The 109,926-nt window shown below is 42.4% G+C and overlaps 8 protein-coding genes across 25 annotated transcripts; 3 read left to right on the plus strand and 5 right to left on the minus strand.

Moving 5' to 3' along the window:
* Positions 1-578: 578 nt before the first annotated feature.
* LOC115103220 (class I histocompatibility antigen, F10 alpha chain-like) lies at positions 579-6,329 on the minus strand. Of its 7 annotated transcripts, none has more exons than XM_029624008.2 (9): positions 6,167-6,329; positions 5,443-5,700; positions 5,043-5,336; positions 4,528-4,818; positions 4,179-4,210; positions 3,732-3,755; positions 3,509-3,568; positions 2,571-2,600; positions 579-1,460 (listed from the first exon to the last, which is right to left on the minus strand). In XM_029624008.2, the coding sequence occupies exons 1-9, from the start codon at positions 6,243-6,245 to the stop codon at positions 1,434-1,436; spliced, it is 1,095 nt and encodes a 364-aa protein (XP_029479868.2). In that variant the 5' UTR covers positions 6,246-6,329; the 3' UTR covers positions 579-1,433. The 7 variants fall into 7 exon arrangements, 6 of the variants coding, with proteins under 6 accessions (XP_029479868.2, XP_064861920.1, XP_029479867.2 ...); XM_065005848.1 differs by having other exon boundaries at positions 579-2,314; XM_029624007.2 differs by having other exon boundaries at positions 4,179-4,304.
* Positions 6,330-6,443: 114 nt separating this feature from the next.
* LOC115103221 (glutamate-rich protein 6) lies at positions 6,444-25,730 on the plus strand. Its single transcript, XM_065005851.1, has 12 exons — positions 6,444-6,521; positions 14,967-15,084; positions 15,326-15,387; positions 15,481-15,609; positions 17,642-17,728; positions 17,964-18,135; positions 18,469-18,522; positions 18,710-18,876; positions 21,027-21,109; positions 21,206-21,358; positions 21,456-21,678; positions 23,025-25,730. Exons 2-12 carry the CDS (start codon positions 14,973-14,975, stop codon positions 23,289-23,291), a joined length of 1,509 nt encoding a protein of 502 aa, XP_064861923.1. The 5' UTR covers positions 6,444-6,521; positions 14,967-14,972; the 3' UTR covers positions 23,292-25,730.
* Positions 25,731-32,388: 6,658 nt separating this feature from the next.
* Positions 32,389-37,040, minus strand: selenot1a (selenoprotein T, 1a). Its single transcript, XM_029624012.2, has 6 exons — positions 36,836-37,040; positions 35,871-35,981; positions 35,054-35,180; positions 33,715-33,802; positions 33,419-33,585; positions 32,389-33,146 (listed from the first exon to the last, which is right to left on the minus strand). Exons 1-5 carry the CDS (start codon positions 36,973-36,975, stop codon positions 33,461-33,463), a joined length of 591 nt encoding a protein of 196 aa, XP_029479872.1. The 5' UTR covers positions 36,976-37,040; the 3' UTR covers positions 32,389-33,146; positions 33,419-33,460.
* A 1,351-nt stretch (positions 37,041-38,391) lies between these two features.
* LOC115103223 (stress-associated endoplasmic reticulum protein 1) lies at positions 38,392-42,061 on the plus strand. Its single transcript, XM_029624013.2, has 3 exons — positions 38,392-38,651; positions 39,009-39,084; positions 40,797-42,061. Exons 1-3 carry the CDS (start codon positions 38,568-38,570, stop codon positions 40,835-40,837), a joined length of 201 nt encoding a protein of 66 aa, XP_029479873.1. The 5' UTR covers positions 38,392-38,567; the 3' UTR covers positions 40,838-42,061.
* Positions 42,062-44,190: 2,129 nt separating this feature from the next.
* Positions 44,191-50,671, plus strand: pcyt1aa (phosphate cytidylyltransferase 1A, choline a). Of its 7 annotated transcripts, none has more exons than XM_065005854.1 (10): positions 44,191-44,534; positions 46,368-47,042; positions 47,164-47,284; positions 47,434-47,533; positions 47,727-47,843; positions 48,040-48,191; positions 48,311-48,389; positions 48,478-48,620; positions 49,057-49,245; positions 49,448-50,671. In XM_065005854.1, the coding sequence occupies exons 3-10, from the start codon at positions 47,171-47,173 to the stop codon at positions 49,625-49,627; spliced, it is 1,074 nt and encodes a 357-aa protein (XP_064861926.1). In that variant the 5' UTR covers positions 44,191-44,534; positions 46,368-47,042; positions 47,164-47,170; the 3' UTR covers positions 49,628-50,671. The 7 variants fall into 7 exon arrangements, with proteins under 7 accessions (XP_064861926.1, XP_029479878.1, XP_029479882.1 ...); XM_029624018.2 differs by having other exon boundaries at positions 46,368-46,506; XM_029624022.2 differs by having other exon boundaries at positions 46,368-46,450.
* Positions 50,672-51,355: 684 nt separating this feature from the next.
* On the minus strand, positions 51,356-62,324 carry LOC115103224 (AP-2 complex subunit mu-A). Its single transcript, XM_065005856.1, has 12 exons — positions 62,118-62,324; positions 61,146-61,267; positions 55,330-55,595; positions 55,148-55,230; positions 54,729-54,864; positions 54,289-54,433; positions 53,853-53,873; positions 53,247-53,372; positions 52,924-53,059; positions 52,616-52,713; positions 52,376-52,487; positions 51,356-52,258 (listed from the first exon to the last, which is right to left on the minus strand). Exons 2-12 carry the CDS (start codon positions 61,217-61,219, stop codon positions 52,124-52,126), a joined length of 1,332 nt encoding a protein of 443 aa, XP_064861928.1. The 5' UTR covers positions 61,220-61,267; positions 62,118-62,324; the 3' UTR covers positions 51,356-52,123.
* Positions 62,325-69,877: 7,553 nt separating this feature from the next.
* Positions 69,878-86,533, minus strand: LOC115103229 (segment polarity protein dishevelled homolog DVL-3-like). Of its 2 annotated transcripts, XM_029624031.2 has the most exons (15): positions 85,959-86,533; positions 83,169-83,238; positions 78,760-78,881; positions 76,276-76,388; positions 75,849-75,981; positions 75,640-75,730; positions 75,478-75,547; positions 75,151-75,290; positions 74,853-74,929; positions 72,960-73,027; positions 72,668-72,817; positions 72,252-72,383; positions 71,894-72,061; positions 71,566-71,787; positions 69,878-71,055 (listed from the first exon to the last, which is right to left on the minus strand). In XM_029624031.2, the coding sequence occupies exons 1-15, from the start codon at positions 86,117-86,119 to the stop codon at positions 70,685-70,687; spliced, it is 2,088 nt and encodes a 695-aa protein (XP_029479891.1). In that variant the 5' UTR covers positions 86,120-86,533; the 3' UTR covers positions 69,878-70,684. The 2 variants fall into 2 exon arrangements, with proteins under 2 accessions (XP_029479891.1, XP_064861924.1); XM_065005852.1 differs by lacking the exons at positions 78,760-78,881; positions 85,959-86,533 and having other exon boundaries at positions 83,169-83,226.
* Positions 86,534-91,435: 4,902 nt separating this feature from the next.
* Positions 91,436-98,900, minus strand: LOC115103227 (piggyBac transposable element-derived protein 4-like). Of its 5 annotated transcripts, none has more exons than XM_029624028.2 (4): positions 98,803-98,900; positions 98,564-98,642; positions 97,786-97,944; positions 91,436-95,752 (listed from the first exon to the last, which is right to left on the minus strand). In XM_029624028.2, exons 3-4 carry the CDS (start codon positions 97,932-97,934, stop codon positions 93,385-93,387), a joined length of 2,517 nt encoding a protein of 838 aa, XP_029479888.2. In that variant the 5' UTR covers positions 97,935-97,944; positions 98,564-98,642; positions 98,803-98,900; the 3' UTR covers positions 91,436-93,384. The 5 variants fall into 5 exon arrangements, with proteins under 5 accessions (XP_029479888.2, XP_029479887.2, XP_029479886.2 ...); XM_029624027.2 differs by having other exon boundaries at positions 98,794-98,900; XM_029624026.2 differs by having other exon boundaries at positions 98,783-98,900.
* Between the last annotated feature and the right edge of the window lie 11,026 nt (positions 98,901-109,926).

Genomic DNA, 109,926 nt, shown 5'->3' on the forward strand with positions numbered 1-109,926 from the left:
TTGGTTAATATACCTCACATTTCGTCATAGAGTTTTTAGATGTCCCTCCTCTTCTCCGACAAAGCAGCTTCAAAAGTCCATTCCAACCCACTAACGCACACACTATATCTGGATTATCTCCTGAAGTCTCACAAGTGTATTACCACTTAGCTGACAGTTCCAGTCCCCCCCGATACGGAAAACCCGGAGGAGCTCTCGCTGCATTATTTTATGTCCACAGAGTTATAGTTGGGTCGGTTCAAACATAGGTTAATGATTCTCTTTGCTTACTTTAGACACACACATACATTCCTTCTTCCACAATGGTTACCATTTCCAATTACCCTTTGTCCATGCTACATAACCTCTAATCCTAATGGTTAAGTTTCTGGGTATAATTATTTAATCATTTATCTTCAACCTTGATAAAATATCTTAACAATACAGTACATGAAAAAGTAGAAAATTGTAACTTCTATTTTTGATACTTGATCCCTGAGCTGTCCCCAAGTTGAAGAAGTTTGGGACAATTACAGCATGACTTGTAATTCCGATGTGACGTTTTATCAAGGTGGGTGGAATCAGGGGCAGAGAGCAGGTTTAGTGATTCGACAGTTTATTCTCCGGCGCACAAAAACACACGGTCAACCCAACACACAGGGTGAATAATCCGACAACGGATCAAAATAGACCGGAGAATAAAACACAAGTACTACACCAAATGACATGAATACAAAAACAATCCCGCACAAAACAAGGGCGGGACAACCTACTACATATAAGAGTGTTAATTAAACCAAAATACACACAGGTGAAACTAATAAGACAAAACCAACAGACAAACGAAAAAGGGATCGGTAGTGGTTAGTAGGACGGTGACGACGACCGCTGAGCACCACCCGAACAGGCAGGAGAGCCAACTTCGGCGGAAGTCGTAACATCCGAGTACATTTACAAAATAAGAGCAGTTTACAGAAGAAAGTGCATATATTTTCATACTTCATAATGCTCCCCGTGGGAATAGAACCCACAACCCTGGCGTTGCAAGTGTCATGCTCTACCAACTGAGCCACACAGGACGTAACTAGCCTGCTTTACAGAAACATTACAAATACATAGTCAAATATCTATCACCATCTTAGTAATGAGCTCTGTGATAACAGCCAGACAACCATCAGGACACATGGAAATGTCTCTAACAAGCCCTTCATTTCCTCAGTAGTCTTTACTGTATTGTGTGTCAGTCCATGTTAGCGTTGAGCGTCTCCTCTTGTAGTCAGTTACCTCTGGTAACTTGATCCCAGGCAGAGGTAATGCATAATTATAAACTCTGGGTTTTCTTCAGTTGGCACGTAAAACGCTTGGAAATTGACAATCGGATAAGAGTGTTTCAAAGTACCTACTTAAGACCCTGTACTAGCTGTCAGCTGGGTCTGTGGTGAATTCCAATTAGGTTATTTGAATCTGTGACAGGTCTGAATCTGAGAGAATGGAAGAAAGATTTGTTAATGGGCTACTATAGCACTAATATAAGAACTAGGCCTGTCAGTCAATAAAAAATGTTTGTTGATTATTAATTTATATTTGTAACTATTATGATTGGCAGCATGGGAAAAACATCTACATTAGAAAACACTTTTCATGCAAAGATGTGCTGTATTTAATTATGCCTCACTATGTTCCCATCCAACCAATTATATGCAAGTAAAGAACCTGTCAGATAAAAAGTTCAAGACGGCCCTGATGGAAAACAGCAATTGTCACTATATATTTGCAGTCACGTGATGCTATGTTGTGGTCCTCCCACTATGACTTGGAAAAGCATGAAGGGTTAAATTAGGCTACAGATGAAATTAATTAAGATGAACTTCACAGGATGGTGAAAGTGCACGGCGATGAGCTTAATGGTAATTTCCAATAGGTTAAATATCAATAATTATTATTTGTAGGCAATGCTGTTGGATGGGAACATAGTGAGGCATAATTAAATACAGCACATCTTTGCATGAAAAGTGTTTTCTAATGTAGATGTTTGTCCCATGCTGACATGATAGTTGGTGCTTGGCTGCTAATTGATAAATAAAAATGATTTTTTTTTCTCCCAATTTCGTGGTATCCAATTGGTAGTAGTTACAATCTTGTCTCATCGCTGCAACTCCCGTACGGACTCTGGAGAGGCGAAGGTCGAGATGCGTCCTCCGAAACACGACCCAACCTGCTTCTTAACACAATGCACATCCAACCCGGAAGCCAGCCGCACCAATGTGTCGGAGGAAACACCGTACACCTGGCAACCTGGTCAGCGTGCACTGCGCCCGGCCCACCACAGGAGTCGCTAGTGCGCGATGAGACAAGGATATAATGCAATGGAAACACATTGAACTTCGTTTTATTTGGGATATGGAAAGACATGATGCAAAGTTCTTTATATGTGCAGTGCATCATTACCCACTGCTTTTTTTATCTACAACAAGACAGTTTGATGGAAACACACCTCTGAGGGTAAAATGCACATATCTTTTTTTATTCAAGTAAAAGATAATTCACCTAAATCTTTAGACAAAATCTTTTGCTAGTGCTGTAATACTCACCAGAGCTTCCACGACTTCCATAGGCTTCGTCTAAAATGACAAGCAAAGGCAGAAATCAATATTAGTAGTAGTATAGTATTATAGTAGTATAGTGTACTGTACTGAAGGAAAATCATGGGCTTAACATGCTGACTAGAACGCCATTGCGAGCATGTTGATTTTGTCCAACCACACCAGACGTGATCAGTAGGTAGAAATATCAAAACAAACTCTGAACCAACTATATTAATTTGGGGACAGGTCGAAAAAGCATGAAACATTTATTTATTTATTTTACCCCAATTTCGTGGTATCCAATTGTTTAGTAGCTACTATCTTGTCTCATCGCTACAACTCCCGTAAGGGCTCGGGAGAGATGAAGGTTGAAAGTCATGCGTCCTTCGATACACAACCCAACCAAGCCGCACTGCTTCTTAACACAGCACGCATCCAACCCGGAAGCCAGCCGCACCAATGTGTCGGAGGAAACACCATGCACCTGGCAACCTTGGTTAGCGCGCACTGCGCCCGGCCCGCCACAGGAGTCCCTGGTGCGCGATGAGACAAGGATATCCCTACCGGCCAACCCCTCCCTAACGATGCTAGGCCAAGTTCTATTTTAGCGCCTGGCTCCGCACGCAGACGTTACGTAGACGCTATGCAGACACGCGTGAGCAGTGTGGATGCAATGATTGAATAACATGCGTGCACATTTATTTTGCGGTGTGGTCAGTATGTTAGCGCTTAATAAAGCAATTTTTTGTTTAGATGCGTCCAAGAGCCCCGTTGTAGAATACTGTACGCTGACGTCAGGACCTTGACAAAATTAACAGTGAGTGAAACACACATGACTTATGGCTATAGCTATGTTCAACATGTATATTATTATTCTGGCTTTATTTAGCTCTATTTTGAGAATTAGATCACTTTCATTACTGGCCAGGAAGTTATGATCTCACCGTTTTCACCTTCAGCATCGGGTGCATTTGTAAGAACATCTCTCTCAGAGGACAGATCGACTACAGTAGCCAAGAAAATAAAACATTTTATGCCATTATTCTTTTTCGGATAGTCAAGACATGATGCATCAGGGGAATAGACACATCTATTTAATTTCCATCACTTGTTAAAGAGTTGTTGATCACTTTCAAATTGAATACTGCGCATGAACAGAATACTTACCAGAAGTGGCATCACCTCCTTGATCTAAAATAATCAATACATGAAGACATTAAAACACAATGATTATCATGCACCAGCATCAAATATAAAAACAGAGGTCCTGGAAAAGACCAATCCTGAGAATGAAACTCATCAATCAAACTCCCTCCATCTTGAACTCCCAGGGCAGCATTCTCTCCAGGATTAGCTGGGGGAAATCCTTTCACATTAGTCTAGAACCTATGTTCTACGTACAGTATCATACAATGTTTGGTTCTACATGGAGAAGAGTCTGTATGGCTCTGATCAAGCCAGTGTTTTAACACTTCTAACAAAATATGAGTCTAAATAAAGAGAATAAGTCATTAACCAGCATGGTTAATATAATGCACTGTATTCATTGGTTGAGCACCCTTGTCTCTGTTTAAGTTGGGCTGACATTCATTTGGTTTAATAGACTTTACTCACCAGCCAAATTTCTATTAGGCTCAGATCTCCATCTGTTTTTGAAAAACAGTACAAAGCATAGGAAAAGCAACAATATGCATAGTCCAATGTAAATTTGAATATTTGATCCCTCTTGTTTTTTCATCTCTGTAAGCACACAAGAGCACACAGTAGTCATTCCATTTCTTTCTGCATAGTTGTTATACAAGTGTACGAAATGCAATCATCTTTAAATGGTGTCCACATTCATTTTTCCAACATATAAACATTCTACATATGCAAATTCTGACCTTAAAGAGACCATTTTAATTGCTCACAAACATCAATGTGTCCATGCTTTGAAGTCATTGAATTGAAGAAAGAATTTTACCCCAAGTGTAATTCCGGGGTTTAGGGAAGCTTTTATGATTGACATCACATCGATAAACGACAGACTCGGCGGTGTCGATCCTCACCGTCTTCCTCAGCTGGTAGGTGTGGTCTTCGTTAGGTCTGACTCCTGAGGAATGGACACCCTCCATCTCTGTTAGGAGGATGTTGTCCCTAAACAGGTTCATCTCAATGGGTGACGACTTTGGATAGGATCCAGTAATTAAACAGGTCAGGTTGATCAACCCAGGTTTTAAAGAGCCACCAGGGACAGTGTAGACCTTTGGAGCAGCTACAACATTGTAGAGACATAGGAATACATCGTTACTTCCAGAACATAAATATGAGACCTGGAAAAATAGGTGATAAGAGACACTGATTGAAATTGGGAGAAGTAATAAGAATGTGTTCCATATGGGTGGGGATTACATGCCAGTAAAACTGTGTGAAAGATCTGGAACAGCTAATCAAATTTGACATTTGTAAAACCACAGTGCAACCAATAGTAACACTCACATGAGTTTGTGCGCTCTAATAATCGGAAACGATCAAGTGCCACTGGACAGTCCACATTCACAAAGTTGGTCAAGTGGTCTTTCATGCTTTGCGTGTTCCATTTGTGTACGATATCATGAATATCATGAGCATATTCATCTTTTGGGATCCACATACTTGAGTTATCACTGAGGAACAGCAATGTGTTTCCATCATAGGCAAACTCAGCAAAGCCAACGGCTTTCTCTGTTTTTTTGCTTTCAATGATGGTTATATCCACAGTACAACCAAGTTTCATCTGCACAATATCACCACCTAATACGACAAAGATAAAAAGGATTAACTCTCATATAGTGTACTGAACTAAAACAACGCGGACAAAGGAAAGATGGTCAACTATGACATAATAAATGCAACTCACTTAAGGGATTGTTTACAAAGTGCCTCCTCAGGTCTACAGCACTGGATAAAAAATACGTATTAACTTCCTGTCGAGCTGAAAGAATTTCTTGCCAGTCATTATATCCAAAGCTTGTATTTTCTTCATTCCAGCTTTTTTTAGGTACAGGGGACTTGAGGGCACTGCTGTAGAAGTCCACCAGTTCTCCATCCAACAACCCAGCGACTTCATAGTGGGAGGAATTGAAGCGTGTGTACATGTACTCAAGTACATGTTTGACTGTGAGCAGGTGATGTTAAGAGAAAAACTGTTAGAACTTCTGATGAACTTAAACTGGATATAAACGTCAGGGTGAGAGTATATGTGTGAAATAAAATCGTTTTTACAGGGGCATGGATGTTTTGCTTAAAGCGACAATATGTAACTTTTTGGGCAATCCGACCAAATTCATATAGAAATATGTGTTATTGATCTGTCATTCAAACTGAAATGAGTTAAGTTGCCATTGTTTTATAGCCTGAATGACATGCATAACTAGAATTTTTCTAGCTTTTTAGTAGAGTAGATATATATAGAATATATTCAATATGTAATTTTATGTTTAAGATATTATGTACCATATTCCTTATTTGAACTATAATACAACGAACATAAGTTTAAAATGTTTTGTTAAAATTTTAGACTAGCAGAACAGCCCCATTACTTGCTTTCACTTTCAAAAACGCTTTTTCAAATGATAACTTACCCGTAGGTCCTACATCATTTTGCGAAATAAACGAACAAAGAAGCAGTCCAATAAATACATATCGGATAGGGTTCATCATTTTGAGGGCTACTGATGGTAGATTCTGGCATTAAACTCACTCATCGTCCTAGCGATTAGGAGCTTCACTGCAATTGTAATTGCCCCTCCCAAAATATATTTTTTCCTGTGAGTTTGAGCCAATTACTTGTCAAATAATATTACAGTCACTTGTTGGTAGGTGAATATCCTTATGATAGTTTATTTATCACAAAGGAATAGCCAGTCGAGACGAGGATTCCCCAACTGGCGGGTTGCGGGCCGAATTTAACTGAGAGATGCATGATCGTATACAAATGTAAGCAAGGTTTTAAATTATTATGTTTTATAAACGGAAAGACAGCCATAAACCATAAAAAAAACATGACGCTGTCTCGGAATAATGCTTCTACATTAGAAGGTTGTGGAGGATATTGCAAAACAGTATCTTCCTATGGCTACATAACGAGACAATGTCAATCCCCCCAAAAAATATTTCACAACATATTCGTTGTCTGTTCTTAACATATGGGTATGATGGACATTTTCATATCAGTAAATGTAGAGAGGTAATGTAGACTATTTTCAGAATGTAAATTTGCTATAGAAATATCAACCCAACAACTAATCCAACTCTTAATCTTAGGGCTGCAATCCCGTTAACAGGATCGATATGACAACAGCCAGTGAAAGTGCAGGGCGGCAAATTCAAAACAACAGAAATCTCATAATTAAAATTCCTCAAACATACATGTATTTTATACCGTTTTAAAGGTAATCTTGTTGTTAATCCTACCACAGGGTCCAATTTCAAATAGGCTTTACAGCGAAAGCACCACAAATGATTATGTTAGGTTACCACCAACTGACAGAAAAATTCTGCCATTTTTCCAGCCAAAGAGGAGTCACAAAAGGCACCATCAGAGATAAAATGAATCACTAACCTTTGATGATCTTCATCAGATGACCTCATGTTACACAATACATGTATGTTTTGTTTGATAAAGTTCATATTTATATTTGTAAAAATCTCAGTATACATTGTTCACTAGTTCCAAAAACATCCGGTGATATTGCAGAGAGCCACATCATTTTACAGAAATACTCATTATAAATGTCGATAAATACAATTGTTAGACATGGAAATATAGATATACCTCTACTTAATGCAACCGCTGTGTCAGATTTCAAAAAAACTTTACGGAAAAGGCAAACCATACAATAATCTGAGACGGCGCTCAGAAAATAAATAAAATTATCTGCCATGTTGGAGTCAACAGAAATCAGAAATCACATTATAAATATTCCCTTACCTTTGACGATATTCATCAATGCAATGCACTCCCAGGAATCCTAGTTCCACAATAAATGCTTGATTTGTTCGATAATGTCCATTATTTATGTCCAAGTAGCTACTTTTGTTAGCGTGTTTAGTACACAAATCCAAACGCTCGTGCAGGTCCATCCGAACGTCGGACGAAAACTTCAAAAAGTTATATTACAGGTCGAAGAAACTTGTCAAACTAAGTATAGAATCAATCTATAGGATGTTGTTATCATAAATCTTCAATAAAGTTCCAACCAGAGAATTCCTATGTCTGTAGAGAAGCCATGGAACGCAGGTTGCTATCATGTGAAATGCGCCTGACCAGGACCTGGCTCTCTGCCAGACCACTGACTCAAACAGCTCCCATCCGGTTCCACCACACAGTAGAAGCGTCATTCAAGTTTCTAAAAACGGTTGACATCTAGTGGAAGCCCTAGGAAGTGCAACTTTATCCATATCCCACTGTGTATTCAATAGGGGCTGGGTTGAATATCGACCAACCTCAGATTTCCCACTTCCTGTTTGGATTTCTTCTCAGGTTTTTGCCTGCCATATGAGTTCTGTTATACTCACAGACATCATTCAAACATTTTTAGAAACTTTAGAGTGTTTTCTATCCAATACTAATAATAATATGCATATATTAGCAACTGGGACTGAGGAGCAGGCCGTTTACTCTGGGCACCTTTCATCCAAGCTACTCAATACTGCCCCTGCAGCCATAAGAAGTATTAAGACGGCAATATTTGGAGAGACGATTCTCAGCCTCCAAAAAGCGCACGTAAAAGCTCAGGCACTCGGAATGATATTCTGACACTGTTGAATAGTTCACTGCCTGTAAATACACTGTATCAGCCAGAACAACTTTAACATCTTCACCCAGCTCAAATTGGTATTGTGTTCCAGTGGATTTGTCCGTTATTATGATGTTTTCAGCTGTTGTTTTTTACCAGACTGAGCCTAAGTTCTTTACACATGTTGAATGAATGTGCGCATTTTGGGATTGTCAAATTTTTTGAGAGAGATGTTGGTGCTTGCATAAACCATATCCTCAGCATTTAGGCTACGTTTTTACATGTATTTACAGTATATCACAAAAGTGAGTACACCCCTCACATTTTTGTAAATATTTGAGTATATCTTTTCATGTGACAACACTGAAGAAATGACACTTTGCTACAATGTAAAGTAGTGAGTGTACAGCTTGTATAACAGTGTAAATTTGCTGTCCCCTCAAAATAACTCAACACACAGCCATTAATGTCTAAACCGCTGGCAACAAAAGTGAGTCCACCCCTAAGTGAAAATGTCCAAATTGGGCCCAAAGTGTCAATATTTTGTGTGGCCACCATCATTTTCCAGCACTGCCTTAACCCTCTTGGGCATGGAGTTCACCAGAGCTTCACAGGTTGCCACTGGAGTCCTCTTCCACTCCTCCATGACGACATCGCGGAGCTGGTGGATGTTAGAGACCTTGCACTCCTCCACCTTCCATTTGAGGATGCCCCACAGATGCTCAATAGGGTTTAGGTCTGGAGACATGCTTGGCCAGTCCATCACCTTTACCCTCAGCTTCTTTAGCAAGGCAGTGGTCGTCTTGGAGGTGTGTTTGGGGTCGTTATCATGTTGGAATACTGCCCTGCGACCCAGTCTCCGAAGGGAGGGGATCATGCTCTGCTTCAGTATGTCACAGTACATGTTGTTATTCATGGTTCCCTCAATGAACTGTAGCTCCCCAGCTCCCATTTAAAAAAAAAGCCTATTATTCCCATATAAATGTTGATAAACGACCAAAAATAAGTGAAATATTTTTGATAATTCACCCAATCATCAGCCTAAAGCATAGACTGCTGATGAGAATAATTATTCTTTCGGTTTTATGTCGAACTACACACAAAAATAAGTACTGTAGCCACCAACTGTGTGGGATGAAAATAAAAGATTGCAAAATACTAAAATGTCGATATTGGAATACTCATATTGACTACCCGAAAATCACTCATCAACATGCTCCTTGATTCATCTGTTAAAATCAATAATCAATGTCTGATCCCATTTGCTAAATAAGCTCAGGAGCCCGGGAGGGCAGCACATCTTCCAATAACCCTTGCACATATTCCGCTGTAAATTCCCAGATACGTTCCTGCGGCAGCCACAATGATGTCCAATTTCTTTGATTTTCTTTTTTTTTACCTGAGCCGTATAGTTTATTGCAGTTGCAATGAACGCCACAAAATCCACTTTCTTTGCATACAGCATGTCTGGATCTCTTGGTTGACAAGTAGGCCTATTAACTCTGGACATTTGTGCATCCACTACCATTCATTCAACTTCACTTCCTCTCTCAATTCTTTTGATTGCCTACGCGTAGGAGAGCCGATGGACTGCCCTAACTTTTGCCACCTCAACCTCCTTTACCCTTATAGGTCACTACACAAAGTCTGGGTCATGATCCCCACCACAATTGCAACACGGCCGTTCTTCACTCTGATCTTCTGTATACTCCACCCGTCTGCACACACTTGAAACATTGTCAAATCCTTTACAATTTTGACACTGTAATGGTTTGGGGACAAAAGCCATTACTGCGTAGTACTCACCTCATATAACCCAACTTCACATGCGTAGGAAAGTGCTTATCATTTTTTTTAAAACATAGAACTGACAAATTTTCTTCCTTTCACAATGCGGGTCAAAGAACTGGCACTAAATACATCTGGGACTCCAGTTAACATCCCCATCAAAAGATAAATGATAATAATCACATCCCAACAAGAAACAAATCCTTGTCTGACATGCTCTCCTCCTCTTCAATTATAAACACTTATTTTTAATTCCATTGTCCCACACTACCATTGTCAGAATTCCTCTTTAATTAAAAAAACAAACATTTTTTAAACACCTGTCCCTATATGAGTTTCTGAGAATAAAGAAAGTCCTTGTCATGTCCATGACTTTCAGCCCACGTGGTCTTGACCAATTACTCAAAACAAACAGGAGCCCCAAAAAATATTGACCTCGTGTTGCATTCAGCCTCAGTTTTTCTTGACATTGGAGGCATTGTATGAACATGGACCATTAAATTGATCTGCCAGTGCACCATAGAAATACTAGAAAACTGAATTATGGTATATCTTAGAATGGACCTCTGAGGCAGGGGGAAGATGGGGATAATGGTAGTGAGGATAATTGTGGCAAACTGGACTAGGGTATTAATATGGAGGCTGTGGATAGTACCCTGTGGGATAGACAGGATCTTGTGGCTTCATGGTTGTTGGTTTGGGCATCGTTAGAGACTCTGTAGTTGGCATCGTAGTCACTGTAGTTGGCATCGTGGTCTCTGTAGTTGGCATCGTGGTCTCTGTAGTTGGCATCGTGGTCTTAGAGAGAGTGTTGGTCAGGGCTGGAGGAGGATATGGAAAAGGATAATGATGGTGAAGATGTTGGTGCATGAAGTAGGGATGCATGATCTCATGTAGGTAGACTGGATCCTTGCCTGCGTCCAGTATGAAAAAACGTAGTTGAAGAATTCAGTTAAGCAGAAGCGGTGCTGTACTGAACAATTAGTTGAAATAAAACGGGGTTGGGTTGTGGGCTCTTTTTTATGATATATTGGCTTTTGCATAATTTAATGTGCATCCCGCCACCTACTGTGCGGGAAGGAAACAGAATTCCCCAAAATGTAACAAAATACAACCCCCGCCGCAAAACATAAGAAATAAACTAAATCAAACAACTTTTCTGTTAAAAATAAATAAAACAGATCTGATCACTACACAGGCTCAAGGTGAACCTGGGAGGGTGGGTCTTCTGGAGCCAGTACGCCTTGCAAGTCCCAAAAACTTTTCTGCCGCAGCCACAATAAAGTCCAGTTTCTTAGACTTGTGCCCTACAGTTCATAACTGTAGCAATGAATGTTACAAAATCACAATTTTTAACACTCAGTGTATATTTTGACTGGCAGCAAACATTTACTGTACTCTGGTGCGTCTACAACCATATCTTCACTAGAATCACTATTGCTTCCGCATAGATTTGCTTGACCGCTAACTTTTGCCACCTCAAACGCCTTCACCCTTAAAGGGCTCTCCAGGAACTCGGGAACATGATCCCCACCACAATTGCAACACCATCGTCCTTCTACACATCATTCTTCAATATACTCTGTCCGTCTGCACACACTTGAAACATGGCCAAATCCTTTACAATTTTTACACTGCAATGGTTTGGGGACGAAAGCTCTTACGGCATATCTTATACAACCAAGCTTCATTCATCCATTGACCCAACAGGTCAGACGCCAGGCACCAACCCCACCAGGAATTCCCTTCAGCTATTGAACCTGAACATCCATTGTCACCCCTGAGATGACTCCTTTGATGGGTGCTCGACTCCCAAGTTCAAAACATAAAACTCCTGTTGTCCGGATTCTTTTAAGACTCTCTGCAATCTTCCTCTGTTCTTCAGAAATACAATTAATCAAAATAAGACCACTCTGTCACTCTGACAGATTCCACTTTTCCCAGCACGTACTTCACCATTTAACACCTCAAATGGGATTCCAACATATGCACCCTTACTCAACAAACACATCCCAACATGAAGCGATTCATTATCATTTATACACGTATCCGTCACTCCAAATTTAGACTATTTCCTTTTTGTTCCAGTTTTCAATACTACTGCTGTTCATTCAGAACATTCGTCTTCACCAACTTTGCTCGCCATTTTTATCCTGAACCAGAATCTTAATCTGGGTTGTGGTTCGTGCACCCCTGCCCTTTAAATATGTCACTCATTGCTTCAAGCCACACCCCGGCACACCTACAGAATGGAGCAAACCTACGTACTTCAGTCTGTTCAAGAACATACAAGAAAGTTTGGGGGAAACTGAACCACACGTTCAGTACAAACCGTTTCGCAACGTAGCAAACGTTCAAGCAAACTGAACGCACCCCTGGGGTTTCATGGTTGTTGCGTTAGCAGTGGGAGGGATAGTCTCGGTGGCTGTGGTGGACTCTGTAGTTGACATAGTGTTGTCGTTCTCTGGCCAATTGAATTCCGCTGGGACAATCATTCTCACCTGTTTTCTTAATGAATTGCCTTGGCACAGCTGGCATGCATGGATAACGCGTTATCTAAATCGCGTACAATTACACTGAAATGAATTAGGGTGTAACAGGGTGCGGGTTGTGGCTAGATGGTATACAGCTATGGTTTAAAAAAAGTTGCACGTTCAAGCCACGTCAGGGAGAATTTTTGCATTTTAACTAACCCCAACCCTTTTCCTAGCCTAACCTTAACCCAATTCTCCTAACCTGCTATGTTAATTCTCCTAACCTGCTATGAAAAGTAAATTCTGCCCGTAGTTTTATACCAGGGGTAGGCAATCTTGGTCCTGGAGTGCCACAGGCACTTCATGTTTTTAATTGAGCCGATCTGAAAGATGAGGTGTGTTGAATTTAGGCAATCACTGAACTGATCAATTAGCTCAGTTGGTCATGGTGCCAAGTTGGAACAAAATCCTGTACCTGCAGCACTCCAGGAACAGGGTAACCTACCACTGCTGTATACCATCTAATCAAAACTGTGCGACAGTTAATTGGACACAAAGTAGGACACTAAAATTGGTAAGCCTACTCTGAAAACAATTTAAGTTGTTTTACATGTAACACAACTCTTAGCTCCCTCTGTAGATGCCTACTGTACAACATTTGTTTATTGATTTGAATCTTTTTAATGAATTTCTTATTAACACTTTGTTCTAGCTAGATATTTGTGTAGGTAGCTATCAAGTAAACACAATGTTTTGATGAAACGTTTCTACACCTGAAGCTAAATGCAGGAAGGCTACTTTTCCCACAAATCAATTAATCAAATGTATTTATAAAGTTCTTTTTACATCAGCAGATGTCACAAAGTGCTGTACAGAAACTCAGTCTAAAACCCCAAACAGCAAGCAATGCAGATGTGGAAGCACGGTGGCTATGAAAAACTCCCTAGACAGGCAGGCACCTAGGAAGAAACCTAGAGAGGAACCAAGCTCTGAGGGGTGGCCAGTCCTCTTCTGGCTGTGCCGGGTGGAGATTATAAGAGTAAATGGCCATTAAGGCCAGATTGTTCTTCAAGATGTTCAAAGGTTCATAGATGACCAGCAGGGTCAAATAATAATCAGTGGTTGCAACCGGTCAGTACCTCAGAAGTAAATGTCAGTTGGTTTTTCATAGCTGAGTATTCAGAGTTCGACACAGCAGGTGCGGTAGAGAGAGTCGAAAACAGCAGGTCCGGGACAAGGTAGCATGTCCGGTGAAGAGGTCAGGATTCCATAGCCTCAGGCAGAACAGTTGAAACTGCAGCAGCATGACTGGGGACAGCCAGTCATCAAGTCAGGTAGTCGAGAGGCATGATCCTAGGGCTCAGGTACTCCGAGAGGGAGAGAGCATACTTGAATTCACACAGGACCCCAGATAAGACTGGAGAATTACAACAGATATAAGACTGACCCTAGCCCCCAGGCACATAGACAATTGCAGCATAGACACTGGAGGCTGAGACGGGTGGGTCAGGGGACACTGTGGCACCGCCCTGTCTGACGGTATCCCCCGGACAGGGCCAACCCAGCAAAATAATGTTAGATTATAAAGGTACTATACAGAACAAATAAATCACAATTCAATCGAGTACAGGTTTAACGGAATGAATAAGAGACAGAATGCGATATGGAATTGTATTGAATAGTTTGGGGTATGGCCTCGTCAGATGCTAATGACAGCATTTTGCTGGGCAGCTGGCATAAAACCCCCGCTAGAGGGAAAGAAGTTTCGATGACGGGCCTTAGGGTAATATAGCTGATGGTGGATGGTTGTCACAGCCAATGAGAGAACATGGGTAAGTTGACATATAAACACATCCCAAGGTTTATACCCATTGGTTGAGAGAGAGAGAGAAGTGATAATTGCAAAAATGAGCACATAGGTTAAACAGCAAGCGTGCGCACGTGGCTAACAGGAAGAGGAGCAGAACGAGAAGCTATGCTGCTGATACGTTTCTATTCCTTCCCACTATGTCCTGTATAATAGGAAAGAGTGAATTATGCTATACTGCTTGATGAAGTTAAATGAGCATTCAAACCAGCCTTCCTGATTAAACTTTCATAAATTACATTACAACAATAATACACAACTTTTACCCACCCACCTGCTAGGACTAAGCATGCTATTGCTGTCTCTTATTTTGGAATGTATAATGCCAGGCAATATGGTTAGATATTAGGTTCAGAAAGCCCCACGCAACCATTTCATCTCCACGGTTACTGACAACATCAGCAAGTTTAGCTACATGCTGTCTGAACAAGCACAACACTGTGGTGAGTGTATGAATTTGTTTAGGTGTGTGTGTGTAAATGTCTACCTCTGTGACCTCTCTTTTTCTGAAAAGGAAATAATGAAGGCTGAAGTTGCAGGTGCCCCAAATCAAGGCTGGCATATGGACGGTGATGGTGATGTCACTACTCTACCCAGTGAGGGAGAGAAGCAAGTGCGAGACACAGAGACAGGTGGAACAGTTTTTGATATCCTTTGATGTAAAGTTCTGGGCTTAGTTTTAACTTTGATCAATTGAGTGGGTGAGATTAAAGCAGGATGCATGAGATCAATGTCACTAATTGAGACCGAAGTCGCAAGAAGACCACACAATTTAGTAAAAAATGAAATAAATGGCAACATATTTACACTGTGTATGAATGATGTGTCATGTCATACTGAATTAGTTATGTTGACTATTTGTCTATTTTTCAGATGATGAGTCTTCTAGGTTAGAGCAGGAACCCAATGAAGTCTTTTTGCTCATGGATGACCATGTAAGAGAAATGTACAATTTAAGACAGGTCTTGTTATTTTTCTCCTTCTCTCCCTGACTACTTATTTTCTCTCCCTATGTGTTCTCTCTATAGGGGCTGCAAGATGAATATGTACAGTCTTTTGATTGTCCACCAACTCCCACTTCTGGTTTTCTGGGAGTTCTTAGATATAAGAGGGAGTCCCAGGACCAAGCACCAAACCCAAGGAACATCCTCCCAGAGGTACAACATCTTACCCACCTGTCTGCTACCACACCCTAGTCTCCGTAATCTCTTCATAGTCCACTTTATTAGTTCCATGTGTCAGCCAGGTACTAATGATCAGAATATGAGAGGTCAAAGTATCGCCCCTCAAACCCAGCACTTCTATCTCGGAAGATGTTTTCCACTCAGGGATACAACTGGCATTGTGATGTTATGAATATAATGTGCAACCCATATGCAATAGAAATTGTGAATAGCACAACTGAAAATAAAAGAGAGCCGCACACTTTAGCAGCTCAGATGCAAAAATGTAATTACCAACGTTTCAACAGCAAGCTGTCTTTTATTACATTTTATTTCACCTTTATTTAACCAGGTAGGCTAGTTGAGAACAAGTTCTCATTTGCAACTTCGACCTGGACAAGATAAAGCATAGCAGTGTGAACAGACAACAGAGTTACACATGGAGTAAACAATTAACAAGTCAATAATACAGTAGAAAAAAGGAGTCTATATACATTGTGTGCAAAAGGCATGAGGTAGGCGAATAATTAAAATTTTGCAGATTAACACGAGTGATAAATGATCAGATGGTCATGTACAGGTAGAGATATTGGTGTGCAAAAGAGCAGAAAAAGTAAATAAATAAAAACAATGGGGATGAGGTAGGTAAAAATGGGTGGTCTATTTACCGATAGACTATGTACAGCGGCAGCGATTGGTTAGCTGCTCAGATAGCAGATGTCTGAAGTTGGTGAGCGAGATAAGTCTCCAACTTCAGTGATATATATTTTTTTTAAATTTTGTGGAAATTTTGTGGGGGGGGTTTGCAATTCGTCCCAGTCACAGGCAGTGACAGTCTTCATCAGGGTATAATCACAAACATTGCGGGATGACTCGTTTATGTAGTGTCAAGACACAGGTGTCTGTAATCATGGCCAAGAATGGCCTAATATCATTGGTTAATTATCAAATATTAAAATGTCATACAAACAACAAATGGATAGCATACGATCATAAATGCATTTGATTACACAAGCTTACAAACAATTACAGTGGAAAAGTCACAAGAATGGATTCAGATCAACGTCTACGTTGAAACCGAAGGAGCAAGGGTCTTTAAGTTAGATCCAGGCAGCCTCTCGTTTTGACAATAAATTATCAAGGTCACCCCCTCTCCTAGGGAGGGTGACATGTTCGATGCCAATATAACGCAGATACGAAATCGAGTGGCCTGCCTCCAAGAAGTGGGCCGCAACTGGGTAAGTAAAGTTTTTGCACCGATGCTCTGAGATTCGTACTTTTAATTCGCGCTTTGTTTTACCCACAATTTTTACCACAAGGACAAGTTATAAGATAAATAACTGCCTTAGTGGAGCACGCAATAACACCTTTGATTTGGATCGATTTCTCTGTTTGTGGGTGTTTGAAGCATCTACATTTATAAGTGCCATTGCATTGAGCACAGCCATGACACTTGTAATTTCCATCCAGTAGGGGCGCAAATAGACGTTGTTCAGGAATATATTGGTGGTAAATCAGAGTTCCCTTCGGTCTCAACGTAGACTTTGATCTGAAGCTATTCTTGTGATTATTGTGACTGCCATTGTCATATTTTGTAAGCTTGTGTAGTCAAATTAATTTATGATCGTATGCTATCCATTTGTTTGTATGCTGTTCTTTGTATGACATTTTAATATTTGATAATTAAACAATGATATTAGGCCACTCTTGGCCATGATTACAGACACCTGTGTCTTTTGACACTATATAAACGAGTCATCCCGCAGTTTTTGTGAATATACCCGGGTGAAGACAGCTTGGCTGTCGAAACGTTGGTAATTACATTTTTGCATCTGAGCTCCTAGAGTGTGCGGCTCTCTTATTTTCAAGTTTACTCCGCTAGCCAGCACCTCTCCTAAATAGGTGTTTATTTTTCTTCTAGAATAGCACAACTGAGACATTTTTGGAGACTGTATATAACTCTGTATTATTGTAAGTGATCCATTGTGTGATCATCTTTGATCACACCCCTGTTGTCCTGCCCCAGCCTCTCGTGGACTCTCCAGTGATGTGTGAGTACTGTGGAGAGAAAGCAAGGCCTCCACTTGGACCAACATTTGCAGAGGACCCTGGGGTAAGGCTGAATGTCATGGACGGTAAAATGAAACGCCCTGCAACAAGCATCACCTAAAGAGGGGATGGGGAATATTAGTGTGAACAAAGCATGACACATGATTTTTATGATATGCCCCTCCCCACACTCCATATGCCCCTCCCCACACTCTGTATACATACACACACACACCCTACCCTACTCTATTTCTCTCTTTCATGATCTATCTCACGCACATGCCCTCACACACACACAGATCTTCTGCTGTGCCCAGTACCAGCAGCTGTGTGACATGCTGGCCCATGAAAGGTGGCTTGCCCTGCAGAGACCTGATCAGGAGGATGACGCAACACTCCCACCTAACAATCAGCCAACCAGAGAGGAGGAGGAGCTGCAGGCCAGGACAGAACGGAGCACCGGTATGGGGGGTCATGGATGAAAGGTCAAAATAAGGGACAAATTTGCATCTTATTCTCTGTCTAGGAAATGGGTGACACTAAGGCAGCTTGCTGCCTGAACATGATTGGATCATTGGTTTTCCTAACTAATGGATCATCTGCTATTAGTTTCTTAGTGTCTGACTCTTTATTGTTCTCCACGCATTGGGATTGAGAAGAATAGTCTGCAATCCCATAAACATAATCAGGTGTGCTTGATTGAGCTTGCCTTGTGTGCTGGATGGGTGGAGTTTGAATTTAGGACGGAAATCCAGCACATCACTAGCAAACTCCACCTCTTCCTCCTCAGAAAGCAGGAGCAAGAGCGAGAGCGACTCTACCAGGACACACAGTCAACCCTCCGATCTGCAGATACCTGTGAGTACGCAACAGTTTATAAACACACATTTAAATATGAGTCTGTTTTCTGTGGACATGGTCAATTAATCGCTTTAAGTTCATTCAGGATGTTCATTTTTATATATATATTTTAAAAGCCATATATTTCCATTAACTTTGAACTGATGTAGTTTTAATGTCATTGACCTGCTGTCCTGTTTCATAGACACACCCTTCTCTAGGACCATCAGCTACCAGCTGTCCACCTGTACAGCCAAAGAGGGACAGTGGACTGTTACACAACATCCTGGGATTGAGGAGGACCTGGAAAAAGAAAATGGAGACACCCTTTATGACCATGAATCATTTGAGTTTGGCATTTCTCCGCATCAGGTACAAATTATTTTTAACCTTTATTACATTGACTTTGAACCTAACAACATGATGGAAGAGGCAGCAAGACAAGTGAGAGATTCTGGTGTACAGGTTTGCATGAGGACAGTGCCATCATATGGCCACATGCACCTCTACTGGTGGAGAAAGCCAAGCCAGTAAAAAAAGCCATATTACAACCTCTGTTGTGATAATTGTGTTTGCTCTATAACCCTTTCGTTCATACGCCACCGCGTTATACAATAAGGCCGTGACAACAAAAAGACAAGTCACACAGCGGCGTATGTTTGTTTAATCACAAAACCAGAGAGCAACATCTGTCCACAAAGCAAATGATGCATATGTTAGAAGTTCACCTAGGGGTCATGATTGGGGCTGTACAAATGTTCAATGTATTAGAATAATTGATTATGCTTATGTTGTATTAAGGGGAGGGGTTATAAGACCCTTCCTCATATTTATATGGTCCTAGACTACAGATTAACGATATATATATTCATTATAAAGGTTTAGAATTGTTCCACAGTTGTTTTCTAGTTCTCTCTCTTATAAAGAGACCCCTCTGAGAAATGTGTGACTGAGACAGAAGTCTGCAGGGGAGTGAAGGAGAAGACTAGTCAGACATTCCACTAAAAATCAACTTTGGGGAGTGGACATTTACTGCTAAGCTTTTAGATAACACTAAAAGCCTTGTTTATATAGCTTTGTAGGCATGGTTTTGGTCTTAGGAGTAAAAGGTACTGACGTAGTAGTGACATCACTAAAGGCTGGACTTCGGTTTTGATAAAATAACATGGGACCTTTTTCTTTGATACAGAAGTTACACGTAAACATGCGTGCTATGTTCCTGATTGTCAACTTCTGTCTGCAATTGCATTAAAGGTTTTTGAATGATTTAATTAAAGATATTGTCATAATGCTAATTTCACCAATGATTGACAAGGAAACAGGAACGAACCCTAACACAAACACACAGTTATCACTTGAAGCATGGTCAAGCAAGTTTAATGTTTGACAGTTTACTAAACAACTACTGATTGAGAACTACAGGGTTACCGCAATCAGCACAAAGACAACAGACATTGCCTCCGCTATTCCAGCACCAAACATTTAAAGACCATCAAATCAATAAAGCTATATATGGTTTGTTTAATACATACAATTTTTAAAAATTAAGATACCAAAAACAATTTAGTCCAATGTTTCTAAATATCATCTGGCTGTCCATTGTACTGATTTGTGTGTGTGTGTCCACGCTTGCGCAAGTAAAACAAAACATGTTGACTCGCCCTACTCGTAGACTAGTTGAATGCCAATACCCTGATCCTCCTCTCTTTCATGTTGTCAAAACGGTCTATGGCTCTGTCATACAGTGCACTTTTAGGTTTTGTTATAGGCTACCTAGCTAAAATGTTTGCTAGCCTGATGTCCTTGCATGGGCAACAATGACCCACTAAGTTAGCTAGGTAGCTAGTTAATTTAGCTAGGTAACTAGGCTACATTTTGAGCTTCAATCGTCTCAGTCCAGTGGCACAACATATTAATTTATGGTTAGATCAGAATCACTGTCAAAATCATTGGCCTGTACAGAGAATTAAGTCAACCACAAGTCCAAATCCCCATCTCCATCCATGGCTTAGGAAAGGGCTGATTTAGCAAGCTACCTACTGCAGGACATCAACACTCTAGCAGACCAGAAACTGACACTTTTTCTGAAAATTACATTTGGCAAAGGAAGTGATTTGATTGGTCTGAAGCCAAATCCAAACTGCCCTCCCTTGCGGGCATTTTCTACACCAGGACAACCCACAGTTGAGCTCAGCTCAATGCTTATTGGCTAATTATTTGTTTTTTTATCAAGGGAGGCCAAATGCTAGTTGGCATCAATCAAATGGCAACATGTTCCACTCTTTAGGTCCAGACAGCATTAGATACATGGTTACCCATACTAAGACAGAGGGGGTGCTGTTTCCTTCACACTGATTTCTCTGGTGAGATTCAGCCACTTGCGAATTGACTGAAAATGATTGGAAGCCTTGCTTCCCTTGGCATCAATGACTATACGCCACTGGTGGTCACATCTGAAAATACTTATGAATACAGGTTATCTTAACTGATCAATGCGTTTTGTATATGGCTTGTGTTGGCAGGATGGGGCACAATTTCTGGAGAAGTATTATGCCTGTGGGAGCAAGTTTCTCACAGTCTTCCCAGATGGTTCTGCCCAGGTTTTGTATCCTTTCACAACATAAGTAAACTCATTGTTGGAGATTTGAACTATATGATCATGTAATTTTGTATTGTCCATCCTTATCATTATGCCAAACAGCTATCCCTCTGGCTTCTTGGCCCTGGTCATAATCTCTGATGGAAGAGAAAGGGTATGTATTGTACATGATGACCACTCCCTTGGGCAGCCAATCAGAGCCCTATTCCAATCTGATGGCAGGGCCACATGTTACCATGGCAACGGTAATGTCTGGTAAGACGGGGACACTCGCTGTGATTAGTAATTTGTATTAAAAAATGTGTACTTATTCAGGAAAATGTCTTGTCCGTAACTTCAGTGTCTGTCCCAGGCTGAGCTTGGACGCGTCAGGAGGTCAGTGTCTGAATGATGCGGGGGCCAGGATCAGAAGGTGGAGTTGGAGAGGCCACAGCCAGACGCCCACCCCCCTGCGGCCGCTCTTCCTATCTTTAAACCGCAGCCTGGGGGTGAGGGTCCTGGGACAGGAACACATGTTTGTGTCCTTCCTTTCTGCTGGCCAACAGGCCAAGTTCAGTGTGGGGGCCTGTTTGCAGGTAAGCATATGCCAACTCACACTGACAAATGTACTCATTCCTATACACCTGTCCACACCAACACATATCCTCTTATATGTATTTGGGGGACTTTGAGCGGTTCTGACTGACATTTTTGTGTACAAAGTGCCCTGTGAATGTTGTAGGGTCCCGTGTCTTATAGTGCAAGAAAGCCCCACCTCTCTGCCCTCCTCTCCACCGTGGCTGACTTGAAATGTCAGGTTTCAGGCCCGACATTTGCATAGGCAGAGATGTCACATTTTCTGGCCTATCGAGACAAAGGAACGATTTCCTGTGTCTGTGAAACTCACAGCTGGGCTTGCAGTAGAGCGTATGAAACTGTAGAATATAGTGGATGTAACAATACTAGTTTCATCTCGCTGTGATATTTTCAGCCAGATTTAGCTCTCAACACTAAAAAATACTAAATCATTTATTAGAATTGAACTAGGATCACTTTCTCTTCGTCACGGATGGAGGAAATCACTGAGTCCTTAAAGCTGAAGTTGTAATGAGTCAACAAACATTTGAATGGTGTGTCTGCATCGCTCAGTGGACATTTAGGAGAAACTGATCTGTTGGCAGTTATGTCAAAGATTTTAAAAAAACAGCCAGATTTTTCACTGAATGTAAAAGTTTGAAGCATCCGGTTGGAATTTCCACTCACCACCAAATATGGTGATGAGAGGAAGCCCAGTGGCCGGCAATGGGAGAAGATGGAGCGAGATGGATTTTGTCCAACATTATGCAATTGTTATCATTGATGAAAATTTTGATCTCAATTCAGTTTTCTGTTCCAAAAACTAGAATCTGTTAGTAACAGTTTTGCAGACTTTACCCTTTGCCAAAGTTTTTAAAAATTGTGTGAAGGAGTGCAAGGGAGAATTGCGTAATTCCACAAGCGCACTTCAGAGTAGGCGTTCTCTAATGGAAATATGCAAATACAATCTACAATGCGCCAATGAGATCTCTCTAGATCATTCTTGGCTCTGCCCACCTCCTTTCTTGTTCTGCTCACTATGATTAATTTGCTCCCACTGTGGTTTATCTTGGGTTAGTTATAAAATGTATTTGGTTATATGAAATGGTACCAATATTGTACGGACCATATTTAATTTACAGTTATGTGAAATCTTAAGTCATTTATAATTAGATTATTACTATTTTTAAAAGCATGTCAGTCATGTCAAGTGCTATTGCCCTACTTTTGTTGAATAGGGGAAAAAACATGATTTTTCATAATATTTTGCACCAGAAAGGTCTATTTAAGCGGAAATCAACATCTTGCCCAATTATTCAACTAGAAATCTTATAAAATCATTTTTACAAATTATTGTTCTTAACAGCCAGTGGCTCTGGGGATGATTCAGGCTCCAGGTCCATCCATATCCAAGGAGGAGTGTATTCTATTGGCTGGACGGATAAGGGTCCATCAGGTCATTAGGCATCTCCACCACTGCCTGCGCTGCCCCTCCAAACCAAGGCCTCTGAGGGCTGGACTAGCTCCTAGCCTCCTCTCTCTGGCCAAAAGGTTACTGGACTTCAGTTGCTCTCTTCAGCTTGAGGAGCGTGAGAGGGCCTTTGTCCACAGGTGTCTCCAGGATTGCCTGTGATCTCTATACCAAAGCATCATTATGTGGAACATTTCAGCTCATTATGACACCACACAGATTTGACAATAGTGATCCTATTAAATTAATTCCTAATTATATGGATTTGACTTACATCACAGCCTACAGTGCCTTCCGAAAGCTTTCACAACCCTTGACTTTTTCCACATTTTGTTGTTACACGGTGGGATAAAAAAAAGTCAACTATTTCACAAAATACTCTGTCAAAGTGGAAGAGAAATTCCAACATTTGTATAAACATTTTTTTTGTCTCCCAGTGTTTGTTGGGATGCAGACTGAACCAGGTTTTCCGCTACGATTTCCCATGTGCTTAGCTCTATTTTGTTTCTTTTTACCCTAAACAACTCCCAAGTCCTTGCCGATGACAAGCATACTCATAACATGATGCAGCCACCAACATGCTTGAAAATATGAAGAGTGGTACTTAGTGATGTGTTGGCTTTGCCCCAAACACAATGCTTTGTATTCAGGATATGAAGTTAATTTCTTTGCCAACTTTTTAGAAGTTTTACTTTAGTGCCTTATTGCAAACAGGATGCATGTTTTGTAATATTTGTAATCTGTACAGTCTTCCTCTTTCACATTCTGTTGTTTTAGGTTAGTGTTGTGGAATATCTTCAATGTTGTTGATCCATCCTCAGTTTTCTCCTATCACAGCCTTTCAACTCTGTAACTGTTTTAAAGTCACCATTGGCCTCATCCTGAAATCCTTGAGCGGTTTCCTTCCTTTCCGTCAACGGAGTTAGGAAGGACACCTGCATTTTTGTGGTGACTGTGTAATTAATAATTTCACCATGCTCAATGTGATATTCAATGTCTGCTTTTTTTAAATGATTTATCAGCCAATAGGTAGAACCTCCCTGGTTTTTGTGGTTAAATTTGTGTTTGAAATTCACTGCTTGACTGAGGAACCTTACAGATAATTCTGTGTGGGGTCTAGAGAAGAGGTAGTCATTCAAAAATCATGTTAAACACTATTGCAGTGAATCAATGCAACTTATGTGACTTGTTAAGCAAATTTTCACACCCTAACTTATTTAGACTTGCCATAACAAATGGGTTGAATACTTATTGACTCAAGACATTTCAGCTTTTCATTTTTAATTAATGATAAATGTATATCAAATACATAATTCCACTTTGATATTATGGGGTATTGTGTATAGGCCAGTAACAAATCTCAAGTTAATCCAATTTAAATCCCGCCTGTAACACAACAAAAACTTGGAAAAAGTCTAGGGTGTGAATACTTTCTGAAGGCACTGTACTTGTACAAACTTCCATCCCATTATGACATCACACAACACCCCCATTGTCCTTATTAAATGATCAGCTCATTATGCCCTCACACAGCACCACTTGCATCATGTCACATGCAGTGAACACTCAGCTCATTGTGACATCATAGTGCCATGAGACTGTGCCTACTGTGTAATATTGACTGTAATATTAACTTTTTTATTACAGTTGTCTGATACTTTTTAGACCTCTGCAATGCGTAATTGTGAGAAGCCTGATTTAATTTTAAACATGAAATGAGTTATGTGAAACTACTCAATAGTGTCACAATAACTGAACTTAAGTTCAATATTAATTTCTGACTTTCAATAGATATTTTTTTTTTCTTCTAGATTCATGAGTGTATCAAATGTACTACATCAAATAATGTTATTTGTAGCAACATACAATAAACACATGTTGGTGGATCCTTAATTGGGGAGGACTGGCTTGTGGTAATGGCAGCCATCGTTATGAGCCATCCTCCCCTCAGCAGCTTCCTGTGATAAACACCTATGAGCAGGGTCAATAGTAAAGTAGTCTTGAATTGTGCTATGTGTTAATCGTTGTAAGGATGGCTCATAATAATGGCTGGAACGGCACAAATGGAATGCCATCAAACATATGCAAACCGTGTGTTTCATGTATTTGATACCATTCTGCTCCAGCCATTACCGCAAGCCCATTCTCCCCAATTAAGGTGTCGCCAACCTCCTGTGGTTGTAACACTAGCGGGGATAGTAGGTTGTACTATGTCTTTCACTGTGGATTAAAGAGTCTGGTGTAATCCAAGATGGGACGGTCTCTGCGTTAACAGATGAGACTCTGCTTAAGCTCTTGCTAAACCCCTTAATCATTTAACCTAATTAGAACATATGCTCTTGTAGACATGCTTCTCTTTATGAGTCTAGGTAGCATTTTAGACGGTTATGATAGCAACATTCTTTAGGCAGCAATATACTCCTATTAAGTGGCATGTCAAGAAATGGTGGTACACTGAACACAAATATAAACCCAACATGTAAAGTGTTGGTCCCATGTTCCATGAGCTGATATACACTACTGTGCAACAGTTTTAGGCAGGTGTGAAAGAATGCTGTAAGGTAACAATGCTTTCAAAAATAAACACGTTAATAGATTGCATTTAGTTCATTGATAAATATAAAGTGAGTGAACAGAAGAAGAAAATCTCATCCATATTTGGTGTGACCACCCTTTGCCTTCAAAACAGCATCAATTCTTCTATGTACACTTGCACAAAGTCAGGGATTTTGTAGGCTTATTGTCAGGTGTATGATTAAACAATTATACCAAACAGGTGCTAATGATCATCAATTCAATATGTAGGTTGAAACACAATCATTAACTGAAACAGAAACAGCTGCGTAGGAGGAATAAAACTGGGTGAGGAACAGCCAAACTCCGCTAGCAAGGTGAGGTTGCTGAAGACAGTTTACTGTCAAAAGTCATACACCATGGCAAGACTTAGCACAGCAACAAGACACAGATGTGCTGTCCAAGCTCTTTTGAAGAAGCACAAAGAAACGGGCAACGTTGAGGACCGTAGACACAGTGGTCGGCCAAGGAAACTTACTGCAGCAGACGAGACACATCATGCTTACTTCTCTTCACAATCTGAAGATGTCCAGCAGTGCCATCAGCTCAGAATTGGCAGAAAACAGTAGGACCCTGGTACACCCATCTACTGTCCGGAGAAGTCTGGTCAGATGTAGCCTTCATGGAAGACTTACGGCCAAAAAGCCATACCTCCCACGTGGAAACAAGGCCAAGCGAGTCACCTATACACGAAAAACACAGGAACTGGGGTGCAGAAAAATGGCAGCAGGTGCTCTGGACTGATGAGTCAAAATGTGAAATATTTGGCTGTAGCAGAAGGCAGTTTGTTCGCTGGAGGGCTGGAGAGCGGTACACGAATGAGTGTCTGCAGGCAACAGTGAAGCATAGTGGAGGTTCCTTGCAAGTTCGAGGCTTCATTTCTGCAAATGGAGTTGGGAATTTGGTCAGAATTAATGGTCTCCTCAATGCTGTGAAGTACAGGCAGATAATTATCCATTGTGCAATACCATCAGGGAGGCATCTGATTGGCACAAAATGTATTCTGCAGCATGACAACGACCCCAAACTGTTCTTAATTACTTTCGCTGTATCTTCAGCGTAAAGAAGAACAAGGAGTCCTGGATGTGATGGTATGGCCCCCACAGAGCCCTGATCTCAACATCATCGAGTCTGTCTGGGATTACATGAAGAGAGAGAAGCACCTGAAAGCCGCCTAAATCCACATAAAAACTGTGGTTAATTCTCCAAGATGTTAAGGCCAACCTACCTGACGAGTTCCTTAAACTGCGTACCTAGAAGAATTGACGCTGTTTTGAAGGCAAAGGGTTGATTTGATGTAGATTTTTATTCTGTTCATTCACTTTGCATTTTGTTAATTGATAAATATAAACTATTAACATGTTTATTTTTGAAAGAATTCTTACTTTAGAGCATTTTTTCACACCTGCCTAAAACTTTTGCATAGTACTGTAAAAGCTTATTTCTCTCAAATGATGTGCACAAATTTGCTTACAACCTGGTTAGTAAACATTTCTCGCTTGCCAAGATAATCCATCCACCTGACAGGTGTGGCATATACAGTACATTCGGAAAGTATTCACACCTCTTGACTTTTAACACATTTTGTTCCGTTACAGCCTTATTCTAACATGGATAAAATAACAATTTTCCCTCATCAATCTATAACACAATACCCCATAATGACAAAAATACATAAGTATTCAGCCCATTTGCTGAGACTCAATTGAGTTTAGGTGCATCCTGTTCCCATTGATCATCCTTGAAATGTTTCTACAACTTGGGAGTCCACCTGTGGTAAATTCAATTGATTGGACATGATTTGGACAGGCACACACCTGTCTATATAAGGAGCAAAAACCAAGCCATGAGGTCGAAGGAATTGAATGTAGAGTTCCGAGACAGGATTGTGTCGAGGCACCAAAACATTTATGCGGCATTGAAGGTCCCCAAGAACACAGTAAGCACCAAGACTCTTCTTAGAGCTGGGCAATCGGGGGAGAAGCGCCTTGGTCAGGGAGGTGACCATGAACCCAAAGGTCATTCTGACAGAGCTCCAGAGTTTCTCTGTGGGCAACCATCTCTGCAGCACTCCACCAATCAGGCCTTAATGGTAGAATGGCCGGGCAGAAGCCACTCCACAGTAAAAGGCACATCACAGCCCGCTAGGATTTTGCCAAAAGGCACCTAAATGACTCCTGAATGAGAAACAAGATTCTCTGGTCTGATGAAACCAAGACTGAACTCTTAGGCCTGAATGCAGAGCGTCACGTCTGTAGGAAACCTGGGACCATCCCTACGGTGAAGCATGGTGGTGGCATCATCGAGCTGTGGAAATGTTTTCAGTGGCATGGACTGGGAGACTAGTCAGGATTGAGGGAAAGATGAATGGAGAAAAGTACAGAGAGATCCTTGATGAAAACCTGCTACAGAGTGCTCAGGTCCTCAGACTAGGGCAAAGGTTCACCTTCCAACAGGACAACGACCCTAAGCACACAGCCAAGACAACACAGGAGTGGCTTCGGGACAAGTCTCTAAATGTCCTTGAGTGGCCCAGCCAAAGCCCAGACTTGAACCCGATCGAACATCTATGGAGAGAGCTGAAAATAGATGTGCAGAGATGGTCCCCATCCAACCTGACAGAGCTTGAGAGGATCTGCAGAGAAGAAAGGGAGAAACCCAAATGCAGGTGTGGCAAGCTTGTAGCGTCATACCCAAGAAGACTCAAGGCTGTAATCGCTGCCAAAGGTGCTTAACAAAGTACTTAGTAAAGGGTCTGAATACTTATGTAAATGTGGTATTTCAGTTTTATTATATATTTTTTTGTTGCAAAAATGTCTAAAAACCTGTTTTTGCTTTGTCATTATGGGGTATTATATGTAGATTGATGAGAAGAATAGAAAATCAATTTTAGAATAAGGCTGTAACGTAACAAAATGTGGAAAAAGTGAAGGGGTCTGAATACTTTTCAAATGCACTGTAAAGAAGCCGATTAAACAGAATAATCATTACACAGGTGCACCTTGTGCTGGGGAGAATAAAAATACTCAAATGTGAATTTTTCATACACAACACAATGCCGCAGTTTCGAGGGAGTGTGCAATTGGCATGCTGACTGCAGGAATGTCCACCTGAGCTGTTGCCAGATAATTTAATGTTAATTTCTTTACCATAAGCCGGCTTCGACGTCATTTTAGATAATTTGGCAGTATGTCCAACCGGTCTTGTGGTCATGCGATTTGCTGATGTCAACTTTGTGAACAGAGTGCCCCATGGTGGGGTTATGGTTAGGCAGGCATAAGCTATGGACAAAAAAAAGTGCTTTTTATCAATGGCAATTTGAATGCACAGAGATACCGTGGCGAGATCCTGAGGCCCATTTTCATGCCATTCATCTGCCGTCATCACCTCATGTTTCAGCATGATAATGCACGACCCCATGTCGCAAGGATCTGTACACAATTCCTGGAAGCTGAAAATGTCCCAATTCTTCCATTGCCTTCATACTCACCAGAAGTGTCACCCAATGAGTATGTTTGGGATGCTCTGGATTGACGTGTATGGCCGTGTGTTCCAGTTCCCGCCAATATCCAGCACTTCGCACAACATTCCACAGGCCACAATCAACAGCCTGATCAACTCTATACGAAGGAGATGTGTCGCACTGCATGAGGCTAATGGTGGTCACACCAGATACTGACTGGTTTTCTGATCCTGATTTTTCTTTAAGGTATCTGACCAACAGATATGTATTCCCAGCCGTGTGAAATCTATAGATTAGGTCCTAATGAATTTATTTCAGTTGACTGATTTCCTTATATGAAGTGTAACTCAGTAAAATCTTAGAAATTATTGCATGTTGCATTCATATTTTTTTTCAGTATTGATAGCTTTTGGTGTGAAGAAGAATGATGGGAAGGGGCATCTTACCATGCAACACACTTAGTTATTTCGTTTTGACTATTTACATTGTTAATAGCTGAACAGTACAGAAGCTTCAGTTGTGGAACACTCTAACGGAATTCTCTCATTAAAGGGATTTGTTAAGTGTGGCTTTCCACGCATTTCTAGGAATTTACTCCTGACGTCTCCGCATAAAGCCGGGTGTACACTACAGGACATGGGCCAGGACTTAGCTGCTCAGATACATTTTTGAGATTTGAGATAAAATCCCCATGTGGTTCACCGACGCTCGTTTAATTTGAGCGGGTCAAAGACGCATCCTGAAGAACTCTAAGTCCTTGTGATAGAGTACAACCCAGAGTTTTTCCTGGTCAAGTCACATGGTCAGAAAGAATCCAGGGGCCCGAACTGAAAGTGTTACTGCAAAGATTATTCCAGCCATTTCAACTGTCAGTGATTAGCTAGGAAATCATTTTATTAGATGGTATTGGAACATTGCCAATGGTGTGTTAAGAGTAGGCTGTTCCACAAACAGGCCTGGCAAAGTACTGCATTAGATTAGAAATCATTCATTTCATGCTTTATTGTAAGATTAGAATAAATTTATTTTATATAGGAAATGCTCAGAACTTTTGAGCTAGAGCAGAAGAAGGAGGAGTCGTTAGAGATGGCTGAGGGACTAAAACCAGAGAGCCCTGAGTCTGTCTGGATGTTGATACATTATCCTCATGTATGGGGACACCTGCTCATTGAATATCTCATTCCAAAATCATGGGCATTAATATGGAGTTGGTCCCCCCTTTTCTGCTATAACAGCCTCCACTCTTCTGGGAAGGCTTTCTACTAGATGTTAAAACAATGCTTTGGAGACTTGCTTCCATTCAGAGCATTAGTGAGGTCGGGCACCGATATTGGGCGATTAGGCCTGGCTCGCAGTCTGCGTTCCAATTCATTGCAAAGGTGTTCAATGTGGTTGAGGTGAGGGCTCTGTGCAGACCAGTCAATTTCTTCCACACCGATCTCGAACAAACCACTTCTGTATGGACCTCGCTTCATGCACGGGGGCATTGTCATGCTGAAACAGGAAAAGGACTTCCCCAAACTGTTGCCACAAAGTTGGAAGCACAGAATCATCTACAATGTCATTCTAAACTGACTTGTTGGAAAGTTGGCATCCTATGACGGTGCCACGTTGAAAGTCACTGAGCTCTTCAGTAAGGCCATTCTACTGCCAATGTTTCTCTGTGGAGATTGCATGGCGGTGTGCTCTATTTTATACACCTGTCAGTAACGGGTTTGGCTGAAATAGCTGATCCACTCATTTGAAGGGGTATCCACATACTTTTGTATATATAGTGTATGTACATATAACTAGGAATAAAGTGACTAGACAACAGGAAAGATACACAGTAATTACAGTGTATGAGATGAGTCAAAAGTTTGTATATACTTTTATACACTACCGTTCAAAAGTTTGGGGTCACTTAGAAATGTCCTTGTTATTGAAAGAAAAGCAAAATTTTTGTCCATTAAAATAACATAAAATTGATCAGAAATACAGTGTATACATTGTTAATGTTGTAAATGGCTGTTTAATGGAACATATGGAATATAATATAATGGAATATATGATAATCATTTACAACATTAAACATGTCAACATTGTGTTTCTGATCAATTTTATGTTATTTTAATGGACAAAAAATGTGCTTTTCTCTCAAAAACAAGGACATTTCTAAGTGACCCCAAACTTTTGAACGGTAGTTTATATAGTGTACCTTGAATATAATTTCTATCCATTGTAGTCCTCCATAAGTACTGAAGGGTGCAAATTCTAAATCAATACATTTCCAATACACTTTACATCTGCGAAGTTATCGGTCTCCTGCATTTACAAAGAACTTTAGGATGAAACTGTGATCCTGTTTCTTACAAAAATGTATCCCTTCCTGGATTTATCTGTGCACGTAACCTTTGAAAAACAGCTGGTGTGGTTTTTCTCTTGACCTCATCCGCGTAGTCACTTTAGAAAATAATTGACTTATCGTCATACCAACCACTGAAACCAGTTGACCTTGTCCGAGCTCACCCAACTCTTTCACCATTAGACAGACAAATGATTAATCTTCTTAGCTCCACTTCCAGCTATACAAAGAAATATACAAATTACAATCATTCTGAAATGCTATTTTAAATGTTATTCAAATGCTCATGATCAGATGATGTAAAATGTTTTCCGTGTAGTTCACTAACAATGGTTATAATATAAATAATGGCTCAAAAGCAAAACGTCATGACTATGAGGCGTGTGAGTTAAGTTTGGGGAAGCAAATTTTCACCATAAAAATGCACCTTCATAATAAACCATTCCATGCATCATCGCATTTGCACTTATGCAAGCCTACTATTCGTAATGTGATGAGTAGATTGTATTGTCATAATTTAGGCTAATAATATAACTCAATACTTGTTGGATGTAATGCTGAGCATGTATAGCGTACAGTAGGCTTCGGACAGGGCAACTGGCGGCCCTCGGAATAGTAGAATGCACAAGGAGCAATTTCGAAATTTGGTTTTACATCAGCATTTTTGGGGGGAGATTGCTAAATGAATTTAGCGGTCAACTAGTTGTCATGGTCAAATTACCAGCCACTGTTGATTTTGTTAGTCTCATTCATATATTAAACTTAAAGCATTTCTCTCCTCCCTATGGCAAAAATATATATATTATTGCAGGGAATGAATTGTAAAACAGCTAATCTTCCTCTCTGCCCCACAGCAAAATGTGTAGAATTGGAGGAAATTAACTCTTAAACGTTTTATTTTATTCACACCGCTGTCAAGATGGGGTCCACTAGCTCAATTAAGTTGATAATTGTTAATAGTCAGATTAGTCTTTTCATTGTTTTCTCCTGACAGCAATAAAGGTTTACTTCTCAAACTAGGTTTTCAGTTGTATTTTGAAACATTGTGAAATGCCTGGCTGAGCCTTTGCATTTCAATGACAGTCACAACTAAACAATTATGCATTTGGTGTATGCCGTGTGTTCCGACTGCAGGCAATGCTTATGACCCGCTATGGGCAAATCATACTTTAGTAGCCCATTTGAAATGATTTTCTTTTTTCTGTATAGACAGGAAAAGGCTAATTAGGCTATATCATTTTGGCCTTATGGACATGCCGCCTATGGTCATGCCTAACTCACATGGATCGATGTGTGGCTAATTAAAGACCTGTGATCTGGAAGGGGGGGTAAATCTATATGAATCTCTAATATCTGACCATTCACATCAATATTGTTGCTCTTAAATTGATCCATGTGAGCATAAGAGACAAAACTGAATGTTTATTGCAACAAGATGAATGATCTGCAGTAGTAATAGTACAAGAAAATGGCTGTTGCGGTTGCCATAGATCCCAAGCCAGCATCAGGGGCGGGGCGTCAAAGGGGCGTGGTGAGGAGCAATGGGGACATCCAGTCTGAGCTAGCAGTCTTCCTGCCTTCAGCGCAGACCTTCATTAACATCACCTCACAGTCCATTGAGAAACCCACCTCAAACCTGCAGAGGAAATAGAGACAAAAGTGAGTACATCAAGCGCATCCAAAAGTCCTTGAAGTTCGGTCAAAAAATTACACCCTAACTTTTGATGGAAGGTTGAGTAGGTTCAGTATTCCTAAACTGACAACTATGGTCATGTGAATAGAACATTTAAGCACACAAACACCATACCACATTGTAAATAAGTCTGAGATAGTGTGTGTGAGAGAGATGGTGGTTCTTTCCACTGTGCAGACTGAGGTGGATAGAAGACGTGGAGGAGGGTTCCGTACGTGGAGGGGTCTATGGCTCCATCCGGGGGGGATGAGACAGGGTTAGGAGCGGTGGTGGGGGAGTGTGTCCATGGGTACATTCATCTTCATCTCGTTCTCCAGGATCTGGACCAGCTGCTGCATGGAGGGCAGGTGACCTGACTCCAGCTTGGACCACACTGGCACATCTGCCCAGGTAGGTACAAACACATAAACTCTCCACACTCTTTTCTGTGTGATGTTTTACAATGATGAAAGGTCCGTGGAGGATTTGTGCATACTCATGCAAACAAGTAATGTGGCAAAGTGAGCCTTACCGTTTAATGTGATTTCAAATGCTCCTGTTGACATACACTGGTTTTCAATCATGTTGCTGAAGAAGAACACCATCATGCAGGCATAAATCTGAAAGAGACACAAACAGAAACTCAATATCAACACCAATCGATGAGTGTTTTGCCATGGATTCCATCTTCTCTGGTGTCTAACATGACACATAGATAAATGATGTCTACACATCAGGATTTGAGATTACTGGGGCAAAGTTCACTGGTTGTCAATTTGAGTTAGAAAGTTTGTATGTAACATGTATATAAGTATAGATAACAATCTCAAATTGTTCCATAGCCTGTGTACCCCAGCTCAAGGATAAAACAGCAACATGTTGTAGCGGTAGGCAGAGGAACACACAAGAGTAATATAGTGCTCCCGTGTTACTGCTTACATAACCCAAGTACATTCTTATTTGCCCAGTGTGTTTTGCATATATTGTAAGCACCAAAACTATTGGGACTGTTGTTTCGGCTCTGTACTCCAGCGCTTTGGATTTGAAATGATATAATGACAATGAGGTTAAAGCTTTCATTTGAGGATATTTTCATCCATATCAGGTGAACCCCCCATTTTAGGGTACCAAAAGTATTGGGTAAAATTCACTTGTGTATTAAAGTAGTAAAAAGGTTATTATTTCATCCCATATTCCTAGAACGCAATGATTACATCAAGATTGTTATTCTATAAAGGTGTTAGATGCATTTGCTGTTTGTTTTGGTTGTGTTTCAGATTATTTTGTGCCCAATAGAAATGTCATTTGAGTAAATTTTATTGTAAATAAGAATAGAATGTTTTGAAAACACTTCTCCATTAATGTGGATGCTACCATGATTACAGATAATCCTGAATGAATCATGAATAATTAGTGAGAAAGTTAATCATAAATATCACAACCCCCCCCTCCCCCAAAAATTCAACCCACCCCTGGTGAGAGGTTAGCATGTCTTGGGGGGAGGATATTTGTGCGTCTAACTTTCTCGCTCTACTATTGGAGCTCACTGTATATATGGATGGGATTTCAATACTGCGTGCACTCTACTTCAGCACCACTGGCTCATGTTACCGTGGAGATCCAGGTTCATAGCCAGGTAAAACAACAAACAGTTGTTATGAACTCCCATGGGTAAGGTATGAGTGTGTTTGTCTCTCAGTAGTCACTACTCAGTAGTGACTTGCCTATGACTACTCTTACATCTTCAATGTATCTCTTAAGGACTGAGTTAAATAAACACATATCAACATGGCTATACAATAACATACGGTATGCGTGTGATATTAACACCAAGTGTCATGTAGCATTTTTTTAACCTAAGAGAGTCTCACCTTATTCTCCTGTCCCCAGACCCAGATGCCTGGGGCTTGCATACGGCAGAGTGCAAAAGGGTCCTTGCCGATGATGATCAGTCCGATCAGTGCCAGCTTGAACATGGACAGGAAGGAAGCAACATGTCTGAGGACAGCAAACAAGATGTCAACTTCCAGAGAGAGGGTAGAACACAGTGGCAGATATCAAGGTGTAAATCGTCAACAAAGAAAAGGGTTTTGCACCCAGCAGTATGTAGTGTGTTAGCCCTTAGGCCCAGAACAGATGAAGACCTGAGGGTCAATTTGTTGTTAACAACCACACATGGAAGAATACATTGCAATATACTTCAAATTTAAGTGTCAAGTGTTTCCATGGTATGGTGGCACACAGTGTAACCAGTTCTTTTGATATACACTAGATGTCTGATAGGGAGCGCTGTGTTGAAGCCACTGTACCTCCATCTTAGCACTCCTATAGAAATTAATTTATTAATGTCTACATTATTATAGACACCTCAATGCATATTGTAATGACATTATACATTATTACATTGTAAGCTAAACATAAAAATAAAAGGTAAAAACATCTCAAAAAATTCTACTTTAATTGACATGACTAATGTAACGGTCCCCACAACAACACAAATATGTAAATACATGTAATTTTGTTCTTGAAACGTTGAACAGAAATACTGTAGAATTCCATTCATTCCTATGGAGGACTGCTCCTACTGGGGAGTACCAATATGGCCGACCGGTGGCTTCAAAGCCTCTCAATGGCCAATACATAACATCAGCAATCCAGGGTTTATATACATCATTGAGTGTAATTTACCGGTAGAGGGGTAGAGGAAGGTAGTTCTCTCCCTCAATGCGGATGTCTGGGTACCGCTGGTACAAGACCTGCATGTACTCCTCAAACACCCTCTTGTACCCTCAGGAGATGCTGAGAGAGAGTCAAACAGGGCCAGAGTCAGGGGAACAGACAGTGGGGCACTCAGAATAACACACAGTCCTCAGAGGCAAGGCTAGATACACTTGGTCACAGCCAAACATATACACAAACTAAAGTCATCTTTGATTGGTTGTTGCGACTTCCATGCTAATACTGGTGTGTTGCCAGTAAAGCATGTGGTGACATTTCATTGTATGGCACACGGTTACTCTATTGCACAAATGCATCATTAAACTACTGAACATAACCATTTCACATTCCAAACACATATCTCCCTTGGTTTGAGTTAATACCATGCTCTTGATATGGTATAAATGAATCCAACAGTTATTGCCTACAAGGGTATGCAAATCACAGGATTAACGATTTGACAGTGGGAGTAGCTAACTAGATGTTTTTTCAAACTCTCACCTACAGATGATTAATTAACAACAGACAAAACACGGTTGTCATTTAGCTACATAAACATGTGGATGTTGTTAGCTAACCAAAAATACTGCGCTGAATAAGGTTATTTGACTGCACCCACCCAACTTCCTGAGCAGAATTAGTTAGCTAGTTACCTAATAGGATTTAACTAACTACAGTAGCTTTGCACTGCCGTAGCTAATTCGTTAGCTCGTTACTCCTAGCTAAATAATTAATTCAAGAAAAATAGGTTAGATAATGTTTTGAACAAAAATATCGGACGCTACACCAGTTTGACAGTCAATTCGATTACATGGAAATTATAACGATTCTTGTTCCGAGACAGGAAATGCAAATTCGGTTTAGACACACACAGGCAAGTAGCTAATGCTAACTGAACAACAGAGGTCTACTCAAAATGTATTGTACTCCCTTACCAGATTTGGAATTTAAGAAGTGGCCCTGTTGCAAATTGCATCTTCATCTTCTTAATGCCGCTGTTATCAGCCGACGCAGCACAATACAAGGAGAGAACTCCTAGAAATATGATCGAAAAAGGTAGCCACCTCTCCGCCATTCTGCTACGATTTCTTCACTACTGCATCAGTCCGGTGCTCCCGTCCCCCACTCTGCTCTGTGAAACTATTGCCAGGTTCACGTTATAGACGGAATTCGGAAATACTTACATTTCCGACTTGCTAACTGATTGAACGCGGCACGTAACGTAATATAACTGCAACCAGTTAGCAAGTCAGACATGTCAGAGTTTTGACTAGTATGAACGCAGCATATTGCCCGAGAAATTAAGTGAAACGTCACAGTTCAGTGAAAAATTAAGCACATGTTTAATAAATTCTGTGATTTTTCTGAGTATGAATATACATGACAGTACACCTTCAAAGCCACTTACAAAAAACACGTTAACGAGCCAATTTTAAGGCTCCTGAGTGTCGCAGTGGTCTAAGGCACGGCATCTCGGTGCTAGAGGCGTCACTATAGACCCTGGTTCGATCACGGGCTGTAATCACAACCGGTCGTGATCGGGAGTCCCATAGGGCGGCGCACAATTGGTCCAGCGTCGTCCAGGTTAGGGGGTAGACCTTATTTTTAAATAATATATTTTTCTTAACTGACATGCCTAGTTAAATAAAGGTTAAATAAAAAAGAGCGTTGCTCAACCAGAGAAAGTCTGTTTAGACGTCAGAGTAGGCGTTCCTTAACGGAAATATATTAGCACACGCCAATGGGATCTCGCTAGCTTTTGCGTGTTCTGCCCCTATGACTCATTTGCAGCCAATTGAAATTACAAGCTGTGGTCTATCTTGGTTTAGTTATAAAACTCTTTGGCATAGGTAAATAGATACACGTCATCATTAAAGACCGCATCACAAGAACAAACGCTTTAAAATTGATGCGCAACGAGCATCAACAATGAGTAGGTGACCGTTTACCTGTACAATTGAATTATCAACAACAAAAAATATGTAAATTGTAATATTGAATTATCTTACTGCACTATTGAATTATCTTACTGCACACAACCAAGTGCAGTGCCTTGCCTGTCATCTAACTGTGGATTGGATATATCAGTACTGTAACGACCCTGGGTTTATAAACGCGAATATCAACTCTGCCGCTTGAGTACATTCTGACCATTGTTTGTTTGGGTAACCATTGTCCTACCGTACATGTTCCATATACAAAAATGAAGACACTACTGAAATGAATTTAAAAAACTACTGAAATGAATTTGAAATGAACATGTCTCTGTCAATGCAGCCATCGAAGTCAAGTGCATTAGGTTTGCATTTACTACATATATAAAAGTCGAAAGAGCTGAAGTACTAGAATTGTGAAACTACACTAGCAAATGCAATAATATGGTAAGCGATCGTTTGTAATGATCCAAGTGGGAAGAACTATATCGCCACACAGTGAGCGGCGGAAAGATATAGCAAATATACATTGCACGTTCGAAATGCGGTCTTCCTGTGTGGGCGGGCTTAAGACTTTGCATACGTAGACATTTGCCCTGCTTTTATTCTCCCTTTTGAAACATTTTGTACTGTAGAGTAGACGAGTGCCAGCTGCATACCAGTAAGCCAGATTAACAATATAACTAACATTCCACATTTTTGTAAAATAATTCATAACCTACTTATTTGGAAGATGGTCGCCAAACAGAGGATTCGTATGGCCAACGAAAAACACAGCAAGAATATCACGCAAAGAGGCAACGTAGCCAAATCTACGGTAACATTTGAACCATTTTATTTTGGTTTGCAAACGGGTTAAGGAATATGTTACTTGAAATTAGTAACTAGCAAATGCTTAATTTTCTGATTGCTTGCTAGTTGTTTTTGTTTAGTTTTTGTCAACATTCACTTATGCTTTGCCCATAGTATATGCAAATTGCCAAGTTGCCCAGCTCAAGCTTTCAATCTTTGGTCAGCTGTTGCGATAGTATCCAATAAATGTAACATCATACAAAGTTGTTTACATTCTATTTAAACAGCTGTATGTTTCTGATTACCGGTTTGAGAATGATACATGTTTGACCGTTGCCATGTTAGTACAGTAGCATGACGTGTACTGTATTTGGTTTCACAGAGAAACCCTCAAGATGATAAGGTGGCTGTGGGACCATGGTTGTTGGCCCTCTTCATCTTTGTTGTGTGTGGATCAGGTGAGTTCTGTTGACTATTTTACTAATTTCCCAGTGATGATGAGCATAACTCTGAAATTGATCCATACTTTATCCCAGACACTTTTGTTGATCTGAAAGGATTGGAAAGGTGTATCCAACATTCTGCCGAGCTTGTCATAAGGCCAGATGAAACCAAATTGCTTACCTATCTATACCTTTGAGGTCTACAAGTGTAGATTTGGAATGTGAAATCGTACTGCTGGGGCAAATTGTGTCCTCCCATTGCTTCTTTCTTCATATCTGAAATGAGCATGTGTTCTCTCTCAAGTGTGTGCAGGTGTTCACATTCCCACAGGTGTGATGTCTTGTACGACTTGTTATGGTGCTGAATATAACGTTGAAATAAAAAACATATCTCATAACCTTATCTCACAAACAGTCTTTGAAGTAGACCAGGGGTGTAATCATTAGTCCAAACTGTAGCAAACGGAAAATCTTTTGCAACAAAAATTTGTTTCTATTGGACAAATTCAGGTAGGTCCCTCCTTGTTTGGTTCCTAGTATACACCCACGTCTACAGTATGAATGTCCCGCCTACTTCCTGGATCATGGACCACTCAGTTTTTGAATGGCCTTCAAGACTATATAATCAAATTCCTGTAAGATTATATTCATATTTGTGGAATCATTTACATTTACCTGATGCCTTTCATTAAGGTTTTTCAATGACATTTTATTTTTGTGTAATTGAAAATGTTCAAAGGCATTGGGTAGAATTAAATTAATCCACAAATACTAATAGAATTGTACATATACAGTATCTTAAATGGTCACGGTTTCATGATGCTATAATAAGGCCATTGAAAAACAGTGTGGGACATGATCCAGGAAGTAGGCAGGACCTTCATACCGTATTCAAACCAAGCAATGGTCTCATTTAGGGGTTTGTTAGGCTCTTTAATATATGCCATATAGCAGACGCTTTTATCCAAAGTGACTTACAGTCATCCATGCATATATTTTACGTATGGGTGGTCTCTGGAATCGAATCCACTACCCTGGCGTTACAAGCACCACGCTCTACCAACTGAGCTACGAAGGACCACTACATCTCCTCACAGCCAAAGGGTTGTCAGCCTCTGCACATCTATCTTTTTGTCAATATTAGCTTTTTGACAGGCAATATCAATGCGCTTGTTGCCTCTCTCAGCTAATATTAGGGAAAGACCAGTTTTGATAAGTGTTCGAAGAACTCCGCCTGCTAACTGTTGGGAGTCTGTTTTCGTCATTTATCCTGGGTCAGACAGAATGTTTGTACTGTTTCTGTGTGGTCTGATTTGACATTTTGGCTTACTCCCTAGTCCTCCCCTCCCGCTATTTGTCCCAGTCCAGGCTTTTAGTAGTCAGTGGGTTTGGCAACACTTTCAGAGATTCCAGCAGAACATAATAGAGCAATTACATTAGTCACCTTGGAAACATAAATTAATACTTTGCAGGAAAGGAGGGATATAGTCACACTGGCAAGTTAAAAGAAAGGAGAAAAGGTAAACTATTCCAGCAGTACATACTGGTAAGTTCCCAACAGTGTTCCGAGCTTCAATGACGACTGCTGTTGTCAGTGAATAAAAACCTTCACTTTGGGTCAGGGTTTTCTAGCGTCATCTGAGGGGTTCTTTGACTCAGCTAAATTCCTTGTCAATGAACTCCAGTGTAGATTTGTTTCTTGACATTTGAATTATCTCTCTCCACAGCTATCTTCCAGATCATTCAGAGCATTCGGATGGGCATGTAGGATGAAATGTCCACCCCGTTCATTCCACTCAGTATCCGCCCAACCAAGTACCACCTCTCTCAGCTCGATGACGTCCCATTATCCTTCACTCAACATTCTCAGTCTTCTTAAGTTGCACACAGCTAGGCCACGGACGATGAGCCACTGTCTTGCACTTTGTGACTTTCTGTTCTTAATTTGTATTATTTTGTTTGACCTTTGTTATTTGTCTCTGGTTACGTTTGGCAAGCTCTGTCGAGTCATTCCTACCTTGTGCCTTAAATGATAGAGGTTAACAATTTTCAGCACACAACAAAAAGCCATCAAGCTGCATTCCAATAGTGGGGTTTCTGAAATAATAAGGTGATGTGCTCTGTCAATCTCAGGCAAGTTGGCCATCTTGTGGAATTGTGAGCTCTGTTTTTGGTGGTCCTTTCTAGAAGTCTTATTTGCCACCACTTTGTTGTAATTTCAGTGTGTAATATGAACTACAATTTCTACTTTAATTTAGTGTATTGAAAGAAATGTTCTGTTTTGCTTTGAACATGTTTTCTGTTTGGTAGAATGGCCAAATGCCTTGGTCAGACTGGAAAGAAATTCAGCAACACAAATCTTAGCACAAGATTTGAAGCTGGATATAATACTCATGCCAAAAGAACAACTAAATGGTAGAAACCAGAGCCATGTATTTAGAAAGTTAGGACATTGAAGTTATGGCATTATGATGCATTTACATGACACCTTATAATCAAACAGTTCCTGAATGTCTATAATTAAAATACTTGTCATACAAATGGAATGCTCAAAGCCGCTAACATGGCGTTGGTTTAAGAAGTTGGGCAAACTCTATATGGTTTTGGTAGAAATTAGTGGTACGTAATGATAAGCAGTCATATTGTTTTTTGCGGTCTAGTCCTCATCTACTTTTTAAATATTTTGTATCTATTGATTGGCCCTGCCTATTCTTGCGGCTTTGGGATTGTCAACTGATCCACAGTCAGTTGAATATGGATCAGTAAGATAAGGACATCTTCAAGCTTTGGTAGTTGATCTGACGTCCTGTCCTCATGTTTACGGAAACAGTTCAAGGCTCAAGATTACTGGATAAAATGTAATTATCTTCACTAAACCAGTGTTTAGAAGTAAATATTAAGGGCTGGATGAAAATGTCAACCTGGTTATTTTACTGTGCATAAAGTATGCTGGCAATGTAAGAGCGAAATTAATAAAATATGATAATTGGTACATTATTTTGTGCTTTTCTTATGTAAGATGCCAATCATCACCCAGAATAAATACTAACATATTTGCATGTACAGTTGAAGTCAAAAGTTTACATACAATTTAGCCAAATTCATTTAAACTCAGTTTTTCACAAATCCTGACATTTAATCCCAGTAAAAATTCAGTTTTAGGTCAGTTAGGATCACCACTTTATTTTAAGAATGTGAAATGTCAGAATAATAGTAGAGAGACTGATTTATTTCAGCTTTAATTTCTTTCATCACATTCACAGTGTGTCAGAAGTTCACATACATTCGATTAGTATTTGGTAGCATTGCCTTTCAATTGTTTAACTTGGGTCAAATGTTTCAGGTAGCCTTCCACATGCTTCCCACAATAAATTGGGTGAATTTTGGCCCATTCCTCTTGACAGAGCTGGTATAACTGAGTCAGGTTTGTAGGCCTCCTTGCTCTCACACGCTTTTTCAGTTCTGCCCACAAATGTTCTATGGGATTGAGGTCAGGGCTTTGTGATGGCCACTCCAATACCTTGACATTGATGTCCTTAAGTCATTTTGCCACAACTTTGGAAGTATGCTTGGTGTCATTGTCCATTTGGAAGACCCATTTGCGACCAAGCTTTAACTTCCTGACTGATGACTTGAGATGTTGCTTCAATATATCCACACAATTTTCCTACCTCATGATGCCATCTATTTTGTGAAGTGCACCAGTCCCTCCTGCAGCAAAGCACCCGCACAACATGATGCTGCCACCCCCGTGCTTCACGGTTGGGATGGTGTTCTTCGGCATGCAAGCATCCCCATTTTTCCTCCAAACATAACTTTGGTCATTATGGCCAAACAGTTCTATTTTGTTTCATCAGACCAGAGGACATTTCTCCAAAAAGTACAATCTTTGTGCCCCATGTGCAGTTGCATACTGTAGTCTGGCTTTTTTATGGCGGTTTTGGAGCAGTGGCTTCTTCTTTGCTGAGCGGCCTTTCAGGTTATGTCAATATAGGACTCGTTTTACTGTGGATATAGATACTTTTTTACCTGTTTCCTCCAGCATCTTCACAGGGTCCTTTGCTGTTGTTCTGGGATTGATTTGCACTTTGCGCACCAAAGTACGTTAATCTCTAGGAGACAGAACGCGTCTCCTTCCTGAGCGGTATGACGGCTGCGTGGTCCCATGGTGTTTATACTTGCGTACAATTGTTTGTACAGATGAACGTGGTACCTTCGGGCGTTTGGAAATTGCTCCCAAGGATGAACCAGACTTGTGGAGGTCTACAAAAAAATTCTGAGGTCTTGGCTGATTTCTTTTGATTTGCCCATGATGTCAAGCAAAGAGGCATTGAGTTTGAAGGTAGGCCTTCATTTTCTGTAATTTTCCAAGCTGTTTAAAGTCACAGTCAACTTAGTGAATGTAATCTTCTGACCCAATGGAATTGGGATACGGTGAATTCTGTCTGTAAATAATTGTTGGGAAAATGACTTGTGTCATGCACAAAGTAGATGTCGTAACCGACTTGCCAAACTATTGTTTGTTAACAAGAAATGTGTGGAGTGGTTGAAATACGAGTTTTAATGGCTCCAACCTAAGTGTATGTAAACTTCCGACTTCAACTGTATGTACACACACGCACACACATCAGTGGAGGCTGCTGAGGGGAGGATAGCTTAATCCAGCTTAATAGCTGGACTAGTATCAAACGCATGGTTTGGATGTTTGATTCCATTCATAGCATTTCGTTCCAGACATTATTATGAGACATCCTCCCCTCAGGAGCCTCCACTGGCATGCATGCATACATACATCAAATTGTAGTTTCCTAAAAAGGAATTTGCCTGAATAGTTAGTTGCCTCAAGGTGGCAGAATAATACCGTTCTCCGACTTCAGAGATTTCAGCGGAAAATTCAGCGGAAACTGGCATGCATGCATACATACATCAAATTGTAGTTTCCTAAAAAGGAATTTGCCTGAATAGTTAGTTGCCTCAAGGTGGCAGAATAATACCGTTCTCCGACTTCAGAGATTTCAGCGGAAAATTCAGCGGAAAAGATTACATTCACTAAGTTGACTGTGACTTTACTCCATTTAAAAATAACGTCATTTCCTTGGAAAGATGTTCTGGTTGTTGTAGTTCCTATGTGGAGTAAACCACATACTGTAATGTCTTTGAGTAAACCTGTCAATCCGAGGACTGCAGAAGTACTGTGTTGATAATCCGTCTGCTCTTCCCCTCTACATATCGAGCTGCTGACACAGTTCGTGACATTGGACTAACGTTACCTGCTTGTTGGGAGTCGGTAAATTGTTATACTAGCTGGTTATTACATTTAGCGTTAGACAACAGCTAGCTAGTTAGCAGCAGAAAGCGCACCAACTTCACAGTCAGTAAGATTTTCCTAGAACACTGCCTATGAGCTAGTTTTCAACAGTAACGTTAGCTACTTCTACACTGCAAAACCCAGGCCAGGCACAACGGTAAGTTCGTGAATCATATTACAGTAAATATTTTTAGCTAGCTAGCTATAGTGTGATCAGATTGCTTTCCCATAGTTATACCTGGTACAACAGGCTACATAGCTAGCTACGTACTTTGTTGGATTGTCAGAGATAGTCAAGCTAATATATGTAAGACAGCTTGTTATTAAGACTGGACATCTGCACTTCGAGGTCACTCTCTCTTTGTCAGTTAAACGAAGCTAGCTACGTGTGATAACCCCTACCTCCGCCTTTCTCTCTACTATCAGATGACAATCGATTGCTGTATATTGTAGCCAGCAGATACGCCCCGTTTGCTTACAGCTGTACAAGGTCGGACAGAGTTCCCGTGTGAAGGCATCCATTGGCATACTTGCATCCAAACAGTTTGGTACAGTTAAGCATATATAAGAAAACATATTGTGGCGTTTTGGTCTTCGGCTAGTTTTTTTTGGGCTGGTCGTGCACACACTTTTTTGAGTCTATGCTCCTTTATTGGTGATTGTTGTCAGTCAACAAGAGATGACTAGTTTTCATGCAAATGTTTTCACCTATGAAATACTGCACCAAACATCCCCGTTTGATGTAAAATTGCGAGACAGATCTCCTTGGCAAAAACGTCAAACTTAATGATTTCTTGAGTTATCTTAGATTCATTCTGACTTCATTCTGACTATTTTGAGAGTGGCTACACAGTGACTCAAGATGGGTAAATAGTAATATTGCTGCTTTTTTTCTCGTTATTCAAGTACTTTCAAGTGAAGGTCGAAGGTTCGTCTCGAGAAAATATTTTGTGTGCATGAACAACCGGAAAACAAACCTTGCCGAAGACCATAACGTCACAAAGTGTCATCATAATATATGCACAAACTGAACTATTTTGGATAGTAAGCATGCGGACGCCTTTACTCGACACAGGAAGCCCGTGAGTGAGTGACAACGTTGGTGATACATACACCCACCATACGTACTATCCGTGTGTGGACCTAAAATTGATTTAAATTAAAAATCATATTTTCAATAACCCCGAACTCGTATCACTATCCCCTAACCGTAATTGTAACCCTAAACCTAACCCCTAAGCATAAAATAGCCTTTGTCCTCGTGGGGAAGTGGGAACTGTCCCAATGAGGGAGACTTTTCCTTGTTTTAATATCCTTTTGGGGATTTTCGGTACCCATGAAGATAGTAATACAAGCCCACACAGTCACGTTGCTAGATGATGTAGACTGGAATGGAATATTTTGTGTAGTCTAAAGTCGCTAACAGGTCCCATATGGAACATACACACGGGTAAATAGTTATGGGAACGTTGTGTTTTAACTGTTTCAGTTTGGCAACAGTTTACATTTCAAGAAGCCTATCACTTTAATCGCATGTATCGTCCTTGGTCTTCTCCTTATCGCAACCAATTTCCAAGAAGGGCCGAGTTTGTTGCGCAACAAGCGCCCTCCCTTTACATAATCCAGTACTAATCCAGTAGTACTTTTTGACTAAAGAATATTACAGCCGTCAAACGGACTCTTGTAAATGTAAATGCACACTCGACTACCCTAAAAAGTGGAGTGAGTTTTTTTGTTTTTTTTTTACCTGTCACTGATTTTGTTAGTGCAAAGGCATGTCCGGAATTAGACGAGGCAAAAAATACATATCTTAAATTAAATTATTTCCTGAAAAATGTGCATATTTATTATTTCAACATCAGTCCGCACATGAAACCTGTACGGTATTAGTGTCGACTTCAAAGTGTGGGTGATTGAAAGGCCAGTGAACGTGTTCACCGAGAACATGCCTGGGTTATTATGTAACCGCACCATTCGACCCTGCCGGCAGACGCAGAAACACACCACTCGACCTTTCTACCTCCTTGTAGTGCCCAGTGGATGGACGCCGCCTTGTGGTGGATAATGGAATTGGTGTGAATTGCATTCAATGTAGACTCATTGGGGAGAGACTGATCTATGACAGACAGGTAACTGCCAAAATAAAGGAAACACTTGAGTTAATGAGGGATACAAAGTATATTGGAAGCAGGTGCTACCACACAGGTGTGGTTCTTGAGTTAATTAAACAAGAAACATCCCATCATGCTTAGGGTCATGTATATAAATGCCCAGTTGCCCATTATTTTGACTACCATGGCTAGAAGAAAAGAGATCTGTGACTTTGAAACAGGGTGGTTAAAGGGTGTGTGTCTCAGTCACCAGATTTAAAACCAATCAAACACTTACGGGAGATTCTGGAGCGGCACCTAAGACAGCGTTTTCCACTACCATCAACAAAACAGCTGATGGAATGTCTCATGGAAGAATGGTGTCACATCCCTCCAATAGAGTTCCTGACACTTGTAGAATCTATGCCAAGGTGCATTGAAGCTGATCTGGTGGCTCAAAGCCCTATTAAGACATTTTATGTTGGGGTTTCCTTTATTTTGACAGGCTTATTTCTTACAAAAGTATAACCTTCAGTAGCTGCAATAAGACTCCTTGTTTGCACATCCCGCTACAGGTGAATGTTGTTTTTGTCCATGCAGACAGCAAATTCTATTTTTTGGAATAGTGCATCTTATTGCTTTTTCTCTTTAAGCAAGATGATAGCTGTTACTGTGTGTGTGTGTGTAACATTTCAGCCCTGGGATGGAGGCCCACAGCTCAAGCCGGTCCAGCCTATCCAGGAAGAGGAGGAGAGATGGGTCTAACGGAGAGACCGAGGAGGTAGAACGGCCAGGGAAAGTCCCAAGATCCACCGTGGTGAGTGAGGAAGAGGCTTTATGTGTGTGAGCAGACTTCATTTACAGGGAGTTGATGTGTGTTGGTTAAGATAAGATAATGAGTCATGATTCTTATGAAGGAAACCCTTCTCATGGTTGTCATGGTAATAATGTGTATTCGTACACTAGGGTTTAAAAGATCCCGCCCCCTATGCTGATGAGCTGGAGTCGGCTGAGGACACTCCATACCTGCGAGTCAGTATGGACGAGGCCAAGAGGGGAACTCCATGTGAGTCGCACACACATCAACACACACTACACTCAGAAACACATCTCAATCACTCTCAAACTGTAGCAAGCAGTACCATTCAAAAGACATGAACAGTTCTGAAAATATAAGGAATGTTTCTCTATTGACGTGACCTGTTAATGACGTGACCTGTGATTGGCTGTCATCACCATCATGTCCCTCTCTCCCACAGTTGATAGGCCAGTTCGGGTGTATGCAGATGGCATCTTTGATGTGTTCCACTCAGGCCATGCCCGGGCCCTCATGCAGGCCAAGGGCCTCTTTCCGAACACACACCTCATTGTGGGCGGTGAGTGTCTCACTCTGGTTGTGTCAACCTTTCCTCGCTCAACATGCCTTGAGTGCCCTCTTGCAGGTTTACTGTCTGTCCATTTATTTGGTTTTTCAGAGGCATAACGCCAAGCACCCTCTATGTAAAGTGCTAGAACTAATTCAAGTTTACTCACTTCCCCTGAACCGCCATGCTTCTTTTCCTCTCGTCTCAGTGTGTAGTGACGACCTGACACACAAGTTCAAGGGGTTCACGGTGATGAACGAGGACGAGCGCTACGACGCAGTCAGCCACTGTCGCTACGTGGACGAGGTCGTCAGGAACGCGCCCTGGACGCTTACGCCCGAGTTCCTCTCCAAGCACAGAGTGAGAGAGAGGAAGGATGGGGGGGGGGGGAATGGAACGCAATGTCGTGCGTTCAGAGTGTATTTTGTCTGTGCGGTGTATAATGTATTCCTTCTCGTTCACCCCCCTCACCCCACCAGATCGACTTTGTTGCTCATGACGACATCCCATATACATCAGCAGGCCAGGACGACGTTTACAAGCACATCAAGGAGGCGGGTGGGTACCATAACAACCAGTAGGAATGTCCATTTTGAATGTCCTGGGACCGTGTGTCACGATGACATCTCACCTTTTGTGCCTACAGGCATGTTTGCGCCTACCCAGCGGACGGAGGGAATCTCCACCTCGGACATCATCACGCGCATCGTCCGCGACTATGATGTGTACGTGAGACGCAACCTGCAACGCGGCTACACGGCCAAGGAGCTCAACGTCAGCTTCATCAATGTAACACTTCATGTTACTATCATTATTATTAGTAGTAATGATGGTATTTGGTTGATGACTTTTGATGAGTCATAAGGAGCAGTAGTTGTGAGAGGTAGCTATTGGTCTATTTGTCATTGAGCAGTGTGTCAAGAAGCAGTGCGACTTGTCAGGGTCGTGTTTCGGAGGACACATGGCTCACGACCTTCGCCTCTCCTGAGTCCGTAGGGGAGTTGCATCGATGGGAAAATTGGATACCATAAAATTGGGGAGAAAAAGGGGTGAAAGGTATATTTGTTATGGAAGACAGTGGAATCAGAATTAGTTGTAGTACTAGTTGTATTTGAATAAAAGCTGCTAGGAAACATGATTTGTTTACTAGTTTAGTGCAGCCTCACTTGCCAAGGTCTGGCATTATGACACTGCACTGGTATGACACTGTGTCCCTGTCTTTCAGGAGAAGAAGTACCACCTGCAGGAACGTGTGGACAAGGTGAAGAGGAAGGTGAAAGATGTGGAGGAGAAGAGTAAAGAGTTTGTGCAGAAGGTGGAGAACAAGAGCATTGACCTCATCCAGAAGTGGGAGGAGAAGTCCCGGGAGTTCATTGGCAACTTTCTGCAGATGTTCGGCCCTGAGGGAGCACTGGTGAGACCTTTTTTGGTTTGTGTGTGTATTTTAATGTAGATGAGAATGGTGTCTTTTGTGGCAATCCTAATTTACTGCTCTGGGGAATATAGTGACGCGTTCAATGGAAGATGTCGTGCTATAGATCAACATGGATTTGTTTTATAGCCTAAGAACAAATTAACTTGGAATCTAGACTGAGATGCTGCCTCTCTCTCTCTAGAAGCACATGTTGAAGGAGGGCAAAGGGCGCATGCTGCAGGCCATCAGCCCCAGCAGCAGCCCCACCCGTGAGCGTTCTCCCTCGCCCTTCTTAAACAAGGCCTCACCTTCCCCTCCACCCCAGCGCAGCGCAGCACGGGGATACCACATCAGCGAGGATGATGAGTCTGATGAAGATTAAGGCTCTTTTTTTTTGTTTTTTTGTTTTTTTTGGTCTGTTAATCCCGCCCCGTCAACATTATCAGCATTCAACCCCTCATCAGTATGTCCACTTATATATGTATAGCATTGTCTCTCACTTCATTTGCTCTACCCATTTAATTTTTCCACTCCCTTTTTCAATTGGTGTCCATTTCTTATGGACTGTACTACTTTGTCAGTCCAAGGAGGGTTGATGCAGTGTAGCGGTCACATCTCTTCATTTTATTCAGTCAGTAACCACTACTCACATTACCCTTCATGTCACTTAAATTTTAATTTCACAGATGCACGCTTCCTACTCAAGATGTTAATCTTAGCGAGGTGATTTTATCTTGTTAACCTTGAGTTTAGTGGGGAATTCAAGTGTCCCCCCTATTGTGTTGAGGGGTGTTTGGTGCACTGTTGAATTCCTTCTCAGCAGAGCTGAGTCTTTGCAATGTAGGAACCATCAGTCCCTTGCTCTCCCCTCGAAGTGTTATTGTGCATGTATGTGTGTAAACTGCTAGTTGTGTAGGCATGTCAATGTCCTCCATCCATGGACTGACCTGGATTCAGCTTGACTGTTTTTGCACATTGTAATAATGCTTAGTTGGTTTTGATGGTCAGTCTTTGGACAGTGGATTTTAAAGAATAGTGCCCAGCGTTTGAACTCCAGAACTAGATCTTGTTCAGTAGGGCTCAAAGGAACTTATTTTAAAAACGACTGGGGAATACAATTGTCCCATCTCTCCCTCCTGTAGTTGGGCATTGCCTCCATGGTGGCAAAGCAGGATTTAAAAATGTATTTCCTATATACAGTAGGCTAGCTGAAATATGGGATTATTTTACGCATAGTATTAGATTTAAGAATCAGTCCATTAAAATTGCTTCTCATTAGGGGCAAGACTTGTCTAACTATATACATGGAAACAAGAACATTGTTTGCGTTGAATTTGTAGGGCTAAGAGAAACCAGTAGAACAAATGATTTTTTAAAGTTAACCCACAACCATGTAAAATTTCTATTAAAAAAAAAATGAGTTGGATCCTCCTGCTTGATTGTGAAACTCAATGCTTATTATAATAGCCGAGTGATCACATGACCAAGACGCAGTTACTACACACCAGACCAGCCACACATTAAATCAGAACCCTGCTCAGTGCACTAGCTGGACCTATCCTTCAGGTTTTGGGAGATTGATTTGACAAGGGTCACAGCCCAATCAACACCAGGTGCATTGTTCAGAATTATCTTTTCCATAATGCATTCTCACGGCAGACACAGCACGTATGAGTTATCAAGAGAAACCATGCAGCTATCCTAAGTCATTACTCTACGTGCTTGACATAGGTCACTTTGTTGAGTGCCGGCTTTGCATTAGTTTTGAAATTTGTTCAATCACTTCTCACCCGGTGCCAGCTTAATCAAATCCCCCATTGGCTGCGTTCCAGTATGACTACATTGCAGATTTTACAACACCTAGAGGTGTCGGTCATATCAGGTAACCACATATAGCAATTTGATGACATGGCACACAACCATTGGTTGATGCAAAGACTAGAATGTAGTCTGCCTGGAACACAACCTATCCTTTACTAGCACGTGTTCATGTAAATTGCAATAAGGCACAAGGGTTTGTGGTATATGGTCTGATATACCTCAGCTGTCAGACAATCAGCATTCAGGGCTCGAACCACCCAGTTTAGAAAAATACAATGACAGGCAGAGCTGGTTACATGATGGGATTTTACTGGACAGTCACCAGGTTTTACAAACAAGGCAATGTGACCACCGGGGGGTGGGGCAACCTCATCACGGGCTCTGAAAAGGCAGGTCAGCGCCAAGCCACTGTAGTGCTCAGGTTGTATTCCACCCAAAGAAACAAACTACCATTTACAAACAGCCAATTATCAATAAGCTCACTAGATGCATGTCACAGGTAAGAGAGGATGTTGGACTCAAAAGGCCATTTAGAAAAACGGTGGATAACAAGTGGACGCTTCAAAGACCTGGACAGTAACACTTAACCCGGACTTTCCGCCACATTATGGACCCTTCAACCCCACCAGTTTTCACGTTATTTGTATTCTTTCTATACAGGGGCAGCTTGTTTGCAAGTTGAAGGTAGACTCATCGAAATGTTGCCATGAGCAGCACTGGCTATTGAAATGAGCAAGATGCAACACTTAGCGCTCACAGTGCAGAGCACCAAAATAGCAGAGAAGTTGAGCTTCAACGCTCTTAGTTGCTGCAGAAAATGACCCACTATGCTGTTTACTTTCTACATTATATCGCTGAGTCTACCTTTAACCATAGTAAGAGATGCCATACTATGGTTCACATTTTGCATATACAGTATCTGTATGTTATGCCAGTTTTTTTTAATTCATCCCTAACATTGCGGAATAAAGGGAAGAGAGATGGAGGGAAGAGAGAGGGACATAAGAAAATATGTAAAGTGTGGAGGGAGAATGCTAGGTATGCCTCAGCTCGCGCTCTAACATCGAGTCTCGTAGATGCCGCTTCGGCCAATGTAGCGCACCCATTTGACAACATCATGATCACTGTAGTTCAGCTTGGACTCAAACACCTTCAAGTAACGCACCTTCAGCCCAGAGGGGGCAAATGGAACCTGAGGGGTACAAAGACATCCAGGTTAAAAGTTCTACACAACTGCATATTAATACTGTATGCTAAAATGCTAAATTTGTCATTACTGCTGAGAGGGTGAGTGTGACTGCAACCTTACCTCAAAGTTCATGGAGATGGGAGGACGGGCCCACTTCTTCTTATCGTTGGTGGGCAGCAGCTCGATTTCAGCACTGATCTGAGATTCCTTCATCCCAGCCATGCGCTTGATCCTACATGCAGGAAACACACAACAATACAACATCAGAAAGAGACATTCACAATCAAGGAAGGAGATACAAAATAAGAGTGATCTTTGGTACTGTAATGGGGAGAAGCAGAGGGTTGAAATAACACTAACTTCCATACGATGGCGTTCTCGCTGGCCTTGTACTTGGCCTTGCCTTTCATGCAGATCACCTGGACACCGCTTGTGTTGAGCGGCGTGGGAATGCGCACCTGGAGCAACAGAAAACAAGTCATAACATGATAAACAAATTCTCATACAGCAGTCTAAACCTGAACTTTATAGAACAACAATAGGTGAAATTCACAGACCAAGAAAATACAAGGTTTATGAGATAAAACATAATATAAATTCAAAAGAAGAACAGGTTTACCCCAAGGTTACTAACCACAATGTAAAAAGACAAAAGGCTGAATAGCTACCTCAATTTTCTGGGCCAGTAGCGAGGGTTTGAAGTTGGACTTGATGACCACTTTGACCTCCAGTTTGGTGCGGCCCACCTCCCTGACCAGCGGAATGACTCGGAAAGGTAGGATGATGTCTTTAGTGGTACGGTACCTGGTAAAACCACACCAAACTCATGTCAAAGCAGACACACGCAGGGGGCAACAGTACAAAGACGTCCAAAGATGGAGGGGCACAATCATTGGGCACATATAAATGCACACAGAAAGCGGGATGACTTACAAAACATGCGCGTTTACAGGGTAATATAGGTTTGAAGTTTAGCCTGTGACATACTTACCTCATGAGCTCATACTCTCCATCCGGGGGGATGAAGCTGATGCTGCGCTCCGAGTCAAACTTACTGAGACGCACACACTGGTTGAACGTACAGTCGTCGATGGCTATGGACTGCTTACCACTGGTACTACAGGAGCAGAGGGAGAAGGGTTGACTGTCTATGCACCACACACCTGTTTATACAGACATTAAAAACTAACACACAAACCAGCCATTTAAAAAACACACTACTCTACATTCCCCACTTCCTAACACGTCACCATCACCACCCAAACACACAACACAAAGACACACAAAAAGGGATACCACAGCAACCCAGTGGATGCTAATCTCCATCCCTGTCAAAGACTGGGTCAGGGTTAAGGGTCAAGCAGGTGGGTAATAAAGCTAACACTCACTGATGACTAAGAAATACACAACCATTGGGAAGTCCACTAAAGATTTGAGGAGGCTAGTTAGATTCTCATCAATTAGCAGTCACACTATTCGATTAATACAGTAAATGTTGGGAGCCTCCTCAAATGCTTAGTAAAGCAGTCGCCATTAATGACACCATAGACAAGACAGCAGGGAGGTATGGGAGTAAGGCCAGATATCAATACAGTACCTTCCTCCTCCCCCTAAATCACTGAGGTACAGAACAAGAGAGGGAAAGAAAGATGTATCGAATGGAAAAAATGGTAAATCTCAACACAAGCTCTATATAGATGTCTTAGTCCAGGGACTGACAGTTGGTCTGATAAAGATCGCATTACTATTTCCTACACAGAAGAATAAGTCAGAATCAACACCAAGTTTAAAATCAATTGAGAAATACATTATTTATCTGATTCTGCAGCACAAGTCTCTTGTATTAAACTCTAGCCCTTTAATGACAAGCTCTGCCCAGAGTTGGGGTCAAATGCTTTTCAATTCAGAACAGGAACTAAAATGAAATTCCAATTCTCCTCATGAAATTTGCAATTGGAATTTCAGTTTACTTCCCAAATTGAAAAGGAATAAACCCCAACCCTGGGTCCATCCAAAAACAACCTCTTACTCACCTCTTTCCCACCTCATCAGTGACACCGCCTTTACCCGCCTTATCAATGACAATTTTGTCATTCATGCCAAATTTGCACTCCGGCATTCCACTGAGATAGCTCTTCATTACCACACGGCCGGACACGTGGGCACTCAGGACCTGACCTGGAGGAGATAAAAGTGAAAGGTTCAATCATTTGGGCCTTTTCTCAATCGCATACTCCTTGTGTCCTCTCTCCTCAAAAACCATTGGAAGAGAAGCTCAGAGGGGAGGGACCTCTGGCTCTCTCATTCCATGGGTTTTGAGGAGGCGGCGAGGAGAGAGGACGCGAGCACTATGTCATTGTGATTCTCCCATTGAAACAACATCACTCCTACACTTCCCCTAGTCATTTTTGCTCTTAGAATATTCAACACCTGTTTAGGTCGTTTATGTTCAAGTGTTATGACCAACATTCACCTTGAGGCGACATAAGCAGGTTGACACTCTCCAGCACATCTAAGAAGAGCTCATTGCGTCGATACTTGATGCCTTCGCGACGCCAACCAATCTGCCCAGTCACCTGACTAGTGATCTGAGACTGCTCTTCCTTTGTCTGTAAAAAGAGAGGGAGATCAACATGATATGAAGTGGAAAAAAACAGCGTATAGTTGAAACCAGGCCCAATGTCCCAAATAGAACTGAAATCAACAGCCCAAACCAAAGGAGGCTCATCATTACCTGATGCTGCATCCGGCAGTGTCCACAACCCCAGAGAAAGAAGAAACAATAGGAGAAACCTTCAGAAAACAGTTGGAAAACAGACGGCACACAAGTTCTGCTATAGAGCCCATTGCAGAGGTCATCAGCAATGACAAGGGGATATTTCTCATCCTCACCTGGCCCTTGATGCCCTGCTGGGTGATGAAGGTCTTTAGTGCTCCAGTCTCAGAGTTCTGGGGATACCCGAAGTCCAGGATCTCTGCACACAAAACAAAGAAACCAAACCATGAATAAATGATGAAGGGTAAGAGAGAGTAAAGAAGATACGAATGGCATGACTGTACGAAGTGACAGTTACCGTCGAGCAGCTCGTAGATCAGCACAAAGTTGTTCTTGATGTTCTCTTCGCTGACCTTGCCAAAGTAGGCGGCCATGACGTCGCACATCTTGTAGAGGAACTCGAACACCATGGCGGCGTTGACATTCTGCTTGGTGACCGCCGCCAGCCAGATGTTGGAGCGCTTGACATGGAAGAAGCTGGTACGTGCAATGTTGGTCACAGGAGAGCGCACCTGCTGCCGGGCATGGATCACATTCACACGGAATGCGTCCACCGCGTTGCGCCTGAGAAAAGGAGGTAGAGAGAGCAAGATACGGATTACTTTCATGTCAGGAGTAATGAGCAAATGTGGAAGAGGATGTTCCTCCATCTGCAATTGATCACAACAAAAGCAACCTCATATCACGCTCTTGGTTAATACGCATATACATAAGTAGTCTAAAGACTGGTATAAATTACCAGTCTCCTCTAGGCTTTCAGAGGGATAGTCACACACTAATCACCTACACTACCTTCCATACATTCCCTTTTCAGACCTACTTGACATCCAAGATGTATAAATCACTACAGATGAGGCAGCATGTCCAGACAAGACTGTCGATTCTCAATCAGTGATGTGCAATATTCTGGAATAGATCCTTAGGTGACGGGTCCACAACTTCTGTGAGCTTGACAGTAGTGAAAATGATATTGACCACAAAGCTACTGCCTAGTAGTTAATCATACCTCTATTTGGAACCAGAGCCGATCCAGGGAAATAGTTCCCAGAAATATGGATCTCTGGAACCAATGTCAGATTACGGACTCTGCAGAGTCAGGACTGCACTAGTTAAGACAGATGGAGGTAAAGATGGAAGGTGCACTGGTACTATACTTGTTCATTTAACAGAGTCTGTCCTGCTGTTTTTTCAGAAGGTAATGTCCATTAAGGAGGGAAGAGATATATATATATATATATATATATATACATACACACACGTATGTGGACACCCCTTCTTTAGTGTATTTGGCTATTTCAGCCACACCTGTTGCTAATAGGTGTATAAAAGGCATTAGTTGGTTGCAATAATTAACTTTGTTTTCTTTGGTCACTGATATGTCAGGTGACATGCTGAAAGTGTCATCAGGTAGTTGCTGTGGGTCAGAGGTCATGCATTGGGAGTCAGGAATTGGTTACCATGGGTCAGGGGACATGCTCGATAGGCTGGTGCATTGCTTACCTATTCCTACAGTGGCAAAGACGGCGATATGGAGGAAAATGGCAAACGGATAAAGAGATGAGGGATGATGTAAAGGAGAGAGAGACAAAATGCACACAAATACATTTGTGCATAGAGCGAGTAACATTGTGTTGAAATACCATCCATGGTAGAGGAACACTGTAGTCGGCAACCAAATGCAGTTTCAATGTGTTAAATGAACTACTTTTACCACCAATAGTGGTTGAATTTAAAACTTGTCTTAAAATCTTAAGCAGCTTGAACGTGTCGAGTCTCCTCTGGAAAATCTTGGCAGTTGAATGTATTGATTCTGCATCAATCCGAGCTGTAGTGGTGTGGTTAGATAGTTGGTTGAGCATTTGCTACTCCAGAGAGGTTGCAATGTCTGAGACAATAGTGATTATCCACAAGATGAGTCGGGTATTAGCACAGTTATTTTCTTTGGTGGGTGCGAAAATCAGTGGACCCATCTGTTGAACTCTTCCTGTTGGATGAGTTGTTTATCAAAGAGTCAATTTATAGTACGTTTTTCAAAATTTTCAACTGACAACCAAGGTTACGATAAAACATTCCCCCAACGCAATATTTATATAAATTTCACAATATATTTGTAATGCTGGTCCAATATCTCAGTAGTAAAAACATTGTACTCAAGTTCAAAAAAGACAATTACCAGCCCATGTTAAATAAAGGCTTACAAGGCTCGACTGTACTTCTAATAACCGGTTTACACTAATTCCTCTACATGTAAAAACTGCCTTCCACCTCACTTTCCTAACCACTAGATAAAGAGGAAGGACATGAAACTAAATAAAGCAGCTACCCATAACTATGATCTTGCGAATTAGAGGTTAGGTTTGACAAAGGGCTAGAATTAGAATGATTGATACACAGTGCATTGAGGTGATGCCTGTAAAAAATGTACACTCCATCACCATTTGGAGGAAAAGACCAATAACTTAAAATGGCATTACCCTTATTTTAAGACCAAAGTTAACATAATTACAATTATATATTTATTTATTAGGCTGACCCCATTTAGTTGACTGGTCGATTGTTTGGTCAATAGTCTGTTGGTCGACAGATTTCTTTAGTCGAGCAGTAGCAAAATGTTTTTTTTCTTCTTCTAAATATCATGGTGTACAATTCACCTCTCTGATTGGCGTCTGAGTACCAATCCATTGTAGAGGCCATGGGGTTGGCACAGTACATTAGTCTAAGGAAATTGTATGTAGTTATATTACATAACAATGGTGCAACAATAATATTTTATAACAAATGCTCTTTCTCCCGCGATGGATAGCGGTTGCTCTCCGTGGTTCTGAAACACATCAATGCGCTGTTGAATTGGCATCTTTTCCTAGACCATGTTGCTATGTGCATAATAGCAAAGTTAACCAGTATATTGGTGTTTAGAATAATGCAGTGGAGGCAGCAGCAGAATGAGGAGATCAGAAAACAGGCCTTGCCTTGACTAAGAAAAGTGAGGAAACCCCAACTTATGTCTATAATCAATAGCCTAACTGTTAAATGTGCCTGGCTTTACAAATCATCCATGTATATCTACAGAAATAAGCAAGATCCTGCTTCTGTTGCCTGTTTGTGTGTGTTTAATAGCCTACGGAATCCGTGAGCACGAAGCCTCACGCAACGACATGTCAAGTAAACAATTACACAAATGTAGTGGTTTTTAATCTTTGCTATAAAAGCTTTACACTTATTTTCATTAGAACAGCTTCTGGTATTATTTATCATATATTTAGTGTTGTTTACATTGTTCCAAATAGTCAGAATAATTACATTACTATAAATATAATTTAAGTATGCTCCTTTTTCTTGATCTCCTTATTGTTAATATTATGATCATTATAGTAATAGGTAACGTCATTATCATTAGTAGGCTTAGCATAGTAGTCTTGTATTACCACGGTCGAGCTGTAGGCATAAGAGTACATTCTGTTTTGTCTTAATACCGTAACTTACTTAGGCCTATATTTCAATACTTATAGGCTACTGTATCAATAAATCGTCACACAGCATACGAGTCATTCGTGATTTGAAATGCAATCAAGCATTTTAGTTTTTTTTTTGTGTTTTTTTTGCTTAAACAATATATAAACCGTTCCATTTCGGAAATTGCATTCACGAATGAACGAACGTTCAGAGTTTGTTGTAAGCTATTTATTGACGTGATTATGATATGCTACAGGTCAGGCCCTATTGGTCATGTGCACACGATGCATACATGCATTTTGTAGAGAGCGAGGCTTGAGGGAATAAGGGAATGTTTTTCCCAAAAATATATGAGGGATTTCAGTAACAGAACTTATCAATCAGAAATGGCTGTAATTAAGTTTGCAGCTTAAGCAACACAGACCGCGCAGTAAGTTTGAGCCCGGCACAAAAAAAAAAGATGGATCTCTCACATTTACATAAGTATTCTGACCCTTTACTCAGTACTTTGTTGAAGCACTTTTGGCAGCGATTACAGCTTTGTCTTCTCGGGTATGACGCTACAAGCTTGGCACACCTGTATTTTGGGAGTTTCTCACATTCTTCTCTGCAGACCCTCTCAAGCCCTGTCAGGTTGGATGGGGAGCGTCGCTGCACAGCTATTTTCAGGTTTCTCCAGAGATGTTCGATCGGGTTCAAGTCCAGGCTCTGGTTGGGCAGCTCAAGGACATTCAGAGAATGAACCTTCGCCCCAGGCTGAGGATCTAAGCAAGTTGGAGCAGGTTTTCATCAAGGATCTCTGTACTTTGCTCCGTTTATCTTTCCCCTCAATTTGGACTATTCTCCCAGTCCCCACAGCATGATGCTGCCACCACCATGCTTCACCATAGGGATGGTGCCAGGTTTCCTCCAGACATGACACTTGGCATTCAGGCCAAAAAGTTCAATCTTGATTTCATCAGACCAGATCATCTTGTTTCTCATGGTCTGAGTCCTTAGATGCCTTTTGGCAAACTCCAAGCAGACTGTCATGTGCCTTTTACTGAGGAGTGGCTTCCGTCTGGCCACTCTACCATAAAGGCCTGATTGGTAGAGTGCTGCAGAGATGGGAGAACCTTCCAGAAGGACACCATCTCCACAGAGGAACTCTGGAGCTGTGTCAAAGTGACCATGGGGTTCTTGGTCATCTCTCTGACCAAGGCCCTTCTCTCCCGATTGTTCCAGTAGGCCAGCTCTAGGAGTATTGGTGGTTCCAAACTTCTTCCATTTAAGAATTATGAAGACCACTGTGTTCTTGGGGACCGTCAATGCTGCAGAAATGTTTTGGTACCCTTCCCCAGATCTGTGCCTCGACACAATACTGTCTTGGAGCTCCACGGACAATTCCTTCGACCTCACGGCTTGGTTTTTGCTGACATGCACTGTCAACTGTGGGAACTTATAGAGAGGTGTGTGCCTTTCCAAATCATGTCCAATCAATTGAATTTACCACAGGTGGTCTCCAATCAAGTTGTAGAAACATCTGAAGGATGATCAAAGAAAACAGGATTCACTTGAGCTCAATTTTGAGTCCCATAGGAAAGGGTCTGAATACTCATGTAAATAGATTTTTTATTACATTTGGAGAAAAAAAATCTAAACCTGTTTTTGCTTTGTCATTATGGGGTATTGTGTATAGATGAGGGGAAAAGCAATTTAATCAATTCTAGAATAATGCTATAACGTAACAAAATGAGGTAACCATGAAGGGGACTGAATACGTTGAATACACTATAACGTAAACTCGTACATCGCCTTGGTCTGTACAATTGCCCTTATTTTAGCGCCCCAAAAACATAATACTTCCAGATCAACTGTAATGTCAATACCATTGTAAAGCACAATTTCTCCCCTTTCCAACAGAATCAATTACATGACCTAAACGCTGCCCATTTCCACATAATCGATCAACGCTAGTTCAAACAACAAAGAAAACGAATGGGACTGTAGCGACGTCAAAATTGGGGGTGTGAATGTTGCGGTTGCGCACATTTGTTCGGAATGGGGTAAGTTTACATTACTTGACTTGATTAAAACACAGGATGTCTACATGGAAAAAAACACTTTAAAATTTCGACCAATCGGTGGGTCAAAAGAACAGACTCTTGGTCGACCAAAATTTTAGGGTGTTCTCCCTCTCATACAAATGCATCCTTCCCTGATCCCTCCCCTGAAGCAAACCTGATCAGACAGGGCTTGACAGGTGAAAGCTGTGTGATTACTTACACTGATCAGTTCACATTGAACCTCAGTGATCACTTCAAGGCAGAGCAGTCGGGAAGTGAGCTGGCAAGCTAGGGGTTGGTCTATCAAATTCTAGATTCTATTGCCAGCCGTTATGCCCTTGAGCAAGACACCTAACCACCCCCCCAACAACTATTCCACGGGTGCCCCGTGTGGCAGCCCACTGCTCCAACCTGCATGTGTGTCTTTCAGAGGGGTTGGGATAAAGTAGAAGTCAAATTCCTGTTGGACCTTGTGTACATTTTAAAAATAAAGTTATCTTATTCATCTCCCCAACTTACCTCAGGCCAACCAGGTGGACACCATTTCCTATCTCCTTCTCCCCTCGTAACAGAACCCACTTCTATAATCCCCAGAACCAATTACCACCTTACTTACCCTATGTCATCACGGTAGACACGAGAGATAAGGACCTCCCCTTTGTGGTTGTAGATAAACAGTCCTCCAATCATCGTGGCTGCTCCTTAGTCCAAACTGGCCATGGTGAAAACAACACCCACCTAACGAAGAGTGAATGGTTGATATGACATTTCACCAAGTCAAATTCCTGTTACATGCAGTAGTAGCTTAGATATGATAATGAGGGCCATTTTAGTTAGTCTTAATGTTTTGCAAAACTCCCTATGAATAGTATGGGAGTGGTTTCAAGTTCATATGGACGGTTGCTGGTATTGGATTGAAGAATACAGAATTTCTTTATTATGCCCATTGCGGTGGGGGACAGAACGTATTAACGTTAATCATTTGCTGTAGTTTATAATATAATGAGGCGTACGAATAATATGCATTAAATGAAAGACATTCCTGGAATTCTAGCTGTGACCAGGTACGGTAACAGAAGGCGAGAGTTTCCCGTGCCAGCACATGCTTTTACTTAGCTGGACACACATATAGCTGGATTAGCAAGATAATTTCCCTTCCACGAAAGGAGGATGTTGTTTGACTTGGCGGACACGGTGTGCATGGCATGAAGCCACTAAACGTTAAGCGGTTTACTCGCTGTTTTATTGCCCCACCAAGATGTCTGCCTGACCGGAAAAGATAGCTCGCCATCTCGACAATTTCATTAATTGTTTATATTCTCCCTTCACTTTAACGCACAACTGAAAACGTACACTCCACCATGTCTTGCTAGCTACACATACAACTTTAGTGGATAGTTGACCTTCGGTTTGGGATAAACAGGATGGAGAGTTAGCAAGACAGATACTATAGTTAACTAGCTGCCAGCCAGCCTAAAATGAACGATAGCTAGCGCCTTTCTGGTATAAACGCCGGTAGCTAGCTTAGACTGTGTTTACTGTTGAATATGTTAAGACTAGTTTGTCTTCGATATAATTACAATCTTACCTCAGTCTTCTCACACACCTAAGTCCACGTCCCTTTTTACTCCGATATATTTCAGGGTTCGTTAGCAAAAGTTCTACAACACACACTCACTAATTATGCTCCTACTGCTTTCCCCTCCTCTTTAGAAGTCAGTTGACCAGCGTCGTCTTCTTCTTGGTGAGTACACCGCCGCCAACTGTACTGGAGTGTGAGGCCAGTCACGACCCAGTTACATTTAAACTAACTTCATGAGTCCTCTAAGAAATAGAGCCCTGAGGGCCACGCCCCTTTCCTCCCACTACACCACTCAAACTGGAACTACAAAAATCTCTGAAACTGGAAACACTTATCTCCCTCACTAGCTTTAAGTATCAGCTGTCAGAGCAGCTCACAGATTACTGCACCTGTACCTGTACCCATCTATAATTTAGCCCAAACAACTACCTCTTTCCCTACTGTATTTATTTTTGCTCCTTTGCACCCCATTATTTGTATTTATACTTTGCACATTCTTCCACTGCAAACCTACCATTCCAGTGTTTTACTTGCTATATTGTATTGACTTTGCCACCATGGCCTTTTTTTGCCTTTACCTCCCTTATCTCACCTCATTTGCTCACATCATATATAGACTTGTTTCTACTGTATTATTGACTGTATGTTTGTTTTACTCCATGTGTAACTCTGTGTTGTTGTATGTGTCGAACTGCTTTCCTTTATCTTGGCCAGGTCGCAATTGTAAATGAGAACTTGTTCTCAACTTGCTTACCTGGTTAAATAAAGGTTAAATAAAAATATATATATATATATTTAAAAACCTGTCAAAGCCTCTCGAACCAGTGATACCAATTTAGCAATGTTGTTGTTAGATTTAGCAACTTTTCAGACTACCCTGGCAACTGTTTTTTCAAACAGCACCTAGCAACAAATTTAGCTACTTTAAAACATTTATTTGGAACTTCAGCAACTTTTGAAAAGTGACTCAAATTCACGTCACCCCGCTCTCTCCACTGGCTTCCAGTTGAAGCTCGCATCCGCTACAAGACCATGGTGCTTGCCTACGGAGCTGTGAGGGGAACGGCACCTCAGTACCTCCAGGCTCTGATCAGGCCCTACACCCAAACAAGGGCACTGCGTTCATCCACCTCTGGCCTGCTCGCCTCCCTACCACTGAGGAAGTACAGTTCCCGCTCAGCCCAGTCAAAACTGTTCGCTGCTCTGGCCCCCCAATGGTGGAACAAACTCCCTCACGACGCCAGGACAGCGGAGTCAATCACCACCTTCCGGAGACACCTGAAACCCCACCTCTTTCAGGAATACCTAGGATAGGATAAAGTAATCCTTCTCACCCCCCCCCCCCCCCCCTTAAAGTTGCAGTTGGCTGACTGCAGCAGTAATAGTACGGGTTCGACGAGGCAAACCCAATGAATATAGTTGGTCACGAATGTTTGATCTTGAACAGAACTTACAACATCAATTAACATGTCTCAATCAAAATTGTGCAGCCAGAAGTACAGAAAATAGTGGAAGTCTGTCTGTACCTGAACAAATGTCAAGTCATATTTTTTGCAGAGATGGCCAGTCAATTTGGGTAACGTTACTGTGTATTCTACGTAATGACGCAGTTTTACGTTATCACGCAATGACATCACAGCGTTATTTAGCAACAAATCAACCTGCCTCAAGCAATTTACCCTGAAAATGAGTTGGCAACACTGTCTACATCATACAGCTCCCAAAATATCAACACATACTCCATCGTTTCCTCCCCTTAACACTCATCACAGACCTGTTTCACATCCACAACGTGGCATTCAACCCTGTGTGCCCAAACCATAGTCTACTCCACACAACTTCCTACATCCCATACTTCCCACCTCTTCCTTTACTGAACAGTGCACAAGGTAAAATTGTCCCTACTAGCCTATTGTGTCACACTCGCAAATGCTTCACAATGTATTTCTTTGTTGGCTATAGCCTTAAAATAATTGACATAATTAATTGTCGTTCCTTCTTAGGCTCCCTGCCTGGTTTCTGACCTATTTGGATTGTTTATATGTTGTTTAATATAACATGTAGCCTATTTGAAATGATGAGTGCTTATGGGGCGGCAGGGTAGCCTAGTGGTTAGAGCTTGGACTAGTAACTGGAAGGTTGCAAGTTCAAACCCCTGAGCTGACAAAGTACAAATCTGTACTTAACCCACTGTTCCTAGGCCGTCATTGAAAATAAGAATTTGTTCTTAACTGAGTTGCCTGGTTAAATAAAGATACAATTACATTCACCTTTTCATGTTTATTAAAGTACTTTTCATTCATGTCATATGGTTTGGTTTCAATACTTTAAAACCAAATGGTAGGTCCAGGTAGTCACACAAATAGATGGCTGTTGGTTAAATTGTGATTTTTATGAATTGAATGAATTTGGAGAGGCATTTTATTTTCTTTGAGCAAGGAGGCAAGGAGGTGGAGGCCCCAGCGCACCACTGAGCGGGATTTCCGACTGCTCAATTCTGCTCATGTACCAGCATCCCACTAGCTGACCATTGATACTCCTTCTTCTTTGTTGGTATCATGGTGTTCACACATTTTGTTTGTGCAGACCTCCACCTACAGTCAGGTAGTGTGTGGTCAATTGCGTTACATTTTGTGATATGAAAATAGAAAGTGGAATAAGGAAAAAAAATGCACCACCAACTAGCCAACACCTATACCACTATTTCATAAAATAACAATCCCTACCCCATTCCACTACTTTGACCCTAACTGATCCTACACCAAGCTGATGGCCTGGGAGAATGGGATTCAAAAAAATATACTGTAGATGGTCAGGACACATGTTGGTGATATTTTGGAAAAATGTGTTTTAAACGTGCTTGGTTTAAATCACACGCTGCAATAAAAGACTGCTTCCGGGTGAGAAGATTCTTACTGGTTAATGATTTTCAAATAAAATCAAACTTTATTTGTCACATGCGCCGAATACAACAAGTGTAGACTTTACTGTGAAATGCTTACTTACAAGCCCTTAACAATCAGTGCAGTTAAAGAAGAAGAAAATATTTACCAACTAGAATAAAATAAAAAGTAATAATAAAAAGTAACAACAAGAATAATAATAATGAGGCTATATATAGGGGGCACCGGTACCGAGTCAGTGTGTGGTGGTACAGGCTAGTTAAGGTAATCTGTACGTGTAGGTGGGGGTGAAGTGACTATTCATAGGTAACAAACAAACAGCGAGTAACAGCAGTGTACAAAAGTGGGGGGTCAATGTAAATTGTTCGGTGGCGATTTTATGAATTGTTCAGCAGTCTTATGGCTTGGGGATATAAGCTGTTGAGGAGCCTTTTGGTTCTAGACTTGGAGCTCCGGTACCGCTTGCCGTGTGGTAGCAGAGAAAACAGTCTATAACTTGGGTGACTGGAGTCTCTGACAATTTGATGGGCTTTCCTCTGACACCGCCTATTATATAGGTCCTGGATGACAGGAAGCTTGGCCCCAGTGATGTACTGGGCCATTCGCACTACCCTCTGTAGCGCCTTACGGTCAGATGCCAAGCAGTTACCATACCAGGCGGTGATGCAACCGGTCAGGATGCTCTCAATGGTGCAGCTGTAGAACCTTTTGAGGATCTGGGGACCCATGTCAAATCTTTTCAGTCTCCTGAGGGGGAAAAGGTTTTGTCGTGCCCTCTTCACGACTGTCTTGGTATGTTTGGACCATGATAGTTTGTTGGTGATGTGGACACCAAGGAACTTGAAGCTCTCGACCTGTTCCACTACAGCCCCGTCGATGGAAATGGGGACCTGTTCGGCCCGCTTTTTCCTGTAGTCCACGGTCAGCTCCTTAGTCTTGCTCATATTGAGGGAGAGGTTGTTGTCCTGGCTCCACACCTCCCTATAGGCCATCTCATCGTTGTCGGTGATCAAGCCTACCACTGTTGTGTCAACAGCAAACTTAATGATGGTGTTGGAGTCATGTTTGGCCACGCAGTCGTGGGTGATCAGGGAATGCAGGAGGGGACGTAGTACACACCCATGATGGGCCCCAGTGTTAAGGATTAGCGTGGCAGACGTGTTGTTGCCTACTCTTACCACCTGGGGCGGCCGGTCAGGAAGTCCAGGATCCAGTTGCAGAGGGAGGTGTTTAGTCCCAGAGTCCTTAGCTTAGTGATGAGCTTCGTGGGCACTATGGTGTTGAAAGCTGAGCTGTAGTCAATGAATAGCATTCTCACATAGGTGTTCCTCTTGTCCAGGTGGGAAAGGGCAGTGTGGAGTGCGATTGCATCATCTGTGGATCTGTTTGGGCGGTATGAGAATTGGAGTGGGTCTAGGGTGTCCGGGAGGATGCTGTTGATGTGAGCCATGACCAGCCTTTCAAAGCACTTCATGGCTACCGACGTGAGTGCCACTGGGCGGTAATCATTTAGGCAGGTTACCTTCGCTTCCTTGGGCACAGGGACTATGGTGGTCTGCTTGAAACATGTAGGTATTACATACTCGGTCAGGGAGAGGTTGAAAATGTCAGTGAAGACACTTGATAGTTGGTCCACACATGCTTTGAGTACACGTCCTGGTAATCCGTCTGGCCCAGCGGCTTTGTGAATGTTGACCTGTTTAAAGGTTTTGTTCACATCGGCTACCGAGAGCGTGATCACACAGTCATCCAGAACAGGATGATCTTGTTCAGTTCGCTGAGTGCTACCTTGGTATTTGCTTGTGGCAGTAAACACAGCTGTGATAACACATGTAAATTCCCTCGGCATATAGTGGGGTCGGCGTTTAGCATCAGAAACTCCAGGTCGGGTGAACAGGAACTCGAGATGTTTTCAACTTCGCTACACCAGGAATTGTTAATGAGGAAACATAACCCTCCCTGCTTACTGTTACCAGAAGCCGCCGTTCGATCCATTTGGAAAATGGGATAGCCGTCTGGTTGAATAGCTGAGTCGACTGTATCATCCATAAGCCATGTCTCTGTAAAAACACACACAGCACTCCATGATGTCCCTCCACGATTGAAGCCTCGCTCTGAGTTCAAAGTTTATTTTCCAGTAACTGGACATTAACCATCAGGATACCAGGAAAAGGTTGTGTATGCCGTCTTTTCAGCCTAAATTGGAGTCTGCCTTTCATTCCTCTTCATTGGTCATCTTGGTCAGCAGCAACAGGTAAACACGCTGTGCAGGGAACAAAGGTACAAATGTAGTATTCCTGATCTGGAAGAGAGATAAGTGTGTAGCTTACCTGATCTGGAGAGATAAGTGTGTAGCTTCCAATTCATGATCTAGAAAGGTTTGTCAGTCATAGAAAATTGTTGCCTGAACATGAGCAAGCAAAGTAAGAATTCATGCAAAAATAGCCATAAAAAATCTAAGCAGAGGAAGCTAGGGACGGAAAGAGAGGCGGAAAGCAATCTAGGAAAGAAAATGAGTACATGTATTTTAGGCCTCAATCCCTCCACCCATTCTGCCAGTCACATTCTGTTAAAGGTCCCCAGAGCGCACACATCCCTGGGTCGTTCCTCTTTTCAGTTCGCTGCAACAAACACTCAAACTGGACAGTTTTATCTGTCTCTTCATTCAAAGACTCAATCATGGACACTCTTACTGACAGCTGTGGCTGCTTTATGTGATGTATTGTTATCTCTATGTTCTTGTCCTTTGTGCTGTTGTCTTTGCCCAATAATGTTTGTACCATGTTTTATGCTGCTACCATGTTGTGTTGTCATGTGTTGCTGCCACGCTGTTGCCGTCTTAGGGCTCTCATCGTGGTGTTTTGTCCAATATTTTTATTTTAATCCCAGCCCCCGTCCCTGCAGAAGGCCTTTTGCCAGTTAATAAGAATTCATTCTTAACTGACTTGCCTAGTTAAATAAAGGTTAAATAAAATAAAAATAAATGTGGTAGGGATTAACCACGACCAGTAGATGGGGTTAGCATTGGTTTTAGTCACAGCTACTTCAGTGTTGCAGCTGGATACCATTGGAAAAAGGCACGGTTAAACTGAACTGGGAACAGTCAAACCCGCACCCTGAAGATAATCACATTGGTCATTTATTCTGTCTACTGGAAAAGGATAGCAAAATTAATATTGTTTCCAGGACATTCAATTGTATCCCTACATAATATAAGGATTCCACATTAGTTCCATATATGAATGTGTAAGATGGCACCGGAGAAGAAGGCAGCCGATAGTGGTTTTTTGTTTGTTTATTTGCAATCTCTATTGCACTTCACACTGCCCTTTCCCACCTGGACAAAAGGAACACCTATGTGAGAATGCTTTTCATTGACTACAGCTCAGCGTGTAACACCATATAGTGTCCTCAAAGCTCATCAATAAGCTAAGGACCCTGGGACTAAACACCTCCCTCTGCAACTGGATCCTGAACTTCCTGACTGGCCGCCCCCAGGTGGTAAGTGTAGGTAACAACACATCTGCCACGCTGATCCTCAACACATGGTCCCTCAGGGGTGCGTGCTCAGTCCCCTCCTGTACTTCCTGTTCACTCATGACTGCACGGCCAGGCATGACTCCAACACCATCATTAAGTTTGCCGATGGCACAACAGTGGTAGGCCTGACCACCGACAACGATGAGACAGCCTATAGGGAGGTGGTCAAAGACCTGGCTGTGTGGTGCCAGGACAACAACCTCTCTCTCTCTCAATGTGATCAAGACAAAGGAGATGATTGTGGACTACGGGGAAAAGAGGACCGAGCACACCCCCATTCTCATCTACGGGGCTGCAGTGGAGCAGGTTGAGAGCTTCAAGTTCCTTGGTGTCCACATCACCAACAAACTACCATAGTCCAAACAAACTAAACCAGTCGTAAAGAGGGCACGACAAAACCTATTCCCCCTCAGGAGACTGAAAAGATTTGGCATGGGTCCTCAAAAGGTTCTACAGCTGTACCATCGAGAGCATCCTGACTGGTTGCATCACTGCCTGGTAAGGCAACTGCTCGTCCTCCGACCGCAAGGCACTACAGAGGGTAGTGTGAACGGCCCAGTACATCACTGGGGCCTAGCTTCCTTCCATCCAGGACCTCTATACCAGGCGGTGTCAGAAGAGGCCCTAAAAATTGTCAAAGACCCAGACAGTTCTCTGCTACCGCATGGCAAGCGGTACTGGAGCACCAAGTCTAGGTCCAAGAGGCTTCTAAACAGCTTCTACCCCAAGCCATAAGACTCCTGAACATCTAGGCAAATGGCTACCCAGACTATTTGCAGTGCCCCCCCTCACCCCCTCTTTACACCACTGCTTCTCTCTGTTGTCATCTACGCATAGTCACTTTAATAACACTACCTACATGTACATATAACCTTAACTAACCAGTGCCCCCACACATGGACTGCATCAGTACCCCCCTGTATAGTCTCGCTATTGTTATTTTACTGCTGCTCTTTAATGACTTATTACTTTTATTCTTAACCTTAATTTTTTTTTTTTTTAAACTGCATTGTTGGTTTAGGGCTCGTAAGTAAGCATTTCATTGTAAGGCCTGTTGTATTCGGCACATGACTAATATAATTTGATGCTACAGCAGTCCTACCAACTTCATCTCAAAATATGTATCCTGGAACTGCATGATCAAGTCATGCTCCCTTAGCATTTTCCCTTCATAAAGTGTCATATCCAGACATTTACATTTGAAAGCTTTTTGATGCAGTGGATCAACCAGTTAAAAGGAAGCTTAAACACACACACACACACACACACACACACACAAATAATGTCCTTCCCCAGGTTTCTTGACACACACACAAAAACACATTAAAGTCATAAAACTATATTTATAAATAAAAACACATTTCTCAATAAAAGAGTAGTGAGAGTTGGTAAGAAAACCTTTTTTCTCTCCACTGTACATTATCGCAAGACAGAGACACAAATATACCTCTGATTAACAGACAAATGTACTTTAACAATGAGTCTAAACTGGAAGCTCATGTTTAGTGTTGAAAAAGAAACTACATGTATCTGCAACCAGCTATGATAAACACAAGAGAACAGAGTCTCTTGTACTACATGTTCATATTCAAACAGAGTCATACAAATAAAAGTCCATTTAAGATTAGTGTTAATTTTCTATTTCTTTCACTTTGCAAACATAAATCGGTTGTTAAGGGACCATTTTAGGTGAAAGAAAGTATGTAGGGAGGGAGGAAGCTTTTTTAACCTTTGTCTCTGATGGACTGGGGTTGGGGGGGACAGAGGACGTGCAGATAAGGAGAGGAAAGACAGAAAACAACAAATTAAAAACATCCATGTAGAAAAGCGCCGAGTCATCCTCAGCTGTTTCCCCGGCCTCCCTCCCGGTCACGACCCAAACACAACTCGCCTCACAGGGAGGAAACTGACGGGGGGTTTCTTCACTGAAGAAAGTAGAGCAGAAGAGCAAGAGGACATTTCCAGCAGGGTTGGGCTCAATTACATTTTAATTCCGCCAATTCAAAAAGGAAATGGAATTGACCCCAACAATGATTTCCTAGAGACCTCCTCCTCCGGTCTGTCCCTCTCAGCACTAAACAAAACAATTCGTATCCACCATTTTGTGGTGTGCCTATGACATGACCTGCATCACATGACATCGACAAAGAACTCGCCAGAGTTGCCAACTGCTATGCGCAAGGACTGGCGGGAGCCGGTGAGCTCTGGGGCAGCGTTGGCCAGCTCTCGGCCTGGGGGTGCTCCAGGGGCAGCTGAGGCCAGGTGGAGGGGCTGAGGGGGCAGGCCTGGGGGGGCATAGACCAAGCCAGGGCCGTAGGACAGTGAGTGGGCGCTTCGATGGCTGTAGGAACTGCGGGTGCTGCGCTCGCTAGGGGCCACAGAGCGCTCACTGGGGGCCCGATGGCTCCTGATCTCTGACTCGCTGCCACTACCACCCGACTTGTTGGAGCCCCCGGCACCGCCTCTGCCCTCGGGCTTACTGCAGTTGGAGCCGCTGCTGCCTGGAGTCAGGGGAGGAAAACAAACAAAGTGTGTGAACATCCAACTATTTGTCCTTCATACATGACTGCAAATGTTTTATATGATTGACCGTGTGTACGTTCTGGCTTTGCTGTGTGCATGACTTGTGTATATATATCCAAATTAATTTATCTATTAGAGCAACACTCCTGTATAATCTTAAAATCTCCTTGTTTTTCTATATAATTTATTTACGCTGTGAACACAAGTCAGGCCTGGTAGTGCTGATTCATGCCGGGGCCAACACATATCATTGATATTGACTGGCCAATAAATTCAAATGCGCCAGATAAATAGCTCAATAGCTTTTAAATCAACAGGAAATATTGTTACGATTGTATTATGATGCAGTTTAATTATTTTTTACAATGTGTGTTAACTCAAAGTGTTGCATTGTCCTAGGCTGTAGTGTTGGTTAACTGAAACTAGTTCCCCATCTCTCTGTGTCTGGGTTTAACTGAATTCTGCTGGTGAGACCCAGCTTTCCTCACCGTCGCTGTGCTGGCTGCCAGCGCTGCCCACCCCTACCCCCGGGAAGCCCTGGGGCAGGTCAGGTTGGGGCTGGGGGTTGTAGGGGTGGGCGATGGGGAACTGGTAGGGCAGGGCCATGGGCCAGGGGGCCGCCCCAGGGTGGGGCAGAGGAGGCAGGGTGTCCTGGTCCGACGCCCCTCCACTGGAGCCGTCGTGGTCTTGCAGAGACAAGTGGGCCATGTCTGAGAGAGAGAGAGACAGAGAGAGGTCAAGAACATAAATGTTGTAGTTTCGGACTAGGGGTTGTTTTCAAACTAGAAAATATGAGGATCTACTGAAAACACTCACTGCCACAGAGGTCTCCGAAGATGTAGTAACACTGCTCGGAGAAGGTGATCTTGTTGACGGTGTGGCGGATGTAGCTGGCCTTGAGCAGGTTACTGGCGTACTTCCTGGCTTCCCTGCGGTCCGAGAAGCCCTCCACGTGATGGAAGAGCCAGTCCACGACATCTGAGCCTGGGAAGACACACACAATGAGTCTCGACACCAACATACACATTCAATGGCAATTAACCTGCAAAAAAGAAAGTAAGAACACAGGGAATTTAGAAAGACATCTAGACTAAATGAGAAAGTGAAAAACCGGAGAACAGGAAGACAGAGCGGGGTAGATAGAGAGAGAGGTAGAGGAAAAGAGTGAGCGTACCTATAAAGGCATTGGCGATGGTGATTTTTAGCCACATCCTGTCTCGCACCTCCAGGCCCGACTCCGGGGAAGCCATGGCCTTGGCAACAGTTGCCATGTCGCTGTGGATGGACAAGTGGAAATCGTCGAAGCCTGTGAGGAGCAAATGGGAGGTGTGGGTTACTGGGTTTAGCCAGGGTAGTTACCATGGCTTACAGGTTTAGAATGGGACAGTGGGACTCTTTAGTTAGGATGCAGGTTTTCCCCAGTATGACAGTTGTGGGTTCCTTTCAAAGATTAGTAGAACTTAAAAGGCATTACATTAGGATCTTGTTCACATACTAGACTGTTGATTGCTTCATGACACAATAAAAACAAGAGGTATTTTAGAGTGTTTCCATGAGTTTTGATGGAACCCAGGTGTATGTGTGACTCACGCTCAGTCTCAGGGATGGAGCTGCTGATGGAGGAGCTGGTCGAGGTGACCGTGGTCATCGAGGGGCTCATGCCATAGGCAGGGTACACCCCCGTCATCGCTGCAGTGTGGGACACCCACGCAGCAGGGTCAATGGGCCGGATCGGCTCACCTGGTGGGAGAAAAAGGGGGTTAGAGGGATATAGTACACAGATATCACAAAACCATTCATAAAACCTCCACAAATATTCACAAACATTAACATATTTTGAGTTGTGTGTTGCATGAGGAAGACACAGCAGGAGAATACTCACTTCTAGGCAGAGCAAAGCAGCTCCGGGGGTTGGGGTCCCAGCACTTAGCCACAGTCAGAGTGATGGGACTGTAAACAGAGTTCACACACACACACTTAACACAGAGCTGGCTAGGCACACAACACACATATAGAGTGGGGCAAAAAAAGATTTAGTCAGCCACCAATTGTGCAAGTTCTCCCACTTAAAAAGATGAGAGAGGCCTGTCATTTTCATCGTAGGTACACATCAACTATGACAGACAAAATAAGAAAAAAAATCCAGAAAATCACATTGTAGGATTTTTTATGAATTTATTTGCAAATTATGGTGGAAAATAAGTATTTGGTCAATAACAAAAGTTTCTCAATACTTTGTTATATACCCTTTGTTGGCAATGACAGAGGTCAAACGTTTTCTGTAAGTCTTCACAAGGTTTTCACACACGGTTGCTGGTATTTTGGCCCATTCTTCCATTCAGATCTTCTCTAGAGCAGTGATGTTTTGGGGCTGTTGCTGGGCAACACAGACTTTCAACTCCCTCCAAAGATTTTCTATGGGGTTGAGATCTGGAGACTGGCTAGGCCACTCCAAGACTTTGAAATGCTTCTTACGAAGCCACTCCTTCGTTGCCCGGGCGGTGTGTTTGGGATCATTGTCATGCTGAAAGACCTAGCCACGTTTCATCTTCAATGCCCTTGCTGATGGAAGGAGGTTTTCACTCAAAATCTCACGATACATGGCCCCATTCATTCTTTCCTTTACACGGATCAGTCGTCCTGGTCCCTTTGCAGAAAAACAGCCCCAAAGCATGATGTTTCCACCCCCATGCTTCACAGTAGGTATGGTGTTCTTTGGATGCAACTCAGCATTCTTTGTCCTCCAAACATGACAAGTTGAGTTTTTACCAAAAAGTTATATTTTGGTTTCATCTGACCATACCATATATTCTCCCAATCTTCTTTTGGATCATCCAATTGCTCTCTAGCAAACTTCAGACGGGCCTGGACATGTACTGGCTTAAGCAGGGGGACACGTCTGGCACTGCAGGATTTGAGTCCCTGGCGGCGTAGTGTGTTACTGATGGTAGGCTTTGTTACTTTGGTCCCAGCTCTCTGCAGGTCATTCACTAGGTCCCCCCGCGTGGTTCTGGGATTTTTGCTCACCGTTCTTGTGATCATTTTGACCCCACGGGGTGAGATCTTGCATGGAGCCGCAGATCGAGGGAGATTATCAGTGGTCTTGTATGTCTTCCATTTATTAATAATTGCTCCCATAGTTGATTTCTTCAAACCAAGCTGCTTACCTATTGCAGATTCAGTCTTCCCAGCCTGGTGCAGGTCTACAATTTTGTTTCTGTTGTCCTTTGACACCTCTTTGGTCTTGGCCATAGTGGAGTTTGGAGTGTGACTGTTTGAGGTTGTGGACAGGTGTCTTTTATACTGATAACAAGTTCAAACTGGTGCCATTAATACAGGTAACGAGTGGAGGACAGAGGAGCCTCTTAAAGAAGAAGTTACAGGTCTGTGAGAACCAGAAATCTTGCTTGTTTGTAGGTGACCAAATACTTATTTTCCACCATAATTTGCAAATAAATTCATTAAAAATCCTACAGTGTGATTTTCTGGATTTTTTTTCTCATTTTGTCTGTCATAGTTGAAGTGTACCTATGATGAAAATTACAGGCCTCTCATCTTTTTAAGTGGGAAACTTGCACAATTGGTGGCTGACTAAATACTTTTTTGTCCCACTGTATAAGGCAAAGCTGCTAAACTTACACCTGTCTTTTTACAGACCGAATACAATACCAAAGAAAGTGAAAGTATAAAATGTCCTAAGACTGTGGTTGCAACTTGTGTGTGTTTGTAAATGTGCTTGTGAAAGAACACAGGTGTGTGTGTGAGAGACAATCACCCTGGCTTGTGTACGATGTCCCTCAGCACTCGAACCGCATCGTCGTTGTTCATATTCTCAAAGTTGATGTCGTTCACCTGTTAGGAGTGAGGAGACGATGTCTGATCTGGTTGGTACGCATTAGGTTTCACCGTAGGAAATTGTAGCAAAACAAGCATTTCTTATTGGACATATTCAGATAGTTCCACCCTGTTTCAGTCCATTTAATGCATCATGAACTCAACCCTGAATACAACTACTTGATCACCCTGCTCCAATGTTGAATGGGGGCCACACATTTCTGGAGTCACAGACACACCTGCAACAGCATGTCTCCGGGCTCAATGCGTCCGTCTGCAGCCACAGCCCCTCCTTTCATGATGGAGCCGATGTAGATGCCTCCGTCTCCCCTCTCATTGCTTTGCCCCACGATGCTGATGCCCAGGAAGTTATACTTCTCTACAAGATAGAAAGATAGAGGAGGCACATTGAGACAGTGTAGGATTTCTACTTCATGTTTGTAGTTAATTAGTTAATAATCCAGTTTGTCAAAATACGCTTTGAGAACTACGAACAGAGAGGACTATCAAAAGTTTCATTACAATTTATCAGGAAAAGTGAGAAACACAGCAACAGAAATACTTACCCATGTTCAGTGTAACAGTGATGATGTTCAGAGACATGGTGGAGTCTGTGATGCTGCTGAAGGATGAAGACTACAAAGAAGGAGCGGGAGACAAAGAAGCTTGACGAAAGACGTAAGGTCATTTACATATCAAAATACTGTGTGCGTGTCCGCCCATCTCACCCTTTCCATGTTGGACGTTTTGGGTTTCCGCCGGCGCCGCCGGTGTCGCCTCATCAGGCGAGAGGAGCTCTGCTCTGTGGAACTGCTGAAGCTGGGAGGAGAAAGCCCAAAAGGGTCACAGTATACATAAGGCAAAGGTTCCCACTGGATGGAGGCAAGAAAGTGGAGGTTAGACAAACGTTGCATGACGGTTAGGTGGAGGGCCTCACCGGCTGGTGGCGTCGTCGTCCTCAGAGTCGAAGCAGCTGGTGGACTCCAGCTCACTGCTCATGAAGGACGAGCAGCTGTCATATTGGCTCAGCTCAGCCCCTCGGCCCACTCGCGAGTAACCGTTCCTCCCACCTGCAGGGGGCGACACGGCACTCAGCGAAAGGCCTCACGCTATAGGCCCAGGCCCTAGGAACGTCATGTAGTTTGGATAACTATAAAGCTGGATCGGTTAAAATGGTGGTAATAGCTTCCCACTGCCCCTTGATAGGTGCATAATCCACCAAGCTTATCCAAAAACTGTAATTTGTCACATCATCCACTAGGAAGTGGACAGTAGAGTTAAGAGAGTATGTCAAAGAGGAGTGGAAGAGAGATGCTGAGTGAGTGACTAAAGAAAGGAGTGGAGGGGACAGACTGCTCTCAGACCAGGCTGGTGAGTGGGTTTCCGGCGCGGTCGCTCCCTCTCTCTCCTCTGGGACACCATTGAGCCCGTCTCAGTCTCGTTGTCCAACGAGTCTCGTCCACCGGTGGCCTTCCCACTGCAGTGCGACATGGTGAAACGGATGGAGAAAGGGATGAGGGAGGGGGGAGAAATTGAGAGCGGGTCAGAGGGGGAGAGAGAAAAGAATGGCGTGTCACAAAAGTAATAATTATTCCATTGAGCAAGAAGTTGTGCTCACGGTTGTCATGGTTTTTAGGCAGATGTTAGAAGCACAAAAACATTATTTGTAAATTCACCCTGTCAATCTACACCGACTTCAGAGCTGGTTTGCTAGAGCTAGAGCACAGAATAATTTAGGAAATGACAAACGCCATAAACTTGGTTGTTATGGCAGGCTTAAGTAAACATTGGCAAAAAATATATTTGTGGCCAGTAAGCACGTTTCTATCCACAGTTTATGTGAGTAAAGTCATACCGTATTTTAAAGAAAAATCACAACAGCTATGATGGAAACAGGAAGTTCCGGTAAAAATTGTACATGCCATCAGGTAATTTGTTCGTTCGACATGGTGGGATCTTTTTGTGTCTGTAAAATAATTATGCGAGAAATGGAGGTGGAAACACCTTCATGCACAAATATTGATACCATCATATCAAAGTAGACTTGGGAGTCAAGCGATTATATGGTGTTCTTTCATTGTGTCTGGAAGCTAGTAGGTTTTGCAGTTAGCGTTGGGCCAGTAACCGAAAGATTGCTGGATCAAATCCCTGAGCTGACAAGGTAAAAATCTGCCGTTCATCCCCTGAACAAGGAAGTTAACCCACTGTTCCCCGGTAGGCCGTCATTGTAAATAAGAATTTGTTCTCAACTGTTAAATAAAAGGTTAAACAATAATATATATTTAATATATTTAATTGCCACCTTTAGCCAGTTAGCTTGGGCGCTTGACTGCCGTTGTTCCGAGTGTTCTAAACCTCACAATGTCCACCTCGGTCACTCTGACTGCACCAAGAACGAAACGCTGTGAATTTATGAATGGGCCCAGAGTGCACTCTGACACTTTAGGGTGATTTTACAAACACACCCTAAGACATATACAGAGTCTTGGAGAGAGACAAAAACACACTTATTCACAAGCACACATACAACTTTTCTTACACACACACAACCAAAAAAATAACAGTCAAATAGATGTGCTGTCATGACTGTGATGATCCAGATGGGTCGGATCAGCTTTGCATTGGGTGACTTCAACCAAACCCTCTCTCACCTACAGAGGGGGGAGGAGGGAACTGGTGTGTGTGTGTGTGTGTGTGTGGGGGGGGGGGTGTTTGACAGCTCATACCCTGCTGTAAACCAAGGATTAGAACTTTCAGCTGTCTCCCTCTCCAAATTCACACAGGAGTGTACCTTTGTTTCACAGAGGTTTTCTCAACAAAACTCTAAAACATGCTAGAGCAAATACTGGAACAACATCTCTAACATAGAACGTGGGGGATGGTCAGAGGCGATCTAAAGAATAATAATAATGTCATTTTGGTTGTCATTTTGTGACGTCATTAAATATTGTTATAAAGGAAATACTAACTTGGAAAGTCTACATACTACATGTACAAAGTGTCCATCCTCTACATTGTGTACGAAATAGGACAAACAGAGTGTTTTTGTTAAGAGAGGGATGTGATCTTAGAAACTATAAGAGGAAATTATTTCTATAACTTTGTACAAGTGAGAAGTCACCACCTCCTTGAGTGAGGTCAGAGAACGTGTCAGCCGCAAGAACCGCCCCTTTTGAACGAACCATCTAAAAAAGGTGGGTTAAGAATTAACATACGAAACCAGAGAGGCGTTGAGCTGCAGCACACCTTCCAAAGTGGTTCGAACTCTGAAATCTCAACAAGGTAGTCACCTCCCGGACAATCACTGGTACGGCTGATTTGCTATCCTAAGTATCTAGAAAAGTGAACTTATGTGGGAGCATTCTACTACTCTTCTCAAATCACCGTATTCTATTACTATCATCACCAATGGGAACCATCGACACGGCTGCATATTGAGTCAGTCCACTAGGGACCCGTTTCTAATGTATTAAGTGTATATGTTTATCCTGTAGTTAGCTAGTAAATAAATAATTAAACTAACTTGTGTAGTACTGAATCATAAGGCTGGGTTTTTTGCAGATGCAGGAGGGTACGACTGTTCAGAATGATGATATGATACGAGGTTATGATTAATCCGTTGACTGTTTATGGAGGTGATAGCTAAAGACATTTAGAGTATAATTCGGGACATGGTAACTTTCGTGGTGCCCAAATTCCTAATGAGTTAATTGTTACATGATTACTTTAAAAATCGGGTAACAAATAAACATAGTTGATTAGATAAATAACAGTCATCAGATTAATGAAAGTAAAGTCACAACAGTACATTGCACACACATCTGAACAGGCACACACACACAACTAACTGGTAGGATGGTGGTCTGGAGTCCCCGATGCCCCCTGTCCTCTCCAGGGGGGGTGGCGGCAGCTCCAACAAACTCTCAACCACCGAGCCCCCGTCTGAGTGAGCACCGTCCCCTGACACCAGCTGAGGACAGAGACCAACGATGAGACCCCAACAATCATGCACCCTCAAATTATTTGCATTCACTATACAGCTATTTTTAGAAATGTGTTTTACAGCAAACCAGGCCTGTAGCCCCAAAGACCAAGCAGAGAGGCGACAAACAGACATACACTGGAAAATAATTACTAATAATTTGTAGACTGAAAATTGACTGCAAAAAGCCCAAACATATGTTTGACTAAAACAATCATTTCAAACCTTGCTTACATTTGTATACAATCACGTGGGAATACTTGGGATCATGCTCTACAACATCCGCAGAGTACGACCCTGCCTCACACAGGAAGCGGCGCAGGTCCTAATCCAGGCACTTGTCATCTCCCGTCTGGATTACTGCAACTCGCTGTTGGCTGGGCTCCTTGCCTATGCCATTAAACCCCTACAACTCATCCAGAACGCCGCAGCCCGTCTGGTGTTCAACCTTCCCAAGTTCTCTCACGTCACCCCGCTCCTCCGCTCGACCTCATCTTTACTAGATGCTGTTCTTCCACTAACCTCGTTGCAACTCCCCTCCAAGTCTCTGACCACTACCTTGTATCCTTTTCCCTCTCGCTCTCATCCAACACTTCCCACACTGCCCCTACTCGGATGGTATCGCGCCGTCCCAACCTTCGCTCTCTCTCCCCCGCTACTCTCTCCTCTTCCATCCTATCATCTCTTCCCTCTGCTCAAACCTTCTCCAACCTATCTCCTGATTCTGCCTCCTCAACCCTCCTCTCCTCCCTTTCTGCATCCTTTGACTCTCTATGTCCCCTATCCTCCAGGCCGGCTCGGTCCTCCCCTCCCGCCTCCGTGGCTCGACGACTCATTGCGAGCTCACAGAACAGGGCTCCGGGCAGCCGAGCGGAAATGGAGGAAAACTCGCCTCCCTGCGGACCTGACATCCTTTCACTCCCTCCTCTCTACATTTTCCTCTTCTCTCTCTGCTGCTAAAGCCACTTTCTACCACTCTAAATTCCAAGCATCTGCCTCTAACCCTAGGAAGCTCTTTGCAACCTTCTCCTCCCTCCTGAATCCTCCTCCCCCTCCCCCCTCCTCCCTCTCTGCAGATGACTTCCTCAACCATTTTGAAAAGAAGGTCGACGACATCCGATCCTCGTTTGCTAAGTCAAACGACACCGCTGGTTCTGCTCACACTGCCCTACCCTGTGCTCTGACCTCTTTCTCCCCTCTCTCTCCAGATGAAATCTCGCGTCTTGTGACGGCCGGCCGCCCAACAACCTGCCCGCTTGACCCTATCCCCTCCTCTCTTCTCCAGACCATTTCCGGAGACCTTCTCCCTTACCTCACCTCGCTCATCAACTCATCCCTGACCGCTGGCTACGTCCCTTCCGTCTTCAAGAGAGCGAGAGTTGCACCCCTTCTGAAAAAACCTACACTCGATCCCTCCGATGTCAACAACTACAGACCAGTATCCCTTCTTTCTTTTCTCTCCAAAACTCTTGAACGTGCCGTCCTTGGCCAGCTCTCCCGCTATCTCTCTCAGAATGACCTTCTTGATCCTAATCAGTCAGGTTTCAAGACTAGTCATTCAACTGAGACTGCTCTTCTCTGTATCACGGAGGCGCTCCGCACTGCTAAAGCTAACTCTCTCTCCTCTGCTCTCATCCTTCTAGACCTATCGGCTGCCTTCGATACTGTGAACCATCAGATCCTCCTCTCCACCCTCTCCGAGTTGGGCATCTCCGGCGCGGCCCACGCTTGGATTGCGTCCTACCTGACAGGTCGCTCCTACCAGGTGGCGTGGCGAGAATCCGTCTCCACATCACGTGCTCTCACCACTGGTGTCCCCCAGGGCTCTGTTCTAGGCCCTCTCCTATTCTCGCTATACACCAAGTCACTTGGCTCTGTCATAACCTCACATGGTCTCTCCTATCATTGCTATGCAGACGACACACAATTAATCTTCTCCTTTCCCCCTTCTGATGACCAGGTGGCGAATCGCATCTCTGCATGTCTGGCAGACATATCCGTGTGGATGACGGATCACCACCTCAAGCTGAACCTCGGCAAGACGGAGCTGCTCTTCCTCCCGGGAAGGACTGCCCGTTCCATGATCTCGCCATCACGGTTGACAACTCCATTGTGTCCTCCTCCCAGAGCGCTAAGAACCTTGGCGTGATCCTGGACAACACCCTGTCGTTCTCAACTAACATCAAGGCGGTGGCCCGTTCCTGTAGGTTCATGCTCTACAACATCCGCAGAGTACGACCCTGCCTCACACAGGAAGCGGCGCAGGTCCTAATCCAGGCACTTGTCATCTCCCGTCTGGATTACTGCAACTCGCTGTTGGCTGGGCTCCCTGCCTGTGCCATTAAACCCCTACAACTCATCCAGAACGCCGCAGCCCGTCTGGTGTTCAACCTTCCCAAGTTCTCTCACGTCACCCCGCTCCTCCGCTCCCTCCACTGGCTTCCAGTTGAAGCTCGCATCCGCTACAAGACCATGGTGCTTGCCTACGGAGCTGTGAGGGGAACGGCACCTCAGTACCTCCAGGCTCTGATCAGGCCCTACACCCAAACAAGGGCACTGCGTTCATCCACCTCTGGCCTGCTCGCCTCCCTACCACTGAGGAAGTACAGTTCCCGCTCAGCCCAGTCAAAACTGTTCGCTGCTCTGGCCCCCCAATGGTGGAACAAACTCCCTCACGACGCCAGGACAGCGGAGTCAATCACCACCTTCCGGAGACACCTGAAACCCCACCTCTTTAAGGAATACCTAGGATAGGATAAAGTAATCCTTCTCACCCCCCCTTAAAAGACCTAGATGCACTATTGTAAAGTGGCTGTTCCACTGGATGTCATAAGGTGAAAGCACCAATTTGTAAGTCGCTCTGGATAAGAGCGTCTGCTAAATGACTTAAATGTAAAATGTAAATGTAAACAGATTTATTCAATTAAAATCATTTGGAGCTGATTTCCTGGTGTTTGTACAGTCTTATGTCCAACAAGGGGGTCAGAAAACTTGGGGGGCCAAATTAAACCACCCGGGGGTGTCAGTTGGGAAACCCTACACTAGTTGTTAATGTCTCCAAAACTAATTTCTCAGTACACACACCATTTCCTTCTTAAACAAACCACCCTTTCACTCCTCACTTTCTTTTGCCACTCTCTGTGATTTAATCTTCTCATTAGGTGCAGTGAAGTTCTTTATTTGAGAGTGATGTCTATGATCCTGTGATTTCAGTTTGTCTTAATCAGAACTCAATTGAGAAAAAGAGGACAAGCAAGGAGGTGCAGAAAAACATCTCAGTCATGAAGACACACACTGGTCTGTGTGTACTGAGAATGTATGAGTTGGAGACAAACAACAAGTGTGTATTCGGGAAGACAGCTAAAAAGATTGACGAGAAGTAAAGAGAATGAGAAACAGCGCGTGTGTGTGTAATTAGGGCCGGGACGATACCATTATTGCGATATTTTTTTAAATGGCAAAAATGAAAACACGAAGCAGATTAAACTCTTTGGTCTTTTAAATCCCCTGCTCTATGTATACTTAACAAAAATCTTAAAACGCAACATTGAACAATTTCAACGATTTTACTGAGTTACAGCTCATAAGAAAATCAGTCAATTTAAATACACATTTTAGGCTCTAATCTATGGAATTTACATGACTGGGCAGGCATAGGTCCATCCATTAGGGAGCCAGGAACACACACTGGAGAGCCTGGCCCAGCCAATTAGAACGAGTTTTAGAACGAGAACCAGCATAAGGTGCACCTGTGTAATGATCATGCTGTTTAATCAGCTTCTTGATATGCCATACCTGCTGTCAGGTGCATGGATGATCTTGGCAAAGGAGAAATGCTCACTAATAGGGATGTATACAAATGTGCGAACAAAATTTGAGAGAAATAAGCTTCCTGTGTGTATGGAAAGTTTCTGGGATCTTTTATTTCAGCTCATGAAACCAACACTTGACAAGTTGAGTTTCTAGTTTGGTTCAGTATATAATATTGTGTGCTATAGCTAGAAAAAATAAATAGATATGACCCCGGAGGACAACATAATGTTGTTTGTTTCCAACATTAGGGCTGTTTTCTTAAGTTAATTATGCTTTGTGTTGTTTCATTGCCACAATACTAATGAGTATCGCAATACTGGTATCGTCCCGGCCCTAGTAATAATTATATTATCAAACAAATGAGTGAGGCTCCTCCCCAGAGTGATGTTCGGAGTCAATAGCAGCCTCAACAGATGGGTGTCATTGACAAACACTTAAGACAAAGGTGGTGTGTGTGCTTACCCAAGATACCACACGACCATTAAAACAAGGGAGTTTGGCATTGTCATCAGATATCTCTTCTTTCACCACCCTGCGAGGAAAAGAGAGAACAACATTTACTCAACATGTGTACACAAATGCTGGTAAAGAATGACCTGACACTAGGGTGAAACACTCCCAGTCAACAACAAGAAAACCAACAGTCTAAAACATTTATTTTAATTTTAATAATAATAATTTGCTGCTTTAGGCCAAACCCACAAAAGACATTCTAATAATTCACCTCACGGTAGAAACATATGGGCCAAGATCTAAGTCTCAATTTTGTTAAATTACTGCGCTAGCTAGTTCAATTACTAAGCTTTGATTTTCAACAATGTGTGTGTCGTGTATGAAACAAACCTGCAGTGTCAAATTCCAATTTAGCCTGGTGTCAATAGAGCACATTATTTAGCAGGCCGAACATACATACATATACACAGTGCATTTAGAAACTATTCAGACCCCTTAACTTTTTGTTACGTTACAGCAATATTCTAAAATGGATCCAAAAAATAAACATCTCATAAATCTACACAAACACAATACCTCATAATGACAAAACAAAAAAGACATTTATAAAAATAAACTAATATTACATTTACATAAGTATTCAGACCCTTTACTTAGTACTTTGTTGAAGCACCTTTAGCAGCCTCGAGGCTTCTTGGGTATGACACTACAAGCTTGGCACAACCTGTATTTGGGGAGTTTCTCCCATTCTTCTCTGCAGATCCTCTCAAGCTCTGTCAGGTTAGATGGGGAGCGTCGCTGCACAGCTATTTTCAGGTCTCTCCAGAGATGTTCAATCTGGTTCAAGTCCGGGCTCTGGCTGGTCCACTCAAGGATATTCAGAGACTTGACCCAAAGCCACTCCTGCTTTCTCTTGGCTGTGTGCTTAGGGTAGAGACAACAGGTCGTTGTCCTGTTGGAAGGGGAACCTTTACCCCAGTCTGAGGTCGTGAGTGGAGCAGGATTTCATCAAGGATCTCTATGTACTTTGCTCCGTTGATCTTTCCCTCGACCCGTTCTCCCATTTCGTGCCACTGAAAAACAACCCCACAGCATGCTTCACAGTAGGGATGTTATTGGCCAGGTGATGAGAGGTGCTTGGCATTCAGGCCAAAGAGTTCAATCTTGGTTTCATCAGACCAGAAAATCTTGTTTATCATGGTCAGAGTCCTTTAGGTGCTTTTAGGCAAATTCCAAGCGGGCTGTCATGTGCATTCTACTGAGGAGTGACTTCCGTCTGGCCACTACCATTAAGGCCTGATTGGTGGAGTGCTGCAGAGATGGTTGTCCTTCTGGAAGATTCTCCCATCTCCACAGAGGAACCCTGGAACTCCGTCAGAGTGGCCATTGGGGTCCTTCAACACTTCAGAAATGTTTTGGTAACCTTCCCCATATCTGTGCACCAACACAATCCTGTCTTGGGGCTCTGTGGACAATTCCTTTGACCTCATGGCTTGGTTTTTGCTCTGACATGCACTGTCAACTGTGGGACCTTATATAGACAGGTGTGTGCTTTTCCAAATCATATTCTATCAATTTAAATTACCACAGGTGGACTCAATCAAGTTGTAGAAACATCTCAAGGATGATCAATAGAAACAGGATGCACCTGAGCTCAATTTTAAGTCTTATAGCAAAGGGTCTGAATACTTATGTAAATAAGGTATTTATGTTTATATCATTTTTATTTTTTGGCAAACATGTCTAAAAACCTGTTTTGTATTTGTCATTATGGGGTATTGTGTGTAGATTGATGAGGACATTTTTTAGAATAAGGCTGTAGTGTAACAAAATGTGGAAAAGGTCAAGGGGTCTGAATACTTTCCCAATGCACTGCATCTCAGTGGTGCATTCAGTCCCATTGCAGACCGGTTTGAGATCAAATACATAACCTGTCCTGACCCTCAATCTGAAGAGTTGGACTTCTACCAGGAGCTCAATCTGGCAAAGCCCTTTGGGAGTTCCCCACCGTCCGGATAGACAGTTAGACCTAAGCCATTCTCTATAAAACAGGCCATTGAGGTGTTTCACTTTTTTTTTTACATTTTACTCAACGAAAGTATTCAACATTGATGTTAACCATTTCTGACATGCACTGTATTTTGAAACATCCAAACGCTCTGAAGGAACACAAGATCTATCCAAATCACCTTACTGATAAGTTTAAGGCCATTTTCAGTGATTAATGGGACATGGAATAATTTCCTTTACCATTTCACACGCAAAGGGCTGGCTTGTAAACTTGCCAGTGAACAACAGCGCATTCCCGAGTAAGTGACCGAACGTAATGTCCAACCAACCAGTCTACTGCACCCCTTTTTTTGACAACAACAGCAGGAGGAGAGAAGAGACCATTAACCTGGTCTGTTGGCCTTCTCCCTGATGTTAGCCACTTCACTTTACTGGCTATTATACAACCGATAGGTAACTAGATAGCCCACCTCTCTCAATTATCCATACTTGAATCTTGTGTAATAGGAAAATTGACAATGTTGCCTAGTTTCATAAATAATTTGAACGTTAGTTAGCTCAAATATATAACGGTTAAAATAGCTAGCTAACTAACGTTAACTGTGTAATAATATATTTTTTTAAGCGACGAATAACGTTAAAACAAAGGAATAACAAACTCAAGCCATGATTACCATGAAAACGTTGATTAGCTAACGTTAGCCAACCCGTTTTGACAAATTATAATTTAATTGTGAAAGAATAGTTAACGTTCCCGTAACATACTGTTTAGATGCTAATAATGCTCACCCAAAATCGTCATCCATAGATTTGAAGAAGAACTTGTAGTTCGGTTTCTTCAGAACATTTTTGAAGTCTGCAAGTGTGACCCTGTCCGCGGGCACTGCCAATTTGACCAGGTAAGGTGTTTCCTGGTCGTCGAGGTGATATATGACTTTGGTCTCCCCCATTGTGGGCTGCTGGGGCGAGGCAGGCAGGGTACATCAAGCCGCGGTCCTGGAAGGCTCCCTTTCGGGCCTCGGCTCCCCGCGGTGCTGCGGTGATTCCCCCGGCTTTCTGGCCAGCCGGCTGGCTACCAGTTGTTATTTTGAATCCTTTTAAATCGCTACTGTAGCAACCTAACGTTAGCTAGTATTAGCTAGCTATTTAGAAGCACCTCCACAAAGGTTCAGCCAGACGAAGACTATTATGTACCCGGATATTATGTTACCAATTTGAAAGGGCGCAACCTACCAAATGTATCTACATTCCAATCTTGACTAAATGTGAATTTAGGCAGTCGTTGTTCACGCTAGCTGGCAGTTACTTTGTTGAATAAACACGAAGAATCCTTCCTCCTGAGTTCAGAATGCAGTCTACAACAAACAACCACCAACCCTAAAATAAACGTGCTCCCTCTACCGGAGAGGAGGAAAGAAAAATAGTCGCAATGGTTTTTCAAGGAATAACCTTACTTCGGGATTTTGGCAATGAAACCCGTTTTCTACTTCCCCAGAGTCCATAAACGAATGTATAAATGTTTATGTCTCTGCAAATTAGAGGTAGTTTCGCGAGTCAATGCTAAATTGTATGTAGCTACACCACAGATAGAACAATGTCGAGACAGATATTTCACTGGATGTATAAATGTGTAGCATATATTTGGAGGAAACCCACTGGCCAGCAGTGGGAGAAAATGGAAAGAGATGGATTTTGGCCGATATTCTGAACATTTTATCATTGAGGAAACATTTGATCTCAAAACAGCTTTCTGTTCCCAAAACTATAATGTGTTATGAACATAGTGGACTAAGTGTTGTAGACTTTACCCTTTGCAAAATACTTAGAAAATCGCGTTGTTTAGGAGTGCAAATGCAAATTTAGTTATTCCACACGCTCACTTCATAGAGCAGTTGTTCCCTAACGGAAATACGCAGATTATGCTAGAACGCGCCAATAGGATCTTGTGCTTGGCTCTTTTATTTAACTAGGAAAGTCAGTTAAGAACAAATTGTTATTTACAATGACAGCCTATCCTGGCCAAACCCTAACCCGCTCTATGGGACTACCGTCCGACATTTCCTCATCTCCCAATGCTTCTAATGTGACTATCCCTGTTGCTTCTCCCTCTTTTTCCCCTGCCCCGCTACAAAGTTTCTCCCTGCAGGCAGTCACTGAGTCCGAGGTGCTAAAAGAGCACCTGAAACTTTTTTTTTACTCCTTTCCCCCAATGTCCGGCTATCCAATTGGTAGTTACAGTATTGTCTCATCGCTGCCACTACCGTACGGACTCGGGAGAGGCGAAGGTCGAGAGCCGTGTGTCCTCTGAAACACAACCCAGCCAAGCCAAGCCGCTTCTTGACACAATGCACACTTAACCCGGAAGCCAGACGCACCAATGTGTCGGAGGAAACACCGTACACTGCGCCCGGCCCGCCACAGGAGTCGCTAGTGCACGATGGGACAAGGACATCCCTACTGGCCAAACCCTCCCCTAACCCGGACGATGCTGGTTGATGCTTATTTATTAAAACCTCTTAGGCCTTACTCCCTCCTATCTGAGATATCTACTGCAGCCCTCATCATCCACATACAACACCCGTTCTGCCAGTCACATTCTGTTAAAGGTCCCCAAAGCACACACATCCCTGGGTCGCTCCTCTTTTTAGTTCGCTGCAGCTAGCGACTGGAACGAGCTGCAAACACTCCAACTGTACAGTTTTATCTCAATCTCTTCATTCAAAGACTCAATCATGGACGCTCTTACTGACAGTTGTGGCTGATTTGCGTGATGTATTGTTGTCTCTACCTTCTTGCCCTTTGTGCTGTTGTCTGTGCCCAATAATGTTTGTACCATGTTTTGTGCTGCTACCATGTTGTGTTGCTACCATGCTATGTTGTTGTCTTAGGTCTCTTCTTTATGTAGTGTTGTCTCACTTGTCGTGATGTGTGTTTTGTCCTATATTTTAAACTGTATTTTTACTCCCAGGCCCCGTCCCTGCCGGAGGCCTTTTGACTTTTGGTAGGCCGTCACTGGAAATAAGGATTTGTTCTTAACTGACTTGCCTACTAGTTAAATAAAGGTTCAATTATTTTTTATTTTTTAAATCGGCAAGGACTAGGGAGTTTTTTTTTGGATAAAAATAAACAGAATATAGCTATAAGCACAGGCAAAATCCTGGAGGAAAACCTGGTTGTCTGCTTTCCAACAGACACTGGGAGACAAATTCACCTTTCAGCAGGACAATAACCTAAAACACAAGGCCAAATATACATAGGAGTTGCTTACCAAGACGACATTGAATGTTCCTTAGTTTTGACTTAAATCGTCTTGAAAATATTTGGTAAGACATGAAAATGTCTATAACAATGATCAACAACCAACTTGACAGACCTTGAAGAATGCAAATATTGTGCAATCCAGGTGTGCAAAACTCTTAGTGCCCGATTCCGACAGAGGAATTACACCTTTCTTCTGCACCCCTTTCCTACACACTTCTCAGTATTTAGTATTGACTTACCTTATGAAGGTGCGTAATGGGCTTCGCAGGTGTGTTTCCCTTGCGTGTGCTGAATAAAATGTAATTCAACTGCTGAAAACCCTCCTTGCTGGCCAACAGAATTTCTCATGTGTATTACATTTATCTTAAGCCATCCCTTTAAATACAGTGTCCCTTCAATTAGAATTTTGTTGACAGATTAGAATATATTGAGAGAACGGGTTCAGAAAATAAGCATCAATGAAAGAAAGCCATCCAGTTATATGCATATTCATCTCCATGTTAATACCAACTGGTATAAATTTAAAAAATAACAAGATTATTTTGGCACATTTTAGGGTTAGGAAAGTATATACACTGCTCCAAAAAATAAAGGGAACACTAAAATAACACATCCTAGATCTGAATGAATGAAATATTCTTATTAAATACTTTTTTCTTTACATAGTTGAATGTGCTGACAACAAAATCACACAAAAATTATCAATGGAAATCAAATTTATCAACCCATGGAGGTCTGGATTTGGAATCACACTCAAAATTAAAGTGGAAAATCACACTACAGGCTGATCCAACTTTGATGTAATGTCCTTAAAACAAGTCAAAATGAGGTTCAGTAGTGTGTGTGGCCTCCACGTGCCTGTATGACCTCCCTACAACGCCTGGGCATGCTCCTGATCACGGTTGACAACTCCATTGTGTCCTCCTCCCAGAGCGCTAAGAACCTTGGCGTGATCCTGGACAACACCCTGTCGTTCTCAACTAACATCAAGGCAGTGGCCCGTTCCTGTAGGTTCATGCTCTACAACATCCGCAGAGTACGACCCTGCCTCACACAGGAAGCGGCGCAGGTCCTAATCCAGGCACTTGTCATCTCCCGTCTGGATTACTGCAACTCGCTGTTGGCTGGGCTCCCTGCCTGTGCCATTAAACCCCTACAACTCATCCAGAACGCCGCAGCCCGTCTGGTGTTCAACCTTCCCAAGTTCTCTCACGTCACCCCGCTCCTCCGCTCCCTCCACTGGCTTCCAGTTGAAGCTCGCATCCGCTACAAGACCATGGTGCTTGCCTACGGAGCTGTGAGGGGAACGGCACCTCAGTACCTCCAGGCTCTGATCAGGCCCTACACCCAAACAAGGGCACTGCGTTCATCCACCTCTGGCCTGCTCGCCTCCCTACCACTGAGGAAGTACAGTTCCCGCTCAGCCCAGTCAAAACTGTTCGCTGCTCTGGCCCCCCAATGGTGGAACAAACTCCCTCACGACGCCAGGACAGCGGAGTCAATCACCACCTTCGGGAGACACCTGAAACCCCACCTCTTTAAGGAATACCTAGGATAGGATAAAGTAATCCTTCTCACCCCCCCCCCCCTTAAAAGATTTAGATGCACTATTGTAAAGTGGCTGTTCCACTGGATGTCATAAGGTGAACGCACCAATTTGTAAGTCGCTCTGGATAAGAGCGTCTGCTAAATGACTTAAATGTAATGTAAATGTAATGGTGGATGATCGATCTCCTGAGGGATCTCCTCCCAGACCTGGACTAAAGTATTCGCCAACTCCTGGACAGTCTGTGGTGCAATGTGGCGTTGGTGGATGGAGCGAGACATGTTGTCCCAGATGTGCTCAATTGGATTCAGGTCTGGGGAACGGGCGGGTCAGTCCATAGCATCAATGCCTTCCTCTTGCAGGAACTGCTGACACACTCCAGCCACATGAGGTCTAGCATTGTCTTGCATTAGGAGGAACCCAGGGCCAACCACACCAGCATATGGTCTCACAAGGGGTCTGAGGATCTCATCTCGGTAAATAATGGCAGTCAGGCTACCTCTGGCGAGCACATGGAGGACTGTGCGGCCCCCCAAAGAAATGCCACCCCACACCATGACTGACCCACCGCCAAACCGGTTATGCTAGAGGATGTTGCAGGCAGCAGAACGTTCTCCACGGCGTCTCCAGACTCTGTCACGTCTGTCACGTGCTCAGTGTGAACCTGCTTTCATCTGTGAAGAGCACAGGGCGCCAGTGGCGAATTTGCCAATCTTGGTGTTCTCTGGCAAATGTCAAACGTCCTGCATGGTGTTGGGCTGTAAGCACAACCCCCACCTGTGGACGTCGGGCCCTCATACCACCCTCATGGAGTCTGTTTCTGACCGTTTGAGCAGACACATGCACATTTGTGGCCTGCTGGAGGTCATTTTGCAGGGCTCTGGCAGTGCTCCTCCTGCTCCTCCTTGCACAAAGGCGAAGGTAGCGGTCCTGCTGCTAGGTTGTTGCCCTCCTACGGCCTCCTCCATGTCTCCTGATGTACTGGCCTGTCTCCTGGTAGCACCTCTGGACACTACGCTGACAGACACAGCAAACCTTCTTGCCACAGCTCGCATTGATGTGTCATCCTGGATGAGCTGCACTACCTGAGCCACTTGTGTGGCTTGTAGACTCCGTCTCATGCTACCACTAGAGTGAAAGCACCGCCAGCATTCAAAAGTGACCAAAACATCAGCCAGGAAGCATAGGAACTGAGAAGTGGTATGTGGTCACCCCCTGCAGAACCACTCCTTTATTGGGGGTGTCTTGCTAATTGCCTATAATTTCCACCTGTTGTCTTTTCCATTTGCACAACAGCATGTGAAATTTATTGTCAATCAGTGTTGCTTCCTAAGTGGACAGTTTGATTTCACAGAAGTGTGATTGACTTGAAGTTACATTGTGTTGTTTAAGTGTTCCCTTTATTTTTTTGAGCAGTGTATATGAATCATTTAAAAAAATGTATGCACAAAAATACAGATTCATCAAAAATACAGTGGTTTAATTCATTCTGAAAATTGCCACATTGTTATTTAACCCACGGTGATGTTGGAAGATTAGTGTACATATAATTATAATAGGGAGAATAATTTACAATAGTAGTCTATACCCTCTATTGCCTGCACTAACCATGGAACTGTGGGATGACACAGTCAAGTGTTGTGCCCATGGGTCAGGATGAAACTGTAACGGCTTGGTCTGCGCTCTGCTCCATAAATACTATGTATTATTTTAATGTTATAAACTGTTACTAATGATCCTCAGCAACAACCACATGGCCGTGACAGCATTTACAGAGGAAATTAAGCAAGTTAGGCTATACCAACTGAAGGGAACTAACAGTAAATTGGCAGTTAAATGTGTTATTAGGCCTACTGACAGTCGATACTGATAGTGGCTAATATTTAACACAATAGAAATAGGAAACAGAGAAAGCTGGGGTAGCATATAATTAAGACATTCGAGAGTGCCCATTGCTGTAAGTTAAAAGGCCATACAATTTAAATTCTGCGTAATGCCACAGCATTTCATAAAGTTCACTGTGGGAAAGTTGATATGCTTCAGTTTGCTGCCATATTACTGGTTTCACATCTGTCTCCACCGATTACAAGATAAAATAGATCTAAAACACATAATTTATATTTACAATTCCTTTATCCAAACAGATGACTCATTAACCTAACTCTTATCGTTATAAATTACAGTATATGGAGAATGCTGTCATTTCTATCGGAAAAATAAAGTTGATGCTTTTTCCACTGGAAACCGGCAGATTTGCTCAACATGGTTTCCTCTTGCTTAAAGGTGGTGGAATTATGAGGGAATTAAGTCAAGGTCAGAATACGGCGTATCTATTGACACCTCCGCCACACCTTCATTTATTTGATCTCCACCAAGAACGAATAGCAAGTGAATAGCGTGCTATTCTCGTGCTTAAATTCAAGGTAGGAATACGCATAGAAAAGTGCATAAAAATTTAATAACATTCCATTTACGCGCCCATAACTCAGGTAGGAATCAGGGCCTTTGAGACTTACCCAGAAAGACTCACAGGTGTAACCGCTGCCAGAGGGGATTCTAACATGTATTGATTCAGGGGTGTGAATACGTATGTAAATGAGATATTTCTGTACTTAATTTTCAATTAATTTGCAAATATTTCGAAAAACATGTTTTCACTTTGCCATTATAGGTTAGTGTATAGATGGATAAGAAAAAAATAAAAATATTTAATCAATTTTGAATTCAGACAAAATGTGGAATAAGTGATTAGTTTCTGAAGGCACTGTATATACCAACTTTGCACACAGGCTTGGGGCAATATTAATCGAATACTTTTTTCTATTACGTCCCCATGAACTTGCAAAATATTGCCAAGTTGAACAATACTCTTCTATTACCTATTTCAGAAAGCTTGTAGTCCAGGGAAAAAACATATTTGCATCAGTCTGCTCATTGTCTTTAATCATATTCCATATTTTGAAGCAGTTTCTGGCAAGACTAACTCTGCAAAATAATCTAAATAATCATTGCACAAATGACACTTCATGTGTACAGTACATCTGTGAGAGATTTTAAGAGTGCTGGGATCATTCATGGGCACAAATATTAATAGAATAAACTAAAATAATAAAACAATACAAATAATAAGCCTAACCATAATAATAATCATTACCATAATCATCATCCCACTTGAGACCACTGGTATTATCAGGGGAACTGAAAAGTTGTGCCAGAGACATTTTATTGAGCCCTATGCCACCCCCAGAACCGGAAGCAGTTCCTGTCTTCTATCATACAGAGCGGCGCCTGACAGGACTCAGTGCCAGTTGGTCTTGCACAGACAACAGTTCTTCCTGCCCACGGTTTCTCTTTGAGAGATGTCAATAGTGGTTTGATCATTAGTGCGCACAGGATAGCAAAATAGTTTTACTTCCTGTTGTTCCTCAAGCCAAAATGGCATTTAATGAAACTCTGGGCCTGTTTTTGAGACTTGAACTCAATTTTTTTCCCTCCATATTCCATCCAAGGATGGGTAGGGTATGGGTTGTACTTTATATGCCTCTTGAAAACTTCTGCTACGAGATCCTTTTTATTCATGTGCCAAACTCTGAAGCAGTTTCTGTCTGGTATCATACAGAGTGCTACCTGACAGGACTCACACTGCCAGTTGGTCTGGCTTTCCTTGCACAGACAACATTTCTTCCTGCCGCCAGATTTTCTTTGAGAGGAGTCAACAGTGGTAGGATCAATTATGGGTACAGGGTAGCATGGTCGCTTCACTTCCACCAATTCCTTCTCTTCTTCTGGTTGTTCTTCTTCCTCCTCCTCCTCCTCTGAAGACTCTTCTTCAGCCTCCTCCTGCTTACCAATGTCAGCAAGCTGCAGGCACAGCTGCTCCCTGAACTGCTTGTGGGTCATGGGCTTTTTCTTCTTCATCTGGGCCATGTCCTTCTGCAGGAGGAAGCTGTTCACCACAGCAATGTCTATAAAGTGGAAGAAGAAGGTCTTGTACCACTTCATGGTTTTGTGGGCCACACTGTAGCATTTGATAAGGGAATCAGACAGGTCCACACCCCCCATATACTTGTTGTACGGCTTGATTGCCTCTGGGACGGGTATGCACTGTGTTGTCCAGGATCCATTTTTGCTCTGTTTCCTGATTTTGACCTGCTCCCCTGCGAATGCCTTATGAATGGTGGTACACATGGTGACTGGTTGTGCGCCCATCCACTTGGTGAAGAGCAGCTCCCCATCACGGAGCCAGCGGATGGTTCCCTTCTCTGCTCGAGCAGGCATGCTGTTCTCTCGGATGCCCACACGGATTTCACGTATGGTTCCGCATGCTCCCAATTTCTTTTTGTACAGGTCACGGAAGAAAGTTGTGCTGGTGAAGAAGTTATCAACATAAATGTGGTATCCTGTGCCCAAGTAAGGCACCTTCAACAGGTTCATGGCAACATCATAGCTCTCCCCTTTGCCTGAAGCAGATGGGTTTTTGGTCATAAAGACATTGAAGTCGCAGGTGTAGCCATTTCTTGAATCTGCTAAAACATACAGCTTGAATCCATACCTGTAGGACTTGGATTTAATGTATTGTTTGAGGCTGTGGCGGGCCTTGGAGTGCACCATGCGCTCATCAATGGAAAGGTTCTGGAATGGGTGGTAAAAGGCTCTGCATGCATCCAAAATCTGGTCTTTTAGAGGTTTGATTCTCATGAGCCGATCATAGTCCGCAGTCCCCTTCTTCTTGTCGTTTTCCTCATCCTCTGCTGGGTCACTCATGTGCAGTGAATAGGTGATTGCCCGAAATCTTGTCATAGTCATGACTGTACAACAAAAAGGAAGGCAATATATTCTGTTTCGATTCCAGTAGTCTGATACAGTGTGTACATTCAGCAGACCCATATAGATTACAATGCTGAGGTATTTGTACATTTCCTCCACAGATACAGGTTTCCATGGTTCTTTGATTCCATGTTCTTGTCTTCTCTTGGCATTCTTGTTGGTGTTTGAGCAGAGAGTATCAACAACGTCATTACTGAAGAAGAGCTGGAAGAGCTCTAGAACAGTGTAGTTCTTTGAAGTGTCTAGCTGGGGTCCAGGAATCCTAGCTGGTTCGAAAGGTAACCATTTATGCTCTTGGTCTGGTTCATCCTCAGTCCTCCACTTCCTCTCTGACCCACTGAAAAGAGGTGTGGCTGCATGAGCTCTGTTTTTGGATTTGGCAGGGCTGGGTGTCCAGGGGGGAGAGGATGGAGGCCTGGCCTTCCTTTGCGGTGCTGCTTTGGGGCTAGAGGTGAGTTTTGTTCTTTTTGAAGCCCTGCTCTCGATTACTTCTGTATCAGGGGGAAGGTCTTCTCCATCTTCCTCACTTGACTCTGAAGCTTCTATCTTAGGGCGAGAGGAGATGCCCCTTACCCTGAGCCGTGTGATAATTGGAGGAGAGTCATCTCCCCCTCTAGTCTCTGTAACTTCTGTTCCATCTGGAGGGTATTCATCCTCCACTATAGTCTCTGTAACTTCTGTCCCATCTGGAGGGTATTCATCCTCCACTATAGTCTCTGTAACTTCTGTCCCATCTGGAGGGTATTCATCCTCCACTATAGTCTCTGTAACTTCTGGCCCATCTGGAGGGTATTCATCCTCCACTATAGTCTCTGTAACTTCTGGCCCATCTGGAGGGTATTCACCCTCCACTATAGTTTCTGTAACTTCTGTTCCATTGGGAGGGGATTCTTCCCCCTCCATAGCCTCTGAAGGTTCCGTCAGATAAGGAAGGTCTTCATTCTCATCTCTGAAAAACAATTAATAAAATAATAGAATATGTTTTAGGTGGTGCCATACATATAAACAGCATCATTGTGACAATCTGGTTTCTATCAACTTACTTAGAGAAAGGTTGGGTTTGTTGATAAAATTCCATATTTATGCAAATAATACTGAATGGAGAGCTTGACAGTCCATAAGGCCAATATGATAGATTTTCTAACCCGTTTAATATTGTTTGTTTTCAAATACATTTTATACAGTTTAACTAAGCCCATGAGACATTAGTGTTATTTTTCAAGAATCAATAGGTATACAGTACCGGTCAAAAGTTTTAGAACACCTACTCAAGGGTTTTTCTTTATTGTTTACATTGTAGAATAATAGTAAATACTTCAAAACTATGAAATAACACATATGGAATCATGCAGTAATCAAACAAAAAAAGTGTTAAACAAATATTTTAGATTCTTCAAAGTAGCCACCCTTTGTCTTGATGACAGCTTTGCACTCTCTTGACATTCTCTCAACCAGCTTCACCTGGAATGCTTTTCCAAAGGTCTTGGAGTTCCCACATATGCTGAGCACTTGTTGGCTGCTTATCCTTCACTCTGCGGTCCAACTAATCCCAAACCATCTCAATTTGGTTGAAGTCTGGGGATTGTGGAGGCCAGGTCATCTGATGCAGCACTCCATCAATCTCCTTCTTGGGAAAAATAGCCCCTACATAGCCTGGAGGTGTGTTGGGTCATTGTCCTGTTGAAAAACAAACCAGATGGGATGGCGTATTACTGCAGAATACTGTGGTAGCCGTGCTGGGTTAAGTGTGCCTTGAATTCTAAATAAATCACAGACAGTGTCACCAGTAAAGCACCCCCACACCATAACACCTCCTCTATGCTTTATGGTGGGAAATACACATGCAGAGATCATCCGTTCACCCACACCGCATCTCACAAAGACACGGCGGTTGGAACCAAAAATGTCCAATTTGGACTCTAGACCAAAGGGCAAATTTCCACCGGTCTAATGTCCATTGCTCTGGTTTCTTGGCCCAAGCAAGTCTCTTCTTATTATTGGTGTCCTTTGGTAGTGGTTTCTTTGCAGAAATTCGACCACGAACGCCTGATTCATGCAGTCTCCTCTGAACAGTTGATGTTGAGATGTGTCTGTTACTTGAACTCTGAAGCATTTATTTGGGCTGCAATCTGAGGTAAAGTTAATTGCCGATTTCTGAGGCTGGTAACTCTAATGAACTTATACTAATGAACTTATACTCTGCAGCAGAGGTAACTCTGCATCTTCCTTTCCTGTGGCGGTCCTCATGAGAGCCAGTTTCATCATATCGCTTGATGGTTTTTGAGACTGCACTTTAAGAAACTTTCAAAGTTCTTGAAATGTTCCATATTGACTGACCTTCATGTCTTAAAGTAATGATGGACTGTCATTTCTCTTTGCTTATTTATGCTGTTCTTTCCATAATATGGACTTGGTCTTTTACCAAATAGGGCAATATTCTGTATACCACCCCTACCTTGTCACAACACAACTGATCGGCTCAAACACATTAAGGAAAGAAATTCCACAAATGTACTTTTAACAAGGCACACCTGTTAATTGAAATGTATTCCTGGTGACTACCTCATGAAGTTGGTTGAGAGAATGCCAAGAGTGTGCAAAGCTGTCATCAAGATAAAGGGTGGCTTGTTGAAGTATCTAAAATATATTTTGATTTGTTTTAACACTTTTTGGTTACTACATGATTCCATGTGTTATTTCATAGTTTTGACATCTTCACTATTATTCCACAATGTAGAAAAAATAAAGAACAACCCTTGAATTAGTTGGTGTTCTAAAACTTTTGACTGGTAGTGTATATAATTAACAAACTATAAATATCACACTGGGTGTGGTAATTTCAATAAATAAAAATGCAAATGACTCAATATCAAAATGTGTAAAATGGGTGTTAGAACGTTAAAGATATTTAAGCAAACAATACTGAGTGGACGCTTAAATTAAAATGCTATCCACTCTGAATAATGTAATAGTTCAACTCACAGGTCCAAAAGTCGATCCAACTCCTCTTCAAAGATGGAATCTAGAAATGAATCGTTGCTGCCACATGCCTGAAATTCTCCATCAGAATTCATTTTTCCTGCTTCCTTTCCATTGGCATCTTGAACAACGCTGCTGTTCTCAGATTGCATTGCCTTCTTCCTGGAAGGTATTTCAGACAAAAACAATGGAAATTAATTCACACAATTTAAGTGGGAGCCCAAGACTGGAGCACAGAGAAAACAATTGATCATATGATGCATGTTCTCAACTCATTAACTGTGTGTGCCATATTTCTAAATGCCAGTAGATTGATCAACATCAAATGTGGAGAAGGGGAGCAAAGACTGGAGTCATACCAGATTTGTAGCTTGCAGCAATAGGAGTCAAGGTGCAGACAAAAATCACAAGAAAGTCAAGAAATATAGGTGTGACTCTCTCACAGGACCACCCTATGAAGGTTAAATGTAATGTATTTAATCAGCAAGGTATATTAAAAAAGGTATATTAAAATAGATTCATCTGCATTTAATAGTGAGGCTATGACTCACTATCTTTCTTGCTGTTTTGTGCAATCGTTGATATAAATGAGCTTTTTCTCTGTTTGTGATAAATGACTTTCATAGATAGTAATGCAGAACCATTAATTTGCATTAGAACACATTTTTGCATTTTATGTGACGTAATGGTTTTACATGGTCATTTTTTGGAATACGTGTTCTTTGGGAGAAGTATTTTTAACATGATTGCAATTTATATTAAAGTACTTCAGGCATACTACCTCTTATCGCATTCAGAGAGGGAGCGTTAGTCCTGCACCTCCTCCAGCTCCATCTTTGCGGTTTGTCCACTGGTTCTGCCTGAAGCCAAAACACATGATCGCAGCCATTCTACCAAACCCATATGGTTCCACAGCAGCACTTGGGCCTTTCAGTTATATATGCTTAATATTTACGTGTCTAACAGGTTACATAACCCAAACACCATCCCAAATCCTTACTAGATATGCACCTCTGTTACCTCTCTCTTCCGCCGTTGTTCAACACAGAGTTCGCATAACAACGCAACCAAAAACAACATATAGCACATATACGTCAGCTAACAATTCTACTTCTTCTTTTTTGGTATTTTGACTGTCAGCAAACAGATGTAATATGTACATGCCGCCACCTACTGTATTGCCTATGTATCAGCCTACTATTCGGAGGTATGAATTCATAGAGGACCGCAGTATGAGTCACAACACCCGTAAAACCTAGCGGTCAAACAAGGAAATTGTTCCAATGAGGACTATGTTTTGTGTAGACTTACCCTGGCGTGACGTTTTGATAACCAACTGAATCTCTCTAGGCCCTAGAGTCTAGGACAAGGTGACTTTTATCAGTATATTCGCCTGAATTTACCCCGACAAAAATGAAACGCTAAGTTAGGCTATCATAAAGAACTACAAATGCCATGATGATCTGGACGAGACTGATGAATCGAGACAAAGGTAAGAATCTCTGGATTAACTATTTAATGTTAGCTACATTTTGTAATGAATAAATTAGCTACATTTCTTTAAATTGGCAATTATGTGAACTGCCTTGTGCAAGTTTTAAATTGACACAATATCTGTTAGGAAGGTGTCAGCTAGGGATGGCGGGCAGGAGCTCGCAGGGATTTGTAGTATTGCATTATGTCTACTTTGATACTAATTAGCACTTTCGATTTGGAGAGTAAGTAGTGCCGAATATATGTATAAAAGTCACCTTGTCCGAGAGAGATTTACATGGTTATTAACGTCATGCCAGGGTAAGCTATTAAAAAAAACACAGCCCTTATTTGAAGTGTTTCTAAAATTCCCTATGAAAACAACGAATGGTGGAAAAACGATTGGAACCATTTTTTAAAATATTTTTTTATATCTATATATTTTTATTAACAACAAACACAAGCATAGGGAACACAAGCATACATAGATTACAAACAATAGACAATCGAGCTAGGGGGTACAATATCACATTACAATTACACAAGGACCTTAAGGGACATGCATATACTTACAATTCTAACAGCTTTTTTGTTAGTAGAGCATTTAACCGTCTTAAAATACAGTTCAATTTCTTTTTGTAGGGTACGAAAATGTGGTTTTCTGTTTGTAAATTTACATTTGTGTATATGAAATTTGGCCAAAAGAATAATGAAATTAATTACATAAAAATGATTCCGCTTATTTCTATTGTATGTAAAGAATCCAAACAGTACATCTATCCACAATAGTGTAAATTCTTCATAAATGTGTTCAATTATAAACCTACTGATGTCTTGCCACAGTTTTCTTACATGCATACAATGCCAAAAAAGATGCACAACTGTTTCTGGGTGGTCATTACAAAAGGAACAATTTGAGTTGATGTTTTCCTTAAACTTCTTCATATAGTGGTTGGCAGGATAATATTTATGAATAATTTTAAAGGAAACTTCCTTAATTTTGTTAACAAGTAGGTATGTTTGTGGCAACATCCAAACTTTTTTCCAACAGATATTATCAACAAATCCATTCCAATAAGGCATGACATAAGGTATAGATACAACATCCTGCTGAAACAAGGATCGTATCGCTCTGTTGTTGAATGGACCAAAAGAGAAACAAATCTTTCCTACTGATGAGTCAACAGGGTCAACAGAAGGTAGGCTCTGATGGTCAGGTCTTGACATGTTCCTGAATAACATAGCAACACCTGAGGGAATGGCATCTAAAACAATTGCAAAATCTTTAGGTGTTACAGGGACCTTGTAAAGTGATAAGAATTCTTTATAACTGAGTAAAAGACCCTCTGCATTTACCAGTTGGCTCACCAATAGGATATTATTTCTGAACCAATATTCTAAAAACAGAGAGGTATTTTTATACAATATATCCCGATTATTCCATATATAATATCTGTGTGGAGAAAAATTGTGTTTATAAATTAAGGACCATGACAAGAAAACCTGCCGATGAAAAGCAGAAAGTTTCACTGGAACTTTGTCAATATTATAATTGCAAAACAACATGAAGTTAAGGCCACCAAAAGTAGAGAAGACATGATGAGGAATTGATCCAATTGATCTTGAAAGTATTATTTAAAGTAGTAAAATCCAGAAAATTCAGTCCACCATTCTCATAAGTGTTCATTACAACAGTTTTCCTAATGTAATGGGTACGGTTTCTCCAAAGAAAGTTGAAAAGCATGCTTATTTTACGGTCAAGATATAAAGATAGAGCTCCATATGTTAGTCTAGAGATACCTTCAGCCTTGGTTATTAGGACTCTACCTTTTAAAGATAAGTCCCTCTGTAGCCATTGATTTAGTTTCTTCTGGGGTTTTTTAACAAGAGGGTTAAAATTTAGTAAGCCTCTAGACTTCTGATCCTTTGTAATGGTTATGCCTAAATATGTACGTTCTTCTTTTACTGGAATACCATAATATGAAGGTGTCACACAATCTTTGACAGCCATGAGTTCACATTTCTTAATGTTAAGATATAGACCAGACGCTTTGGAAAAGGATTGTATCACATTGATCGATATGGGAATTTGGTTAGCGTCTTTCAGAAAAAGTGTAGTATCAGCTATGTAAATACCTTGTACAGGACTATTATTTAAAGAATTTGCAAGAAGTTGGGTGATTAATAAAAACAGGTACGGAGAGATAGGACAACCTTGCCTAATTCCTCTCTTTAACTCAAATCTAGGTGAGGTGCCATATTTCAATTTGATAGAGCTGTTACCATTTGCATAGAGAGTCTTAATAGCCTTACAGAAAAAATCCCCAAAGCCAAGTCTCTCGAGGGAGTGGAAGAGAAACTGATGCTCTACTGTGTCAAATGCTTTATAAAAATCTAAAAATAATATGAAGCTATCCTCAGTTATTAGGTCTGAGTAGTCAAGTACGTCTAATACTAGTCTGACATTGTTAGAAATATGTCTGTTCCTCATGAAGCCAGACTGTGTTTCATCAATGATTGCATCCAGAACTTCTTTAATTCTTTTTGCAAGTAGTGAGGCTAATATCTTATAGTCATTATTAAGAAGACAAATTGGACGCCAGTTATCGATGAGCAGTACTTCTTTTTTAGGCTTATATATCAGTGTTATTAACCCCTGACTCATTGTAGGAGGGAGAACATTGTTTTAATTCCCTCTAAAAAAGACTTCAACTAGGAAGGGAGCTACTTGTTCAGAAAATAATTTGTAAAATTCTGATGTAATTCCATCAACACCTGGTGATTTATTGTTCTTTAGATGTTTGATAGACTCTATTTTCTCTTCAACTTTGATGGGTTCATCGCACTGTTTAGATTCTATATCACTGTAGAGTGAACATTATTCAGTGAGTTAAAAAACATCTGTGGATTCCTCACAGTACGTAGAGCTATATCATTTTCTGTAAAAAAAAAATTGCTACAGTATTTAGTGATTCATTTTTGGTCATCTGTAATAACACCATCAATGTTTAATTTATGGATAGTGTTATTTTTAGAATGACATTTCTCAAGTCTAAAGAAATAGGATGAATTCTGTTCTCCCTCCTCAATCAATTTTTTCATAGATCTAATAAAGGCTCCTTCTGCTCTTAATTTATATATATTATCCAGTTTATTTTGTAACTCAATTAGTTCCATCTTTTCCTCCCCCGAGAGGTTGGCTGAGGACCTCTGAGAAAGAGAAGTTATCTTAATGATCACCTTTTCCTCCTCAGCTCTTCTGGTCTTAGCAAGATTACTACCATATTTTCTAAGGTATTTGGACACCTCAAATTTAAAGAGCTCCCAGTTCTTGCAATAAGATTTTTCTTCACAAGCCCTTTCCCAAAAGTGTGAGAGCAGATCTTTAACCTCAAATGTAACTATATCATTATTTAATAATGAGCTATTTAGCTTCCAGTAGGATGCTCTACCAAGGTTCGTATCAGGAGTAAATATTTTGATATCAATGTAAATAGCCTTATGGTCTGTGAGGGGAGTAGTACAAACATTTGTAGTAACACACTCACTATCAATACATTTGGATATAAGCCAAAAATCTATTCTGGATTGTCTGGAGCCTGTTTTGTTACTCCAAGTGAATGATCTTTCGGCCTGAAACCTCTCTCTCCATATATCAGTAAGATCAAACTTTTCCATAAAAAGTATTAAACCCAAATTCTGATTGGTTGGCCTACCTGGGGGCCATCTATCAGTTGAATTATCTATTGTAATGTTAAAGTCCCCTCCTATCAATAATAACGAATTGGGAAATTTAGATAACCAATGAAGTATATGTTTCTCTATAGATTCAAGCAACTCATCATTCTCATGTTTGGTGTTGTACCCGTAGAAGTTTACAGTAATGAGTGTAATGTCATTGTAACTGATCACAAGACAAATAAAGTGACCAAAGGGGTCACATTCCGAGTGTAGAATATTACCACCAAAGGTATTTTTCATTGTAGTGACACCAGCAGAGCGTTCAGATCCATGGTAAAGCCAAATATCGTTGCCCCACTGTGACCTCCAGAAGTTGGCATCAGCAGAAATTGAGTGAGACTCTTGAAAAAAGCAAAAATCTGTTCGAAATTGTTTAGCAAATAAAAATAAGGCCTTGCGCTTCACACTGTTTCGTAACCCCCTAGCATTAAGAGAAACTATAGACAAAGACAAAACAACAAAGATTATATAAAAGTATAAACTGTAGTAGGATGAGTCAAAGACGTAGGAGCAGTGAACGTAAACGATAAGGAACCGAGATCTGCACCATTTAAGTCAATTTAAAGTGAAAATAGCTTATTCCATAACCTTTGAAATTCAACTCAACTGGAAATTATGTTCAAGACCAAACCAAGGGTTCTTGTAGTAAGAGAGACTAAAAACCCTCTTTAGTGTAATCAGGAACTATTTTGAGAAATAAAACAAATAATAATTTAAATAAAAGGGTACCTACTATTTTAAGTACATATGAAAACTGATCATAAAATAATTGAATAACAAAATGTTTTACATATAAACGTTCCTAAGACCTTCTTTGGAAATAAGTATTCATAACTAAATAGAACAATAACCGTGTATAGTCAGAGCAGATCTGTATGCCATTTAAAACAGTATCTTAGTTACTGTATATATAAAACATAAATTCAGCTTTCAATCTTCTTCGTAAGTTTATAAACAAAATAGGACTTCTGGTCATACAAGAACAAACTAATGAATTGAAATTTACATTTACATTTAAGTCATTTAGCAGACGCTCTTATCCAGAGCGACTTACAAATTGGTGCATTCACCTTATGACCTCCAGTGGAACAGTAGTGCATCTAAATCTTTTCAGGGGGGGGGGTGAGAGGGATTACTTTATCCTATCCTAGGTATTCCTTAAAGAGGTGGGGTTTCAGGTGTCTCCGGAAGGTGGTGATTGACTCCGCTGTCCTGGCGTCGTGAGGGAGTTTGTTCCACCATTGGGGGGCCAGAGCAGCGAACAGTTTTGACTGGGCTGAGCGGGAACTGTACTTCCTCAGTGGTAGGGAGGCGAGCAGGCCAGAGGTGGATGAACGCAGTGCCCTTGTTTGGGTGTAGGGCCTGATCAGAGCCTGGAGGTACTGAGGTGCCGTTCCCCTCACAGCTCCGTAGGCAAGCACCATGGTCTTGTAGCGGATGCGAGCTTCAACTGGAAGCCAGTGGAGGGAGCGGAGGAGCGGGGTGACGTGAGAGAACTTGGGAAGGTTGAACACCAGACGGGCTGCGGCGTTCTGGATGAGTTGTAGGGGTTTAATGGCACAGGCAGGGAGCCCAGCCAACAGCGAGTTGCAGTAATCCAGACGGGAGATGACAAGTGCCTGGATTAGGACCTGCGCCGCTTCCTGTGTGAGGCAGGGTCGTACTCTGCGGATGTTGTAGAGCATGAACCTACAGGAACGGGCCACCGCCTTGATGTTAGTTGAGAACGACAGGGTGTTGTCCAGGATCACGCCAAGGTTCTTAGCGCTCTGGGAGGAGGACACAATGGAGTTGTCAACCGTGATGGCGAGATCATGGAACGGGCAGTCCTTCCCGGGAGGAAGAGCAGCTCCGTCTTGCCGAGGTTCAGCTTGAGGTGGTGATCCGTCATCCACACGGATATGTCTGCCAGACATGCAGAGATGCGATTCGCCACCTGGTCATCAGAAGGGGAAAGGAGAAGATTAATTGTGTGTCGTCTGCATAGCAATGATAGGAGAGACCATGTGAGGTTATGACAGAGCCAAGTGACTTGGTGTATAGCGAGAATAGGAGAGGGCCTAGAACAGAGCCCTGGGGACACCAGTGGTGAGAGCACGTGATGTGGAGACGGATTCTCGCCACGCCACCTGGTAGGAGCGACCTGTCAGGTAGGACGCAATCCAAGCGTGGGCCGCGCCGGAGATGCCCAACTCGGAGAGGGTGGAGAGGAGGATCTGATGGTTCACAGTATCGAAGGCAGCCGATAGGTCTAGAAGGATGAGAGCAGAGGAGAGAGAGTTAGCTTTAGCAGTGCGGAGCGCCTCCGTGATACAGAGAAGAGCAGTCTCAGTTGAATGACTAGTCTTGAAACCTGACTGATTAGGATCAAGAAGGTCATTCTGAGAGAGATAGCGGGAGAGCTGGCCAAGGACGGCACGTTCAAGAGTTTTGGAGAGAAAAGAAAGAAGGGATACTGGTCTGTAGTTGTTGACATCGGAGGGATCGAGTGTAGGTTTTTCAGAAGGGTGCAACTCTCGCTCTCTTGAAGACGGAAGGGACGTAGCCAGCGGTCAGGGATGAGTTGATGAGCGAGGTGAGGTAAGGGAGAAGGTCTCTGGAAATGGTCTGGAGAAGAGAGGAGGGGATAGGGTCAAGCGGGCAGGTTGTTGGGCGGCCGGCCGTCACAAGACGCGAGATTTCATCTGGAGAGAGAGGGGAGAAAGAGGTCAGAGCACAGGGTAGGGCAGTGTGAGCAGAACCAGCGGTGTCGTTTGACTTAGCAAACGAGGATCGGATGTCGTCGACCTTCTTTTCAAAATGGTTGAGGAAGTCATCTGCAGAGAGGGAGGAGGGGGAGGGGGAGGAGGATTCAGGAGGGAGGAGAAGGTTGCAAAGAGCTTCCTAGGGTTAGAGGCAGATGCTTGGAATTTAGAGTGGTAGAAAGTGGCTTTAGCAGCAGAGAGAGAAGAGGAAAATGTAGAGAGGAGGGAGTGAAAGGATGTCAGGTCCGCAGGGAGGCGAGTTTTCCTCCATTTCCGCTCGGCTGCCCGGAGCCCTGTTCTGTGAGCTCGCAATGAGTCGTCGAGCCACGGAGGCGGGAGGGGAGGACCGAGCCGGCCTGGAGGATAGGGGACATAGAGAGTCAAAGGATGCAGAAAGGGAGGAGAGGAGGTTGAGGAGGCAGAATCAGGAGATAGGTTGGAGAAGGTTTGAGCAGAATGAAGAGATGATAGGATGGAAGAGGAGAGAGTAGCGGGGGAGAGAGAGCGAAGGTTGGGACGGCGCGATACCATCCGAGTAGGGGCAGTGTGGGAAGTGTTGGATGAGAGCGAGAGGGAAAAGGATACAAGGTAGTGGTCGGAGACTTGGAGGGGAGTTGCAACGAGGTTAGTGGAAGAACAGCATCTAGTAAAGATGAGGTCGAGCGTATTTCCTGCCTTGTGAGTAGGGGGAAGGTGAGAGGGTGAGGTCAAAAGAGGAGAGGAGTGGAAAGAAGGAGGCAGAGAGGAATGAGTCAAAGGTAGGCGTGGGGAGGTTAAAGTCGCCCAGAACTGTGAGAGGTGAGCCGTCCTCAGGAAAGGAGCTTATCAAGGCATCAAGCTCATTGATGAACTCTCCGAGGAACCTGGAGGGCGATAAATGATAAGGATGTTAAGCTTGAAAGGGCTGGTAACTGTGACAGCATGGAATTCAAAGGAGGCGATAGACAGATGGGTAAGGGGAGAAAGAGAGAATGACCACTTGGGAGAGATGAGGATCCCGGTGCCACCACCCCGCTGACCAGAAGCTCTCGGGGTGTGCGAGAACACGTGGGCAGACGAAGAGAGAGCAGTAGGAGTAGCAGTGTTGTCTGTGGTGATCCATGTTTCCGTCAGTGCCAAGAAGTCGAGGGACTGGAGGGAGACATAGGCGGAGATGAACTCTGCCTTGTTGGCCCGCAGATCGGCAGTTCCAGAGGCTACCGGAGACCTGGAACTCCACGTGGGTCGTGCGCGCTGGGACCACCAGATTAGGGTGGCCGCGGCCACGCGGTGTGGAGCGTTTGTATGGTCTGTGCAGAGAGGAGAGAACAGGGATAGACAGACACATAGTTGACAGGCTACACAAGAGGCTACGCTAATGCAAAGGAAATTGGAATGACAAGTGGACTACACGTCACGAGTGTTCAGAAAGTTAAGCTTACGTAGCAAGAATCTTATTGACTAAAATGATTAAAATGATACAGTACTGCTGAAGTAGGCTAGCTGGCAGAGGCTGCGTTGTTGACTATGTAGGCTAGCTGGCATTGGCTGCGTTGTTGACACTACACTAATCAAGTCGTTCCGTTGAGTGTAATAGTTTCTACTGTGCTGCTATTCGGGGCTAGCTGGCTAGCTAGCAGTGTTGATTACGTTACGTTGCGTTAAAAGAACGACAATAGCTGGCTAGCTAACCTAGGAAATCGCTCTAGACTACACAATTATCTTTGATACAAAGACGGCTATGTAGCTAGCTATGTAGCTAGCTACGATCAAACAAATCAAGCCGTTGTACTGTAATGAAATGAAAAATGTGATACTACCTGTGGAGCGAAGCGAAATGCGACCGGAATGTTGAGTGCAGAAGTTCACCTGAAATACCTGAGTATTCCTTTAAAATAGTCACCTGATGCTTGATAGGTAAACCACATAAGGAAAATGAGAATACCATGGCTGAAACCATCAACCATGTTCCTTCTGGTGAGATTTTAGGGAGGAATATGGATTTCTGAACCGTTGATGAAACCTCGTCCTCCGACGAAGTAAGCAGTCTTCCCCTCACTTCGTGCTATCTTGATCGTTGGCCACAAATTGTTCCTTCTTTCTATGTCTTCCGGGCTGAGATGCTCGGCGAAACGCATACCATGGCTCTGAAGGAAGGCGTTCTTCCTAGCAGCTTTCCAGACAGCATCCCTGTAGAATCTGGTAGTGAATAGGATGATGATACCCCTAGGTCTTGAATCGCTGTGCTGTTGCTTCTTGCCGAGGCGATGTACAACGTCGATGGTATCACCAACTTTGTTCTTCTCTGCAGGCAAAACTTCTTGGCAGATACGGATAGCCTCTCCTCGCACATCTTCATTCTCCAACTCTGGCAAGCCGTAGAGTCTCAGGTTCCATTTTCTTGTGTATTGTTCCAGATCAGTGAGACGTCTATGGTAGACATTGTTATTCTTTTCCACCCTTTCCACATTTTTTTCAACTTTTGTCACTCTCGTTTTCACATCATTAATTTCACCACATGCAAACTCCACAGTCTTTTTCAAGCCTTCGATAACCATGGTGTTCGCGCCTACCATTTTCTCAATGGCGTCACACCTGGAGTTGATGAGTAAGGACAGGGTAGCCACGATGTCAGAGTTCATGTTGGGTTTTTTGGAGGGTGGAGGTTTGCACGGAGTAACCGGTAAAGAGGGGAATTCGTCATCTTCAGCATTCGAAAGCATGATATTATCCATAGGCCAAGTGTAGTTATGGCAGTTGTCTATAAGCACGTTTCTCTCTTGTTGATTAGCAATAGAACGGCTAACTTTTTCCTTTCTTTTTTTGTCACGACTTTGCATGGACATGCTGAAATAAATGATCCAATTATCATTCCAGTCACAGGAAAGGTCTTATATCTTGAACAAATAAAAATAATAATGACTAAACTTTTTTTTTTTTAAACAATTTTCACAATCTTTCTGAAGTTTGGTTCGGAGCTCGGTAAAAAAAGCGTCTGTTCAAGCAGCCATCTTGGCCAATCTCCTGGAACCATTTTGGTTCACTAGGTTTTATCGGTATTATGACACCTCCACTGTGGGGGGCTCTATTACACGTTGTAATCCATAGATAAATAAATGCCCTACCAACTAACCCTGGATCCATTAAAAATTCACCACTATTCCACTACTTTGGCCCCATCTGATCCTTCTCCAGGCCAGCAGCCTGTGAGGACAGAACACTATAGTTCAAAACATCATGTAACTCTTCTGCAGTAGAATCTTGTACACCAAAGTACTTCTCTGCAGCTGCCACCACAACATCTATCCTCTGTGATTTATGTTCCATTCCTGCGGTACAATTGACAACCATGGCCATGAATGCCCCCCAAAAAAATAATCTTATTGAAGCACATGTTGTTTTATCACTCTATTAAGTCCTACTCTTAGAATCCCTCACCCTGGATCTATCTTCCTCTCTTCACTGCCTTAGCAGTCGAACACCTTCTGTACTACTCTGATCCGGGCAACCTCAAACAGCCTTTCTCTCACCGGACACCTCTGATCTCCAGCACCATGGGTACCCCCACAGTTTACACGTACAACTTTTTCCACTGATACTAAACATTCCTTTGTCTCATGTCCTCCTGCACACTTCTCACATCTAGGAATCTCTCTCCTACATACTGCTGCCACATGACCATAAGATTGACACCTAAAACACCATAATGGGTTCGGGAAAAAAGCTCTCACGGGATAACTGACACATCCTAAAATGACTTTATCTGGTAAAGACATACATCAAAATGTAGTAGTACAGACAGTGTATTGTCTGTTTAACCACGGCACCCTGGTCTGGAGAGGAAAGCAAGTCACAGTTCTTCTCCCCAATCGTGTGGTGGGGAGTGCACGCTCCTACTGGACAGCAGAAATGCAAAAACAATCGACATGATTCCGCTTCAAGTCACTTTCACCGACCCAACATTCCCCAACCTTTTCTCCACATATGGATCTGCCAGATGTTAAGGATCCATTGTCTCCAGACATTTCACTCTCACTGGGCCAGAATAGCTCTTCCAAAAGGTTCTGTGTGATCCATATTAACTCAAAACATGTTCCACTTTTCTCCTTTTTTTCCTGTACGCGGTCCATGCTGTCCCCCCCCATCTTCCAGCGACCATACCGCCATCATCTTCTGCTTAATCAGATCTTCCAGAAGGCATGTGCAT

This window comes from Oncorhynchus nerka, linkage group LG20, assembly GCF_034236695.1.
Source record: "Oncorhynchus nerka isolate Pitt River linkage group LG20, Oner_Uvic_2.0, whole genome shotgun sequence".
In the NCBI taxonomy this organism is placed as follows: Eukaryota; Metazoa; Chordata; class Actinopteri; order Salmoniformes; family Salmonidae; genus Oncorhynchus; species Oncorhynchus nerka.

Coding starts and splice junctions, on each gene's coding strand:
- LOC115103229 (XM_029624031.2), bottom strand. CDS start 86,119: ATGGGGGAGACCAAAGTCATATATCACCTCGACGACCAGGAAACACCT. Junction 78,882..83,168: donor ATGGTCGTGTGGTATCTTGG/GTAAGCACACAC, acceptor CTCTGTCCTCAG/CTGGTGTCAGGGGACGGTGC. Junction 76,389..78,759: donor TCCAGACCACCATCCTACCA/GTTAGTTGTGTG, acceptor GTCGCACTGCAG/TGGGAAGGCCACCGGTGGAC.
- LOC115103227 (XM_029624028.2), bottom strand. CDS start 97,934: ATGCAATCTGAGAACAGCAGCGTTGTTCAAGATGCCAATGGAAAGGAA. Junction 95,753..97,785: donor TTGGATCGACTTTTGGACCT/GTGAGTTGAACT, acceptor ATTGTTTTTCAG/AGATGAGAATGAAGACCTTC.
- LOC115103224 (XM_065005856.1), bottom strand. CDS start 61,219: ATGATTGGAGGACTGTTTATCTACAACCACAAAGGGGAGGTCCTTATC. Junction 55,596..61,145: donor GTCTACCGTGATGACATAGG/GTAAGTAAGGTG, acceptor TCCTTTTCTCAG/GCGCAACGCGGTGGACGCAT. Junction 52,714..52,923: donor TACTGGCCCAGAAAATTGAG/GTAGCTATTCAG, acceptor CTGTTGCTCCAG/GTGCGCATTCCCACGCCGCT.
- LOC115103221 (XM_065005851.1), top strand. CDS start 14,973: ATGAAGGCTGAAGTTGCAGGTGCCCCAAATCAAGGCTGGCATATGGAC. Junction 15,388..15,480: donor TTTTGCTCATGGATGACCAT/GTAAGAGAAATG, acceptor TTCTCTCTATAG/GGGCTGCAAGATGAATATGT. Junction 21,679..23,024: donor GTGTGGGGGCCTGTTTGCAG/GTAAGCATATGC, acceptor TGTTCTTAACAG/CCAGTGGCTCTGGGGATGAT.
- pcyt1aa (XM_029624018.2), top strand. Junction 47,285..47,433: donor AAGTCCCAAGATCCACCGTG/GTGAGTGAGGAA, acceptor TTCGTACACTAG/GGTTTAAAAGATCCCGCCCC. Junction 48,192..48,310: donor AGTTCCTCTCCAAGCACAGA/GTGAGAGAGAGG, acceptor TCACCCCACCAG/ATCGACTTTGTTGCTCATGA.
- LOC115103223 (XM_029624013.2), top strand. CDS start 38,568: ATGGTCGCCAAACAGAGGATTCGTATGGCCAACGAAAAACACAGCAAG. Junction 38,652..39,008: donor GCAACGTAGCCAAATCTACG/GTAACATTTGAA, acceptor TTGGTTTCACAG/AGAAACCCTCAAGATGATAA. Junction 39,085..40,796: donor CTTTGTTGTGTGTGGATCAG/GTGAGTTCTGTT, acceptor CTCTCTCCACAG/CTATCTTCCAGATCATTCAG.
- LOC115103220 (XM_065005847.1), bottom strand. CDS start 6,245: ATGATGAACCCTATCCGATATGTATTTATTGGACTGCTTCTTTGTTCG. Junction 4,819..5,042: donor ATTAGAGCGCACAAACTCAT/GTGAGTGTTACT, acceptor ACAATGTTGTAG/CTGCTCCAAAGGTCTACACT. Junction 2,315..2,570: donor TGGAAGTCGTGGAAGCTCTG/GTGAGTATTACA, acceptor ATCGCGCACTAG/CGACTCCTGTGGTGGGCCGG.